We start from the raw sequence: 144,179 nt of genomic DNA, 5'->3' as shown, positions 1-144,179 counted from the left end.
TGCTCGAAATTTTCCATATGAATTGTATCTACACCCAAGACAATGAGGGAATAATTATCACAGAGGTAGAATCACAATGGCCATTTTAATCAACCTCTGTGCTAGCATTTCACCCTATTTATACCGCTTTGATTTCATGACCCACTGTGAAGTAATCACTTGAAAATTAGCCTTCTGTTCTAATGGGCCCTTGCGTTGGAGACATGTGATCAAATTAGCATTCTGTAGAACGTGAAAGATATGAAACCATTCTTTAAAAGTAAAGCGATTAGAATACACAGGTGTGAGGAAAACATATGCTGCTATAGTCTTTTTCTTTTTAAACCAATTTCTTCACAATTGACATTGATCAGTCTGAAAAAATAATTTAAAAAAATACCCACAAAGATCCTAAAAGATTAGTGCCTGTATTTATGTGATTAAAATGGGTTGACAATTGAATATATTTTGTACACAAACCGGTCTGAGCTTAAATAGTTCTGTACACCATATTGAGGTCTCATTAGACTGCTGTGCCTCTTTCCACCATCAAAACTACGTGTATCAAAAAATCAAAATATTAGTGCACACCACACTTTCATAACCACAGACACCATAAACACCAACCAGTGTAAATTTGATTCAATCTCTAAACTATTTTTATTCCGTGATATTCCTGATAATGAAGTGAAAAACATACATAAACAGAGCCACAGCACAGTTATCAGGAGAATGATGTTACCTTGAGACATGGGAGTGACCACTGAAGCGTGGCTATTTCTCTGGTATTCAGGAGACCATCATTTCATTTGAACAGCAGTTTCATACAGTGCTGCTGTTCCTGTTCAAATCACATTATAAATTTACATCATTTTCTAATGACACAACAGCACGAGCGATTAAAAGCCATCGGGCTAGCAAGACAGCAAGTTTGTTATCGAAACTAAGACTCAAAAACAAACTAATTTAGCAGTATCTAAAGTTATAGCTGTATATATGTGTATCAGACCATTAGAGCATCAGGTAGATGCACACATAAGGTAGTAAGAGAAAAGCTGTCTCCCATTATAGACATTATAACATTTATAGAGTCTCAGGCTAGTTACGAATGTCAGAGTGCAACTTAAGACACTTAAATACAATCCTTAAGAAAGACAACTTAAGGAAAAAGCCCACCTGAGATGTGGTAAGCATCGAAGTATATTCACTTCCCAGAACCCTCTAAATGTTCTGAGATGTAAATCTACCCACTTAAACATTTCATGTGTTACTTAACTGTTGTTCTGGAAGAGACATGATTAAAATAAACAAAACGTTGAAAGACTATTACGTTAAATGGCTTGTAATGTCAGCAAAGCAAGTCTAGTGCTTCTCATTAAATACCAGTTAATACAAATGGGCATTAGATCCTACAGACCGACTGGTGCTGTTTCCACACCAATCAGTGCAGTGTCTGCCTCTCTACATCTTTCTTTGAGTCTTTCTACTTCAGGCACCATGACAGAAAAGCACCATTTCAATCATCATCAATTTGTCTGACAGCTCTCTTTACCTTTTATAAAAAAATGTGCCTTCTATCATGACTGAAATGTCAAAAAGTAGTCTAGAAGTGACATTCCCAAAGTACTACCTTAACCAGTGATTTATGCGTCAGCTATGCAATCTACACTGAAACGACAGCGATCACAATGCTTACTGAAACGCACCTTCAGAGAAATGAATTAAGGACGTAAACAAAGGAAATAAGGATTTTCGTAAAGACCTGAGTGATTTGCTTTAGTTCCATGGATTACCCTGCGAGTTGTTAATATCCTTCTCTGTTGATAAATATACTAACAAATTGCATTAAAAAATACACGACCATGTGCTGTGTTGAACGTCTGCAGAGATACTTGTTTAGTTAAGTAGCTCTAAACGAAACTATTAACAACACAATGCTTTATTATAATTTTTTCTCGTTTTGAGAGTGAAGACAGTCCTGGCTTTATCGGTTTGGCACCAGAATATAAAATGCAGCAGAGAAATGTTTTTTTTTTTATTCTCTGCTCCAAAGAAAAACAGTTATTAAGATTCGTATAGGATACAAAATAGATGGAAAGGAAAAACCTATTATAGAATACAAGACATTATTTTTTTTATTTTTAGACACTATATTTTCCCACAGACATAAACAGATGTAAAACATCTGACCTGATGTCCAACACGACAGTTGGAATCTATTGCCGAATGCTACTGTCAATTTCCCCCTGCTTACTGGAGAATTTCTGAGGGCTCAGGGTTAAATATCAATGCCACAAAAATATCAGCACAACTTGTAGAACCTCTGATTTCACACACAAAAAGTGTTTGTTACAAAATTCTCCATTTGCAGATCTTCTAAAATATCGGTCCAGCAAAAATGAACGCTACAAAACAATTAACAAACCATACACCGCTTCCGATAATGAATGCTTGATAATAAAAAAAAAAAAAACCCACATATCCTACACACCCCCACAATCTGCATTCTGCATGGCCTAGATTATATTAGGACATGATAGACTCTAATTCATTATGACACAATAACACTTGTCTGTCACATGTTTAATAATAACTCCAATTTCCCAGGAAGATTTTAGCTCTGCTTCAGCTCGGAAATTGCTCCAATACTTCACACTTTGACGAGCCTGCGCGGTTAAATTCAGTCGTAAAGGGTTTATTAATAAAAACATGTTTTAGAAAGACGTGCAGTTAAGCAGATGATGATACAAAGTGAGGAACTGTTTTGTCAGATGGAAGCAATTCATTGCTGTTAGACGGCCTGAACTCTTCTAAGAAAAAAAAAAAAAATATATATATATATATACACAAAGGAAAAACCTGTGTTGAATTTCAGTTTGCCTTAATAAGGGGCTTAGCCATGTGCTGTGAGTCAACAACTGAGTTTTATATCTAAAAACTATACAGCAAAACTTGGGGACATGTCACATGATACTGATGAGGTGTACCATCGATTGTGTTTTGGGTGTGTGTTTATGAGACAGAGACACACAGCAGGAGGGAGGGAGGGAGAGAGAGAGAGAGAGAGAGAGGAAAAGAAAGAGGAAGAGAGTGAAAGAAAGACAGAGGGAGAGAGACAGAAGGAGAGAGGGTGAAAGAAAGAGACAGAGGGAGAGAGAGAGTGAAAGAGAGAGACAGAGGGAATGAGACTGCAGGAGAAAGAGTGAGGGAGAGGGAGAGAGAAATAGCAAGAAAGACAGAGGGAGAGAGAAAGAGACAGAAAGAGACAGAGAGAGAGAGAGAGAAAGAGAGAGAGAGAGAGAGAGAGAGAGAGACAGAGACAGAGGAAGAGAGACACTCTCATGCGACATCCAGCTTGAAACCCTTTTTTTTTTTGCACTCCACACAATGGAGCTGTAGGAAGAGGGTGTGTTGGTAATTTTCCCCTCCAAAACAAGTGTTGAGAAATTTCCAATCACAACCTCTGTTTCAAATCTCTTTCCATAATTATTTCCTAGCAGCACAGGGGGAATTCAGGAACAAAACAGCTTTTCCATCCATACCTATTGATGTGAATTTATTTGAATATAACTTTACATACAACACATCAAGGTCAAGAGGAAGACTAAATATGAAGCTATCAGGCTCTGAGCACACTTCATTAAACATATTATTGCTCTGCTCATTTCGAAAATATGAGTAACACTATCATGTGAAAAGCTTTTCCAATTCACCAATTTCAAGTTCTTAGCTGTGATTCCCAGATCCAGGCTAGCCAATGCCAAACCACAATGGGATTTCCTTACACACACACACACAACTCTCAAAGAGGAGGCTTTGGCAAGGAAACCACATGTAGAATTATCAACCATGATCCAGCTGAACTGCTGTATGTAGAAAAACATTAAGTTCAAATCACTTGCTTAAGACTTTCATCCGATTTTGTTACATGGAAATTAGGCCATTCTTTTTTGCAACCAATGAAGATCTTCCTTTCTCAGCTCACAAGCACAATTTGCATAATCAAACTCGAGCACTGCAGATAACAGGAAGGAATATCAGAGCTGAAGTAAATATATAAAGTTTTAAATCGATTGTCAGCAAACAGTGTAAAGATTAGAACTACTTTAATGTGTTGTGAAAGGATTCAGTGTATGCAGTACGTACTGATGCTGAGAAACCTTAATATCCATGCTGATAACTCTTTACAAGATCTGATCCAAACATGCGTGCTTTGTAGTTTATGGCGCAGTATCTCTTATCGGAGTCTGTGGCATATTGTGTATCTGATGGATTATTAGGATGCATGGAAAGAGAAATGTTTTAGAATACTTTTCAAACACCATAGCTATAAATTTGCTAACTGGTCCATTTAATTCATCCAAACGATCAATGCATTCGAAAGATTTTAAGTGTTAAAATAAAGACGACTATTTTGTTTGCGCTAGACACTGATGACGTGCAACATTAAAATGCGATGTTCAGTCTAAGAACGCTGTAGCTTGAGCCTCCTATCAATATAGAACTCTTATCTTTCAAGTAAGGATGAAGCACACCATCACTTTAAATGATATTATATTAAAAAATACATCAAACTTTTAAAACAGCTGTTAAAGCAAAGAATTAAAGGAGGTGTGTTATCTCAGCTCTGCCTTGAAACATAGCAACAAGAGGGCTTTTATTTTAATAGTATGCAAAAATTGAAAAATAATCCCCCTATATTCACACATTTATACAATTATATATATATATATATATATATATATATATATAAATTGTATCAATGTGTGAATATAGGGGGATTATTTTTCAGGCTTAACATTATGACCATCTGCATAATATTGTGTCGGTCCCCTTTTAGCTTCCAAAACAGGCCTGACCCATCATGTACTGTGTATTCTGACACCTTTCTATCAGAACCAGCATTAAGTTCTTCTGCAATCTCAGCAACAGTAGCTTGTCTGTTGGATCGGATCACACGGGCCAGCCTTCGATCCCCACGTGCATCAATAAGCCTTGGTTGCCCATGACCCTGTCGCTGGGTCACCACTGTTCCTTCCTTGGACCACTTTTGATAGATACTGACCACTGCAGACCGGGAACACCCCACAAGAGCTGCAGTTTTGGAGATGCTCTGATCCAGTGGTCTAGCCATCACAATTTGTCCCTTGTCAAACTCGCTCAAATCCTTACGCTTGCCCATTTTTCCTGCTTCTAACACATCAACTTTGAGGACAAAATGTTCACTTGCTGCCTAATATATCCCACCCACTAACAGGTGCCATGATGAGGACATAATCAGTGTTATTCACTTCACCTCTCTGTGCTCAGAATGTTATACCAGATCGATGTATATCAGTCAAATTATTCTCTGCTTGGTCTGTGTCTGTATCCGCCCATCTTCCCTGTCTTGTTTCCCAGCCTACTGTTTTTAATCCCAATCTTGACTTTTATTTCCACAGGGCAGAATGATTAAAGTGTTCCTCATGAACTACATTTCTGCAACCAGCTATTTGAGGAGTATATAGAAGAAAAGCTATGTACACTATTGATCTGACACTGGGGTACATAAAATATGCATTTGCTTCTCAAGATTTAACCTTTTTTTTTCCTTTCCAAACCAAAACTGTGATGTTAATACAGTAAGACACCGGGTGACCAAAAACCTTGACAGACACATCAGAAGGATCATCGAGAAGCTAAAACATGTCATTGATCATTTTAAAGGAACTAATAAAACAAAGCACCTAAAAGAATGGTATGGTGATTTATTCACAAAGTGTCAGACAGAGCCATGAACAGTCCTATTATTATGCTTGCATGGACTATAAATCAAAATGGTAGCGCATAATCAGACTACTGTATATGCTTTAGTTGTTCATGTTATTTAGGAAACAGCTGGTGTTTTCAAACTTATTATTATCTTAAGTATTTTCATCTGCATGATCATTTCATCTCACTGCAAAAGCACAGAATTATGTGCATCAGATCTGCATATAAGGCCGGAAATATGACAATGTTAATATTGATATCATAATTAATTATGTCACAATGTGCTGCTGAAAATGAAATTGTTTTAGAAACACTATTATATACAACCCTGTTGCACGTAGGAATATTAATGAAGCTGGAACAACACGATTAACCAAATGAGAAAATAAAAATAAATAAAATGTGTTGATAAATGAAAATAGCAATTCCAAAAATTATGATGTCAATTTTAATTTGATGTTAATTGACCATCGTAGTGAAAGAATGAAAATAAAGAGAAAATAATGGGAAACATTTTAAGTGGGAGTGTCAGTTTCGGGAGTCTAACTGACAGGTGAGTTAGAGAGGGCTGAGAGGTTGGGGGATGAAGCAGCAGACCCCATTACAGTCATTATGATGCAAGTGATGACAGACAGGATACAGAGAATGACTGCAAATGAAATAGTAAAAGTTTTTTTTCTTTTTTTTAATAGCAACACTGCACTTTTTACTACCTCTTTTCGTTTCCTATAAGTGTGAATCTGTTTCTCCACCACTTCAGTTCACACTGTATTTCCTACGTCAGCGTTTAATCTACAAATGAACGCTTACTTCTTATAGGGTCACCATGGGTGGGACTCTCCCTGTTCATGCCCTCCTGCACATCAACACAGCGGTCTCTGGAAGACGGAGTCGTGCTCTTCTCTGTAGTATCAGGCAATCCTTTAGCATCGGTTTGGCATGTGTCTACGAAAACAAACAAAAAAAATATATACACATATTACAGAGACTTACAATCCAACTGAGAACACATAAAGCACATATCCACCCTTTTTAAGGTAGCCAAGGTAGCAAAAGAAGAATGGCTTGCTTCAGCATCAGGGATAAAAAAAAAAAAAAAAATTCCAGATCAAATTGCCAGATAAAATAGATTTATTTGATGAACTGTTGCACAACATTGTGGGCGACGAGTTATAGCCCAAGCCAGACCTCTGGATCTAATTTTCTTAACTTTGCTCCAAGGTATGCGATACCTGCCAAGGTTTTTACAGGCATGAAGACAGTATTCATCTAAACTGGGAACAAAATACATGGTATAAAAGCAAGTGAGTGACTTTTGTATACACTTTTTCACGAATAGTATAACATTGACATGACTTTGAACCTAGTGGCTTTCGTCTCATCATTAGCATTAGCAATAGAACAAAAACGAAATGTTTTAATAAAAACATATTGTAATGCTAAAACTAGAAATGTCTGATTATTCAGAATAAACGTTCACTTTAAAAAAAAACAAAAAAAAACAGTAAGCTCGTACTATAATCCCACCTTTCGGAGACGATCTCTATTACTTGAACTATAAAACTGCCTCACATATGTTCTGGATCTGCTCGCGTTTCTCTTGAGTTTGGGATTTTGACCACCTATGTAAGCTCACAGTGAGGAGGAATGCAGTGTGAGTCATCAGGAGCACATGTCTACTTTCCTGGAACATCAACACCATGTTTTTTTGTGTTTCCCAGAGTACTGCTTATTATACAAGACAAAGGTAAATGGCTGACATGCTGAAGTAGCTTCATATTCAGAAATGAATATGGTGTTACCAGAGCCCAGGGCTGATTTATGGAAAGCCTTTATACAGACAATGACTTCATGAATCGATGCACACTTGCAATATGGCCAGCGTGTAATGCATCACAGTATTTAGTGATTACAGTTGAAAATAAATTGTTCTATTCTCAACAGCTAAAAGGGAAATCCAGTGTTAGCTGTGAGGCTTTCAAGGTCCTGTGATTATCCATTTGCCGGCAAGTCCCGTGATTGCTTACTTTGTCCTACTTTGCTATTTTTGACAGTAATGTAATGATGCTTTGTATAAATAGGCTGGTTAACGGTCCACTGCCTAAAAAAATGAGACAAAGCTTATTTTATATGTGATCATCTCACCAGCAACTAGAAAGTTAATTAAAAACTATAATTGGTAGTGGTCCCTGTTAAGAAACACTCCCTCGAGCCTTAAGTTGGAAAATAATGAAAACATTAGCATTCTTAATGGAACCACCTATTAAGTCTATCTATGTAGAGTAACATTTTTCTTTTGCAGTCAACTGTGTTTGGGAGTGAATTTCTGGCTTTGCTGCACAACACAAATCTAGCTTGAAAATACTCAACATACTTTGAGTTATCAGTTTGATAAAAAAAATAAAAAATAAAATAAAATAGTTGACTCTGATCCTTTCCCCAAACTGCTAAAACCAGTTCAAGTGTAAACACAACAGGGGAAAATATTAATACATGTATTTATCTTATACACACCTCATCTCTCTATGCAAAAGATCCCAGAGTTTCATCAGGAGGAGGAAAACTGAATTATATGGATTATAATCGATATCAGCTAAACAACAAACTTCCGCTAACCTGAGATAACCCTCCTAGCTGTACCATTAACTGGCTAGCACCGCTAAAACTGTTTTAGTGCAGTCTTTTATCGGTGTAAAAAGATATACATCTTCTTAATGAAGAATTAAGAATTATAAAGTGCGTCACGTTAGCCTCCTGGTGGTCCAGCAACAGAATCCTGTGCTCTCATTGCCGCGACCTGGGTTCGATTCATGGGCAGGGTGCTAACCCAGCCACTGAAGAGTTAACTCTCAGTGCCGGTGCCAAGCCTGGGTTAATTGGGAAGGCTGCAACAGGAAGGGCATCCGGGGTAAAACCTGTGCCAAATCAAAACCCGAGGACCAAATGATTCGCTGTGGCGACCCCAAACATGGAGCAGCCGAAAGAACAACAACATACAGTGTGTCGTGTTAAATATCATATAAGTATGTAGGTACCTGACCATCACTCCCATATATGTTTGTTGATCTCATTGTGGACTCAATCCACCATTGCTGTTATAGTAACCTCCACTCTTAAGGCAACCCTAAAGATTTTGGTTTTGGGGATTTGTAATCATTCAGCTACAAAAGCATTTAGTGAGGTCAGGCACTGATGTCAGGTGAGGAGGAAATAGTGTTCCAGTTCATCCATAGCTTGAGGTTAGAGTGTTGTGCAGGACACTTTAGTTCTTCCACTCAAATTTTAACAAACCATGTTTTCATAGACCTCACTATGCACAAGGGCACTGTCATGCTTCTGGACCCTTACTTCCATTGAAGAGAAATCCTAATGCTACAGCTACAAAAAGACATTTGCAGAAAAAGTATACAATTGTGTAGTTTTTGCCAACAGTTTGGAGAAGAACCATACACTGACCAGGCATACCATTATGACCACCTGCCCAATACTGTGCTGCCAAAACAGCCCTGACCCGTCATGCACTGTGTATTCTGACACCTGTCTATCAGAACCAGCATTAACTTCATAAATTTGAGCAACAGTAGCTCATCTGTCTCAGCCTTCACTCCCCACGTGTATTAATGAGCCTTGGCCACCCATGACCCTGTCACCAGTTTTACCACCGTTCCTTCCTTGGACCACTTTTGATAGATACTGACCACTGCAGACCGGGAACACCTCACAAGAGCTGCAGTTTTGGAGATGCTCTGATCCAGTCGTCTAGCCATCACAATCTGGTCCTCGTCAAACTCGCTCAAATCCTTACGCTTGCCCATTTTTCTGCTTCTAACACATCAACTTTGAGGACAAAATGTTTACTTGCTGCCTAATATATCCCACCCACTAACAGGTGCCATGATGAGGAGATCATCAGTGTTATTCACTTCACCTGTTAGTGGTCATAATGCTATGCCTGATCGGTGTATACAGCTGTGATGGTTAGGTGCCCAAATACTATTGGCCACATTGCAGATGTAGTTTAAAGAAAGAGGACGCTTCAGTCGAAAATAAAACTCCTACACTTACATGGCTAAGGAGAGACTTTTCTATGAAATGTCATATTTCTTTAAGCTTCGTATATGTTTCATAGTGAAAGCTTAACTCGTGCTACATCTCTAGACACACAGTTGTGCATGCATACAGCCAACATGTTAAGGCCTACTACTGCCATTTCAGTCCATATTTCTGAAAGGGAGATTTAGAAATGTGCAAAAAAAAAGGTGCAGTGATGAGGTCTGATCTCTGTTAGACCGTGTGTAAATAAAAGCTGATGGAAAAGCTGTCAGTAACAATAAATCAACCATCTCTCTCACCTTGGGAGCTCGCCAGCAGCAGACTCGTCTCGTGCTGTTGCTTGTCCGGACCTACAGGCCCCTCCGGAGGTAACACTGTCTCCGCGGACATGAGCCAGACCTCTTGTTGAGATACTGTACACACCCGAAACAAACACACTGCAACCCTTTCGTATCAGCCGTCGAGCCTGTCAGAAAAGACGCAAAAAATGTCGAGAGAGGGTCCGCTCATGAGACATGGCTTCAGCGCTCGTGCTTTCGGAGGAGAAAAGTGACGTCAGCCAGCAAGATGTCGTTAAACTCAAGTGGAAAGTTTTTGCCCCCCTCCTTCCAGCTAAACATGTAACCAATTCACTCAAACAGCACAAACATTTCACTTTGTCACGTCTTAACTAATGTGTGCTCATCTTATTTAGGTACAACCAATAAAAAAATTTAAAAAAAACATAGCACAGGGTTCGCTTAAAGTTACCTTTCAAACATGTACAAACTCCACTGCTTCATTTCAGGAGCACCTCCTGGTAATCATCCTCCGCCCAAATAAATCTCGTCCCCTTAAAAGCTTCCACTGATAAGTTCAGGATATCAGAAAATCTAGTTGGAATAAAGCATTTCCAGTTAGCTGCACAGTTTTGAAGACGGTCTCGTGAAGAAGAAAAGTCGAAGCGAAACGGTTTTCATCACATCCGGATTCCGCGCGCACGGCCAGCTGTGAGAGCGCGCGCACTGCCACACACAGAACATGGCGGATTTTCCCCTAGTTTATTTTCTTTCCAAATAAAACATTTAAAAAAAACAGCTTAGATTTCTTATTGACGAGCATTTATACAGCAAAAAAAAAATACAAGAGACTATTGTTTGTGCAATTAATGAATGTTTATGCTACTAAATAAATCAATACTTTTCTTTCCTCACAGCTGGTTGAACTTTTCCCAGGACGCTTGTGCTCAGCTGTGCCACATCCATTGCCAGCTCCTCTTAGGCATACACAGTAATGCATACTAGAATTTAATAGAATAGAATAGAATAGAATTTCTTCGTATCACGAGAAGAAGGAAGACAATTATGAAGGAACACGTTTTCTGAGGACACAGAGGTTTCTTAGAATAAAATGTAATAGTGTATATATAGTTTATGTCTTATATAAAAAGTAGCCCGTGATCATGGACAAACCATTTTCTTATATATTTGCAGAACAGATTCAGTCCAGCTATTTAGGTATTTACATAATATTTCTATATAAGAATGCAGGCAAAATAAAGTGCTGGTAGAAAGTACTGAGGAAATGGAATAAAGCCATTTTATCGTGTTAATAAAGACAAGAAGAGCATTTAAAAGCAAAGAACAAAAAAGTGTACAGATGAAAGAAACAACAGATCGATCTTTAAGAAAAATGTTAATCATTGATAAGTTGTTGGGAACAGTGGTGATCAGGGATTTGTTGCTGGGAATTATACCGGTGGATTATAACTAGCACATGTCAAATAAATATTGTAGTATTGTAGGTATGTTGACCAATCCCCCTGAATTTCAGTATGAAAGATGGAAAGTGGTCAATCAGGATTCAGATATTCTGCAAACGAACCCTCACCCTTCATAATTAAACAACGACACCTCTTAGTATGCTTTTGCCCTACACTTTGCTACATTATGTCTAAAAATCTGGACATGCCACTGCACCAGTGCTAGCTCTACTTAGGCTGAAGTCCATAAGCATGGGTGATGTGAAATATGCTCTCTCCATTGACTGGGTGAACTCCATTTTCTGCCCATAATGCAGAAATCACTCTAGGTCTCTGGCATAATGATTTACGATGAATCTGTGTCAATGTTGAACTCACAAACCCCACATAATCCATCTTGCAGCAATGCGCCCTCCTCCATTTATAAGTGTTGAATCTATTACCACACTGATTGGTAATAACTCTTGGCCTCAATGCTCCTTGGACAGTCATTACTTAGATAGCAATATTCCTAGAGACCCTGCACCAGTGGTAAGTGTCAGCATCGACAGGGCTTTATCCTGAACCTTTGGCTTGCAGAGTTATCTGTTATCTAAAATCACCACAGAGCACCGTATTCCACATGATCGCATTTACTTGGAGGCAAAAGGGCATCAAATTCCCCCAAGCTGATTTAGTGGCACAGCTTCACACAATGTAAAAAAAGGTTCTCATTTGAATATTTTACTTTGTGATTCTTACACAAGAAGACGGTTAGATGATTTGCTGTAAAATTCGATGGCGACACTGCTGACAAACATTTATCATGTGTTAAATCATAAGAATTAGCAGGAGACACAGCATTCGTATCAGGTCATCACATAGTGTCAGTGGGGTGTCAGCAACATGTCAGAAGTGCATATGTCACAGTCCCTTCTCAGACATGACAGGAAATGTCTGTGTCAGCTCATGTGTATTTGGCAGCATGCCTGAATGCTGAAAGAGTGCCAAAGCCTTTGAGATAATCCTCCGTGGTGACATTTTTCCAAACACTAAGGGGCCACAGTGCATGTATGCAGGAAAATGTTGACAAAAAGCCACCTGCTGTAATTTAGTAAATATTCATTCACAGAAAGCATTTAGTGTATAGTGCATCGATGTTAATACTGGCTTTCACAAGATCTTTCATCCTCTATGCTACAGTATGTTGAAGACCTGATTTACATTGCATATATTCATCATATAGTTACTTTATGAGTATAAAAAATGTAATAATAGAATTTGCAGAACTCCTAATACACCTAAGAAAGTGAGTAGCTGTTTTAATTGAAATGAAAGGGAAATTTTGAAATTGTCCCTTTTCTCCAACTACTATGCCACACTCTGATTCAAAATTCTCACACTCAATTATAGCTGCTATTCTACACTGAGGACAAATTGTCCAAAGTAGACCTGCAAGGGAGGAGGTTTTAAAACCCGAGCTTACAATGTGGGGTAGGGAGCCCTTTGTGGAGCTTGGCTTCTCGCTCTTGGTGTTCTTAGCATTTGGTTTTTGTTATGGAATTAAAATCAGAAGAAAAAGCAGCAGAATAGGAAACCTGTAATTAGTGCTAATGAGCTTATTCTTTGGCCTCTGTGATTGGAATAAAAATGGGAAACTTACCGATTCATTTCTCATCTTGACTTTAATGGCCAGTGAAATAAAGGTGCCACTTTGAACCATGGCACAGCCACAATGCACATCAGCAACTGATCAAGTCTTCAAAGAAAGCTGGCCGAAGTCTCAGCTGAATGAGAAGAACTTAATAAGTCCTGCTTTGAAGCCAGGAACAAGGCCCTCACCCTCCCATGCAGAGCGTGAAAAACAGGATGAATTCTTGTGACCTACATGATTAATGGCTTTAGGGTCATTTTTACATATTTTCAGCTACAGCCTCTGATCAATGGGTTCACTCTGTCCTTCCCCTTACAGCTGGTAGAGGCAGAGAGGCTTGGGCTTATCATGGAGTTTTGTATATAGCATATATGTAAATAAACTCAGTCTCACGTGTGTAAACTTTAGTAACTTTTGACAAAATAGAAAATAACTGCCATTATGCTTGTGAGAGGGCGAAAGAAAGATGAGTGATTCCTTGCTTCCTTTCATAACTGAAATATTCAACTACAAATCAATAGCAAATACCTGCATTGACAATGTCTCCCATTCATAAACACAGTACATTTTTTGCTACACATACACAGTGATCAGAACCGCACAGTAGTAACACACAACCCTCACTAAAGCAGAAGGCTAAGTTTACAGTCATGAAAGTGTTGTACATAAATTTGTCTGTATAAACATTTAGAAACTTATAAACTTCCTCTACAACAGCCGCTAGATAACCTTTATACAGCAGGTTTCAAGTAAACTCTTCTTTTCTTATTACATAAAAAAATGTGATTTATGTCAATTTATGTCACTTGTAATTTTCCATAATCAACAAATGCACTGTGATGAGAACAATTAAGATGCATAGGCTATATAGGGAAAGACTGACAGAGAGACAGAGAGAGAGAGAGAGAGAGAGAGAGAGAGAGGGCAGATGTGGCTTAGCACTCCTTGTGAGCTTCAGCAAAAAAGGATAACAGGTACTGAATAGAGAAAGCAGCGATCAAAGTGCTGACCTGTATGTGCTGCCAATGTGAACTGTTGATCTTTCACAAAAATCACAAAGACATGTCGTTTTATCCAGTCTATTGCAACTCTGTAGGTTTATATCAAGGCTGTGAGGTCTTACATGAGGTAAAAGAGAGAGAGAGAGAGAGAGAGAGTAGTGTGGATTTTTGACACATCAAGATTCTATATTCAGATCTACCTACCATATGTTTTGGTGGCAGCTTAAGTGGTTAAGCCTCTGGGTCGTTGATTGCAAGATCAGGGTTCAAGCCCCAGCACTCCCAAGCTGCCAATGTTGGGAACTTAAGCAACCTACCCTTAAGGAACCTACCCTGCCCCGGGGTCACTGCATCATGGCTGACCCTGTGCTGTGACCCCAACCCCCAAGGATGGGATATGCAAAGAAATAATTTCACTGTGCATTAATGTACATGTGACAAATAAAGACAACTTAACTTACTCACCCTGACAAATACCACCCCATCAGAATTACTGGTTCACGTTCTACTCAGATTTGGCTTCATGATTTCCATAAAACCATTACAGTTGAATGTTTTGATAGATTTTACAGTTTTAAAGAGTCACTTTTTTTTATTCAGCTACAGATCAAGAAGATTATTCCATTTACAATAAATCAAATGATACCACAGTGATGTTCAATGCTCAGTTGGGATTAATCAGACAGATAAAACCAGAACAGTTGGGAGAGTAGTTGCACAGTTTATATAATATAATGCACTCATTCTAATTCTGTATCATTTCGAGAGAACTTATACAGGAACTTGTATGGTGGATGCTGCACATAAACAGCTTTTTTAAACATGTGTCATTGTTGATATAGTGAAGTTTTCTAGTAGGTGATGTTTATCTAACATTTTTGACAGTCTCAAGGGCCAGTGATTTGTAACAGTCTGAGATTAACTTCAAGTTAAATTCATTTCTGGCAAATAGTGTAAGAGCAATTGTGGTTGGTATTGGAAAAACAAGCAAGAGTAAGAATACACACACACACACACTCTTTGATTATTTCCTGTAACTGCACTGCTGCTGTTATTTCCCTACTTGTAATAAATTTTATAAACTGCTGTATAAAAGCATGTCACATATGTATTTATGCTTTTTTCTTTTTCTGTAGACAGGTTCCAAGATCTTCAGAAGTTCACAGGAAATTCAGGATCATTACACATACAAACATCACAGAAAGTCCATTGAATCACAGTATATTAGCACACAGTTCACATCAGAGACAACCAGCCTTAGAATTCAATTAGAAATCTATCAAATTTCTAGATTTAATCATATGTTACCTGCTAAACTATTCCTTTTTAGCTTTACCGATTTGGGAAATACAAAATACGATTACAAATCAACCAGGAACCAACAGAAGCTGTAATGGTCACTCCTGGGCAAATATGGATCAGTGTGCACACACACACACACACACACTGGTGAGCAACCTTCATGCATTATTGAAATATAACAAGAGAATACTAACGTTTTGGCCCTCTCTGATTAATTCAATGCTCTGCCTTAAAGTCCAAGATTAGGCTTCAGCCAACAGTAGGTTGTAATTAAATATTGAGAACATGGAAATGCAGTAATATTTAATTCTTCTTTTAACCAAATCTGAGTTTTAATTTACCTCATGCCGTGTGCACCTGCAGTGCAGGAATCAACATGGCATCGGTTAACACAGGAAGCCAGGCTTAGCCACAGACCATGCACCTCTAAAATGAGCCCTCTTCCAATTTCTGCAATGGCAGTCAAATATTTATCTAGTTGATGAAGCAAAGGCAGTGTGCTGCACTGACAATAATTAAAGTCCAGCCCATACAATGGTGAATACCAAGATCATTTCTAATAAGCTGTATTCTGCTGGTCAGGCCTGGTGCATTGGCTTTCAGGAGCTATCTCAGAGCAGTGAGCAGCTCTGTTTGTGAGGAGTTTACTTAAGGAATGATAAATAGAGTTACTGAATGCTGACATTTAACATGAGAGCTTATTTCCTCCTGGAATGCTTATATGTGGGATGATTAAAGCAGTGAAAGCACAGTTTACCAAACACATCATGCTGGACAGAGGCTTGGACAGACCCTACCATGGGAATGAATCTGTGCACTCATTACTTTCACTCTCTGCAGCCTGTCAAACATTTGCACACACTTAGTGTTTCAAGTTTCTTTAATTTGTCAGTTTAGAGCCATATTAATAATTTCGATTAAGCTATTTAGATTATTAATGATTTAATAAATCACTGTTAATATTATTGATAATAACTAAAGAACAATCAAAACTACAACCATATAAAAACCATACACCATTTCACAGGGGAAAAAAGTGTCTTTAAAAATGCACAAAGATGCAAGACAAAGATTTCCTCAGATTTATCCTAAATATTGAAACAGTGCAAAAGGCAGAGGAGAAGATACAGAAAATATATACCCCAGAAAATAAAACACAAGAACTCGAATTTCCTTAAAATTTTGATGGGAAGATATTTTTAAACTGCATAGTATTGCACATTGACCTAGTAACCTTCTGGCTGTCTCTATACCTGAGAAGTGGTTTGACTGGTTTGAGTTATTTTTGAGATGGTGTGTACTGATATAGCAAAGAATGGCAGAATCTGAGGACGCTGAGTTGCTAAAATGGTGTGTGTGTGTGCGTGCGTGTGTGTGTGTACACTGATCAGGCATAACATTATGACCACCTGCCCAATATTGTGCTGCCAAAACAGCCCTGACCCGTCATGCACTGTGTATTCTGACACCTTTCTATTAGAACCAGTATTAACTTCTTCAGCAATTTGAGCAACAGTAGCTCGTCTGTTGGATCGGATCACACAGTCTAGCCTTCGGTTCCCATCTGCATCACTGAGCCTTGGCCGCCCATGACCCTGTCACTGGTTCACCACTGTTCCTTCCTTGGACCACTTTTGATAGATACTGACCACTGCAGACTGGGAACACCCCACAAGAGCTGCAGTTTTGGAGATGCTCTGATCCAGTCGTCTAGCCATCACAATCTGGCCCTTGTCAAACTCACTCAAATCCTTACGCTTGCCCATTTTTCCTGCTTCTAACACATCAACTTTGCGAACAAAATGTTCACTTGCTGCCTAATATATCATGATATACCATGATAAGGAGATAATCAGTGTTATTCAAGCCACCTGTCAGTGCTCACAATGATACAGTATGCCTGATCAGTGTATATATACACTATATTGCCAAAAGTATTCGCTCACCTGCCTTGACTCGCATATGAACTTAAGTGACATCCCATTCCTAATCCATAGGGTTCAATATGACGTCGGTCCACCCTTTGCAGCTATAACAGCTTCAACTCTTCTGGGAAGGCTGTCCACAAGGTTTAGGAGTGTGTTTATGGGAATTTTTGACCATTCTTCCAGAAGCGCATTTGTGAGGTCACACACTGATGTTGGACGAGAAGGCCTGGCTCTCAGTCTCCGCTCTAATTCATCCCAAAGGTGTTCTATCAGGTTGAGGTCAGGACTCTGTGCAGGCCAGTCAAGTTCCTCCACACCAGACTCTGTCATCCATGTCTTTATGGACCTTGCTTTGTGCACTGGTGCACAGTCATGTTGGAAGAGGAAGGGGCCAGCTCCAAACTGTTCCCACAAAGTTGGGAGCATGGAATTGTCCAAAATGTCTTGGTATGCTGAAGCATTCAGAGTTCCTTTCACTGGAACTAAGGGGCCAAGCCCAGCTCCTGAAAAACAACCCCACACCATAATCCCCCCTCCACCAAACTTTACACTTGGCACAATGCAGTCAGACAAGTACCGTTCTCCTGGCAACCGCCAAACCCAGACTCGTCCATCAGATTGCCAGATGGAGAAGCGCGATTCGTCACTCCAGAGAACGCGTCTCCACTGCTCTAGAGTCCAGTGGCGGCGTGCTTTACACCACTGCATCCGACGCTTTGCATTGCACTTGGTGATGTATGGCTTGGATGCAGCTGCTCGGCCATGGAAACCCATTCCATGAAGCTCTCTGCGCACTGTTCTTGAGCTAATCTGAAGGCCACATGAAGTTTGGAGGTCTGTAGCGATTGACTCTGCAGAAAGTTGGCGACCTCTTCGCACTATGCGCCTCAGCATCCGCTGACCCCGCTCCGTCAGTTTACGTGGCCTACCACTTCTTGGCTGAGTTGCTGTCGTTCCCAAACACTTCCACGTTCTTATAATACAGCTGACAGTTGACTGTGGAATATTTAGGAGCGAGGAAATTTCACGACTGGATTTGTTGCACAGGTGGCATCCTATCACAGTTCCACGCTGGAATTCACTGAGCTCCTGAGAGCGACCCATTCTTTCACAAATGTTTGTAAAAACAGTCTGCATGCCTAGGTGCTTGATTTTATACACCTGTGGCCATGGAAGTGATTGGAACACCTGATTCTGATTATTTGGATGGGTGAGCGAATACTTTTGGCAATATAGTGTATATATATGTGTGTGTGTGTGTGTGTATGTATGTGTGTGTATGATATTTTTCATACGCTTCCCCCCCCATGCATTTGAACATGCTGTTGTAAATGTCAGCTCTGTGTATTACAGAGTATTACTGCAGTGACTGCACGCTGTGTGTGTGGGAACAAGTCATCACTGCCGAAAGAGAGAGGATTTCACAAATCACTGATCAAAGTTGTCTAATTATGTAAATCAAGAACTCTCTAAATGTCAGCATCAGCACAGCAGATTTGCCGAGGTAAGCGATAACTTGCCAATCAAGTAGACATATCAACAGTAATACAGTATTGCTTTTAATATAATAATATAACTTTTTTCCTCTTTTCTTTTGCTTATATGATTGATGAATCGAAGAATGGAAAAATTTATACAGATCTCTATAAATACTTTTCTTAAAATGTAAATTTATTTTATCTGAAATGTTAAGTACTTCTTATAATGCTTCTTAAAATACCTCATATAATGAAAAGTATGCCATAATATGAGATTGCAAGACAGTGTTATCAGCCCTGAGGAGGTTTCACAAGAAATATTGAGTCCAGCTACAGACTGATGTTATCTGAATGTGTTGTGATAACGAACAGTGTGTGTGTGTGTGTGTGTGTGTGTGTGTGTGTGAGTGTGTGTGTGAGTGTGAGTGTGTGTGTTTGGTTGTTGGGGGGTGGCTTTCATTTGGCTTTTGGTCAAATGTCACCATAATGGTTTGAGCAGGTAGAGCTAGTTCCCATGAAGTGGTTTTATTTTTTATTTTGTTTTGATTTGCTTTGTTTTTTTTATTATAAGATCCAGATGGGTAGAAAGTCCACATACACAAATAGCTTTAAAAAAAAATTTAAGCTTTAGTGTGATGCTTTTATTTGGAATTTATCTCTTCTGGCCTTATGTGTAAATCTGGCACATGATTAACTTTTTTCTTTTTTTTCGGACCTCACAACTAGCAGTCACAAAGCTCTGGGCTTAAGAGACTCGCCTGCATGTTCATTGATCGGTCATATTGATCACCAATCCTTAACAAATAATATCCAGTCAAATAACACAATAAAGAGTGTTTACCACTGACTCAGGGTAGTGTGTAAAATCTATAGCCTGGGCTTAGGCACCCCTGCTGGCTGTGTGTACGCAATGGATGTATCCACAGAGTCATTTTCAGGGTAATGAAATATGGTGCTTATCAGTGGGCAGGGTATTCCCTGACTTAATATAATGTAGTCAAACTCATCTGAAAGCTGAATTCCCCATGGGATGATACTGGGAGAGATGCAAATGTATGAACCTTCCAGATGCCCTGGGCACCACTGCAATCATTACCTTTGAATAAGTGCTGTTTACCCACCAAACACAAATTGTGCTAAACACACCTGAAGACCAGTTCAGATCCACAGTACTGGACTTGCAGTGATGAAAAAGTTCTTTTTTAAAAAATAAAATACCTTCCGTCTGTAGTTATTAATGACATTTCAATCCATAAACAGTATTATTTTATTATTAATTAATTATTATATTATTTCTGAATAAATAAAAATCAAGTTGCATTTTTGGCTCTTTAGGTTGTTTGCCAAGAAGGAAATCAGTGTGTGGTGTGTGGTTGTCCATCTTAGTGTGTAGATCTCTGGCTGTATCATGAATAAAAGATCAGAATACTGTTTTTCTATCAGACCATTCTGTTCCTCAAACACACCCTCCATGAAACACACTGGAATAAACTTGAGACAGAACAAAACATTAGGTATTACACTCCATTTACATATCATTAGCAAGACCGGGACCACCACCTCTATGGGTTTTTTCCCTTATAAATATATTTAAATATATAAATATCATGAATACATTAATTGATATCACATCCTCGCTATAAGCATCTCCTCACCATCTCCTCATCATTATATATCTAGCTCTCTCGGGACATAGAGACACACACATACATATGGACGTACATATGGACATGAATTGTATAGAGGTTGTTTCTCATGTTTATTTGGTGCCTAAATCTGTGAAAGTTCTCCCTTTATTATTGGTTTCACTGTGAAGACCGTCTGTAGGACTTGCATTGCTCAAAGTAAACACCTGGCTGTGGTTACGATAGAGACCAAGAGGCATAGGTCACACACGACATGGTGTGTGTGCTGAGAGAGGCAAAAATCAGATTTTTTGCAAAATACCTCATACACTCCTGCCTCAACCGAGCCTTCAGTGTTAGCTCAGTCAGCTTAGGCCTCAGCCTGTTCGCTCAATGCGTTTTCACTAACAATGTCAGAGGGCTTGAGCTGGTGCTTAATCTTTTCAAGTCCAGGCACCACAAGGAAAAATTGTGATTTTGCTTTCAATTTTTATTTTCATTCATCTTCACTAAGTGCTATATCCTGGTCAGGGTTGTGGTGGAAACACAGGCTATCCTGGGTAGACTTAGACTTAGACAGCAATACATCCTGGATAGGACAGCAGTCCATTAGAAGGCTCTATACACACACACACACACACACACACAGACACACACACACACACACACTGAAGGGACTTTAGGAAATTTAAAAGTCAATTTAGGGAACCCAAGGAAAATCACACACAGCAAAATGATTAAAATTTGTCATTTTTTGTAATAATTAATTAGCCCCTCCCTCATTTGCATACTGTAATATATTTCAAAAAGAAAGATATATAAATTGTCAGATCACTCCTATCATTCACTCACATAGGCTATAGCTATATACAAAAAATACATACCTGTACACAAACACCAACAGTGGCACCAAGCTGACGTTTCTAACCAGTATAAGTGAATATTCTTTGGATTTCTGAGGATGCTGCACCTACTGACAACTGCATGACATTTCTTCCTCTTACTGTCCATGTGACCATGGTGGAACTAATCCCACGCCACCTGGCAGCATCACTTGTTGCTGGCAGAATGCCGCCGCATGCCGCTTAGCCAATTAACGGCAGGATAAAGCCAAACAGATTTCAACTGATAAATCTTTAATGATATGAGGGATTTTACACAAACGCACACTTGACAGTGCTAAATTAAAGTAAATACTGTGCATGATTAAAATTCCCCTGGCTGGGGGAAGATAAATGTTTGAATAATTTATCAGATTTAATTGACATGACTGTGATGTTGTAAACAGAAATGTTTTGATGTTCATAATACATTTTGACAAGAAGAGATTTCTTTTCTTTTCTTTTCTTTTTTTTTTGGGTTGGATCCAAGAAAGCTGCAACCTAAAATCTGACAGATGTGTGTGTGTGTGTGTGGTGTGTGTGTGTGTCTTATATCTCGGTGGAGACCAAATAGATAGAAATTTCTGATAGTTTTATACTTGTGGGACATTTGGCTAGTCCCTATGAGGAAAACTGCTTTTTGCTTATTTCTCCCTTATTTACAAGAAATACAGCTTTAATTAATTTTTTTTAAATAATTCATTATTTACCTAATGAACTAATTAGCTAAATTAATAATAATGTTAACTGAAGGTTAAGGATATTAGGACAAAAGTGTGTGTGTGTGTGTGTGTGTGTGTTTGTTTGTAACAGAGGTGCAGTATAACTAATTTAAACTCCAGCCATGAGTTCTGTAAATGAACTTCCAGTGCTCTGTATTTACATTTACCCGCAGCTCAGACTTGGTGAAATGGGTAAAGCCACCGGGTATTTTATAATAAGTAATTAAAAAAAAAAGGGGGAATGTGAGAGGGGAGGAAAGGAGATGAGGGAGGTGAGAGAAGCAAGAGTTGAGGAGTGTTCTGCAAACACACTGGTACACAAAGCTCAGAGCCAGCCCCAGGCTAAAGCACTTTAGTTTAACCCTGGGAAGGCGATACTAAACAAGGGTGTAAATACAGCTGGAGAGTGATTATGACAGCGGGGACATGGCAAGTGCTCACTACACACACACACACACACACACACACACACACAGATGTATAACCCTAATACACAAAATAAAGCATCACTTAGACTAGGAGCATGGGGAGAATATGAATTGCATGAAATTTCTAAGGCACAATTTGGAGTTGTGCCAGAGGCATGGTGTCCAGCTCCTTTCTCAGATAAGCAGCGTTCTCCTGTCGCTCTTCACCTGCCCTCTTCCTGCCCGCTAAACTTCAGCATGCTATCTGTAAACAACAGGCTCACTCACCACCATGAATGAATACATCAAATTTTGATGGAATGGCCTTGTCATGCCTCTGTGGCCCTCAGTAGCATGCGCCATGATACAATGTACACCTGCATACATGAATAGGAAAGAAGGAGGCTGCTGTTTGCCAGGCTCTGTTGACTGAATTTTTAAAGCTGTAACTCCGATTTGATGCTAGACCACAGCTCTGTGGATACACACAACAGAGGCACGAGAAAAGAGAAAAAGCCTTCTGCTGCAATGGTGGCTCGAGTATTCTCCTATGACGCGATATCACTCTGAACCAAATCACAGAGTTGAACAGAGGAACAAAGAGACTGATGGCATCCTGGGTCCTGAGAAAAATGCCCGATATAGAACAAGGGTCATCGACTGGCAGACTACAGTGTGGATTAAGTCCACTCAAAGTATGTCAGTGGTTTAAACCGAACACGCAGAAAATACAGCAGACCTGATCAGTGTGTGAAAAAATACACCAGTTTAATAAAAATAGAAAAATCTAATCTGGTCTTGACTGACCATGCTGTGTGTCACTTATTTTTCAGCTTCCTTATTACTAAATTACTATATATATTCTCTCTCTCTCTCTCTCTCTCTCTCTCTATATATATATATATATATATATATATATATACATACATAGAGAGAGAGAGAGAGTAAAGCAGTAAAGCACAGATTTAAAAGTTTTATTTAATAGAAAAATGTTCAAGGATGATTAAAAACAGAAGTATGTGCAGAAGAAAGATATATCATCTGTTTAAAGTTTGTGGCATTAGTCAAAAGTGGATATGCAACAGCAATGAAAAACAAAACACAACCACTGAAAACTGATGCTTCCTATTTATAGCAAGAAACCAATCACTAATGTTTAAGAATGAAAAAGAACTGTCTACCTTATAGAAGACACAGACATGCTCATAAGTTTAACATTATGTGATTATGCAGCTCACATGTGAAAAACATGTGGCAGGATGTGAATAATACATACTGACGTGAAAATAATCAATCATGTGTAAAAAAGTCGCATGTGAAAATAAATGAATCATCATGCGAATCACATGTGAAAATAGACCACATGGCCTATATGTTTTAAGTCCGATACATGCGGAAAATGTGTGAAAGCGTGCATATGAATTGTGTAAAAACCACATGTGGATTTCTGAAAGGGTCAGGCATGATTATCCTCAGCTTTGGAAATTTTTTATAGCTGGAAACATAGAGGAACTACAACATATATCTAGAGTAAGATGTCTAATACACACACACACACAGAGAGAGAGGGAGAGAGAGGGAGAGAGAAAAACAAAACATGGAGACATACTTCAAACGCTGAACGTCTTTTGCTAAATGAAGGCATTCATGTGGTGGCGCGCTTTATTAACTTTCAATCAATAAACATGCAGTCGAGGAGAGAAGTAATCAGGAAATGCAGCCAAATGGGCTGACAGTGTATCAAAGCACTGCGCTCGAAGGCAACAGCGAAGCCCTAACAAGCAGTTTATTACCGGTAGCTGTTACTGACATTAGTCAACACTGAGAAAGATAAAATGGAATAAGGAATGGTGCGCCAGAGAAAGGCCCACAGGCGATGAGTTCCTCACTTTCTCTTGATAACGGCGCGTCTCCTCTTTGATATGATAACAAATATATGTTGCTGAAACACATCAAATGCATAGAGAGCTCTGGTCATGGCATCATGTATAAGTGCAGCCTACTCTGTACTGTAGGATCAAGTCATTTAGCAGTGCAGGCCCTCTGGATGCTCCCAAATGAGATTAGCTGTTCCTGGATATGTTGCTCTAAGCCACACTGGTGAATCACTAATGCAAGGATATTTACTATATGGCTTTCTATTAGACCTCGATGACTTTACTATGGAAACTTTTAGGCGGTTTTCACGCCTGGCATGTTTGCCGTGGTCCAAATCCGGGTGCGATTGCTCTGAATCCGAATGCATTTGGTTTGGATTCAGCCTCAGCCTCAGTGCATTTGCGTTCATCTCACATCATTACAAACACACATGGAGAACACAACTAAGCATTTTTTTTGCTTATTTTTTATTTGGATTCAATTATGCATCTCCCCTCTGTTGTGTCCCCTACAACTCATGCTGCTGTGTGCTGTAGGAAATAGTGAAGTCATTATCAAACACATTTGCAGGTTACTTTACTTCCTCAATAATTGTGGACCTGAGTACAAGTAGCTTTCACATTCACGGGAATCGAGGCACAGATCCAGTGCAACCAAACTCACACCACTTCCTAGAGGTAGCCTAAGGTTCGATACCATGATGCACTTTCTGGTCCACATGACAGCTTTCATTGAAACCCTCCTCTGTTTCAGACTGGACTGCCAGTGTAAACATCTCCCTTAACAATCACTGGCTCTTTCTGGAGTTTTCCATAAGACAGACTGATTGTTTATGAGTTATGTAGCAGTGTAATCTTATTTAGAGCTGAACACACACCTGCACAGTGTAACAAGGTGTTTTTCTATATTCAGACCCTATCAAACTAAACTGATCACACACTCTCACACACACTCTCACACTCTCAGATGGTCCCAGCTCCAGCGGAGGTTAAAGTGCAGAGAAGAGGGCAGGTTAAACTCCGCTCTACTCATGTTCAAAGGTCAGTTTGTTTAAATCTAGGGTTAAGCTGAAGGAGCAGGTATTAAATATATGTTGGATAGTGGGGAAAAGCTGAAACCATGTCTATCTTATTCTATGTTTATCATTTACTCCTTTTTTAGATTAATGATATTCTCTCCGTGCTTGTGTGGGTTTATTCCAGGTACTTTCCTCCCACAGTCCAAAAAACATGTACATTAGGTTGATTGGTAATTCTAAATTGCCCATAGCGGTGAATGTGTGTGGTTGTCTGTCTATATGTGACCCTGTGATGGACTGGCGATCTGTCCAGGGTGTACCCCTGCCTGTCACCCAGTGTGTGCTGGGATAGCCCTGTGACTCAGGTTTGTTGCTCAACCTGTTGCTCAGGTTTGCTGACTGTGAAGTGGTTGAATGCTTTATGTTCCAGGAAGCCCTCATGTCACCATGATACCATCTGGTTCTCCCTTTTAGTTATACTGTTATAGCTTGTCTTTCCGGAGTTCCTGCCTGCACTTTGCACATAATATACATTGAACATCACATGATCACAAGCACACCTAATATTTCTCTCTCTCTCTCTCTCTCTCTCTCTGTCGAGCTATGACAGCTCTGTCTGCCTGATCCATCCAGACGTTTTAACCCTGGTTGGAGTCTCATCTCTTAGTGGTGCTCACTGCTGCTGTGGATAGATCTGCATGGACTGCCCGTGACCCAGGGGACTGCTGTGGATAGAACCACTTGGAGACTATCATGCCATCTTTGAACTTCTGTTGCATCAGTCAGCCGTCATCAGGAAGGAATTAGTGATAAGTCTATAATGAAATCAGAAAGTATGCTGACCTATTAGTTCTTCTGGAGCTCTTGGCTGCACAACTGCATGTGTTAAAGAAAGGACATATTTACATTTACATCACTGTCCAGTGTCACCCAAATGAGGAGGAGTTCCCTTTTGAGTCTGGTTCCTCTCAAAGTTTCTTACTTATATCATCTCAGGGAGTTTTTCCTTGCCACAGTCAACTCAGGCTTGCTCATTAGGGATAAATGTTAGGGATTAACTTCAAACTTTATCATTTTTATTCTTTGTTTCTGTATTTCTGTAAAGCTACTTTGAGACAACAACCATTGTTAAAGCGCTATACAAACAAATTGAATTTAATTGAACTAAGTGACTGCTTCAGTCATTTCATTTCATTTCTGCTGCAGTTCAAATACTGGCAATAGCAGAGAAAGGTCACTCTTTGGTAGCTTTTGTGCAATTGGAAAGACTCTGTGTATTTTACATTTTATTTGATTTTAAGTTCTAGTATAGTAACCTACAGTTATTAATAATATTAATATGTATCCTTTGTATCAGTCTTGCCCTGAGAACTAGCCAAAGAACCCTTTAAGATGAATCTTTTTTCTAAATAGCTTAATTGTTTTCTCTGGGGTTTTTGTGGGAAAAGTAGTATAACGTACATTTAAGTCTATAAGTATTTGCACAACAAATTTCAACAATTTGCCTTTTGGATTGTCCAAAACAAGAAATTCACCAGTGAACTCAGCAACAACAAAAAGTCTGTAAGACCACAGAAGATAACTATAGTGAAAGATTGTAGAATTCTTTTCTGGGTAAAAAAAAAAAAAAACACTTCACAACATCTAGCCAAGTCAAGAACACCCTAGAGGATGTAGGCGTAGAGTTGTCAAGGTCTACAATCAAGTGACGCCATCATGAATGTACATACAGAGGTTTTACCTCAAGATGCAAAACACTGATAACACTCAAGCACAGAAAGGCCAGATTTTTTAAAAGAACTGCTCAGTTCTGGAACAAGATTGTTGGACAGATGAAACCAAGATTAACATTCAGCAGAATGATGGCAAGAAAGAGTATAGAGAAGGAAAGGAAGGGCTCATGATCCAAAACATACCACATCATCTGTCAGACATGGTGGAGGCAGGGTTATAGCATGGGCATATATGGCTGCCAGTGGAACTGGGTCACTGGTGTATATTGATGATGTGACTGCTGATAAAAGAAGCAGGATAAAGTCTGATGGATAGAGCTTTACTTTCTGCTTAGATTCAGTCGAACTTTGCAAAGCTCATAGGACAACACTTCATCATGCAGACTGATAATCACCCAAAACATACAGCAAAAACAAATCAAGAGCTTCTAAATACAAAGAATGTTCTTTAATGGTAGAGTCAGTCAGTAACCCTAACCCAGTCTTATCCTAACCCAGTCTTATCCTAACCCTGTCTAATCCTAACCCTAACTCAGTCTAACCCTATCCCAGTCTAATCCTAACCCTCACCCAGTCTAACTCTAACCCAGTCTTATCCTAACCCTAACCCAGTCTAATCCTAACCCTGTCTAATCCTAACCCTAACTCAGTCTAACCCTATCCCAGTCTAATCCTAACCCTCACCCAGTCTAACCCTATCCCAGTCTAATCCTAACTCTCACCCAGTCTAACCCTATCCCAGTCTAATCCTAACCCTCACCCAGTCTAACTCTAACCCAGTCTTATCCTAACCCTAACCCAGTCCAATCCTAACCCAGTCTAATCCTAACCCAGTCCAACCGTAACTCAGTCTATCCCTAACCCTAATCCAGTCTAACCCTAACCTGGTCTAACCCTAACCCAGTCCAACCCTAACTCAGTCTATCCCTAACCCTAATCCAGTCTAACCCTAACCTGGTCTAACCCTAACCCAGTCCAACCCTAACTCAGTCTATCCCTAACCCTAATCCAGTCTAACCCTAACCTGGTCTAACCCTAACCCAGTCCAACACTAACTCAGTCTATCCCTAACCCTAACCTGGTCTAACCCTAACCCAGTCTAACCCTATCCCAGTCCAACCCTAACTCAGTCTATCCCTAACCCTAATCCAGTCTAACCCTAACCTGGTCTAACCCTAACCCAGTCCAACCCTAACTCAGTCTATCCCTAACCCTAACCTGGTCTAACCCTAACCCAGTCTAACCCTATCCCAGTCCAACCCTAACTCAGTCTATCCCTAACCCTAATCCATTCTAACCCTAACCTGGTCTAACCCTAACCCAGTCCAACCCTAACTCAGTCTATCCCTAACCCTAACCTGGTCTAACCCTAACCCAGTCTAACCCTATCCCAGTCCAACCCTAACTCAGTCTATCCCTAACCCTAATCCAGTCTAACCCTAACCTGGTCTAACCCTAACCCAGTCCAACCCTAACTCAGTCTATCCCTAACTCTAACCTGGTCTAACCCTAACCCAGTCTATCCCTATCCCAGTCCAACCCTAACTCAGTCTATCCCTAACCCTAATCCATTCTAACCCTAACCTGGTCTAACCCTAACCCAGTCCAACCCTAACTCAGTCTATCCCTAACCCTAAACCAGTCTAACCCTAACCCAGTTTAACCCTAACTCTAGCCCAGTCTAACTCTAACCCAGTCTAACCCTAATCCAGTCTAATCCTAAAGCCTGACCTCAACCAAACTAAGCATGCTTTTCACTTACTCAAGACAAAACTCACAGAAACACCCACAAACAGGCAGCAACGGAAGGCAGCTGCAAGAAATATATAAGAACTGTTAAATATTAAATACATTAAATATATAATAAATAAACTAAATATATAAAAGATGCCTAGTAAAACATCTCAAGAGAGAAACGTCACTGAAAAAGGATTTGTGTTCAGGTATTGAAAATAATCGTTACATTTATAATTATGTTATTTTGTCAAATTACTTTTGAGCCTGTGTTACATGGAGGGACTATTTTAACAATGGCTGTCAATCCTAAACATTTCTGTTAAACTCATTGAGAAGACTTCTACTTCTTCTTTTTCTTAAAAAAGGAAGATTTCCTTTAGATTTCCTTTAGTCACATCTTGATATTTTCATTTCAGAACCACTGTAAAGGTGGCAAAATGATGAAAATTGTGTTGTTGTTCAAATACTCATGGACACAACTATATATTTTGGTTACTAAAAAATCTATAATAAGACATCATTCTACTATTATTACTAGCACTAATGCTAATAACTATTATTATTATTATTATTATTATTATTATTATTATTGTTGTTGTTGTTGTTGTTGTTGTTGTTTTTATTATAATTATTATTATTAGTAGTAGTAGTAGTGTGCACATTTGAGCATATATACAGAGTTTAGCTCTTTAAGGAGACCATGAGATGCCATGTAGTACATGATAATTTTGACATTGTAAAGGGAGTGTGTGTGTGTGTGTGTGTGTGTGTGTCAGGGGAAACATGACTTCATCACCCCTCAGGTATATTGAGAAGATGCTATAGAGGGAGAGAGAGGGAAAAAAAATCTCATCTAAATAATTTTCTTGCCTTGTGGGCAGTTACATGCAAATAGAAGATCAAACACATATTGGGTGGTAAATGTGAGATTGGTGTGAATATCATCAAGCTTGCGAAGTGGCTGGTGAACTACACAGGTGGAAAAAAGGACAGGATGCTGATCACCACTGAGCATTCAGTGAGGAGAGAGAAAGTGTGAAAGAGAGAGAGTGATGGGACTAAATGGACTGGATGTTCATGAAACCAAACAGCTTAATTAACACCTCTGGTGTGAATGCATGGGAGCAAACAGCATGGCTTTGCTTTTATAAACATTGTGTTGGAATGAATATGCAGTGTACATGGTCAAATTTCCTCCTTGTGTATTAATCCAAAGTGTTTAATCTGCTACTCAAATCAACTGCCGCTTGGGTCAGGAAAATAAAATTGGAATAAATGGCTGCTTTTATAGAAACTAACATACAAAAATTCAATAAAAAATATGTTTAATCTAAATTTTAAGCTTAAGCCTATAATTCAAGCCTCAAATCACAATTAAGATACATTAAATTAAATAAAAAATTGTACCAGATTAAAATCTTCAATAATTTGCCTAAAGTACACCACCACAATGGGTTTGAAATTTATTTTATTTGTAATTTAATTGCAAACATTCAACTTTAATTAAAGGAATAGGAATTCCTATTATTTACATAGTCCCTCATTTTTTCAGTCTTGAAAGTAAGTGGACAATTGACTGGTAAGCAGATTCAAGGCCTGTTTCCTCATTATTTCATCAATTAAGGAGATAAATGGATAAAATGTGTTGAATTTGCATTTGATAGCTGTTCATAGGAACTCTCAATATGTGATCCAAAAATATTTGGAAGAAGACCATCGTTAGGCTGAAGAAACGAACAGATCCGAGTGATAGTGGAATCTTTAGGATTGTCCAAAACAAGACACCAGAAGTGCACCATACAAAAATTCAATAAGCTTAAGGCTATAATTTAAGCCTCGAATCACAATTAAGATAGATTAAATTAAATGAAAAATTGTGCTAGATTAAAATTAAGATCCGTTCAACTCAAACCTCCTACACTGAGGTCAACAAATGCTAAAAAGCTACGCCCATCTGGTCAAATTTCTACAAACATCAAACATTTATTTGTAGAAGAAAGGGCTTGCAGTACCTACTCTGTCTCTAACATCACCTAATCAATTATGCTGTACAAGGTTTTTTTTGCTAATTGAAAGATTTACACGGTGATAATTGAATAAGAAATACTCTCTATTTGAAATCTCATTAAGTGACATTGAAAGGCAGAGCAGAACTTGTGTTCTGAGACCAAAAAAAAAAGTGAGTCCATTCCTCTAAATGTCATTTGCTTTAATCTCTGAGGAGTTGTGCCATTTGAAACTGAGCAGTCATGAGAGCAGAGAGCAGCAGAGTCACTGGACAGCAGGAGGACGGAGCAAAGCGGCTTCATCTGCACTCGTTCACTCATTCACACCTTCAGGCTGAGAGACATAAACCCTTAATCCTCTGCTTCTTTTATTCTGGATCTCTGTCTGAGACTCTCTCTCTCTCTCTCTCTCTCTCTCTCTCTCTCTCGCTGTCTGTCCACCTTTCCACGCCTCATTATTGCCAATCATTTGAATGCTGAGTGCCCAATGTCACCTGCTCTGTATTCTGATTACTTCATGCAGGAATTAGTATGTATATTTAATGCAGGGTTTTCCCTTTCTTTTTCTTCTTCATCTTGATGAGTGCAGCGAGGAGAGGAGGAAAGGTTGGGCTCGCCTGTCTGGCAGATATGCCAGTATCGGCCTAATAAATGACAGCGGATTTATGCATCTGTATTCTTTTATTTATAAAAAAAAAAAAAAAATAGCAAGCCGGACGATACTCTGATATTAATAATACAAGTGGATCCACTTTGATTAGGCCTGCGCAGAGAACCGCGCATATTCAGCATTACAATTAAATCTTGTGATGTGAAATGGGAATGACACGCTAATGAAGCGAGCCAGCGAGCCTGAACCGAGACTGTCCAACATCATTATGGGATATCTTAGATGAAGAGTAATTATACGAGGAACACTGAAATGTCATTAAAAATCTTCAGTAAGTGATTTAACCCACTATTCCTCTGTAATGCCATCTCTCTCTCTCTCTCTCTCTCTCTCTCTCTCTCTAGGACAGAAAAGTTCCTCTTCAGAAGTTCCAACAGAAAATTGTAGCCCTTCAAACACTCGGGGATTTTCCCAGACAGACGACAGACACAATCAAGTGTCCTAACTTAATTTGGCGCATCAGAACTCAGTGGTGGCTTGATGTAATTGAAACTGTTCTTTAATAATTTCAGATGAATTGCCAATTAGATCCTGATCTGAGACCTAAGTACTAGATTGAACTGAGAGTCGTATCACTCCAGAGATTTTAAAATATGTATTTAATAGATGTTCATTTATGAGATTTCTCACTTCTGCAGCTATATTTAAGACGAATATATTAACTTTTCAGTAAGATTATTATTCTAATAATAACACAACACATCTGTACTGTGTATCATGTTGATCTGTGAGCAGTGTTTGTGTGTGTGTGTGTGTGTGTGAGAGAGAACGAGAGAGAGAGAGAGAGAGAGAGAGAAAAGAGGTGTATGCATCATGGCATGTGTGAGTGTGAGGACCAAAAATACCAAATGTCCTCATATAGAGTATTAAATGTCACCCAGTCCAATCACCCGGTCCTCACAAAAAATCTTTTCAGGTGCAGCATATCATTAATAATCACAAAGATGAAAGTGTGTGTGTGCAAATCTCCACATATAGTTAGGGATATGCCAGTTTTGACCTTGTTTGGACATTTCGTTAGAACAAAAACTGGGAAAAAACTGGGAAAAGACATCACCAGTAAAACTCGTCAGCATCGTCAGCATGTTCCACACTTTCACACCAGTATTCCACACAGATAGTTTTCCAAACACATTCAGTTTTATGCTTCATATGTATCATTTTTCTTAAGCAGGTTCATCTCGTTTTTCCCCCAGCGACTACAGTTTCACAGATTTTTACACACCCTAAAACATTTTTAATACATTATGGCAATAATAAAATATAATCTAGTTGCACATCCTGCATAATAAGCACTTGTGCTGCTTTTTTTGTATTGTAAAAAAAAAAAATGTTCTCAAGTGTGTGAGCGGGTGCAGTGATCCCACATGAAAGCCTGGGTCTCTGTGGCTGTGCTGAGGAGCACATCAGTAACATGACCAGCAATACAGGAGGAGAGATAGTGTGCACTGGTGTCCCTGAGGGGAGAAAGAGAGAGAGAGAGAGAGAGAGAGAGAGAGAAAGCTATCCAACCCAAACGTGCCTTGCAGCCATGCAATTATTTTTTGCACTGCATTCCAATATCAGCTCGGGAGCAATGCAAATTATTTAAGACATACTTTTTTTCTGGAACTGCAATTATAATAATGATGATCTCAATTAGCGTTGCCATCACCTTGGACTATTTAGTGGCCGATTGCGCTGCCCGAGGGTGCGTTCTGCTGCAGACATGCTGTCAGAGTCGAGAGGAGAGGGACTGTTCCGGGCAATGAACCCAGAACCTCAATATACCAGGATTCTCATCTGCAATCATACAGTATCATGAGAGCCAATCAAAAGGGGCATTCTGGGCAATGTGTAAAGTTATGTGCCTTTGAATATTTACATTATTTGGCCTATAAATTTAGCATTGCTTACGTACATGAGGGTAACATCTCAGTAAATGACCGATGGTGTAAAATCGACCTTCACTTATTGTCAGGGTTGCCAGATCTGTGATTTTCTTTCTCAAACTTTCTTGCTAGAGTTCTTTCAGGTCAACCAGGTGGATTGGGGTGGATGGAGCTGACTGACAGTGTAGTTTTCCTCACAGTTCCAGGGTTCAGAATTCCACGTATGTTTGGCTGTTTGTGTATTTTCAGTTTTCTCACCAGAACATGTATCTGGATTGGTGAATATTGGATGTGAGGGAGTTTCTAAGGTTTGTGTGTTTGTGTGCATGTTGTTCTATCCAATGTGTATTTCTGCGGAATTCCCAGTGCTCAAAGTATAGGCTCTGAATGAACAAACCTGACTAGGATAAAGTGCTTGCTGAAGACGACTGAATGAATATCTCAGAAAATGAATAATGGCACAATGTTAGCTTAGACTTATCAACAGGGTTGCCAGGTTTGTGGTTTTCTAATAAAATTTAAAATATTTTCGAGTTGAATTTGACATTTTGCATGCATGAAATTTGTCATAACAACAACATTACTTTGTAAGACTGCAGTTTGATACAGTGTTTGGACTGGTTTTATTGACCCAAGCATCAAAACCCTGCTTTTAATCTGGCTGAAATACAGCGATGAACTCATCTGAATACGACTGCCAGAACACACACACACACACACCTCTCAACCCTGATTAGACCATATCTCAGGAATGATATGGAGCAGAACTTACAGTTAAGCCACTTTTGGTGTGAAATTGAAATGCCACACAAGCATTAGACGTGGTTTGTTGCATTTGGGCCATTTTTAGCCCAGACGCCAAACATCGCTAAAATCTTAAATGTTGTTATTTATAGCTGAGACACTCATGGCACAAAGTTCACTTGGCTTTACCTCGGCTGATTATTCATATATTGTTTTGTTTTTTTTTAAAAAATGAACTGCATGTGTTTTTATTTTCGTTTGTAAGTTTTTTATTATTGTAATTAATTTATTTTGATATTATGATCAATTTATACATTATCCACATGCAGTAAATGAGTGTAATGGTGTTTTGTTGATTTTCACTCAACTTGCTTTCATGTGATCTTTTTCTTATAATATTTGTGATTTATTTTCGCATATTTGGATTCATGCACAAATCTTTTTCCATCTAATTAGTTGATTTTCAAGTCATTTTCAGATGTGATTTATTTTCACATTAAAAATACACTATGATTTCTTTCTTTCGCTTTGGCTTCATGTTTTCAGATGTGATTTTCTCTCATGTATATATATATATATATATATATATATATTTTTCTTTTCACAGGTGATCACACCGTTCACATGATATCACATGTTGAGTTCAAAGATGCAATTTAAAGCCATAAGATAGTGAAATGCACCTTCACGTGATTTTTTAACATGTATTTGCTTATGTGAAATACTTTTTTTACTCTTTAACTCTTACGTACCTAATTGCCCAGTGTAGAAAGCTAGGTGAAATTTGATCGAATGAACCAAAGTCTGTTTCTTCGTGAGTGAAATGCACATTGACCCATTTCAGCATTCTCTCTCTCTCTCTCTCTCCCTCTCTCTGTGTATGTCTTCTTCCTGTGCTGTTAAAAGTGCCTTCCTCTTCCTCTTCAGTGTGTGGTACAGAAGCCTCGCACCACTACCCCTTTCTTTTATTCATTGCACTGTAAATAACTCCACTTTATGAAAAGCAGCCAGTGTGACTCACGGCTAGCGCTAACCACAACACATTATTATTTCATGGCCTTTGAAAGAGGGGTCTGTAGTGTTGCTCACACTTTAATGTCTGCACTCTCTCTGATGTTGTGTAGTACACAGCGCCCCTTGTTGCGTGCCGTATGCCATCCCTCACTTGAATTCACAAACACTTCCAAGTGCATAAATAGCACAGAAGAAGAAAAAGCTAAAGAAGAAGACGAGTGCCCCAAGAGCTAGTGTACTGGAACTCTCTCTAACAGCCTCAGAAAGACTACCAGCTGTTGCCACTGGGGTGAGGGGTGAGGGGTAAGAGAGGACAGGGGTAGGAGGAGGTGGTGGATGACATTGCTTCTGATTTTAAACTGGAAAGAAAATAAGCACAGCAGTTCAAGATGTATAGGCAGGTTCTTCGGGACCTGTTAGAGCAGCCGTTGAGGAAAAGTCAATCCCCTTTAGACTAAAGGAAGGACCAGTGAGAGAGCGGGCTATTAGTTATGGAGAGACTGGTGTGAATGGTAATGTGACTCTTACACCAGAGACTAAAGCTGGTTTTAGATTACACTCTCAGCTGAATTCTGGAACAGTTTGCCCCAGAACGTGTTCTCCATGTCAGAGTATATGATGAGGATCTTCTACTGATAGACCTGTGAGTATAAATACAAACCTGCTCACATCATCAGTCTTCATGGTCCAGACTTATGAAGAAAACAATTAAAATTCTTTAAAGTGAGATTGAGGCAATCCTGGTGTTTCACATGATTCAAGAAAAATGAAAAAAAATAAAAATAAAAAATGAAAATTTGGTGAGAAAACGTTATATCATATTTTTTTTTCCGCGTAGATTTTCCATTTGTCTTCACAAATAATAATTCTATTTTTTATTGCCATTAATGCCATTTTATTTTATTCTATTTTAATTTTATTTTTTATACTAGCCTCCTAGTGGTCCAACGACCAGGATCCCATGCTCTCATTGCTGCAGCCTGGGTTCGATTCCTAGGCAGAGTGCTAACTCAGCCACTGAAGAGCTAACTCTCAATACCAGTCCCAAACTCGGATAAAATGTGAGGGTCGTGTCAGGAATGGCATCTGGCATGAAACCTGTGGCAAATTGAAACCAAATGATCCGCTGTGTTGACCCCAAACAGGAAGCAACAACAACATCCTATTTTATTTTTAATTCTATTTTATTCTACTTATGGCAAAGATATATATATCTTTATATATATAATATATATATCGGTAGTGTATATATATATATATATATATATACACTACCGCTCAAAAGTTTGGGATCGCTTGAATATTTCAGCTTGATTTCAGCTACGGAGGATGACTCCATCAGCCAATCCATCTTGTGGGAGATGCTCCAGGAAGCATGGGGTGAAATCTCATCAGATTATCTTGAACAATTGACCGCTAGAATGCCCAGGCTGTAATTGCTCTATCTCTGACATGTCAGCATGTCCTGTTCTTTTGCTATATTTCCTATTCAGACTAATTTCGTGTGTGTTTCCTTGGAAAACAATACAATTTTTGAGTGATCCCAAACTTTTGAGCGGTAGTGTAGATATGGCCTACAGTATATATGTAGATAGAACCACTGGAGACTGGAGAAAGGAAGGAATTAGTGCTAAATCTATAACGAACTCAGAAATTACACTGACCTAATAGCTCCTCAAGAGCTCTTGGCTACTGTTGCAGAAAGGACATTATTTACATTTACATTATTTACTGTCCAGTGTCAACCAAATAAGAATGAGGTTCCTTTCTGAGCCTGGTTACTCTCAAGGTTTCTTCCTCAGATCATCTCAGGGAGTTTTCCCTTGCCACCATCACCTCAGGCTTGCTCATAGGGGATAAAACATGGTTTAATAGTAACTTAACTTTAAACTTTATAATTTTTTTTCCTTTTATACTTCTGTAAAGCTGCTTTGAGACAACGTCCATTGTTAAAAGCACTATACAAATGAATTGAACTGAAAATATTTTGTTAAAAGCATTTCATTACATGTTTTTTTGTGTCAAATATATGGCAAATAAAGTTTTGCTTTTGAATTTGAACATCAGCACAAAACTGTACAAACTACTGAACTGCACTGAACAGCTAACATGCAATTTTACCACTTAAATCTTACCCTCTGCTAAACTCTCACTGTATAAATACAACATTTTCATAAAGGAACTGAATGCAGCATAGACTCACTGCCATTTTGTGCACAGGACACCGGACTGACTGCACTAACGGCATGCATTTCATTTACTGTGCTGTTGCTCGCAATAACCGTAAAGGAAGTGAGGAATTAATGTTATATTTTACCGGAATAATAATCGCACTGTCACCATTAAAAATGGACCACTGGACCCCAGCAGAACACTACTGACTGTGTAATGACTGAAACACTTCAGGTCAGGTCACACTGCTAGCTCGGCTAACACTGTCCTGGATTAACTCAAGTTATTAGTTTGTTATAGGTTAGCTGAACTAATCTATCGAAAAACAATCAAAAAGTTAATCTCTCAATCATCTTTCATGTAGCATTTTGTCATTCACACACAATTTAACCCAGCTTTGTTAGCTATCGGAAAACTGGAATGTTTATTTCAACTGTAAGTTTTACTAATGTTAGCAAAGGTTTGTTAGTTAGCTGATATTAACTTATCATTTCTATAGTTTTTCGTCTCTTAATGAAACACTCTGGGGTCTAGAGGTGCTTTTAATATTCTTTGAGTCACTCTACAGAATATGGAGAGGAGATCAATACCTATATCAGTTTGCTAAGTTTTCTGGATATGAACTAGCCTCAGGAGTTCAAGGTACACAAGCATCAGTCTATTTCTTTCCACTTTATTTGATGTGTTGTTTATTCTCTGAAGCATGTTGTGTAGGATTAGTCACACATTGTAAAGTTAGCTTTAGGATCATTCATATCTGGATGTAATGTATGCTGGTGATATATTTAGACAACTTTATAGGCAGTGAATTTGAACGCAGATTAGAAGTCTTTTTACATAAAGCTTAAAGTGAAGAGCTCTTCACACTGACTTGCCAGTTTATAAGGCAGACCTTGTATCTAAGTGTATTTGTTCCTGCAGACACTGACCATTTTCTCAGGTCATGTGGTAGTCATCACTGCTAGCTAATGTGCCGCTGTGTAGGCGATAGATCACACTCAGCACACTGATGTGTTCATGGCTGGTGTGAGTGGATCAGACCACTTTATTACACACACTTATTTTGTTGATGCAGCATGTAGGTGTACAGTTATTTTTTTTATTTTTTTTCCATGAGCAATGTGTTAATTGTCCTTTAGCTTGTCCTTCAGTTTTTGAGCAGAGTATCACTGTCAGGATATTTTTGGTCTTAGACTAATGCAGTGATGTAGAGGTATGCTTCGTGCACTCGTATCACCAACACCACACACACACACACACACCACCTTCCTACCACCATGTCAGTGTTTAAATCTGGTCAGTTATCTCCAAGACAAATTTGTCTAGTAACAGTCAGAAGATTTCATTAAACTGGTACATGGTGCTACGGCTCGTTGTAATAACACACCAAAGTCCTGCATCCTGCTGTTTTTTTTATATCAGCTGGCAGTCATATAGATAAACAGCATGCAGTGTATCAACTGGCCAAACTCCCCTGGTCTCTTCAGCCATCTCAAATGCACTGTTAAACACACACCACGGGGTCAGAGACAAAAAGAAAGGAATGAAAGATGTGCTGCTTTCCCAGGGAGGCCACACTCTAGCTCTTAAGTAAGCAGCGTTAGGCCATGTTCTCCACAGATCAAAGTGCTGGACTGGAGAACACGGGCTGAGCCCATTAGACTGAGCAAAGCCTGCGCTGGCTGCCCTCTGTTCCTCAGTTCTGCTCGTCTAAACAATACTCTAGGTGCTGGAAGCTCCAACAAAGATGTGTAACACGGCTATTAAACATTAATTGTTTTTTTTCCTCCCTCCCTCTCTCTCTCCCTGTTGCCCTTCTTATTCGTACTATGACTTTTACAACTAATTTTTCAACATTGCATAAAAGCTGAATGCAGGCCTGATTTCCATGCAGTGCTGTTGAAGAAAAAAAAGAAGGATATACGGTATGTCTATAAAAAAGCAGGAACTCCCTGATGTTGGCGGTAGATAGCGTTTCAAATCCTAGTTTTGGTCCTTTATTTTATTCAGCAGTGGAAAGCCATGAATACAGAAAATAATAATAATAATAATAATAATAATAATAATAATAATGCCTGTTACAATTCTCCATCATGATCTCTACTCTCTGAAAGTATGGACACAGTACACGGTAATGAAAAGTATAAAAAAATGAGTTAAAAAAAATAAAATAAAGAAAAACAAAGTATTCACCAATTACATAAACATGTTTTTTTTGTTTTTGTTTTTTTTTTTTTTGCTACTGTCCCAATTTACCGTATACACAGAGGATCATATTCCCCATCATCAAAGAATGATAGTAATAGAAAGGATACATGACTCAACGGCCAGACATAATGTTCCATAACGTATGCACAGAGGTACAAGCAATAAATACACACATTAGGTAAAGCCTTACAGCTACGCAACGCAGATGCAGGAAAAAAGCAGGTTTGCTATTCTCAGCAAGCAAGGTGACAACAGTAAAAAGTCATGAAATTCCCGAAAAAAGAAACACTGATCCTTTTAGCTTAGAAAAAAAAATGTCTGGTAAATTCATGAATCCACCAACATTTTTTAAATCTTTTTACATAATATGCACAATTATCAAAATACAGACAAAATCATCCCAGAAAAAATCCAGACAATCCTAAATCTAGTGGAGGAGCAGATTGCAGATCTGGAGGTCTTTCTGGTATTATGTGCAAGCAACAATTTTAGACATTTTTAATTTTTTTTTTTTTTACAAAACCCATGCAAAATCTACAGGTAATATGCATTCTGTGGTTGAAAGTTCTTCTTTTTTTTTTTTCTCCATCCTTCCCAAAAACAGTAGGGCTGAGGTATGCATATTTTATGCATTGTACACTTAGGCCATCATCCTGATCTTTTTTCTTTTTTATTATATGCTTTTATTAAATCATATTTCCAGTCCACCACATGAGTTTAGACATGCATTTAAAAACAAAAATAAACAAAAAAACAAAAAACACAATATCCCCTTACAGGTATATGTTTACATAATCATTCTACAAATGTTCCAGGACAACCTGTGACAATGCAAACCTTTCATCTCTGGCATTGGGAATGTAAACTGTATTGGCAACGTCTTATGGAGCAAGTGGAGGAGAACGTGAACGCTCCTGGAGCTTTCTAGTAACTCATGCAATCTGCCTTTTTTTTTTTTTTGTTCTGTAATCGAGGTGAAGAGGTAGAACCTTTTAGAAAGCCTTTTTGGATAAGTGGGAGAACCCTTTTTTTTTTTTTTCAAAGAAGCTGCACCCTTATATTTGGCGTGAGAAAATTAATATGAACGTCATCTTCAAGTCAATTTCCAACGAAGGATGAGGGAAAAGCTTTGTTCCTGGATCCAACTTCTTCTTTGAGCTGAACTGGTGTAAGTATGTGTATCTGCACTAAGCTAAAACAACATCGGAGAGCAACAAACTGCACGTTTTCTTATGCACAAAACATACTTTTGACTTTTCAGGTACAATATTTGTCATGTTTTGAGATTTCAGATTTGGTACGTGACCTGAACAAGGACCGGAAAATGTCAGCGGAGTGAAAAACGCTGGACATTAGTGAACCTTACAACAGCTTTGTGTGCTAGCATCTCTATTTCCTAAAAGAGGAGGCAGAATTTTGTGTAACTTTGGTTTGACTGAAAACAGAAATGACTGTTAAAGCAACAACCCCTTTTCTAGATGACATTAGCTGTGATCGAATGGAACACGGAAAATGTCGGTTATCTCGACAGAGGACACGCACATCGCCTCTCTTAAGGACCAACTGTATCTGGATAGACATGGATTATACTATGAGCTCTATGAAGCAAAACAAATATCACCTAGAAAAGGTTCTTGACATCGATCTCCTCTTTTATAATGGCTATATTATTTGCTTTTAAAAGATAACCAAGCCACATCATTTCAGCTTGAAATCATGACGTTTTTTGGCTTTACTAGATATTTTAAAGTTTGGTTCCTTTGTTTTTAGTTTCGGCATTGACACGGATCTGAGAAGAAAACCATACAGATAGAAGACATGACAGATCAGACAGTCCCACTGTACAATACATTTCACTATTTAAGAAAAAAATGAGAAAATGGGAGACAAACAATGAAGAACATAAAACTATCATATATATATATATATATATATATATATATATATATATATATATATATATATATATATATGTATGAGTGGGTGTGTGTGATGGCACATATATAGTATTATATATACGTATATAGAACAAACACAATTTTTTCTGCACTTTCACAGATACACAAATGGTTGTTTTGGTCATGATCCATGTCTAGCTGCTCTCTACCGCTAGCCAGGCCACATCCCCTTTCTGGACCGAGTAAGTGGTCAATGGAAACTCTCCAACTGGAATTAAATGAAACTTGAAAATCACGGTCTTCTTTCAAATCTTTGTACAGGGCTAAATGATGCGATCCCCGAGGTTATTCGAAGGTAGTTAGCGGAACTAAAAAACAAAACAAAAGAAAGAAAAAAAAGCTTCTCTTTGTACTAGTTAAAGTCACAGAAGGATGACCAAAGAGTCTGGTGGCTTCTGTCTAAGCTATTGGCCATTGCTAGTGTTGGCTTTGGTTTCTAGCTGTTGCCTGTGACTCTTTGCAGGTAGACAAAGCTTTAGAACAAGGAGGTAAAGAGACTAGAGAAGAGAATATGCAGAAATGCACATTTTTTTTTCCTCAGCATGATGCTTACACAAACATTTACATTTCAACTCAGTTATCACATTTCACTTTTCAGCACAAACAGAGATAGAGACACTGGAGACTTTTTTGGACAGCTGCAACAGTCTTGATACCGCAGGTCTGTTATTGGTGTGACTTTAAAAATGGCATTTACAGTTGGTGGTGTTGTAAACATAACGGGAAAAAAAAAGGTTTGTAAAAGGAAAAAAAAAGAAAAGAAAAGAAAGAAATACTGTTGTTTAAAGCGTTTAGCAACATACAGGCAGTGACACTAATTTCTGGTACTACTCCTGTGCAAATAATAACATAGCAACAACTTGAATTGAACCAGCAATTGTATCTAACATCAGAGACTACTGTGGGTCGGATATTCACAAATTTCAACTTTTTGGCAGTATATGTGGCCATCAACGTTTCTACAGAAAAGACTCAAGTTTTTCACTTTGTTTTCGTCCATGAGTCTGCTGTGCATGGTATGAAGTGGCCAAGCAATCTGAATGAAATCTTGTCCTATTTTCATTATCATTTAAAAGGCAGACGTCTGATGCCTGTTCTCAAAAGGTCCTCAAAGGGCTGTGAGTGTTTCTTTGGGACAGTCTCCTGGACACTTTCTAAATAAATATTCCTCGCTTCCGTCTGCTGCCTTTCTGTGGTTGTGGAGTGGTTAGAGGGGCTGGCTGCTCAGGGTGGGCGGAGTCCCAGCAAATGAGGGCGGAGAAAATCATCACTCCAAGTCCTCTGATAGGTTTCCCTCCTCGAGCTCTCGGTCCTCATCCAGCTCTGGACTGTGATCGGCTGTCGTCACCAGTGACATTGGACAGTCGTCATCGTCCATGTTTAGTGGCTCCTCCTTGACGTGAATTGGGGGCCTGAAACAAGTGGCAAAACAGTAAACCTTTAATATCTTTAGTTGTTTGAATTGTAGCTATAAACAAATTGAAAGCATGATGTTTCCTTCTTGGATGAATAAAAATTGCTGGTAAATTGTAATGGTGTACGCAGAACGTGGTGACATGGAGTGTAATGATGTATTGAGAGTAAAGAAGTAAGTGAACGACAAATCTCTTCCCAACACACTCAAAAACTGATTGCAAATTCAATAGACCTTAAGGAAATTAAAAACCAGGTATGTTTTATTTTTTTTTTTAAGTATTTGGTATAAATGTAAATAGCACCGGTCATAAAAAATGAAGAGCAAAGTGTTTGATACTTCAAGTTTACTGATGGCACCTGGCTGGAAAAAAAAAGAGAAGCAGCAACCCCATTATAAATAATGGAGAATTTCTCATCCCCTCAGCCCCTGGAGCAAAGGGGGAGTGAAGCTTTTTTATCTTGTTAATAGAAAGCGCAGGCCTTCGTTAATATGCAGAGGCTGCAGTGGCACTTCTTGAGAGGAGAGAGAACCTGCAGCTAGGCTCTTCCATTAATCAACTCCAGGCCGTCAGTTCGCTCGGACACTATGATCCATGTTTTTAACTCCAAATGGATGAATATCTTTACTGACTGTCAATAATTGGAGCGGGGAGGAAAAAACCTACTGTGATGCTGTTAGCGAGCACCTTCTTCCTCCCACAGAAAAGTGGAGAGGAGAGGGTGGAAGTGGGGCTACTAACAAGAATAATAACGCTGTCACACACAAACAAGGCTTAACATGATCCTGGGCCCTTGGCAGGGAAAGGGGTTTGTGCTACCATGATAAATCTGACAAAACCTAATTATTTCTGACACGTTGGATGCATCGGGAAATCCCGCCAGACTATGAGAGAGCGAGAGCGAAAGCGAGAGCGCAAGAGAGAGAGCAAAAGAGGGAAAACCTTATCAACTAGTCTCAGTATTAGAACATGTCTGGCAGACATCTCTTGGGCAGCACTCATCAATGACTGGGGGAACTTGAACTTGAAAAGGTACAGATTGCTTTAATATTCATAGATTAAAAAAAAATATTCAGATGATGAGTACTTCTAGTGAAACCAGTGGGTTAGAGAAGTAACTAGGTTAAAACCTAATCTTTTGAAGGCCCCACAGACCACCTGACTCATTTACAGAAACTGAATCTATATTAAGTGTATTACCCAAAGTTTTCGGAGAAACAGGATGTTTTGGACATCATGGACAGAAGCAATGTGTTTCTGAGGCTGTAGCAGGTGAAATATCCATCAATGGAAAGGGATCATCAAATGACCACTGAACAGATGTGATTTAAGATACAGGAATATTTTCACTGATATCAGCTAGACTAAACATAACAAGTCACTCACTTAAGTGTCTCTGCTGAGTTAAACGCAGGTCCCATCATGACTGCTTATTTTATTGTAGGTTCCAAATAAGGACATCGCTTCCTCCTGTCTCTTACATTAAGCAGCATCTCATTTTTATAGTGCATTTGTGGCTCATTTCTAATTACACCTATGACTATTTCTACCCACACAGCAACACGTGTGCTGTTAGCGTGTCTGTAAACATGCATTATAGCGATATAATGTGAAATGGGGCCATAAAAACTCCAATTGACCTGCACCTCAGCTCTTCGCTTGGCTCTTTAAAGCCACCGAGCTCACATTTATCATGCCATAACAAACAGGGCTGCAGATATGGGCCTAAAGATATTACCTGGAGACAAATGATCCCAGGCCAGGGCAGCGCTGCACTGGCCATTAAGCCCGACACAGGCCTTTAGCCTGCATGTGAAGAAGCATGGCTTACAGCTTTCATTTGCATTTATTAGAAATCAGAGGCACACTTGTGTTCTTGGAGGAGGGAAGGAAACGATTAGCCCCGTCTCCACTGTATTAAGACATCAGGACGAGTCATTTAGTGGTTAATGAGAAGCTCGCATTAGCAAGCCATGAGCTGGCACCAGATCCAGTCTGTATGTGTCTGTTTGTTTATCAGGACATGACTGCTACATCTGGGTATTTTAAATAAAAGAAATGCTCAGATTTCTTTAATTTAATTGGGATAATATACTGTTACAAAGAAATGTCTAATTCAAAAACCGGCCTTGTTCCATTTTATTTTTTTAATTCTCTCTCTTTTAAGCACACTAAGATATTACACACCTGATGTAACATGGTCAGTCTGTTTGTAACTTTATTCTCAGGGGAAAGGCCTCTTCATTATTAAATACATCAGAACAAAGCCACTTAGAAAACACAATTTTTCCATTTTGTACGGGTCATGTGAAGGAGATACTGCCACCTTTACTGTCCATTCTCAGACCAGAGAGAGAGAGAGTGCGAGAGAGAGAGAAAGAGAGAGAGACTCAACTGTCCATTATTAAAGATTAAATAACCAGAGGGACTGAATATACTGGGATTCCGTCTGGCTTTCAGATTTGCCCCACTTAATGCTCCTGCCCCACTTCTTAACCTGGCGTGCACACACACTCACACACACATACACACTCACACCTACATTTATGCATTTAAGTCCCATTCAGATACATTTTTAAGAGAAAGAAAAAAGAAACATATATATATATATATACTGAGCGGTTTGCTAATACACTGGGCTCAGTAACATCATCCACACCTGTGGTGGAATCCAATATTCTGACGCTGTTAAGTGTCCTATCTTTGGCTTGGTAAACATGCTGCAGTGACATGCATGACATCACTGATTAGTGGGAAGCACATTCTCTACATCCACATTCCTCAAACTCACACCACATGAATGTTTAATCAGCCCGCTCTCTCTCTTTGTCTCTGCACCATTAAAAAAGATGGAAAGGCAAAGATTTTAAAGTAATTAATGATACAGTTAGCTGCTAAATATTAATAGGAACAGTCGTGCATAAAATATAACATCTAAACCTCTACGATGCAGACTTTGGAGTAATTAAAACAGAATCTGTAATAAGGATGGTCTCTATAAATAGGTGTGGGGTAAAATTGGAGAATTTAAAGTAAACTTAACTTGGGGTATGATGTTCACAAAACCAAATGAAACATCCGCTTATGCATTTCACAGGGCCAGACTCGAATGCTTAGCCCGGTCTCGTGTACTCACAGCAGAGGGAACACTAGTTTTAACATTAATAGGCTTGACCCAAGTGAATTTACAGTATTAACTCTATATTTGAGCTGAGAATGGTAAAGGAGTGTGAGAATATCCTTCCTGAATTTCATGTGTGGCTGTGGGATCTGTATTGCGGCCAAAAATAGGTGCAAAGAATTAAAAATTTTAATACAAGTACAAATATAACTTTTTTAAAATTTCCACACATTGATTTTATTATTCTACTTTATTTCAAGAAAAATGTCAAATGTCTGGATTGACTCGAGTCAATCAACTTTTGACTAAAAGAGCAAGCAAGATATGAAGAGTAAATATATTCAGTCTGAATAATTGTGTCTTTTACTTACAGAATAATGCAGCAGCAACAGTTGATTTAGCTAGCCTTAGGTTAACTGTGCCAATTGGAAACAAATTTCATTTTTCTGTGTTGTTCACCAAATTCAGTCTGTATGTTTTCTAAATACATAGCTACGCATTTCTGTAAGCTGCTTTTAACATAAGCATCTGCATAATGCAATACATGTAATTGTAGTAACTCACATGTGGGTGTGTGGGGAGTAGGCGGGGCTGCTGTGACCGTTGGTGTCGAGGTGATCGAGGGAGCCATTTAGCTCGTCATGGGCGCTCTGTAAAAGGCTAGGTGGACTTCCACTCTGCAAACCTGGAGGACTGGCACCCATCAGACCTGACGCGCTGCTGTTCATCAAGCCGGTGTTACCCAGCAAGGGCAAAGAGGTCTCTGCCAGAGCCGCCTGACAGAACATTCACATATGCCTGAGTTAGACTTTAATATCACATCACTATCCTTATTCAGTTTATTGGTCCACATTTAATTTCTGAGCATCACAGAAATGCAAAAAACCTCTCCCGTAAAGATTCTTCGAGGGTCTCTTTTAATTCCACAAACAACTGCTTTAACAAGGCAGACAGGCCTCAAACGTGCGGTGAGGAAAAAAACATCAAGCAGCCGCATTACTATACAACTGCCTGAAACTTTACCTGAAACTAGTAAAAAACTCCTGACATTTTCGCCTCCTGCACATTAAAGTTATATATAGTAATTAAAATTTAAAATTTTTGCCATGAGCGCCTCACTGCGCCAACATTATGAAGCCAAATCATTTATGACAGCTGGGATAAATATTAATGCTTATGCCCTTGCATTTGCACAGGCTGCTATCAATCTGAAGCACAGGTGCAGAAAACCAGACTGGCAGAGAAGCTACCTGTCTTTGCCACATGGTGTCCTTCTAGACTCTCACTGCTTTCCTTATGCCAGCCTGGCTCTTACACACACACGCACACACACACACACACACACACACAAACTCTGAAGAATTAATACTCCTGCTGTAATTATTAGAACAGAGCGAAGCATACACAAACCGTGTACTGAGGCAGACACTGAACGCACAGTGTGACTCTCTGAGCTCAGTCACAGGCTGCCACTTCATGCTCTGAGTATGTGAGTGTGTAACACGTCTGATAGCTGGCTGCTCACCTGCAGGCTTGCATTAAGAGCTGCTCCATAACCCAGACTGGGCGGCAGGTTCTTCACCAGTGTTGGGCTCCTGACCAGGACAAAACACAGAGACAGTTAGAATCGTCTTAAAAGCTTTGATAACTAACACTATGCAGTCGCATTACAAATGTGAGAAATGATTTCCAGGCATTGAGAAAAAAATCAAGCCAATGATAAAAAAAAAGACGCACATGGAAAAAGCTCTAGTGTGCATTTGAGTTTAATTACCATGCCACTACAGAGCCCAGGTGGACCGCGAGTGTTAATTCAACACAAGGGATTTCAATTTATAGGTAAGCATATCTCATCATATCCACTGATTTTGCCGTTTTTGTGTCAGACATAGAAGGAAAAAGAGAGATAGAGAATGGGCTGTACCCTGTTATCTTCTGAGATCTGCGTTTCTGGTACTCCATCTCATCCACCGTCCACACGGCTCCCTTCACATTCTCCACCCGCACAAAACACTTATGCAGACTGAGGTTGTGGCGCACTGCATTCTACAACACAAAGAAATATGCTTAAATGTGTAAACAAACAAACAAAAATTTTCATTATTATTAATTTGACATATTTAAGATCTATTACAATTTAAATATTCATCTCTCAACGTCAAAAATCTAAAAATCTCTGTCGTTATATCAAACTTTAATTACGTCTACCATGGAATATATATATATATATATATATATATATATATATATATATATATATATATATATATATATATATACACACTCTTTTTGACTAAGGCATCAGTATGTGCAGTATATGCTGTAATGGTCACTATTAATATCCAGAAGGTCTCTGAATTAGCCATGAACCTCACATGGCACTTCTGACATCTATTTGTGATAACATACCTATATTTAAATAACCAGGATTATGAAAATGACCCCAAAACACATCCAAATGCATAATTAAGATGGGTGTTTGAAAAGAGGGGTCTCCTATATCATAAAAGAATCATATCTAATTAAAACGTGAGGCAATGGTGGCCAAATAATAACCTTGCTTTAATATTACAATTTTTTCCCATGTTTTATTTCAGGCATGGGTTTTAGTGATTTTGCTCTAAGAAAGGGATTCTATAAGACAGGAGACAGAAAAAAAAACTCATAAGCAGATCTCGCATCTGACCTGAAAATCCCAGGATTTGATTGATCTTAATGCCCATGGCTCTGAATATGATAATTTTAATATTAATGAGCAAATGAGCAGTTTTATTATGCATGCTATATAGTTATAACTAATAAGCTGCCGGGCTGAGAGCTGGATCCCCAAGCTGAGCTGATGAGACCAAGCGGAGATATTAAATCACCTTTCATTCCTTTTTAAAAATTCTCTCAGTTAATCAAATGACAAGCCCATCACAGACTAGCCTTGTAGAGGCAGCACAAAGGAACAGCCAGGCTCAAAATGTAAATATCTCAGCGCCGCTATTGTAAAAGGAGGGGCCCAAATACTCCTAATGCCAATCCATGGCTTTTTTTTTTTTTTTGTTCCACCCATGGCCAGATTTAAATATTTTGTGATAAGGAGGGAGAATCTGTGAGTCTGTTTATCTGTGTGAGTAAAGGATATGAGCATAGAGAGAAACTGTGCTTTATATCATCTACAGAAGACTAACTAGTAGCTTGTGTTTAGGATCAGAGAGTCAAGCAGTAAGCAGCTGTCTTTGATCGTTTCTTTGCAGGACCACATACAGTAAAAGAGTCGCAGCACTGTGCGCTGATGTACAGGGAGCTATTGCACACCCTTGTGGAGCTGTAATCATATGCCAGCATCATTAGCAACCCAAATCCAAATTAATTCACTTTGCTAAATCTAGAGCTGGGAGATGCTTAGCATGCTGATGAGAGAGCTCGCAGACTTGCTCTGAGAAAGAGCTTTTTTTTTTATACTCAGGCAGGCAAATTCTATAAAATAAAATAAATGAGCACACTGCCAGCTATCTTATCGTCACAAACACCAACCCTGTCCAAAAAAAATAAAACAAAACAAAAAAAATCTCCAGCGAGGCCAAGACGATTTTTAAGCCTCTTGTCTCCCTTTCTTGTCTTCTCTGAGACAGAAAAGGCAGACATTGTAGTTGTTGGGACAGGGATACAAATGAGAGCCTTTGTCCTGGTAAATAAAGAATGCTCCCATAGTGACAGGAGCATTTACTTAGTGTCGGACAGGCCCTAACCTCTCTTTCTCGCTGTATATACATGAGATATGGCGTGTACAAAGAACCACCCAACAACGGCGCGAAAAGAAAAAAAAAACAGACTGCATCTGAAAGGCAAACAGCCATCTTTCAAACTAATTAACCAATAATATGCCAGGGAGGGGGTAGGGGGGAGGGGGTTGAGAAAGAGCATGCAAAAGAGAAAGAGAGAGAGAGAGAGAGAGAGAGTGGAAGAGAGAGAGGAAGGAGTTATACACTGCATCTAACAAAAGGTGCTGATGATTGAGTGTCTGGGTAGTAATTAGCGTGTCAGAATGCACACTTCCCCGCCAAGTCTCAGCTATTAATTGCACCAAATTAGAAAACGATATCAGAGGCCGAATTATTCTTTCACTTGTCATTTTTTTAGAGCAAAGAGAAAGCGAGAGAGGAAATTTGCCATTTTCAATAGCCAGGTTAAAAAGAAGGGAGGGCAATACTAATGTATCCATGTCAAGTAAATAAATGCCCATTCTGGACCTCTGTCTCTATGCAGTGGACAGGCTAAGGAGGAGGGGAGAAAAAAAGCTGAGAAAAAAAAAAGAAAGCGAAGAAAAGGGAAAAAAAAGAAAAAAGAAAAGAAAAGAAAAGAAAAGGAGGAAAGCGTTACCTTCCAAGTGGCAGCGTTGCGTCTAAAGTAGGCAAAGGTGCGCGTAAACCAGCTGTAGATTTCATTAAGTGTTAACTGCATGTCTTTCGAATCCATGATAGCCTGCAACAAGACGCCATCAAAGAGCATTAGCTCGCTTAGCCACTCTCACCCTGGCCTAGTGTTAATTCAGGCAGCAATTAATTCTAATCTAATCAGGCAAAAGCTAATTTATTTCTCCACTCACCTGCCTGATGAGCGTTGCATACGTGAACGGTGGTCTGACATCAGCGTTCTTATAAAACTCATAGTTTGGGGCTATTTCTGCAATAAAAAAAAAAATAAAATAAATAAAAGTCAAGGATAAATAAATATACTATCAACATTAAGAAAAAAATTGCTAACTGACTCCTCAAGGGAGCGAATTCACCTAGGATTCATCTGAAATTAAAAAGTGGGGAAGAGAAAAGGGGGGGGTGCACATCAAATCATCGTTTTACATGTCCAACAAAATGCATTTTTAATTAATCCCTCTCAGGAGAAATCTTAAACATTAACACACGCATGGAATTAGAGCTCTTGTAGATATTTTGTATGTGTCTGAATATTTCATGGCCCCCTCCATGTGAGGCCAGTAAATATAAACATCAAAAAGAGTGGATTTATTTTCTTTTACACACACAGCATAATACACAACTCATCTAAAATGTGATGAATTTTGTATCATTTCTCTATTTGACTGTAATTAACATTCATAAAATATTGAGGAACTGTACAGCATGATATTTGTCTCATTTGCACAGAGGGAGGAAAAAAAAAAAATGAAATAAAGAGCTTCATCTGGATGCTGGCTCTTATTGGAGCAAACAGCACACCAGGAGGAATGAGTGTGTACCCAAACAGAAGATAAATGTACAGTATTGCTGCAGATGCTTATTGTATTTACCTGAGGATAGTGGCATGGAGTACTTGTCAGAGTGACGTCTGCGCATGGCGCCCATGCTCGGCACGCTGGCGGGGCTCAGGACGGAGGGGACCTGGGGCATCTGGCTCAGTGGTGTGATCGGAGTGGTGGGGGTGGTTGGGGTCTGGGGGAGGTTTGGGGGTGAGACCGACGGCAGGTTTTTTGACATGGTCAAGCTTGACACTAGATTCAACTGATAAGGAGAGAGAGAGAGAGAGAGAGAGAGAGAGAGAGCGCTTTTCAGTTTTGAAGCACTCAGACAAATAAGAACAGATTCCGCTGTACAGCTGTGTTCACACTAATAAGCTGCAGAGAAAACAGCCAATCTCCACTAATTACAGGATGAAACTGTATCATAAGAATTCTAATTAGAGCACGCTGTTAAAGATTATCTAATGATGATCCTTTGTGTTATCTAAACCCATCTCTATCCCACAAGAGCTTCTTGCCTGTGTGTGAGAATGAATGTTTTCTGATAGTGAGTTGCCACCTGTTAGGCCGCCTTAACCTAGCTCTCTTGAAAACCTGGATTACGGACCCACATTGACACTCTTCGAATAAACTCACCCTGAGCATTAATTTTTATGTTTAATCTGTCCGAATGATAGCGTTACGTTTCCTGAAGTGTAAATGTGTTACAGAGTGAATTCTGGAGTGGTTTCAGTGGAGAGGAACTGGAAATGACAGCGGCAGAATGAGCTCGGCATCAACAATCATTTATAGCAGGTGTTGATAAATAGAAGGAGGAAATGTCATGTTGCCTGTACGCTTTACGCCTAGGTGTTTACATAGTTGATCATTACGACGCCACTTAATGATAATGAGATGATGACAACAGCAAGAGCACTATATAGCGATAAAGAAGAAATAAATTACTCCACTAGAGAAACAGTGCTCCTCAGCGAAGTGGCTGCATCTACAACATCGATACAACATTAATGATGAACATGCATTATTGCTGACAGATGGATTGTTTTTTTATTTCTCTACCATTTGGCAAGCCTCTGTGTAGTATATACTAATTCTGCCGTGACTCATGCTTTCCATAACATCCCACTACTTTTTTTGTCTTACTGTAACTAATGTGACACTCTGATAATGGTTGACTCTACTGGCATCATTTTCTCACTAGATCACTCTTCTGTGTATAATGCAGAAATCTCCATATAATTCAGCTGAGGTCAGGTCACGGCAATGGGTTGGCGCTCTAAAGAGCCTCCCTCTTAATCCCCCATTCACTGCTGTACACTGCATGCCGCAAAAACCACAATATCAACCAGTAATTATGTGCTACTTGTTCTACACCGGGACCAACAAAGGCTTCTGATACACCATCAAACTGAGCAAAAAAAAGAGCACTTCATAATAAATCCTATTAAGAGTGAGTGTGTGCGGGGCATGTATATTTATAGTGTTAAGACAAGATTTTCTTCCCCTCTCTCTTCACCTGGTTACAGCAACAAGCGTAACATGTTTGCAGGCACACAATCCCGTATTTGCCAAATGGAATTTATTAAAGCCTAACTGAGCAGGAGTGAATGAGAGGCAGGAATAAGCACTTCGCCACCTCCACTCATCTGAATATATATTCAAGGTTGGCTGAGAGAGAGAGAGAGAGAGAGAGAGAGAGGAAAAACCCTCATTATTCAGGACTTGCAACCTTGGTAACTTTGATTTTCAGCCATCCGTGGCATGGCCAAAAGGTAACATTTAATGAAGTGCCATTCAGGGCATAAATGGGGTCATATAATAGACAGCATGCCTGCACCTTGTGTTGGGCTACTGATAGCTGTTAAGGGTACAGTGATGAACCAACAGGGCTCATTTTGCCCTGCTAATAAATTCATGCTATTAATATTTATCAAACATGTGGGCTGTCTCTCTCGCAGTCCTATGTATGCATCTGTGCCAAATCTTCTAATACCTTCCTCTTTTATGCTGTACATACATTGTTGTACAGAAATGTTGGATACACATGTTCCCTTTTACATCAGTTACACTGGAAGTATCAATATTCAAACGCACAAACAGTTGCCTGGACACAGTGACTGACACACACACACACACACACACACACACAGACAAAAAAGAAAAGAAAAAAAAAAAACCTGGGAAAAACTGAGACTGCTCGTTTAAAAATCAGCCATTAATTGCTCGCCATCAAATGCAATTAGCAGCCTTTTCATGTGTGGTTTATGTAATGTAATACTTCATTAATAGCATTCATTCATATGCAGTCTTGGATTACAGGCTGAAATTCTTTATTAGTGTAGATGTAACCAAGCTGCTGGAATTCTGAAGATTAAAAAAGGGAGAGTGAATAATAAATTGGCAGAGGGGAGCAGACGATTCCTGGCGGATCTACAGGATAATTATTCTATCTTGTGATTATCTATTTTATATGATGGGAGGTGATGAGGAAAATTATGCCATTCAAATTAGGCACGTACTAAATGGTAGAAACACACTATATATCTCTGAACAAAATATTGAACACTGAATAAATAATTTGAACAATAATATTTATTTTTGCTCTGATGTCTACATGCAAATACTTCCAGTATAAAGCAGAGTTACACCTAAATTTCATGTTTTTGTTTGACATATAAGTGAAATAACTTTTTCCACAAAAAAATAAGCCATATTTTAGAGACAGTATTCGGCCTAAATTTCCTGCTATCTTTCAGATTGTTTACAGATTGCTGGTAATTTCATTTCACATCTCGTCCAGCAGGCTCCATCTACCATTAGAGCTGTTTGTTTTCTGAATGAAAGGTCCTCAGTGGCCTGTGGCTCCTTCGAGTGCTCCTCCGGTCACAGAGCTTAACAGCTTCTGCTGCCCAACAGGTTGTTTGCAGTATTAAAGCCATCAGGCCATAATGGCTGGGCCTTTTTGGCTCAGATTGGGCCTATGATTTAATGCACTCCCCGTTGTCACAGTCTACCCCTGCTTGCGTCTGATGGGGAGTAGTGAAACCTGGCATTACAAATCCCATTCGCTCCTCATCCTCTCCCTTTTCGTCTCTCAGCGCCGTTAAACGGTGGTGTTTAGAGAGCTCATCTGCTGGCCTGCCGCCCTGTTTACTGAATGTAGAGCAATATGCACTCACCGGCTTAGGAGATGGCTTGGGCTCTGAGGGCCGCATGTGCAAGTGGGCCATCATTGCCTGAAGACGCTCACGTTCTTTAGAAAGCTGTTAACAAAAAGAGGTGGAGAGAGGAAGGAGGGGAAAAAGAAAATAGAGCGGTTTTAGAAATGAGTGATCTTCCCCAGACTACCATACTCATACATCTTGTTATTGAGCTTGTCTGAGTATAATGAATCCTGCATATGACCAGTTTGGATTTTTAAACCTCACAGACACAGGCCTTAAACAAACAGTGAGAGTTAAAATGAAAAAAAAAAAAAAGAAAGAAAGAGAAGAAATATAAAGACGAGAAGAGAACCACTCCTTTTGTCAGTGGTGGGAAGATGTGTGGTGCAGAGAGGTCAGAGGAAAACAAATAGCACTTCATCTTTTTGTCAATAGCAGAATTTAGGTCAGCAATGCTCTGACAGTAACAAGCTAGTTGGGCCATAAATTAGAGGGTCCTGAGCGTCTAGGCAAAGTCCTGTGGACTCAGTTAAGGCTGGACTGGAGCCAGCAGCTGCCAAGAGGTGAAGGGGTCCCACAAACAGAGTGCCAGGCGAACCCCGCCTCCATGCCTAGCTGCTTCGGCCCACTCCCTCTGAGCTCCAGTTAATGCCCTGGCCATCCGCTATCATCAATCTAGCTCACGGCGAGTGACAGAGACCAGCCCGCGACCATGCACAGCGTGCTGAACTCTGCCACGGAGCCTGTATCCTCACTCTGATCCGCGCCTCATTACCACTGACGGAGGGATAAAAAAAAGAAACAGGAAAAGGGGAGGACAAAAAAAAGCACGATGGAAAACAGCAACACTGCTGTAATTGGTCACAGTGTAAGCACGGGAGGTCGTGCATCTTTGGTCTTGTGGTGCTTTCAGAGGGGAAAAATTAAGGTGGTGGACTTTTGTCATTTTAAATATAAACAAGAATTATTCATTTGTTCCAGATTCATATAAATAGGGAGGAATTCGCGGAGCATAAAAACCTTTAAAGGTTAAGAGCAACACTTGGCAAACACTTTGGTTTAGGCCTCTAGTCACAGACTGTAAAACAAGAGGATTTCTTAATATCTGTTGTACTTAAACAAAACTCTACTTTCAATCTTTAATCAATCTATCGTGACTTTTAACTTAGACATTATTAATTACTATTAAACGAAAACCTGTTGTTTTACATCTCTCCTTATTCAGTGTCATGGGGGTGACCCATGCTTCCACTCCCATAGTGCGTTACGGCCGACGAGGATGTGAAGGCAAAGATGGTGTTTTGCTGGCAGGAGAGCTGGCCGCAGCTCTGAGTAATAACGTCCTTCAATCACTGCACTCATTATCTTGCCAGCATGACTTCTTAATAAGGTCACGCTCCACCTCCTGAAAATAGTGGCCCACTTTAGAGCTTCCGTCAGGTGCAAAGTGCATTTAATTAACACCGACCAGCCCGAGATGCGTGCATATTAATTGAACAGCATAGAAAATAGGCACAAATCCTAATTCAATTAAAAAATGCCAGTGACAAGTTTCTCTCAAGATTCACTCACAATGTCCTCTAATCAACAGCACATTATTTTTAGGTTTTGGAAAAAAACAAAGTAACAAAGGAAAAGCGCTAAAAGATGGTTTCATTGTTGTTTCAACTTGAAGAGCTTTCTTGTATTTTTGCTCAATCCTCTAGTGTATGTGGGTGTAGGTGATGGCGAAGGTTGATGAAGGTACCTGTATCTCTAGTTGCTGTACCACCTGCATTTGGACCCGGCACTGTGCTGTGCTCCTGTCGTCTAAAGCGTGCTCATTGTTAAGGTGCCTAAAACAAAAAGAAAACAGGTCAATTATGCAACAAAACCCATAACACACATTCACTATTACACTCTGGCAAAATAATGCAGGCTATAATTGTTGTTTTTTTGTGTTAGAAATGTTTTTCCCTTATGTGCTTATACCCTGCATATTTTTTCTTTCTTTCTTTCTTTTTTTTTTTTTTTTTACTAAAAAAAGGATCTCCATATCTGAGTGTTCACCATAAAAAAGTGAAAACTACAATTTACAAATTACAATAGGGGCACTGTCATCTAAATGCAGAGCAGCACTGCTTATAAGGGATGTTGGCGTACAAAAGGCATTACAGAGTGGTTTTGTCCTCTTCATTTATGGAAAACAATAAATGCAATTTAACTTGAGTAACATTTAAAAAGCGCCTCCTACGAAGGGTGCATTATTCAGCCGACGTATTAAATGTATCTACTCATCCCTTCATTAGAATAAAGGAAAAAAAAAAAAACGGCAGACTGCAAAAGCAGTCAATGACGGTTTTCCTTGATTGGATTTTGTCTGCAGGACACAAAAGAAGCTTGCCATTAAAATAGACCTTTATTCCCGGCGAACGCACGGAGGCGAAAAGGTTTTTAAAAGTGTTGTGATGTTCGGTAATGAGCCTCTATCTAAATTATCATTGGTGACAAACCCACAAAGCGCTCTTTGAGGAGACATGGTTATGAAATGCCAAAGCTGCCACTTTCTTTCCTGTAATTATAGGTTAGCTTGCAGACCCTTCAATGATCATTTACAGTACAGCCTCCAGTGCATTAGAGTGAGCTTAAATCACACCGACACACACACATACACACACACACAAAATACTATGCATTTCCTCTATTCATTCTGAGCAGGCCATTGTTTATGTGCAATATGCAAAATAACAATGTATTCATAACCCTCCCAAAACACACCAATCAAAGTGGAAGGCATATGAGAGCACAATAGCTCCACTACCTTTCAATTACAGCCATGCCTCATTTTAAATCATTTCATTTCATCATGGTCATTTCTGCTTTTGTAACTATTTCAGGTCGAATGCCCAGATATTCTCCATTATAAATCAAAAATGAGATGGCTTTAAAACAGATAGGGGCTGGGAAAGCTGGTGGCTCCCTCCAGCCCATGCCTAATTGCTGTTTCAGAATGCGCATGCAAAGGGGCATTTCATTAATCATTTAATCATGTCCCTCGCAGGGAAGAGGGGAACTAATGTTGCAAATACCCTTTTCATTTCAATGCTCATAATGCTATCTTACGCACTTGATGTATGGCGGATGTCATAAATTACAGCTGCTTCAAAAGGGCCAAGCGCCTTGCCTGCTTTCCCCTAAAGACACTTACTCCTTTCTCCTTACCATCAGCATTCTGGATTTATCTCTCTTTTTGTGTGTGTGTGTGTGTGTGCGTGTGTGTGTGTGCATGTGTGTGTTTTTAAAGTAAGGCTTTGGCACAAGGTCAATAGTTAGCAATATTACCTACAGGTTAACAAATGCAAATAAGAGAGATACATGCATATAAGAGAAAAAAAACAAAGAAATGGAGAGAAAATGTGGGTGTGCATATATGTGTGTGTATGTGAGAGAGAGAGAGAGAGACAGAGAGAGAGAGAGAGAGAGAGAGAGAGATTGGGGTTAGACGGAGTCACCAATACCTCTTAATGAGGCAGAGGCGGTGGGCTCAGTTCAAACAGAAAGGTGAGGAGAGGATGAGAGAGGCCATCTGCACAAAGACAGCTCTGAGCAAACATCTCTGGAGCTGCCTGTAATTTATGGGTCACTTTATAGGCATATTGATTTTTGTTTTGAGAGTGGGAATAAGAGCTCTGATGGCACTGGGCTCTGTGAAAAAGACTGACAGGAGCAAGCCACACTGACACTGACTGTGTTTAGCATTCTGGCCTACAGAATTACTGCAATGATACTTCTAACAATACCTCGGCTGGAGGTAATGACGATCGAATCTTAAAAACGGACGTCTACAGATAAGTAACGTACACAGCATTGTTGCCTAGTTTGGCTAAAACACTCAGGAAGCCACCTAAAAAAAAACCTAGCACACTTTATGAAAGTAGGAGTGATAGAATAACACAGTCTAAAAAATATAATAGTTTTATAGTATCATGGTATTAAACAACCATTTAAGATATTCAAAAATGTATCATGAATTCTTTGTCTGAAAGTCTTTTTGTATGTATAATAAAAACCAAATAGAAACAAAAACATTAAATCATCCCTAATTATTCATTCAAATAAGTATATTTTGGAGATTTTTTTCATAAAAGCTTTTACATTATTTATCACATTGTTGTTATACGCTGACACAGACAGAGAGAGGGAGGCTGTGAAGAAAGGTGGTGTAATGAGCCAAAAGACATATATTCTAACTAGCATGGCAGTGTGCTGCACTGCTCTGCCAAAAATAGCATTTTTTTAATGGTTTAATGGAACATGGCAATGCCGTTTTCTTCTGTTGATCTGATAGATGTTGTGATAAAGCAGCGGTAATATAGGTAGGGTGTTTACGGCAGTGGCGCGGCTTTATGCAGCCAAAGAGTTTTCAATGCAATCCCCTGTGAGAGACTACTGTATTATGGTTTAGGGGCAATCCAAAGTAAACGGGTTGCAAATTATTTGGGAAGTCAGAGCCAGACACAAAAGAAATGAGAGCCAGTGTAGTACAGGGTCACTGACGGAAATTTTTAAACGGTATTAAAATTAAGAGTGAGGTAACTGGCTAAGAGGTCATCATGACTAACCATAAAACTGTGGCACTGTTACAAGCCTGCAGCCAGGTCAGCACAGGGGCTGGAGAGGGGCAAACCTGGGTAACCGTCTTACATTGCTAATGTTACATTACGCATATGTTAGGTAATTCGGTACATTATTCTATATTAGGTAAGGTTGAGAAAAACGGTGACAGATCACTTGAAGATGAAACAGCCATTTGTAGGACATTTACTGTAAATGTCCAGTAAAAACACACTGAACTGCATCATCCGTTTTCCCTTTTGCCCTTCGCACGCATGTGGAAAAAAAAAAGAAAAAGAAAAAACCTCAATATGAGAAGTAGGGCAGCAATCTGTAGCTTATATAATAATAAACTTGCCAGCACTCGAAGAGCAGAACTTGGGTGGCATGAATTTATTATGCAGTTCTTTTAATTTGACATACTCCCCAAATAAGTTGCCCTGAATCACACCACAAGCACAAGAAGCTCTCAGAATAATGCAGTCTCTGTTGCATAAATATACATATCTTGAGGAAACACACCCAAACACACACACACACACACACACACACACAAAGTGATATTCCATTTGAATTTCAGAGCTAATGTAAGGTGCCAGGCACCTCTAGGCTACCTCTCCAGGTGAGAAACACTTAAAAGAACACTGAACAGCTATTAAATGCTGATCTTGACAAGTTTCTTAAACGCACGGTGCAAATTCTTCACCAGCAGCTACAACCCCAAGCCGCACGCCACCCCTTCAAAGGTACCACTTGATTCTGACACCTGTTTTATGTAAACCGTTTTAGGCATGTGTACCGGGATGATGCGTGCCAGTGACTGCCATCTCCTAAAACATTAAAAGCCTCTTCCTGACACAGACAATAGCTCCTCCAAAGCACAGTGACACCCGCCATCTCGATGGCTCAGATCACACTGGCTTTGTGGATGGGGTTTCAGGTGAGGCTTACTGTATTCTAGATTCTGAGTCAGGGAATGATCAGGGGAGCGTTGTGCGTATTTCGACACTACATACTTGAAACACATGCTGCTTCACACGCTGACTGTTGTGGCAATGTCCTACTATGCAACATGTCACACTGAGCGTTTTTAAAAAATATGCCTCTCTGCTTCATTTAACAGTGAATGGAGTTGATGATCATAATTTACAATGTGCGTAATATCAGGGAGAATCTAGAAGATATATATGATATAGAAGCCTGTAAGCGCTTATTTAAGCTCTGTCTGACAATCAATCAATCAACCAATCAATTAAAAAATGTAAATTAATGTAAGTTTTTAATATAGTTTCATCTCTATCTTCACTCTCTGGTGTTAACTCTCATATGTCTAATGCCTATGCCAATCTACAAAAGAAGAAGAGATGAACAATGTCCCCACTTTCAGATGCTGTTTATGTGAACAGACGTGGACATTTGTGCCTGCCATAACGCGTGCAAGATCATTATTTCACAGTTAATTAACACACCTGATTAGAATATTCAAATGAACACTTCTTCTTTCTTTTGACGTTGAGGCACTTGTCTCCGAGTGGCAATGTGATAACCTATAATCTCCGGCACGGCAAACACCTTCTCCTTTGATGGCCCTCACTAACATCCCAGCAACAAAGCAGACCAATTACAAATGAGCTAATTAACTAAATTGTTGATGGAGCATGAAGAATTCATTTCACTCCATTGGCTGCACCATGACAACACTAAATGTATCCCGTTGTGAGAGGATAACATAGCTACACAAGCTGCCATTAGCTGCTGGCATTCTCACCATACTGTCATGCTTTCCTTGCGGCTGGCGCGGGAAACTCACGGTCATTCCAAAGCTCCGGCTCTAACAGACTGACTGGTAACATTGAAAGGCAGTCAGAAGTATCACTACACAAATTTTACACTTTTCAACTGGCTGTGAAATCTTTCAGCGCCTTCAGTGCTGGTGTTAAAAACACATTCTGTCTGCATTTTGCAGTTTTTTTTTTTTTTTGAAAAAATTACTATTTTAATGAAGAGTCATTGAAGTAACTAACCACAGGAAATGTCTGTGATAATATGATTTGTGACAAACAAATGAATTTGGAAGATTAGATTCCTCCATAATATTAGGAACCTAGCATTTAACCATGATAAATAACAAATTCCAGTGTGTAGTTTTTTGCACAGAGCCAAACTTTTATATAATCAAAGATACCTACTTCAAAAACTGTCCAAAGTCCTCGCAGATGCTCTCACAGCCTGGCCATTTGCACACACCATGACCATAGAGAGAATGTGAGTGTAACGCTCCGGTATCTTCATGTAACGAGCTAAGAGGTTGAGAGACAGAGCCAGACAGAGAGAGCGAGAGAAAGAAAGAGAGAGACAGAGAGAGAGAGAGAGAGAGAGAGAGAGAGAGATTCTTTATAAGAAGCACAATAGCTGGAGGCCACTTGCACCTGTCAGGTTACAATCAGTGACAATCGGGTCAAAACAGGTCAATTCAGATTCAGAAAGGTCTGACTGGCAGCAAAGGAAGGAAAAATAATTAGAGAAAAAGCACAAATGCTGCAGCCTGTTAAGAAAAGCTCCAAAATCGGGCACACAACCTCTTCATGGGGCCACTGTCTATGTATTGATTTTTATATTGTACAACCAAGAACTAAACAAAGCATGAGATTTAGATGGGAAACTCCAGCCTTTTTGGAACCAAGGATTTTCAGATAGTGGAAAATGGCAACAATACCATGTGATACAACCTTTCTTGTCTTAACCTGTGATTTGAATTTGACTTCTGCCTAAGCTGCTGTTATAATAAATAATGTAAATTAACCAACCTTCTAACCAAGCACATTTGGACACAACCATGCTGCAGAATAATTACAAATAAATGTGCATATTTATCAGCAGGGAGAGCAAACATTTTCATTTGGATTCTTGGTGTTGATAATAAAATCATTGGGTTACACTTTTATGATTTATGATCCTATTAAGACTGTGTTGGGATGAAAAACAGGACGCTATGCTAAAAATCTCATCAGGAGACAAATTAATAGCTTAGGCGACACATTTAAGACTGCTGTAAAATTCATCAGGCGGTTACAAACACACTTCAGACATGATAAGAGCTGAGGAAGCTCTGGGCGCACAGGAAGCTCAACAGGTCTGTGTGTGTGTGGGTGTGTGTGTGTGTGAGATAGAGAGAGTGAAAGAGAGAGAGAGAGAGAGAGAGAGATGTTAGAGCATGTTAGAATGACCTCGTTGGCTATCTGACACTCAGATCTGCCGACATCGATCAGCTCCTGTTAGTAAGCAGCCAGCTTTGACAATTCTCCACGCTCAATCATTACGAGAGGCCTTGGGCCCTTAAGACATTCTGGACTATTAAAATAGTGTTTTTTTAGTGTCATTTCCCCCTATGTTTCATCTTATTTTTCAGTATTCAAGGAGAAGACTGCATCTAGAGAGATTTTTTTTTCTCTCTGAGCAGGGCTTAAGTAGCTGCTCAGATGCTATCTACTTTACCCTAATTACACAACACCTGCGCTAACAGTAAAGTCGACGGCTGGGGCTCTGCATGTCTCGCGTGGCAGCAGGAGTCTGAATAATGTATGGAGCAGGTAGGCAGAAATGCAAAATGCTGTTTCACACTGGCAGAGCAGCAAACAAAAGGACCATCACATGGATAAACAGCAAGGAAATGTCACACTTGCATCTAGTATTCTGTTTACATGACAGCCTGAGCTGCCGAGGTAATTCCAAAAGAGAAAGCGGTTGCGAAATGCTTTATGTACAGTGAGGTTTGTTTGGTGCGCGTTCCTGCGAGATGCAACTCCTTGCTTTTGATATAATTTGATAACAGTCTATATAGCAACACACAGTCCCTATGTCTCCAGGGAGCTTTTGGTTGGTTTTGACTGTTATTATTGCGCATGCTTTAATAAAGTATTGATGAGCAAATAAACAAGATAATATTATGCTCTTCCTTTAAGAATAAATTCTCTCTCTTGTTCTAAATGGGGACAAATACTACAGCACTTTTTTCATTTTGTTTTCAGACGATGTGTTACATGAAAAGGAGCGTAAGCAGACGCCTGTGGCTTGTGTTTGGGTGCACGTGTTGCGTTTGTACATGCATTAGATGCTCTGTTTATGTATGTATGCCCAGAAGGAAGCTGTAAGAAAACTGTATGTAGGCTTGAAAGCATGAACCCATATGCAGCAGGCAATATGAAATATCATATAAGGACACTTGAAGAGGTTTTCCCTATATATGATGCGATCTTGATATCTTAGCAGAATACAGCAGCAAATCTATAAAAATCTGTTTTATAACCAATAAAAGGAAAGGAATAATGCAACTGATAAAAGTAGGTTTAAGGTAAGATTGTAATTATATATTTGTGTTTACAAGTGATGAAACTGAAAAGTATACAGAATTCCTTGCTAAAAGGCTTATCACCTGATTAACCAACTCTGCATGTATGCATGTGTGTGATCCTGTGTTTATATGCGTGGAGGTACCTCTCTCTGCGACTGTTGATGGCTGGGGACTGGCCGTTGGAGATGGGGTGATGGGTGATTGGCGGAGAAGCTTTGGAGGTGGTAGAGGAGGTAGTGGAGGAAGAGTTGGTGGTGCTGAGGTCTAGGCCGCTGTGTTTCAGGCCATTATCCTCCATGGTGTGGCCACTGGTCACGTCCTTCCACAACTGCTGGAGCTCGGCCGGGCTCAGGCCTGCTGTAACACACACATATATACAATCAAGCTCAGTCAAGTCCGTCTGACTACATACTACTGCTTCCTAACAAGAAACGGGTTGGCAGAAGTGGAGCCGGATGTAAAGAATGTAAAGTATCCAGACCAACATTTAAGCTTGTAACTAAGGCTTAAAAGCAGTCTGGCTTTAACATGTACAGCAGCCAGCTTCTCACTGTAGACAGCAAGAGACAAGACTGATATAAACCACATATCTTGGTTATAAGCCAAGATAAAGCCTTATGTTTCATTTTTATTTGTCTTCTCGCTGACAGGTTAAAAACAAAACGTTAAAAATCTTATTTTTATAACCATGTTATCATTTTTGCTGTGTGCGTTATACTCTGTTAGCATCACCACTGTCTACAGCATGACTACGCTATCTTTTTTACTCTCAGTTATGATTATTATATTTGCTGTCTACATTACGTTTTGTTATCTTGTCTGCTGTCTTTCTTATGTGTACCAGTTTGTTAGATCACAAAACATGCTAATTGCTGACTGTTCATCTTTCACTCTAATTATTCAATCTGGTTTGATGGTGTCATTCAACCATCTAATCTAACCATCTAAGCCCAAAACAGATATAAGCAAGACTGACATAAGCAGAATATTAGAAAAAGTGCACCTGTACTGTCCTTCTGAGTCACACGCTCTTCATCCATACTTTCCAAGTCTCCCCTGTGGCTTTTAAGCATTTGAAGATAGACAGGAAAAAGATCCACTTGCACCTTCATCTCTTTGCTCTGAATGCAAAATCCAAAAGTGCTCGACTGCCAGCGGTGTGGAACTCATCTAGCCACGATTATAGCCTCACAAACAAGCTTCTGTCTGCAAAGTCATATCATCATGTAATCCCTCAGCTGAGACAACAACAGTCCTACGCCACAACGTTCCAACCAGTCTGCACTTAAGACCCGTTTGCCACTGTTGTTATCTACTAATGCGGCACCCGGTGCTCGTTCCAGCCAAAGCAAATGGCAGCTCTTCATTTTCTGGGCTCGCAGTGCGAGGCAGTAAACAACAACAACAATAACAACACCAAGCGGCGAGGGAGGTGGGGAGAGAGAAAGAGAGAGAGAGAGAAAAAGAGAGAGAGAGAGAGAGAGAGAGAGAGAGAAAGAGAGACAGAGCGAGAACCACAAGCATGCAAACACAGGCAACAGCCCTGAAAAAGAAGACAAAGACAGCGAGAAAAGCAGACAGAAGAAAAGAGGTGAGGAAAGAGCAACAGACAGATAGCAAGAGATCAACAAGAAAGAGAAAACATAAGGAGAGACAGGGAGCGAGAGCAGAAGGCTCAGACAGAAGGAAGCGAGAGCCGTGCACAGACAGCCAGAGCATGTGAGTGTGAGTCACATGATGGTGGTGGGTTTACCTGGCGGGAGAGTCTGCGCAGGGAGGGCGCTCTGTCCTGGGCCTGGGGGCAAAGAAAGCAGGCCCTGCCGTTGCATGCTGAGCAAATGCTGCTGCTGCTGGAGCTGCTGCATCTGCAGGAGCTGCTGCTGAAAGACCAGCTGCTGTGCCGCTAACTGCTGCTGATGCTGCTGCTGCTGTTGCTATAGTGAGAGTGTGATACACACAGCACACACACACACATACACACACAAATCACACACATTAACAAGCAAGTGGGAGCTCAACATACATATGACTCTACTGCTCTTCCGCTTCTTTTCATCCCTCTCTTTCCCTCCTCCTCCTCATGATCTCTCTCTCTCTCTCTTCTCTACCTCTCTCTGGGGTGCTAGAAGGATTGAAGAGTGTATGGTATGATTGAGGGTGGGGCAAGGGGTAAATCCCCTCCCTCCCTTTGCTGATAGTTAATTATCTTGCATTTCAAATGGTCTATTAGTGCTTATGAGAGAGAGAGAATGAAAGAGCGAGAGAGAGAGAGAGAGAGAGAGAGAGAGAGAGACAGCCAGCCCACAGCTCCCCCTCCCTCTGCCTTGTTTACTGCCAGCTTAGGCTGCTTCTTACATAAGGCAGAGCAAAACAACAACAACATCCAAAACAACAACAAGCAACATCAGAAAAACAGGGCAGCTTACTGTGAGCAAAGCACAGGCACACTCATTTTCTACTGCCCAAAATCAGAAATCCATGATTAAAGGAATACAACATTTTCAAGCTTAATTTATATTCACTAAATCAATAGTGTATGGGTGATTACAAGAATTTTGATGTTTCCCTGTACTGAGACTAGCACAGTAAACATGTTTGTTCGATACACAGTTAGAATGGAAGCCTAAGGGTGGTTGCTGTCAATAAATGTGGATTCAACGCTACGACTGTCTCGGAATCACACAGATATGAGAGAAAGTATAATCAAAGCTGTTGCTATGCAGTTTTAGCCAACTTTCCTACACTGGACATATGCAATATTCCTTAGTCTAGAGGTCTCGTGGTAATGACGCATGTTCAGACAAAACCTGTGGTGGTTATGAATTCTTCCCTCTGAAAAAGGTGTCATTTTGGAATTAGACAAATGCTGTATGTTTGACAAGGTAGTACGTTGGTGTAGAGGTGCAGTTCCTGGGCTCCAGATCTAGCACTACCCTCACTAGCACTTAGAGATAAAGCACTTAGAGAAGATGAATAAATAAATGAATGTATGTTTGACTGAACAAAGTGTTATATGTTTGTTGCATGCGACTGCCCTTAGGCTTCCACTTTAAAGGAAATTGAAGCGAGTTTTTCATTTACATGTAGCAGATCATGTCTGTGTTAAGTCTTATGCTACAGATAGGATTAGGCAGAGATTGAGCCGAAATACACCAGTATTTTTCTTTAAAAGCAGAAAGAGTTTAACTTGAAAAAGCACATAAGTGAGAGTGAAAAGCTTACATATAATTTTATACTGCATATCATGTGACTGACACTTCTGAAATGTGTTTGTATTAAAGTCTTGTATCTGTCAAAGTCCTACCATTCTATGGTATTTATATGCCCTATGAACTGAATTCATTACCAGGATTTAGGCGGCAGTTTTAAAAATGTCTGAGCTTTGGTTCTCAGTGGACTCTGCGTATGGTCTCCAGAGGTCTATTAGTAAACTAGGATCTCTAGCAAAGGGCTTCCACAGACACTCTGAAGGCTTCAGCACTTACTCTCTTCTCTTGTCAGAATACATTACAACCTGGTACTCAAGTCTGAGGAAGAAAACTTCCCATTTTTGCCTGGAATTACAAGAGCGAGCAGAGTAGAGCAGGCCCCGGAGGAGCTCTTCAACACATCACACTTCAGCCTTAGACACGTTCTCGGCTGTGGAAGACCTTCCTGTTTTAGTTTACGGTGGGGGGGGCATAGAGAAAGCACAACTTGTGATGCGCTCACTGGAAAACAGGCTGCATAATGGAGCGAGCCGTGTGGATTGGCCTCTGTGTCTCGAGAGAAATAAGGGAGCAATTTCTATTCCATATTTGATGGTGGAGGCCTGAAGAAATTCTATTCACAAATCCAAACAGAAACAAAGCCTTCGGGAGGTCATGCCTGCTTCCTCTCGGCTCTGCATAATGGGACACGGGAAGAAAGAGATGAAGAGACAGGGTGTGTGTGTCTGTGTGTGGGATCTGCCATATACCTGATCAATTTAACCGCTTCAACACATTCTGTTTGGATTTGGGCCCCCCACGTGCTGTGTTTTGTTTTTGATGCCTGTCGCCCCGTGTGTCTCTCTCTCCCCCTTTTTCCCTCTCTGTCTGTAAACTGACTGTCAGCGTGATTTATGAGCGTGTTGTGGACGAACTTTTCAGCTCGTCGGCCCGGACCGGCAGCGTTGCTTCATTAATCAGCGGACCCTGTGTACGTCTGTCCCATCCTGCGTGCTACACTGGGCCTTTAACAGCACTCTCGCTTTGCATCCTCTAGCAGCCTGACACCTGCCAAAGCCTGCGTCTGTCTGCCTGCCATACTACACTGTCAGCACAGAGCTCTCCTAGCAGCCATTAGAAGTTTCCTTTAATGTAAAAGCAAGACTCCTCCCAGAGTCTTTGCACCGAGTCAGCAGAACCAGCTTTAATGCTGAGACTGACTGTAGTGCAACTTCCTGCTGTCACTGAAGTCACAAAAATCTGTGTGTGTGTGTGTGTGTCATTATGCTGTACCTCTTTTGCCTGTTTGCTGGGGTGCTGTTGCTGCAAAAGCTGGAGGTGAAGCTGCTCCTGCTGCTTCTTGTAGAACTCCTGCAAGTGTTGCTGTGGATAAACAGGCACATACTGAGTGAAAACACTCCAGCGGCTCCTCTAAGCTATAAAACGGCAGCACTAATAACAGAGGCTTGGACAGCGGTCTAATCAGCGCATATCCAACGGAATTGACAGTGCAGTTTGCAAAAATCTTTTGGGGGCTTTAGCTTTTATTACCACAAACATAAAACTTTTTACCAGACATCTGAAATACAAGTAGATAAACAAATCCGCAGCCCGTCCCGCATAAATACCCTGATCGAATGCTCCAGCAGTTCTCCATATGGGCCTTAAATGCTCCTGCATGATATTCCAGCAGGAACAATTCATCACATGCACTATATATTTTTGCTCTGATACCCTGACAGGCAGTGAAATGCTGAGGAGCACTCTGAGGAGAAGATTCATCACTGTGAATTAATGCATTTAACACACTTCTACTCAGTGCCATGAAGAGCAAATGTGTTCAATGTGGACTACATCTCTTTCAGATGAAACAGCACCAAGCCACTCGGGGCTCTTAATGAAGATTTTATTAAGAGCAAAGATAAGGAAGCGAGGTCTTTCCAGCACAATAAGGAGAACTTTAAAGGAGGTCTAAATTTGAGTGTCAAGTTCTACATAGCCTGGTGAGTGAAGCCAGGGCATACTGAGGTCTCTCCTGTCAGCCTCACTTATGTCTTTACTGCATCAGTCCTTGAAAGATGTCCCTACTGAAAACACCTAATTATACGCCTGTCCATTATTGTTTCCCTCATCTATTGTCAAGAATAGGAGCATTGGAGGAAGGGTGCATATAAGTATGTATGTCTAAACCTAGTGACGGCTGATATCGGTTTGACAATGCAATAATGTCAGAGTATGCTTTACTGAGAGGAACTGTAAAAGTGTTGATAGTTACACAACACTGATCGACTTCAGTGCTATCTGCAGTAACAAGCAACTAGACATGTTCTTAAATTTCTAACTCGAATTTTCTTTCCTAGCCTAATCAAATGCTTTCCATCCCAATAAATGTTTTTTACTTCAATACTAGCAAAAAAATACATATTACAGTACGTATCATGAAAATATTCTAAAACTTCATAATATTTTTTTCGAAATATTGTCCATTCCTATGTTGTTGTTTTTTTAAAAAGAATAATAATGAACTTATTCTTGTACATAAATATTAGTGATGCTTTTTTGGGGTAATTCTGTAGCGGAGCACAATAAATTGATTAGTCAATATTTAAAATAAATAGTCTTGACAAGTACAAAGAATTACTTAGCTTTGCTGCATAGCTCCAATTTAATAACAGAAAACCAACATTTCCCATTTTAGACAAAGTGGCAAAACATTGGCAGCCAATTTAATTCATTTACGATTCAAATGCATTTGAATATTAAAGAGCCTATAATTTTACACTGGCTCACAGAGTGAACATTAGCCGGAGTGCCATGGTGCCTGTTCATATTGCATAAACGGCAGTCAAAAACTGTGTTGCTTTTGAAAGCCAAAAAAAATCCTCCCAAATATATATTAAAAAAAAAACCCAAATGAAGAATAATATTTTATGGACTTTAAGCAAATAAAAATGCATCTGAAACTTTACTCCCAAATTACACACTATGTGAGTTATAGACAATTAGGCTGAATGGCTTCTTACTGACTATATACACTCCTTACATAGAATATGACAAAAATTCGCATTTTAATATTAATAATGCAAAATAACTTTGAAGTAGTATTTTAGTAATTAGGTGGTAACAAATTCAATGATCTAACTAGTGTAACTAGTAGTTTTTGGTTGTTCTCTCTCTGTGTGTTTGAGTGTGTGTGTGTGTGTGTGTGTGTATGCAAGCGCAGGTGTGTACCTGCTGCAGCATGACTGCCTGCTGTTGCTGTAGAAGCGCCTGGAGCTGCTGAGGCGAGAGGACCTGCTGCTGGAGGATCTGCTGCATCTGCTGGGGAGTGATGACCTGTGGACTCATCATGGCCACTGACACTGGCACCTACACAAAGAGAGGAAAAGAAAGTGATCAGTGCTATCCCTGTTCATGATCACTATTATATATGAAGCACATATCTGTCTCTTTTAGCTTGAGTTCCGTCAATGAGAAAAGCACAAGCATTTCTATACATCAAATAGATATAGATATATATTTTTATATAGATTAATCACATGAAAATAAGACTCGGCTCAGTGCACTGATCTGAGAGATCCTTAGGCACTTTAGTTATACAAGTATAAATGCATCACACTGTTGACTACATAAACTGCCCTTAAAGTACCATAGTGCATAAAAGCAGAGGTTGGCACCTTTATCTAAAATAAAAATGAAGACAAAACAGATTGTTAATATGGCAATACACCTGCAAATCAGCAACAACAGGGGTGGTCAATTATTATGATACGGTGACCAAATCTCCTGCTTCTTCTGTTTACAAGATGAGTTAAATTTCCATATACATTTTACACTGAAAATGTTTTAAGTTTCAAGCATCCAGGTGCATAATTCTTCTTCCAGACACTGTTTGAATCGTTTGAATAATTTAGAAACTAGCTGTCAAACTGTGCAGAAAACATAATTCTGTAAAAAATATTGCATCCAGACAGCAGTGCTTTCAGAAACAAACAGATCAATGGAGCAAGCTGAGTCAACTTTTTTTAAAATGTAAAACTCAAAAAGCAAGGCAAAATTATTAACCGGGGAATACAACGGCTGTGCGTGTTAATTCATGTCAGTTCATTTTTCTGTGGATAAAACACAAATACTGAACACAAACAACAAAATTGCTTGCATTACTATTAGCATTATATACTTAATAGTATAACGCTCAAGGCTGCTTTATGTGAGTTAAAAACACGGTGTGTGTGAGTGTTGGTCAGTTAGAGGAGTGAGTGGTGGACCATGGGCTATGAGCGTGGTGCGTGGTGTGTCGAGGGCTGTAGAGACACGGGTGCTCCTCACGACGGCTAATCAAGCTGCTTGATTGCTTTCCATACATCCGAGCTCTCGGGGCCTTGACACGTCCTTGTTTTGCTCTCCTCGCTCGCCCTGGCTCAGGTTCCCCTCTTTGATTAGCAGAGACATTTGCATGGTCACTACACATTTTTCATTTTAGAAGTCATTATGCATTAGCGCTCCTGATCGCCCAGCTTGACTAATCCTGATGAACTGAGTCGCAGAGATGAAGGTCACACTCTATCCTCACTGCACATTCATATTCATATTCAAACAAATCCAAGCACCATTCTTCATTAGACTGGCCCCAAAACTCAACAAGCTCTGCCATGGAGGAGTTGAAACACACACACACACACACACACACACTCTACACAATATCACCCGCACTAACACTCTTGGGGATGTGTAAGTGATAGGAGAGAAAGAAAAAAAAGAAGAAGAAGAAGAAGAAGAAAAAACAATGAATAAAGCAACAAAGTCACAAATTAAACAGCTGCATGTAATTATGCAAATGTATGCTTACACCTTCAATGTTATTAAACCTTAAGACACATTTGTGAAGTGTAATTACCCCCAGGTTCAACTGGGGTTCTGCGTCGGACTAAACGACAATACAAAGACCAAAGCATAGAAGCGCGGGAGATGTTCTCATTACGCTCATTATTTGTCTATTTAAATGAGCTTTTGCTGAACAACAAAAGAACCCTCAGTGCTTCTACAGTCCACTGAATGCAATAAACATGTAAATTTCACAACAATGAGGTATTAGTTTATTTATCTATCCAGTCCGATTATGTGCAGTAAAACAGGCGGCGAGTGGAAAAACGTGATTCTTAATCATTTCAGAGGCACTGAGCAAGAAGCCCACCCTCACAAAGGGAGAGAGAAAACAGCAAACAAATGAAGTCAGGAAGCGCCTTTCAGCCTTTCATTAGCTTTTTAGTGGAAAGATGGATGATAATCATCTTCATTTCATCGCTCTTCCAAACAAAAAGAGGCGAGAGGAAAAAGGCAAAGTGGAAGGCCCCGACCCATTCACTGGGAGCCCTGCACAATGCTAATTCCTGCATTTAACGGCGTGCTTTTCTGCCTGACGTATCAGAGCTTGAAAGATGAAAGCAGATAAGTAATTGCTCTCCTGGTTCTTATTCTTCACTGACAACCCATAAATTTAATTTTACACACACGTTCATTTACATTTTCGAGTATATGACATGATAATTGGTGGAATATAACACCTCCATTCTGCTGGATACTGCACCGGGGGATGATTGACAAGTCGGGTGAATTGAAAGGAACAGAGGCTGAATTGCCTCTCCTGGAAATGATTTTGCAGAGAAGGGACGAAATTAATGAGCATTTACAGGAGGGGTCGTGCGGTAAACATGCACACACAATAGGCAGCTCTCTCGCACGGATGCCACACCAAAAACACAGCCATGATGGCGAAGAACAAACCCCCCAGTGCAGCGGCCAAAAATCTATTACCACACACACTCGTGACCAAATGGGATTCTTAAAGAATCTTCTGAAATCAGTCCCACTTGAGACATTAACTGGGAACACTGATTAGAGTGTGTTTTCATTGGGAACATAATAAAGGCCAGGATCCAGACGCAGGTTTGCTTTACTTTCTATTTGGACTTGCAGCCTTTCAGAACTGCTATTGACATAAATGTGATTAAAATAAAAATTAAGATGGATTAGATTATATTACCTGAAAAAAGAATAAATAATATAAAAAATGATTATCATTGACCTGCTCCTAGCAAATTGGCAAATCCAAATTGGAGAGTGATGACAAAGCAACACTAGCCTTCTTAAAGAAGGACATTACAAAGCTCTGCTTAATTCTTGTTCTTCTCATGAGCAGCAGACCCGGAAAGGAAAGCGTTATTGTGGCTGTGGATTAGAAGATACTTATAGCAACCTTACAGCATGAGCTGCTAAAGTTAGCTGAAGAGATTATTGTTATATTGTTAAAAAAATACACTTTAAAATGATGAAAACCAGACAGACCTCAATGTTTCAAATCATAAATGTGCTTTATAACACTGAGCAGTTTGGGTTCTCTTTTCATGGACTGTGTGGTCTTTATAAAGATTTAATAATAAGAGAAAAGTGCAAAAGCCACCATGAATTTTCTGAGCAATCCGAAATTAGCTCTGTCAAAGTGCTATGATACAAAAAGGAACCAACTTGAGGTGAAACTCGAAGAAACTCTCAGAAAAATCTCCAAGGTCTACATGTAATATTTTCTCTATTCTGTATACAGGTGAGAATAAGGCACAATCCCTGAGCCTCTTATTAAGAGCTGGGAAGTGCTTTACACATTCCAAAGCACTGTTCACTTCCCTCCAGCTAGTCTGACAAAGTGCTATTAGCACTGCTTGTTTATCCCCATTACAACAGCCTGGAGTGCTGTGTTTTCGATTATCACCAGCCCAGATACACAGGCAGGTTTAGAGCAGAAACAGTTAGCAGGAGCCAATTCAATACACCATTTCTGCACCGCTGATAGGCTACGTAAAGGAAGGCTCATATTAGATGTGTGGAAAAAGGCAGACTGGCTGCTGAATAGGGTGAATAATGTGGCCACTTCAAAGGTTGGAATGATGGCGGTGCTTGCTACAGATACTGTTAAGATAAACAAAATGAGAAATGGAGGGGCAGGTGGTGGTAATTACTTCAGCTGCTTGGCAGTGAGAGGTGCTGTGTTAATTAAGGTGTAAAGCTCAGTTTGATCAGAGCACGAGGGCAGAGATAGAGTGGAAGGGGGAGAGTGTGATTCCACAGAATGGGTCCCACTACAGTTCATCTCATCCGAAGACTCCTGGGGCATGAGGTCTTAAAGTCCTGACTTCCCATAAATAACTTCTGCAGACTTGACACTGCTACTTTACACCAATTATTAGCTACTGATGTTAAACAAGGAGGGGCAGTGGCCAACATGCATAGCCAGGAACACACATAATCACATACCCTTATGAAGATTCTCAGTTAGTTTCACAATCACACACACACACAGAGGGAGAGAGAGAGAGAGAGAAAGAAAGGTCGTTTGGATTAGGGGATCAATGCGAGTGATCCTAACTACCAGAGTTAAGTAGATTACAGGAATGATTTCCCAAATCAATTTATTTTGCAGTTCAGCAACACAGATGGGAAGTAATGCATTTAAAGCGATGATAACATGGATGTAGCGCTCTGTTAGCAGCGCCAGAGGGGTAATGGTGATACAATAGACCCTCCACGCAGATTTATCTCCATGAAGATAATCATGCATTCATTTCCATCAATACAGGGAAGTATCAGTACAGATGTGTACTACAGATGGAAGCTTCTGTGCTGAGCCTGTCGGTGCTTTCCAGGAAACTGTAATGAGTCTTAAAAACCTTGGAAGAAGGCAGAGATAAAGAACTGAAGAAAGACCTTTCAAATATGAATGAACCCCAGCCAGCTGAACAAGTGCTCTTGATCTTGAGCCACGGAAGATGAAGCAAGGTCTGAGCATGCTTGTGAGTTCTTATACGATTTTTTTATGGACTTTAAATTTTGATTTTTAGAAACTCATGTCTACACTACCACAATTAAAGAGGTGTACTGTGTGGCATTTCATGAGGAAATCTGCTTCTCTAGTCTTTTAAATCTTATGGAAATCTTCTCTCTCTCTCACTCTCTCTCTCTCTCTCTCTCTCTCTCTCTCTCTGATGTCACAGGTAATAGGGAGCCCATCGAATCCAACACCTCATCAAATGACATGCAGTAAATTACATGAGCTTCAAGCAGCTAGGCGAATTTCTGTTCATCATTTGGAAAGACTTCTCTTCACCAGGCTACACATATCAGATCTGCCAGTTAGGATCCAATTAACACCCTGGCCAGAGTAATCAGATTGCATGTGTAAAGGCTGCTAGAACTCGTTTATTGCTCCCATGAATCTTCTGTCAGAAGGTAAATTTGTTGCTACTACATCAAAGCGTGCACACTGTGGCACACTTTTTTTCCCTTCCTCTCCCTACATCTAGCCGTAGGGTTATACTCCAACTTCTTTTGCATCACAATGACAAACTCTGCACGCTGTCCTCTGCAATTTATCCAGGCAGAAAAAAAACCTTGTTTTCTAGTTAAAAAAGCAATAACTGCTGGTGTCCAGGAGAAATATGCACACACATACTTGTAACCCTCCAAAGTTCCTCATGCATGTCTTTTCTTTCCATAAGAATAGCCGTTTCTACATAGCTACGTTTCTCCTTTTGGACCCACCAGGGGAAGCGGAGTTAATAATAAATGTTAATGTGGGAACATATGTCTCTGTATAAATTCAGCTGTCTTTTCGCATGGTTCCAGATGGAGGGCTAAGTAGATGAACATGGCACAGGAATGCGGTGCTTTGATGAGATGTGTGTGGTGGTGACCTTTAAAATGGCGACACCCTGAAGATGGCCCAGTGCTCACAGCGTGATTGGGTGGGATATCTTGAAATCCTGGGCTCTCCTCTCATCCAGAAAACTGTGCCAGCTCTCTCAGCCTCCATCTAGGCCAATGCATAGGAAGGAAGCCAGGCAGAAAGTTGAGAGCGTGCACAGAGAGTAGGTTTTGAAAAGTTGCATTTGCTTATAGACTTCAGGCCTTGAGTTAACGAAAGGTCAAGACATCCAGAGGCGATTCCTTTCGTCCATAGAAACGTGAACTGTTGCTGGTTTGTGGCTGTTTGCGCTGTGCTAGAGGCATGGCTATGAGCGCAGAGGCTCAAAGTGCTTTTGTTCGCTCTTTCATTGTATGCCTCCATCTCGTTAATGCCTGTCCAGCAGCCTGGGCAGCACTCAAAAGGCCTGCTGTGACCACAGGCCAGGGGTTAGCTCTCCCTCTTCATTCACCGTTCTGACATCCAGGAGGATATGCTCCATCACACATCCCCCAAACACACACACACACACATTGGTACAGAGTGCTATGCGAGTGTTTGCTCAGTATGTGACTCCTTGCCATTCGTATTCAGAGCACCTTACATGTGTCAGTTTCAGGTTCTGGCAGATGCTCCCACTCTGTTAAATGCCCATTCCGCCCACCAGGATGAGACGATTATATGGCCTCCGTGCATCTGCGGGGAAGCGGCGAGCAAACAAACAAACCTACACGCAGATTAGACATATGCAGGCCGACAACTGAGCTGATCTGGAGGGAAGGGATGGGGACAATTCTCAGGCACACGGGTTCCCTGTAATCCATCTTGCCTTTCATCCTCGCCACTCCTTTATTTGTGTTTTAAATGTCAGTGTATAAAATGCGGAGGAGATATTGCCATGCAGTGGGAGAGCTGCAGAGACGCGAGAGAGCTGTTGTATGCCTTGGGAAATCCTTGTAAGCAGTGTGGCAACGGCACAGGGATTTACGGGAGAGAAATAGGTGTTTATTGAGTGCTCCCGTGGGCTTACTGGGTAATAATAGACCTGTCACATTACGCAAATGTGGAAAAGCAGGTTGTGTGCACGTCAACAGCCTCAAATGCAAGAGCAGCTAGAATTAGTCAAAGAGCCTTTAGACACTAATACGAGTAATTAAAACTGCACACTGCAGCACTTAGATGCTAACGTGGTAAATAATTTATATGACGTGATATATGGACGGTTTTCCTTCCTCCTGAGAAAAAAGCGGTGGGATTTGTCAGTGTCGTGTGTAAGCAGGCTTTTGCTTACTTAATGAAAGGCTGTTCAAGCCATTTACTTGCATGCTGCAAAGCAAGTGGTGGCTCTTACGTGAGTATTTACAACATTACTGTCTAAAACAGGCAACGCTCAGTGAGCTGAAAACAATGAAAGGAACATAAAAACCGACATGGAGACCAGATGCTAATTTAAAAGTTTACCTTTCACAATGTTTTTGGTCGTTAGAAGGTGTTAATAAAGAGTGGTCCAACAGCACTGATTAAATACAGCTTGTAGACATGACTCAACAAGCCCCCGATTCATATTGATTCATATGGATAACATGAGGCAAGGAAGGAATAAGCAAATGTAAATATTCAATATTTACTATCCTCTGGTGTTATTAGAGTCAGAGCCTCTGTCCTGGCCCAACAGTTGTCACAGACTTTCCTCAGCCAATATCACTCTGCCTCATCTAAGTATTGTGTTGTACGAGTGGTAATTTGCAGTCACACAGTGTGCCTGGAATCCATTCTCTAAGTATACACAGAGCTGGGGAAATTCAATAGGCTGAGCATATTCAATACCTGCTAGACTTTTGTTTTACAACTAATGTCGGTGCTCTGGGGGGAAAAAAATACAGCAAGTTATGAATTCTCTAATGCAAAATGCATATTTGTACTGATAAGTCTGAGTGTATTAACATTCAGAATACAACTGATTTGACTGATTCTGGTGAGAGACATGATGGCACCCCATTGGAAGGCTTATCTCTCGCCACCACATAATTAGACAGACTGGGGTGTGACTCCAATTGAAGGTGTCGCCATTGTTATACTTGGTGAAAATATTAACAATGAGGGTTAACTGCAATTTTTTCCTTTTATTTAATTAAATGTACAGAGTACTAATGAGGTAAACCACTAATCCCTGATAGCACTTATTAGCAGCGAAGAGAGCATACGCTCTCACACTTCGGTTTGAACCTAAAAATACAGAGCTCGGCAGATGTCAAGTGCTTACATAATGTTAAGAAGGAAATGAAGGCTGCATTTGTATCGTACTGATGTGAGAGAAATGGCCTAATATGTTCTCTGACAGCAATGAAGTAAACAGCTCTGGTGGGAGGGAATGCACTGTGCACAACGCTAGCATATGACCTTTACCAAATCACTGACAACAGAAATAGAGCGCAACTGAAATCAATATGGCAAATTATCTTGGAGGAGTTCAAATGGCAGCTAGTTAGAATACACTACATTATAGGAAAGTCTGCAGCTGGCTGTCTTTCATATAAGGATTTTTTTTTTCTGCAAGTAAATAGTCTGTTGGTTTTATGTAAGGGATGGGTTATCCTGGAAAGCATGCATATTAATGTAATCATGCCCAACTGCAAATAACACACTGTGTTTGTGACATGCATAATGCCAGAATGAACATTATTATTCATTCTTTGTTAGCAAGTAAATTTGCTGACTGCCTTCTCCACTCAGTGCTATACTCACATAGTAGGACAAGCCTGAGGTGAAATCCTCCATCTCACAAAACCTGACAGAAGCAGAAAGTTCACTATAGAAATGTGTGTGTGTGTGTGTGTGTACTGATGTGTCTGTTTGTCTCTTTGTGTGTGTGTGTGTGTGTGCACACTCCTGTGTCTGTTTGTCTGTGTGTGTGTGTGTGTGTGTGTTTCCTCACAGAACGGCAGCCCTGACAGGTTTAGAATTTCAGTGACAAGTCCAGAATTACATTGCCAAATCAAACAGACTAGTGGAACAGAGGAAATCTTTTCCAGAGCACCATGTATTATGGATGGACTTAAGAGATTAACAAGGAGCTGCTCACCTGCAGTGGACGCTGTTTGTCGTTGTTCTTTGGAGACTTCAGGCCACTGCCTGGTTGCTGTAAGAGTAATTGCCTTGCTGCTTGAAGGGCCTGCGAAGAGAGTAGGAAGAGAGTGGCAAAATGAGATTTTTATGTCTTTCTTCCTCTCGACACACACTTACACGGAACAAAAAGCGCATAATCCAATAGCAATCCCACAAGTCCTACCTGCTTTTGGCTTTAAAACGGAGCCTGGAACATCGGGCAAATATTATACATTTTTCATGATGAGCCACGAAGCCGTGATGAAGAATAAATACAGTTTGTCTAAAGCACCCATGAAGTGTGGGTGAAAAAACCACAGAGCGCGTCAGTAGAATTGACCTGTCTAGTGTGTGCTCAACTGAAATACCCACTTCTCTGCAAATTACCAGGCCATTTGCATATTCATAATATCAATTTGAAGTAGAGGCAGGCAATGTGAAGTGTTCCTACAAGCTGTAATTAAAGTTGACAAAATCAACATCAGATTACCTTAGGAGTGAATTAACAAGGAGCTGGGGTTTTACACTGTGCATTAGCCGTGCTTATGAGCACAGAAGGGGAAAATGGGCTTTCTAGGCCTAATCATACTGGCTGCCTACTGTGCCTTCTTAGAGGGGAAGACTGCTACCCAAAGTTACACACGCAGCAAAGGCAGAGAAACCAGAGGAAAAAATCTTGCTTTATTTTGTGAGTAAAAGTAAAATGATGACAATAGCAAGATAGCAATGAAATGATGCAACGTGTTTTCCTAAAACTGTATCTACAGCCACGTCTAGTGAGGCGACTCTTTTCACAACTACACCTCCCAAAAATTCCAACAATAAGAGATAATAAATAAATAAACAACACAATACAGTCACAGGTGTTACTTCAAGTGGAGACACAGCCGAGGTGAAGAGTGAGTGAAGGAAAAAAAAAAACGTCTTCAGATAAAGAGTGACACTCCTTCTTGCACATTCAAGGGGTTGTTTTATTTTCTGGTGCTTGCCTGTATCCATGACAACAGCTGCCTTGACAGGATGTGCATATGGCACTGCTCTGCCAGCTGGTGAGAACAATGTTTGAACTAGTGCATTGAGATGCTGAGCAAACAGGGAGAGGGAGAAAGAGAAAGAGAAGGAGAATGGGGAGAGAGAGACAGAGAGGGAGAGAGAGAAAAAGAGAGAGAGAACAAGAGGGAGAGGAGGAGAGAAAAAAAAAAAGTTGCCACATCTTAACCCTCTGGGAAGGCAGCCATCCCCCTGATCAATTATGAAAAGAGAGAGCAAGGAGCTGCCACTGTCTGTCTGGCTGTGGCTCTGAGGAGCCAGGCTCTCGGAGCCCCCCGGTAAACAAACACAACAGAGTGGCGCTAGCTCCTAACAGCATCGATCTGTCTCCTCAGACACATGCACATGATGCAGCGTGCTGATGTGGCCTTATGCTTCAGGGGACACTGGTGTGGCAGAGACTGCTGGTGTACTTTACATCCCCTCCACTGCAGCCTGAAGCATGTGGACCCACTGTCTACAAGTTCCAAACAAATAACAAACAAGGCATGCCTAACAAATAGCCAGTTTCTGGCTTTTTCTCGAGCCTGGAAATATCACTGCCCCATGGATTCATAATGCCTTACTGGTCTCTCAATTTTAATGTTGAATTGATTGATTAGTTACGGTGCTGGTGATGCTCCTGGACGCATGAGTGACTTAGAAGCCACAGCCAAACTTGCTCCAGGTCTCAGGTCATTACTGGTTTAGATTTGAGGTTGAGATTGTAAATTGTGCAAGATTTCACGCCCATCCAAGCGTTGATTGTGATTGTGGAGCTTTATCTGCTGCCTAATGGGCTTAGCACAACAATTAGCAGAGGGAAAATGTTTATCTGAGCTGGGATCAATACAGACTCGCTGTCCTTGGGTGAAGACGGACAAAGTCAAAGAAGTTATTCAATAAGGTACAGGTACAGGATTGTGCCACACTTTAATGGCTTCTTCAGTAGAAACAGTGAAAGTGCTGAGTGCAGGAGAACGCAATCAGCTTCCTCCAGCCAATCATGCTAGCTTTTTTGTCAGCAAAACTTCGCAAGTAGAACTGTGTTTATTGGAATGGAATTCATATCATATCCTGCGTCAAGTTCAATTTTGGAGAACATGAACATGCTAATCACTGACCAATAGCGCATTTGCTTTGGCTATGTTGACCTCACACCAATTTATTGCAGTGCAAAAGATGCAAAACAGAGAAAATTCTTTCCAGCATGATAACATGGGTATGCTGAAATGTAAATAATGCTGCCTACTCATATAACACTGCCTTCTGAGCTCATAAGCTCAGGATTATCTCATAATCCTGTACATCAGCTCCAATAACAGCCAGTATGGACAAAAATGGTGTAAAATATGGAACTGTGTTTTATTTCTAGCGAGAAATGGCTGGTGTAGTCACTAAATATGTGTTCTTAAGTTTTATTGCAGATGTTAGTCAATCTTGCAGATGTTCTATCATATCAGTCCATACAAGTACCTTTTCTTTTCTTTTAACAAACTGACATACTCTGCATTAGATGCTATTGCTATCATTCACGTGTGCCTTTTATTGTTCATGGTTAAGCTATTTTTTTTTTTTTTTTTAAATCATGACTTACAAGTATGAAAATGAAGGACTTTTTTTCATTGCCTCTTCCACTTATTATTACTTATAATTCACAGAAAACATTTGTACATTTGCTCTGAGGTCCATTCCAGGTGACCTTGATGCAAAAGCCATTGTTAGGTTCATACAGAACCCTGCACGAATCCACATCAGCTGCTATAGAACTTTAACTTTGATGCATAAAGTATGCCAGCCATCAAAACTTTACTGAAAGCCCAAGCCCCCAGAATGTGTTGCTGTGTGAGAGAAATGCCAGCTCCCATCCATTAATGCACACATTGTATAAACAGCACAATGTGCTGCATTCCTCAGAGCTAGGAGCTCAAGATCCCTGGCTCGAACATAAATAACAAGGCACTCAGGAACATATTTGATGTTGATATCCATCTCTGAGGACCAAGAGAAAAAGAAACACACACATATTCTGTGCACAAACACACACACATGCACACACACACACACACACCAGGACACAAGCACCCAGCTCAGGATCCTTATGAAAATAAGTTTCAGCCAAATGGATATGCTATAATTGGTTTCAGATAGCGAGGTCAGGAGAAAGCCGATACGGGTAACTATTATGCGAAACAGAGGGAGAAACACGAATGTTTACACAGGCACTCCCCGGCTACATTAATAGCCGAGCAGAGCTCACCGGAGAGGGAGAAAGAGACAGACGAAAGAAACATATGTCAGCTATCGCCCCCCCCCTCCACGTATGGTCTATGTTTAGACTTAATACATCAGTAATAAAAAAACACATCACAATGCACCTTTGTGAGAACCATTCCCTGATCTAAAACAAGCATGAAATACATTAGCAGCCAGACGCAGTTTGGCACATCATTACAAACATGTCGCCATTCCTGCAGACCACCATATGAACCATGCTTTAATAGCGCGATCCAGACTCCATAGCTGTGACTAAAGGTATTAAAAGAAAATACAAACAAGGATGAGATAGCATGCAAGATGAATTACCTCCCGAGGGTCAGAGCTAGTTGATTTGTTTGAGAACGGAAATATATCCAAAGTGATGTAGGTTCTTGGGAATGCAAGGCCCAGTGAGGCAATCATCTGAAAAATACAGTGTTTAGTGGGATATTAAAGTTCCTCTAATCAAACATTTTGAAAGAACAATTTAGTTGAACTGTCTTTAGATCCCGATAGCCATCACTAAAATAGATAGATAAAGAACTAGCATGATGGAGTAGGAGATAAGTCTGGGATTACAGAAAAACTATCCGTACAAGCTTGTGGAAACAATGGCAAAGAAGCTCAATGTTCAACCAAAAGTTCCAAAAAGCAATAGACAGAGTAAGAGAGAAGACTGAATATTGATGTGGCTTTTAAGAACTGAGAGATACCTGAGAGATTTAAGAGACTGGAAACCGACACCAATCTGGCTTTGCTTTTAAAGAGTGGAATTATCTTTTACTTCACGGGAACAAAACAAGAACCATCAGGAATCAGAAACTGTAGACCTTCATTTTCCACCAAATTAATTTCTACCAAATAATCTGAAGAGATTATCGTGTTGACATAACTACAGTATAGACACAGCAGTTAAATCCCATATGGAAGATGTGTTTGGAATAACACTGATCCTTTGTCTGAGTTATCATTTTTGTATATACCGGCTTATATTTCCTGCAATAATATTTCTGAGGAAAAGACACATGCCTTTTTAAAGTTCATTAGGGCTAATAACATAATCAGCAAGCGAAAAAAAATGGTTTGTTCATACTGTGTTTGAGGAGCAAAATGAACATGAAATGAATTGTTTGTGTAGATTCAGAAATAAGCCACACAGTAATAGTTTTCATTGCATAAACAGCACCAACTACCCAGACTATTTTAATTTTTGGTACACTATGCACCACATGTCGTGATAAACAATCTAACTAATCAGAAGCAAACTGTAATGCTACCCCTGCCTTAAGTATAAGTGGGTTATTGGTACAGATCTTAAAAATTAGTGCAATTGGTTAAACTGCTGATGGAAAATATATAGTTTTAATTTTTGGTGGCAAAACTTCTGGTACTTTTGTGCCCTTAGTTTTTTTCTGGCTGATTAAAAGTATCCCAACCCTCATAGAGGCAAAGCTAGAAATAAACAAGTGAGAGGAGATGCTGCTGAGTATAAGCCTTAATGCTCTCCGATCCGATACATCCTGAAGTCTACAGCCTGACCAATAACGGTGTGCTAACTGAGCTATTGCCACTGGAGGGGCAGGGAAACAAAAATACAAGTCAGAAATATGAGTAAAGTGAGACAGAGAGAGAGAGAGAGAGAGAGAGAGAGAGAGAGAACAGATATCAGAGTGCTTGTGGAAATCAGGCTGTTTTTCAGCATGTTTTTCTCCAACTGAATGTCACGCTTCCCAGACAAGAGAAAAGGATGTGGGGATAATGAGCATTTTTATGTATGACTCAATAAATCAACAGAGTGTGGCCGGTCCATGGAGAATCTGCCTCGACTGCAGGCCGGAGCGGGAGCTAACCAGCAGAACAATGGGCTTCTGTGTGTTTCTCTGGCCGCTGCTACTACTTTTCTTCCCTCTTTCTGTCTCTCACTCTATTCCTTTCTTTTGTGCCCCCCCCTTACCCATCTTCCACTTTCTCCTTCAATGCCTCCATTTCTTATTTATGTATTCCCCCTCACTCTATGCTCTCAGATCTCTCGTTCTTCCTTCCTTTCTTTCTTTCTTTCTTTCTTTCTTTTTTCCCCCTTTTCTTTCTCTCTCCAACTGTCTTTCTCTCTACTTGTTTATTGATTTTCTAGATTAAGGATCCCAGGGAGAAGGATTGTAACACACAACCATAAAATTATTTTGGGGTGTGCTTATTTGCCTTTCCCTTGCATCTATTTGGCCTGTGTCTGTAGACAATTATGCTTCCTCAGCCCAGACTCAGGTGCTAATAATGAAGGACAAATAGAATCATATGTGTAAACTTCCCCTTCTGATGAAAATTTATATTAACTTTCTGCCACTGTAAACAGAGAGGCATAGCACAGTCCTCCCTGGTGAATTGGAGATGAATTCAGTCATTTCTACCCCAGGAAGCAGTGCATTTAGAGGAGGAAGGGAGGGAGAGACAAAGTGGAGAGGAGAAAAAAAAAGACTGCCTCATTGTGTAACCTCACACTTATTTTTCCAAGTGTGAGAAGACAAAACATGGGTCTGTTCAACCCATCAGGGTGAGAGTGTGTATGTGTGTGTGTGCGCACACATATGCATGTGTCTCTGTGCCAACAGTTTTGTGTGTGTGTGTGTGTGTGTGTGTATGTATGTGTGTGTGTGTGAGTGAGTGACTCCAGCAGGCTCTCGTTGCGGAAGCCCTGCCAGCAATAACAGGCCAAACAGAATGAGCTTCCATCGTTCACTGCAACCACAAACATTCATACACTTCCCGCTTCATGCAGACACTGTTATGGATGGCTCTCGCAAGTCCGCGCCACACGTATGTGATGGAGCACGCATAATAGTTTACAGTATTGCCAGCAACCTGTGGAGAGAATTAGGCTGTAGGGGCCCTGCACTCAAAACAACATCTGTAACCCATAGAAATAGAGCAACAAATAGTGCAGTGATGGTGGAAAGAGACCCCTGGCCTCCCAGTCACCATTACTGCTGCTAATTACTAGCACTGCACTCAGACTCACTCACTGTTATATACTGTAAGCTTGACCAGTTTTACTCACTGTATAAGTAAGCACACTAGAGTCTGTCTCAGTCTCTTCTCTCTATGGGAATATTGTCTCAGTGTGTCTCGCTCTCTCGCTTATGAAATTCAATATATCCCCCGTGCACTTTGACTGGCTTTAGTAAAGCCCTCACTTTCAACAGTTGTATAGCACTGGGGTTTAGATAAGGTGACGCGCAGGGCCATTCACAGCTCTTTTATCTGCCTCCTCTAAGAGAAGTCCTTTACACAGCCACAACTGAGGGCCTGACTATCTGCTATATCTGCTGAAAAAGAAATAGAGAGCAGAGCTTTTCACTTATACCATCAACACGTGTGCAAGAATAAGAGAAAGGCAGTAAGAGAAAAAAAAAAAAAAGAGGGGGCAATAGACGGAGGAAGAAGAAGTGAGCCGGCGACACCCACTTCCCCTTCGTCCTAGTGTGCACTTGATCCGCTCTGTTTGCCCTTCAAGTGATTATGATCCATCTCTTTTCACAGTTCCATGCCGATGAGCGCCACACAGTTGGAGGAATACCTCTTAATAAATGTTGCATTAAAGGGAGAGAGAAAGCACTCTGCACTTCATTTAAAGAGAGGCCAGTGGAAAAAATGAAAGCACGGCGTATGCATTCACTCACCGACCAGTGGGTTCCATGAGCTGGATGAAGCTGTTTTCTGAGGTTCTCACTTTTCTGTCTTGTATTCATTGACAAGGGCCTGTTAAGCGGTTCACACGCAGCAAAGTACACGGCCAGAGGCGAACAGCAGACATGCTGTGGCGTGGGGAGAAGCCGCCAATCTTACAGCAGCATCAACTGAAGAAGACTTTGTCCTCTGTGTGTATAACATTACCACAACTGTTGTGATGAACACACACTCGTACAAACGAACACGATGCTGAGGTGAATTCATGCTTCATTAATTTATAAATCTGTTTAAACCTGCGAGACACATGCATGCTGTCCGTCTTCTCTGATGGCAATTAACGGTGATTCATTGTATTGAACTCTTCACTTATTAACACAAGCTTTCTCGCTATCTCTATTAAATGAAACATTTGTGTTCATGTGTGCAGGGGAAGCCGTGTGTGTGTGTGATGATGGCCAAGCCACACACATGGAGACACTCAATCTGTGGGTCAATAGTGTGTGTCTGTGTCGGTACGACTGAGCCACTGCTCGTACACTGTTACCCAATGGGGTCGATCAAGCGGCTCCCAGCTCTCAGATGTAAATACCTTAACCTTAATTACCGTGGCTCTGACCTCAGAGAGCAATGCGGTAGGTGATCTCCCCAAATGCGTCAAAGTTATTGCGTGCGTCCCCTTACTGAAGAAATATGTGCTCAGCCCTGCACAGGAGAGCAAAACACGCTTCAACTTTATCACTCTTGGTGCGCTGGGGGGAAAAAATGACCAGCATGAAATGAGATAGAGTTCAACAAATACAGTACAAGAAAGAGCTGATCTTGTCTGCACTCCAGGTGAAGACAAACTATTGTTTTCAGTCCATTTACCTGAGCGTCGGGCTATCATTAGACCGCAGCGGGCCACTGGATCATCCAGCCAGAGTGATGGATCTCTCCAGTCCATCTGAATGAGCGCACGGCTCCACCAAAGATCAGCGGAGTTAATAGCACTGCATCTAGGCGGCGGAGGGCCAATGCATCTCCGTCAGCGCTGGCTTAGATACTTATGAGGCTGTGGAGTACAATCTAGCACACACCATGTGCACGCTTGTGATCTGTGTGCTTGTCTTGTGAATATTCTGATTACAGCACATGCCTGACCTTTCCAGAGAGCTGAATGAGATACTGTTATCTCCCAAACTGACATGTAGCATCTATCAATCAGCGCTGCTTTACACAAAGAGAGCGAGAGATAGAGAGAACTGTGAGGCAGGTGATGGTGTACACACTAATTAAGATGTATCCAGTGCATCCACATGCATACATGCCCTCATAGACAAACATACGTGTTCACTCTGTCCTCACGGCACTTATAAATGCTGTAATCAGCCCACAACCGCCTCCATAAACAACGGCTGTGCCACGCCAGGCTCACGAGGAACACAGCGTGAATAAAGTCATACTCTTTCACTTTCATTCCTCCGAGCTGCCCACTCATCCCCCAACCCCAACCCAAGAGCTAATCTACATCTTTCATTGAATCAAGAATGGAAATTCAGAAGAAATGCTTCTTTTTCAATTTCATGCTGAAGTAGCTCAAGTTAGTGGATGTAATTTCTCCTAACAAGAAAATTTATCACTGTGTCGTTCACTTAGTCTGCCAATATGAGAAGCAACCCGCTTCCTTTTTTTTTCTTTTTTTTCCCACATTTTCTTTTTCTGTGCTTTGATAAATGTGCCAAAAGCATGATCACTCCTTCCAAAGCACTCCAGACGAGATCAGCACAATTATACTGCTTAATAAAAAAAAACCCTTTGACTACAATCTCCATCAAAAAGAAATGACACATTATTCATAGTGCGGCCACTGAGTGCAGGTATGGGAGAGTATAAAAGCCGCTGAGTGAAGCATTTCACCTTCATCAGTGATGGTCAGAGGACAGATGAGTCCATTATTACACGTCTACAACTGGCATCGTTCAATACAGAGTTATACGAATTAGTGAAATAAAGGTGACCACCACGTGGTTGTGTGGAGCTGATTCATTTTTGTAGATTCTACCATGTGTGATTCAAATGTGAAGGCAGTGTGAATTGAATTTTCTGACAGTCTTTAGTAACTCTGCACTCAGAACATGATTTTTAGCCTTACTTACAGTATGAAAGTTGACTTTTACTGGGGGTCTGATTTTTACATAGCTGATTTGGTGTTTTGGGCCAAAAATCATTTTTCGGACCAAATATAAGTGCAGGTAATATTACAAACATTTCACCACAATACCTAAAGATTTATGAACAAAATGCCAGCAAAGCAATAAAGTGGCATTTAGAAAAAAATGAATTTGAAAATGACAACTAAATAAATAAATACATACATACATACATACATACATACATACATACATACATAAATAAATAAATAAAAACTGCACAAAAAAGAAAGAAAAAAATTCATTTCATCATTTTAGGGTTAAGTTTTATATTTAATTTAGTTTAGTTCTATATTTATACAGTTTTATTAGATAATATTGGTTATGTTAAATTTAATTCAATTTGTCTATGAAATAAATTGTTTTGAATATAGAAAATCAAAACTCGAATACAGAAAATCTTACATACAAACTAGTTTACTGGCAGTTAGTTATCTTGTTAGATAATTAATACATTAATACACAATTAATAATTATCTTTGTATTGGCTACGGTCTAAAATGATGTGTTTAGTATTATTTTATATTTTATCATCTTAGAATAAAAAACATATACTGTTCCACGTGTGTTACGATTGGTTAAATGTGGAATTATTTCTGAGGAGAAAGAGGCCACAATTTATGCACAAGTGCAATACGGCCTAGCAGGCAAATTCATTCCGCGGTAACATACATCAAATAACTTCTGGTAAATACTCGGCAATAACAATCACATTTCAATTGAAACGGAGCGGGCACTGGAAGACTCAAGCGTGAAACCAATATCAGCTTAGCTTCAAGTCAACCATGAAGCATCACATACAACATTAATACATGCAGTGCATATGATGACAATGTTTCCTTATCGCATAATACACACACACACACACACACACACACACACACCCTCAGTGTGCTGGTACAGTGGCACAGTGGGAGGCCAGAGGGCTAGTGTATGAGTGCGTACAGTAAGCTTCATTTTGTGTGTGTGCCTGTGTGTGTGTGTGTGTTGACACTACTTTACTGTGGAATGAGGATAAAGATGTCCTGTCCATAGTGACAGCACTAAAGAAGACGCAAATGAGAACCATCCCCACTTCAAAAACAGCCCTACGAGCCCTTACCACAAAACACCCACAGAGAAAGAGGGAAATCGCAGGCTAAGTGACACATGCGTGTGTTTGAAAAGCCTCTTGTGTATTTGTGAGGTGAAGCCAGGCTTATTTACCACATTTGTTCGAAAGCCCCAAAGAGGTGCAAGCTGAGAGGCTCTCTTACATATGTATTCACCGTCTGGGATCAGTGGGCTGTGAGCTGTACACACATGTATACACGTACACACACACACACACACACACACACACTTTCGTTCACTCTTTCCACAATATGTAATTGAAATATTCAAGTGTGAAGCGGCAACAACTGGCATGTGGTGCATAGTAAACAGTGAAAAGAGGAAAGAGAGGACGAGAGAGAGAGAGAGAGAGAGAGCAGGATAGGAGAGAGAAGGAAGAGGAAAGGAAGAATGAGGAATAAACTTCTAGCATCCCTGCCTTCCCACCTCCTTAACCAGATTTACATCATTTTAATATTTGTCAGAGAAGGAAAACGCACGCACAAACATCCCTGGGCAGGCGTTTCACAGGCTGATTTGTTACTATTCATGGCTGAAGCACAGAGAAACTGTAATACTAGACATGCTTGTTAAATTCACAAGGCTCCAAAGCTGCCTTCTAGCAAATCTAGCAAATCCTGCCTCTTGGTTGTCAGCTTAAGACGCTCGGCATATGCATATGTGGGTTTTTTAAGCTCTGTTAAATGGATAGCAGTGTCACAGGCTGTCAAAGGCTTGAAGAAAAAAAAACTTGTTCAGAATAGCCCCTCATCCTGCAGGGACCCAGTGCGCTATTTTTTGCATTACTCTAACGTATGCACAAGTGTAGGAAGCCTGGAAGAAGGGGGGGAAAAAATGATGTGTTTCAGGCGCGAGCTCTATCGTGCGATTCAAGCGCTGTTCCTTTAAGACGGTTCTTTAATGGGATGGGTCAGTGTATAACTGCTCGGCTACTGAGGGCAGACAGCAGCCTCGGCCGTTAAGGCTCTATAGATCCTGTGTCATTAATTTCCCCAGGCAGGGCAGTTAGGAGGCATAAAAGGAAATGAGTTGAGAAGTGGTCATTGATCTTGACCCGGGCTGCCTGTTTGAGTTTTATTTACCCATCGAGATTAACCCTAATCACTAAATATAACCCACAGGGTCACATAAACAGTGATAGTGCATAGAGCTGCATGCTAAACCCCAATATATAAACAGTCCTGAAGAGAAAAGCACTAGCTGAAGCTATCTTATCTTTTACATAGTCACTAGCCACAAGGTTTATTTTATATATGTGTGTGTGTGTGTGTGTGCTGCACCTGTGATTGTCTTTGACCTGCGCCGCTCTTCGTCGCAATGGCACAGAGCTGCTCAAGCATAAAATGGTAGTAAGTGTTTGTTTCCAGCAGATTTCACTCTGACTCTATCTCACACTCTGTCTTTTCCTCCCTCTCTCTCTCTCTCTCTCTCTCTCTCTCTCTCTCATCCTGTCCCTCCTTCCATGTCTCTTTCAGAACTGTAGCTTGACATTTCACAGGGTCTCAGGAGAACCTTATGTGAAATGGAGTTACTACAGAGGCTGCACTGTAAATTCCATGCAGCCACATGTAATATACCTTAAACACAGATGACCACTCCAGGTTTGTGGCCAGAGCACTGGAAAAAGCGAATGCGCATGAGCATGTGTGTATATGATGTGTGTGTGATAATAAAATAAAACGCAGCGTTGTCTGGGGAGAGGAGCAAACGCATGCAACACTGTCATTCACTGTCCTATATCTTACTGTGTCATCGCCTGGAGGACGACGACTCTATATGTCAAGCTTCAATGTACTATACAGAAGGGACCATCTGAAGATAGTGAAATGTTAACAATGAAATGGAGAGCACAATAAATACGTCATGTGAGCCATGGGCACTCGTACGGCACGCCGGCCCAGCAAAAGAAAAATGAAATACGCTCTATGGAAAAGGCCTTGTTCGTCATTTTATTTTCCTTTGATCTGAGATTTACTCTTGCTTTCTTGAGAAGGTGAATATGCCGGTGTATGTCCCGGGGTGTGTGTGTTATTTACACTCTGAAGTGGTGCAGGCTTGGGCCGGTGTGATAAAGCTAATGAGCTTCAGAGTTGGAGTGTAAATGAGAGAGTCACCTCGCCCAGCCTATCGGCACGGCCGAGACTCCAGGGGTGATTATCTCTTTAAATTATGCTCAAGGGCAAAGCGCTATTTGCATCACAGGGGCTTTTATTTGGTTGATGAGCAGCAGAGGCCTTCATCATCCAGCCTGGAGATGTTGTGCTCTCTGTGCTCTCCCTGTGGACGGCTCTGAGAACGAGGAGGGTGACGGAGACAGAAGTATGGAGAACGCCCGTGTGCTGCCTTCACCTTACTTTCCCCCTGAATAACAGACACCCGAGCCCTAGAGACCCTCATCTCTCCCAGCTGCAACACAATGTACTCAATAAAGCCTGGCTGTTAGCCTGTTACGTGACGGTGATTGCAGCCTTTTTAAATAACAGTGGTCCAGTTTACTTCAAAATTGAAGCAAAATTGTGGACATGGCAATGAACCAAAGAGGATAATTAAAGTGAAGACAAATCTAAAGGAAAGGTTAAAGTCAGTGCTGCAAATATGAAACACTTCTATTAATAGTTAGCGCCTTCATTTTCACTCGCACCCCCCTCCTCTACCCAGTAGCCCCCCAACACCACCTCCCAAGTGGCTTTCCTTAGCCGTGATGCTACCTCCAATTTCATTTGCTCTTAAACCTGGAGAAGAATAAAAAAAAATGGCTGACATCGGCTGTCATATATCTCATCTTAAATTCTCCTCAAGCTAAAATGTCGGGTTAATTGCTGTCACTTTTACATTGGGCTAGTGACTTACAGGCGCCATACTCTAACTGTGGGCATGGAATAAAACATAAAAAAAAAAAGAAAGAAAGAAAAAAAAAGAAGCAACCGTGTCCTCTGCATCTGGATATGGCCTTCATAAAAACCAACACAACTTTATCAAACAGTCTCAATCTGCTCCAGAACTGGACAAAGAACAGAGACTGGAGTTTAATCGTCATTCTGAGCACAACTGGGACTAATACAGCAGGAAGAAAGTGAGAGGAAGCAGGGTTTGCTCTGAAATGAAAAAGACTAACTGGATGGCTGAGTTTGGCTGCTGCTCCCGTACGTCGTAAACGAGACCAGGAGGTCTCTGACTCTGAAGGCGCCCAGAGCAGAGCCGTGGCACTCCAACGAGGAAGGCCACCGATTAAGTTAAAGCATAATTCTCCCTAAGCCATCAATCTGTGCAATAAAACGCATGCATTGTAGATCAAAGTAATCGTCTAACAGCTCCATTACAGTACATTACTATATGGATCTTCAGATCAATGTAAAGCCTTGATGTATCCACATTATCATTACCATACATTAAAACAGCTACTCAACGCTGGCTTATAATCAATAATTATTAACTGCAGAAGGCATTTTTATTATTCCCCCTGCAACACTGAGCCTTTCTTAAAAAATTCAATTCAGAAAATATTTGAAGTCTAATTATTGTTTTCATCAAAATAAGACACACTAGAGACACTATTAACAGTGTTAATAAGAATTAGAAGACTCTCAATAACACATCATGACACACAAGCCTGGCCAAATTAATATTAGAGACTTTTTATAGAGACAAACACAACAGCAAACAGAAAAATATTCAGCACCGAGAAAATCTAGGAATGGAAAAGTGATCTGGTAGCAAAGTTGGCTGTTATACTCAAGAGAGCAAAGTTTTGGATGCCGATATAGCACTTTTTATTACAGATATGTAATAACTTTCATGCCTACACTGAACAACACATAATAATAATAATAATAATAATAATAATAATAATAGTAATAATAATTATAATATGACAAAGATTATTATTGTTATTATTATTATTATTATTATTATTATTATTATTATTATTATTTTAAAAATCCAACATTTTCTCTTACCTAAAGTTTTAAATGAATGAAACAAGATTTCACACACACACACACACACACACACACACACAGAGTCAAAGGACACTAATAGAAAGCGTGGTAATGTTATTAAATGTGTAGGTATTGTCTGCCTCACTCGTGTGTGTGTGTGTGTGTGTGTGTGTGCATGAAAGACCTATGGAGAATGGGCGAGCAAGGCGCAGGAAGTGTGTGAAGTTAACAGCACCTGGCCTCTCTTTAAAAAGCCTCTGGAGGCCTGTTAGCTGGAGCGCTCATTTTAATCCATGGCAAAAATCGTCCACATTGTCAACTTTTGTTTGTTCACTCCTGCTGCCTGAAAAAGCACTATCATTATTATTATTATTATTATTATTATTATTATTATTATTATTATTAGATTTCAAAGTCATAAATCAACTATAGCCATATTGTCTTATGTTATGCTTGAAATATTTGAAACTAAATGCACACAAGCTGCCGTGTGTGTGTGTGTGTGTGCGCATGCAGGTTAAAACAGAGGACAGTAATGAGAGAGAGGGGGTTGACCCCAATCAGACGTGTGTGGAGGGAGAGACAAAGATGGAGACAGAGAGAGAGAGACGGGAGCTGTGATGATGAATGGGAGGAGAGGCCATGGTGTCGGGGTGCTGTTGTAATCACCAGCTGGTGTGTGTGTGTGTGTGTGTGTAGGTGGTTACGGGGGCCCCCATGGATCCCTATAAGACTGCAACAATGCTTCACGCACTCACATAAATTACACATAAACACACACAAATACGGATAAACTAAACTATAAACTATAAACTATTACAGAAGCATAAAATAGATTTCTAGAAAATATTAGAATATATTAGAAAAAGTGGTGAATGCATTAATACAAAACATGAAAACTTGGACCACATGCAAACAACTGAAAATGTGATAAAAATATTTTGATGAAATCTCTCTCTCTCTCTCTCTCTCTCTCTCTCTCACACACACACACACAGACACACACACACAGTGCCCTAAACCTCTCTGGCAGTTCAGCCTGACCCTCAACACTGAGCTTTTGGTGAGCTGTCAAAGCCATCAGTCAGTGAATGGAGCCTCGGCAGCACTCGCCTGATCTGCTGACATCCAAAGCAACCCACTGTGGTCACACACACACACATTTACTGCACTTAATACCCATTCTTCATTACACACTCTTTCTTTCTAAAATGAAAACAACAACCCTGTACAAAGTTTTTGCATGTAAAATCGAGTATGATTGTATATAAGCAGCGGCAGCGCTGTAAGTGCAAGACGGCACGGTAAAAAGAGGCCTCGTTTAAAAAGTCTCTGTCGAGTTAGGATGCCCTCTGCTGGAAAAGCCAAAATCCCGGCATGCATGTACACTCGCTCATTCCGTGCCTCACTCCCCCCCTTCTCCCTGACACACGCACGGCCTCGGATGCAGCATGCCATTCACCCAGGCGAGTAAATACAAATAAAACCAATAAACATCTTAAAACATTTGTGCAACCTTCACACAAGTACTTCTCTCAGCAAGGGCAACGCTGCCACAAAAATTCCACAATAATGCCACCCTAAAAAAAAAAATCCCACAAGCACACAAACAACAAATCAATAAATAAATAAACAAAATGACACAAAACACAAGTCCAAAAGCAGGTCCGGTCCATGATTACATTTTCACAGAGACGGTGTTAAGAGCCACGATGCCTGCATGTGAGTGAGAATCGAAGCCCTGAGAGCGAGAAACACAACTTACCTGCTGTTGTTGCAGATGCAGCAGCTCGACTGTGCTTACTTCGCTGCTTGTGTCACCGCTTGATCTTCCATCTCTACTGCCAGCATCTAATTGGCTGCTTAGGGTGCTCATTCCATTTTGACTCATTGAACTGTTGCTTATTGTCTCACTGGCCGACTCCTGCATCATGACTTAATACCTAGAAGTGATTAAGAGGCACCGGTTAAGGCTCTTGTTACAATCCCCCCCTTTAAAAAAAAAAAAAAAAAAAAATTCCATTATCAAGCCCCGGTCCCTCTCTGCAAATTAAAGCATTTAATGGGGGAGGGAGAGGGAGATGCACAAGAAATTATGCATTCATTGTGTAAATGAAGCAATACAAAGAGATGCTCGGTCTCTGTGCTTAAACCGGGGGTGTTGGGTCATTTTTATTTTTTTTTATTTTTATTGAACATAATATCATCACACAGAATAAATCGAAACTATTCCTAAATTAAAGTGATAATTTAGAAGCCATCATAATTTTGAAAGAAATCTGCTGAGATAAAATATATGAACATATAAAATGTGTGTGAATGTGTAATAAACCACGTGTGTTTTTTGACCTCGTTCCTGCACACACTCATAGTCTCCTAAAATATCCCCTGTCGTCAGAGTTTTACGCTGCGTCTCGACTGAATGAAGTTGCTTAATGACGCACAGCTAATCATGCAAAATTAAAATTGGGTCTCGGAGACGAGGAGAGGAGGGGGAGTGTAACAAATCACATGGTACCAACCCGTGACGAACGCTACAATGGTCTTCGTCCTTAACTGAAGCTAAATAAAATTTGCCTGCGAGGCTTCTTAAAGAAGAAGAAAAAAAGGCACACAACACATATTGTCTATTTTTTTTTTTTAATTCTCTCTTTTTTAATCAAACTTATGATATTCAATTATTTTTGTGACATTTGAAACATTTAGTGCCGTCATCCCCAGAGCACAATTACTGTGGCCAGAGAGCTGAAATCAAATGCTCCAGACGTCTTAAGCCTCAATTTTAACGTAGACAAATAAATGAAAGATATTAAATTAATTTCACCGGCATCTATTAGATATGAAAAGCAGAGGGGAGCAGACACAAGAAAAGAAAAGAAAAAAAAATCTATCATGAATATCACTAATGATTGTGCTAAAAACAGCATAAATTATGCATATTACCTCCTCTCTAGTAATAAATGTTTTATCATTTTCCCTGCATAAATGCTCCGTACTTTCAAAGGAGCAATGAGGACTCCTGCCCGGATCTGTGGAGATCCTCGCAATAAATAAAAGAATCGGCCTGACCCAACAAATGCAATTCAAGGTGTGTTCTGCATAGCTAATATACCCACAAGAGCCTTCTTAATTCACACACTCGGTGGCTCAAGCCTCATCACCTCTCCGTCATTCACACAGTCATTAAAACACCTTTTTTCTTCCCCATTACACATTTTGTTCCTCACAGGAAATTATTTCTGCCTGTCTCATATTTCATCTGATTAAAATATAAACAATATTAATTATATTAATGGAGACAGCATTCCAAAATAATAACCCTGATCCGTGGAATGTTTAAAGGTGATACGTTTTTTTTTTTTTTTTAGCGATATTTTCATTAATTTTTCCGACGATGTCGCCATCCTCCTTTGCATAGATTAAGCAAATCAATTTTGTCACCTGCTCTGCATGGATAAATAGGGCCGCTCTTTGAATAAGACGATACAGTAGCGAGGCGAGCTTAAGCGCTGAAAATTAACAGCAATAATCAAACGCTCGACACAACAAAGACGACGGCGTCTAATCCGTGACTGCTTTTCAGATGGATAAATGACATTTTATAGGCAGAGGGCTTTTTTTCAACTGAAAACCAGAGGCAGCGGACCGAGGGTGTTTGAGCTGTCCAGGAGGAAGCCTGAAACAGCAGCAAGGCTGAAAACACACGGCTTAAGTTACACGCAGGGGGGGACAGCTGCGGACAACGCGCTCAAACAAATAACCAACAAGACATGCTTAGCAGCAAACAATGCCAAATGCCAAAATGTACACAGCATTAACACAAACACACAGAGTGAGACAGAAAGAGACAGAGAGAGAGAGAGAGAGACAGAGAGAGAGAGAGACACATGACGATGAGGCGTTGATGAATCTCTTGAAGAAACGCAAAGCTGCCACAGAGATCAGGCGACTAATAAGTATTCAAATTAGGCATAAATTTTACATGCCCCATGTTTTAAATATTCAGAGAAAGAGTGCCTGATTGCCTTTACTCGAATTTTAAGAACAATCTAATGGAGTGTTTTTAACAGCAATGGAAAGAGCATAACCTAAAGACCAAGATACAAAAATCAAGAAAAGAAAGATTTATTTTTTTTTTATCTAAAAAACTGTTAATTAATATCATGTACCTTGGAAAATCAAATATATATTTTTTTAAAGATATATAATTTAAATAAATAAATAAATAAAAATAATGTTTTGAAAAGTAATATTTACATTAATGACTAATTCGAATATAACAACATGTAAAATATACTTTAAGATCGCATCCTTCTTAACGCCACAGATTACTGATGAGATCATTAAAGACCCAGGCATCATTAACATCAGATTTACCTCCAAATTCACATTATCTAAAAGTTGTATGTAAGTGTGTAACTGAAAATAATAGGCATGCAGATGTATGCAAAGTGTATTCAGGGAGATCAGATGGTGCTTTAACCTTAATGACAGCGGTGAGATAAATTAATTAGCCATCTAACAGCAGCATTCAAATCTGCCAATTACAATGTCAATTAGAAGCAGAGGCGCGCCTGCATTCGTTTCCACGCCACGGAGCAGAGGAGGAGAGTCTGCACGTCGCTGAAGCGGCCAAGTGTCACCACTCACTGCTCTGCTGTACCGCCGGAGAGAGATGGACAGTGACAGAAGAGAGAGGGAGGGAGAGAGAGAGAGAGAGAGAGAGAGGGGTAGGAAAGAAAAAGAGAGAGATGTGTTCATCACAGACACACTGGCCCTAAGGGCTGGCAGCCTGTCACTGTATCAGGCTGTCCTTTCCTAAAAACCCACTGGGGCAGAAGGTTAGCCCCACCGGAACAATATTTACAGCTCCTGTTAGTAGTGCTGAGCCTGGAAGTAGGGGTGCCAGGCTTGTGACTATCCTGATATAATTTTTTTTTAACTAACCAGGATTTAGATCCGATCGAAAGTCTGACATTCGTTACACAAAATCCATATTTGTCATACAAAACTACGTATTCAAAGCCCATGGAAAAGCTCCGACCCTTCGACAGTGATGCAAACCGATCGCTCCAGCTCTGATATAAAGAAATACTATTTGCCCTGTGTCTTTTTATCTGTTTTTTTTTTTTTTTTTTAATGCTGTAACACTACCACACTCGCAGTTCCTCTCTGTGCAAATGTTTGCTCTCGACTAATACGATGTGCAATTCTGTCTTTTCCACCAGGTGAAAAATCCCAGAATCCTGCCAACGCATTCAGGGCTACGGCTGTGATTTTGGGGGATCTAAGCAGACAAAAAGTGTGGGAGGGCAAGAAAGCCACTTACAGCCCAGATGTTTCCCACACACACACACACACACACACAGTAATTCAGTAATGCGACTGTAAAGACACTGATGTTAGCTTAGTATCGTTCTTGTAAGGGGGATTTTTTCTTTTCTAAAAACATTTTCACATTTTCTTTTCTAAAAACTTTTCTAAAACAAAAAAAAAACCCACAGTTTTTAACACTACGACAGAAGACTCCTTTCCTTGGCTACTTGTTTCCGTCCTTGGATAAACTGCCCTACAAGAATGCAAAGACTTGCAGAGGAAACAGAGCCTGATGATGATTCTTTCAGAAAAGCATCAGGAAGGCAGACTCTGTGATCCAAGAAGTGTATTCATTATCAGTGCATTGCTCAGGTGCCTGGAATTCCAAAATTGCAGAAAAAACAGCAAAAAATTACATTTCACAGTCTGCTAGCTCCTCCTGCCCAGATCCAGTTAAGATATGGGTACCATTTAAAATAATCACAAATTCTGTGCTCCACTGAAATTAATTCATCATTGCCATAAGTTACAATGCATGCGAAATAGAGAATTACACCAGCCTTTATGCTCAAATATTTAATAGTTAGGATTGCTTAATAAATCAAAAATGCCAGCTTTGGACCATTTCTACCATGTCAGCTTGCGCACACTGGCTAAAATGATAGCGGTAATTTTTATTTAATTGTGATTTCATCCTGCGCTTATAAGATTTTGGTCAGACAGCAACGATGAGGAGGAAAGGACTGCTAAACAGCATGCCTATAAAAACAGGCTTAACACACAAGAATAAATACAGGCACTTTCAACGTTCTGAGTCGTCTGAAGATTAACAATCTGTGCCAGACGCCCTTTTTTTGGCTTTAAAGGGCCACCATACAGAGAGTTAACAACTCCCATATAAACCTGAGTAATAGTATGGCACTCCTCTCAGATGGGATTTCAAAGTGATTCACAATAGATGAGATTGCTTTAGAAAGAGTGAAAGAAAGAAAATCATATTTACAAAAATCACAAGTTTCAAAATGAAAGGAGTGAGGGAACAATAGGCTGGGTTTTTGTTTTTTTTTGAATTAACACTATGCAAAGCAACAGGATCAAATGTTATCTGTAGGACAAGATTTGTGCTGAAAAAAAGGAAGAAAAAAAAATTAATTCATCATTTCAAGCTTTATGTCATGTGAGCCATTTTGCACAGGAGGTTAATTCTATTCTATTTACATTCAGACAAGAAAGCCGAGGAGAATATAGTAATAATAATAAAAAAAAAGAATATACGAATATAAAAATAGGAGAAAAGACGGAGAATTGAGTCAATCCTTGTGCGTGCGAGAAAGCGCCTCTGTGAAATACGCGTAATCTAAAAGCCCGGTGATTTCGTACAGAAGAGAAGTCGTCAAGTAAGACTAAAATGCAAATTACTCTTAATCATCAACTCTGTATATAGAAGGTTGCATATCATGAATTAAAGGCATATCCACAACATGTACGCTAAAACATTTTGCATGTGCAGAATGAAGACTGTCTCGAACATCACTGCGCTCCATTCTTTAGTTCTTCCCATATAATTAAAATTTTACCCAGCAAGTACCTCCCTCTAGGAGAACAAGGCTCGGAAAGTAGGTGAACAGACAGTGACACTATCTAATCAAGCAGTCCCCCCGTTTTCATTTTGGGTAATTTCTTTAATTAACTCAGCCCACCTAATCATCAGTAATTGACCTATAAAAGGGGGAGGCCCCATTGTCTGCTCCAATCATCTTTGGCAGCAGAACAGTTCAGAGGCAAGTGCTCTCTCTCTCTCTCACTCTCTCTCTCTCACACACACACACACACACACACACATGCACTCTCTTTCTCGAGCTTGTTCCATTTTTCTCACCTGCTCAAAGCTCTATTTATCCATTTTCCTGGACTATTTACCAGACTCAAATGCATATTTCGTTCCAGCATAGCATTGTTCTAGCACAATTATCATCCATGACACCGATGGTATTTTTTTTTTTTTTTTTGCATAAGGTTGGGTGAAAGATTAAAAAGGGACTTGCATGTGAGATGTGCATTTAAGTTAACAGCGGAGAGAGGCTGGAAACAGCGAGAGGAACCGATCCAGCCGCAGTGCCATACAGCTGCGCGGCCATAGAGACATAGCTCATAGTGACGTTTCCAGTTATTTGGGGCTGATTAGGGTCATTATGTCCCCGGCTCTGATTTATGTTGTCATTCCCTCTCCCCAGTCCTGCATCGATAGATCTTAATGAATTGGTAAATAAGGGTGAAGATTATACTTGACAACACTGCAACATTTCTCATTCATACCAGACAAGATTTATGTAACCAATTAGGGCTGTAACAGGCGGGATTGGTCAAGAGAAAAATAATCTTTCCAGAGGAAAATTACCCAAGTCTAACCCTTGACAAAACAGATAATGGGCAGTCTTTAGCAGAGGCTTACGCACTGGCAGCCCAACTAGGCTGAAGTGCATTTATATACGGAAGCTCCTCTTTTCTTTTGAGCTTTTAAATTGATTTTTTTTTTATCTAAGCACCACACTGCACAAATTCTACCCAGACTACATTTCAATACACATTCCAAATCAGACTTCATCACATTATCTAAAGCATAAATGATGGAAACAGTACATTAAAAATTAATCTTTTTAACAAAAAAGAACTGATGTACAAATGTAAATTTTGAGCAAACACACACACACACTTCTTTGCCAAAAACTATAGAAAAATATTTTTTCTTTTTAATAATTTCTTTTTTCCCCTTAATAAATGAAATTAACCATATACATTCCTACTTGTACAGTAATCAGCTGGTCAATAAAATATCAGATTAAAATGCTGATCACCAATAGATAGTGACAGGCCGGGAGAAGCTGAAGGGCGGGAGGGAACAGTGGTGGAAAATAAAAGCAGAGAGAGAGCTGCTGGTGCCGGCTCAGCCAGCTTTCCCCCTGCAAGCACATGCAAATGAGCTCGTGATGCTTAACTGCATCTTTTATGGGGATAATAACGGCATCATCATTATGGGACTCAAATTAAATTACATCACAATTAGCATAACAAAGTGATTGGTTAAACTTTCAAAACAAATACCCCGCTCAGTTAATGAACAGTGTTAATTGGCCTGGGTGCATTCTAAATAAAACATGTAGGTAAACATGTGTTTTATTTAAACAATGTTAAAATTCATTGTTCTTGGGGATGGAGGTGAGAGAGAAAGAAAGAGAGAGAGATAGAGAGAGACAGAGAGAGAGAGGAGAGGAAGAAGAAAAAAAAAAGGCTCAAAAACAGAATATTGCCAAGGGGATTTGTAAGCTGAAATATAAAAAGTGTAGCTTTTAATTTCATTGCACTAAAGAACCTATTATATTCAGACTCTTGAGAACAATGTGAATTATCTCTCTTCAGAATGGAGTTGAGCCAATTCTCCATATGAACTAATCACACAGCTCATTATGCATCGGGGTATTAAATAATGAAGAAGAGCCCTTCTGCATTCCAGCACAAGCCCTATGAAATGTTAATAATATGCTCACAATAGCCCAATACCATGCCTTACTCACCCTCATGAATATTTAAGTAAACAAATTATACACCTGCCTTTGATAGAGATAATTAGTATTTCACTCTTAATAATTTTAGTGACCCCTCCCCTCAAACCGGGGACAGGCTCTATAAAGTTCTGAATGGCTGCAAAAACTCTTAACTCCTTCGATTAAAAAAGGTTCACTGTAGTAAAGCGGATAGGTGCGACTCATTTTTATTTTAACACTATTACCTTATTACAAAAGCTTAAATCCTGGCCTCCTTTTTTTTTAACATCATCAGCAGTAGACAATGAAGTACAATAAAACATTAGTTTCACCTCTTGATTTTAATGATCACACACTGGCCTATTAGCACACTGTAATCTCAACAGCTCCACATTTGGCAACACTTCACATAAAAGCACGTATGAGGCAAAGTTGAACTACACTGTTCTGCTTCACACACACACACACACACACACACACACACCCTCACCCACACACACACACCCACACATACAACACACATATCCATTCATCACCGTGAAAGTTGTAACAGCAGTAATTAAAGTAACGCACAAGGAAGAACAAGAAAGAACAAAATCGACTCTTGGCTCACTAAAGCAGCGAGAGGGAAGAGGGGACAGAGATATGAATGGAAAGACGGATGAGTTACCTGCAGGTGAGTGCTGATGGGACTGCTGGCTGTTTGGCGTGTGCTGGCGGCTCGTGTCACGGGGAGTAGTGTGCTCTTATCTGTGTCATCACTCCAACTGTGTTTATACAGTGGGGCATCATAAACAAGCGCCTCGCTCGGCCCCGTCCCTCACGCGCCGCTCATGCATACTTAAGTCACCGGAGCCCGGGTTAGAAAAAAAGGACCCCACTCTCTTGACAATTATTCCATCATTTCCACTTGTCACTGGGCAATTACAGCAAACAGGCAGGGCCCGGTAGGGCTTCGGAGAGCAGCGTGCCTGGCCAGGCAGAAGGAGGAACAAAAAAAAATGAGCAATTTGAAAATTTACTGCCCCGGTCAGCTGCTTTTCTCCAACATGACTTACTGGAAATATTTATATACAATCACATTTTTTCCTGTTAGAATCTAAAATCACAATCAACAGCTTTTACAGCCTTATTGCTTGAGAAGTGTAAGAATTTTTTCAGTCGCTCCTGATCTAAAAATGACCTTCAAAAAATCGTCTCAGTTTCTCTACGGCACGTGTGTGTGTGTGCGCACGTGTGTGAGTGAGATGGTGCTGAGCGGTCTCTCTGAGCGCTCTCTCAGAATCTGTGTGAGGAGCTACGGCTCCGTTCGCACCTCCTCCGCTAGTGCTGTGCTCGGAAAGAGCGGCAGCACACACTCACTCGCTCCCACACACACGCACACACACACACACACACACACACACACACACACTGACTTGCTCGCTCCTGCTTTCCGACTCGTTTGGTTGCGGGGATTTAAAAAACGTGTGGTGCTGCAGGAGGATGCCGGGGCTTCCCTGTGATGCTCCCGGAGAAAGGTATGTGTCCCTGCTTTTTATTCCAGCTTTTGAATGAGAGCCGTGAGTGAGACGTAGCGGCAGCTGGTAGCCTCCGCAGAGCGCTGGGTGAGGGAACGCTCTTCTCTAAACAACAATTACTAACCTCTTGTCTTTAATTGCCAGGAAGCAACAGATTTATTTTTTTTTTAAAATAAAAAGATGCCTCAGAACTAGAATATGCTTCAGAGCAACACACAAAAATCCGCCCACACTCACACGCTACCAGAGAGAGAGAGAGAGAGAGAGAGAGAGAAGGAAAGAAAAGTAACATACCTTTTAAACAATGACCGTGATTGACGCTCCCCAAAGGTAGAGTCATTTGAAGATATTCTTAGAAGCCTTGGAACATTAATATGCATCAAAATGAGGGGAAAAAAAATGCCACTGGTAGGCAACAACATCAGAGAGAGGACGAAAAAATAGAATGGGGGAGAGAAAAAGAGAGAGAGGAGAGGGTGAAAAAACTAGCTGACGCTCACTGTCAAAGCCATCATCAAAGAACTATTTACAGCACTATTTACATGACAGCCAGAGCTCCTCTGCCCGATCACGTCCCATAGCTGTAGCACTTTTTACGTTTGCAATTACAACAAATCAGCCAGACCTCTGATTGTTTTGGCATGCCAAGACTAATCGTACACAAAAATCAGCAATATGATGGGCTGGATGGGGGGGTGTGCTTGAGGGCTGAGGTATTGGGAGTAAGAGTTCGAGGGAGGGGGGGCTAGGGAAAGGGGCTGTTTTTCTTTTTGTGCATGGTGTCGGGAGTGACCTGGGGTAGTCGAAAGGCGCACGTCTTGCAAAGTAACTACCCGTCACTTTTTCCCCCCCTCACATTCACACAGTAAATAAACCAGTATACATATATATATATATATATATATATATATATATATATATATATATATATATATATATATATATATACCAGTATATATAATAAACTTCATCCACTAACACAATGTGCCTAACAGCCAATATTAATAACTGTGATAAATATGCCTCCCTCTTCCCTTATTAGGGCAAGCCTGCTGAAACCCAAAAAAGAAAGAAAGAAAGAAAGAAAAAAACTTGCAGAGGAAATGTGTGAGTGCAGGAGGAGGGGAGAAGAAACACAACCCAGACACGCTTTTTCACAGCTTTTCCCTGCGTCTGATAAAGCTTGGAATCCACTTCACAAAGGCAAATTTGTCTTTACAGATGTAAATCAAGCTTCAGTCTTTTTTTGAGCTAGATTTGTCGCACTAACCCTAATCAAAACTGAGCGGGGTCTCCTGCCAGACAGCCATCACAATGATATATTGACATATGCTCCGTACTGTAAACAGTACACACTAGCAACGACATAGAACGTCTTTGGCTAATGGTGTTTGTCAATCCTTTTGTCAATTCTGCCCCCTTTGCCGGTTCCTCCAACCCCCCTGCATGCCACAGATGTTTTTCTTAGTCACTCCAGCAGACAGGAATCTACTTGCAGAGAAAAAAAAAAGCCTTGCTTTCCCCCAGGAGTGGTGTACAAAGCCTGGTTTGCACACAGCAGATGCAAAAGCAAGTCCATCTGCTAGTAGCTCCCTTCGCCACATGGACTTGGAGAGATTGAAGAGTGAGGCTTGTCTGGCTTGGTCTGTACACACAACGCTGGATGAAGAGCGAGAGAGCCAGCTGTTTATGAACTCAAGAAAAGCGTGTGTAAGCCTAAAAAATACAAAAGTTACATTCCATGACTTCCACCAGCATTAAGTGGCGAATTGTGTCAAGTTCTTAAAGCCAGTATTAACAACTCTGGTAAATTTGAGGAAAGAGTGAAAAGTGATGAATCCAAATATTAGTTGGCCATCTATGATTTATATGGCAATGACATAAAAACATAGACCAAAACCACTCCTGTAATCAATAATCTCTCTTACGTGTGCTCACAGACAGGCTAACACACACACACACACTCTCTCTCATACACCCCCACATTCACAAACACTGAAAGAGAGCTTGGTGTGCAAGAACTTTTATGTTGTGTGAGATCCACCCAAGGCAGGCATGACAGATTTATTTAGTTAAACATCTAGCCTTCGACGCTCCATAAGATCACTTTGAACTCTCTGCTTTGAATGCTGTGCTGGCATGATTTAACTGGCTCCAAACAGTGTATTATCTGCTAGCTCAAATGGATCATATTTTAACAGTATGATATCATCAGAACTGTTGATCATATGCCAGGAACTATAACACCTTTTACTGGCCTCCGCCCTCTTTCACTAAACAACAGAGAGGAAAGGTTGCTTCATTAAATAACAGCTATTTCTGGCTTTTAGCCTGGCAAATGACAGACTACGCTCTTTCCTCCCTTAGACTCCAGATTCATTTTTAACACTCTCCCATAGCTGTGCCATAACTCTTTGTATATGTGTGATGCTAATTTTCTTCCCACTTCTGTCTTTTTATTCTTCATTTTGCATAGCTTTGGACTACCAAGGTCAACGAGGACGAACAATCCCAGTAGCGGCACTTGAGCAGTGGCAGAAGAACGCGAGCGGCTGGTGGGTGGGGGGAAGGAACCGTTGGCATGCGTGGTGGTCACCGCTATGCCGCTCCAGCTCTCAGCTCTCTACATGCGATGGCATCATTTCCATAGCAACCCACTCTAACGATTCATTTTCAATTAGAGCAGACACAAAACACACTGCCCTGAGCCAGTAGGCAGTGTCAAGAGCCCATCTCCATCTTCCTCGCCCCCACATGGGGGGAGTGATCCAGCCTCTTCGAGTCAAAGACACCAGGCTGTCTTACAGCAACGTTCACAATCCACTCGTTTAAAATCACACTCATTCACATTAGTGCAAAAATCAATGGGCTGTTAATAATGAACAGAGATTTAAATGCTAAAATGTTTATTGTGAAATGCACAATAAACTTTATTGTGAAAGTCTTGGGCAAGGCTGGGCTTTTGTGCAGTCACTGAGAATGTGATGTGTTTCAGGCCTGGCAGATTTGCCACAAGCAGCAAAGCTGTTCTTTCTGGCTAGAGAGTTATACACTTGAGTTCATATCTACCTCCAGTCTCCCTCCCCGCTGTGCAGCTGATGTCCGATCTGACGCTATGCATGCTGCACTTGTAAACATTGCCCTAATAAAATCACCGGCATCGTTTCTATCTGCCTTCCAGCCACAGACCTGACTTTATTTGCACACATCCAGGATTTCAATAGAAACTGACATTTGAATGCAGCAATCTCATATACTAAGTTTAGTCTAAACAAATAACATCAGCATGATCACAGAGATATCTTGCATCAGTTGCCATACAGTTCAATATTGCATTATAACTGGTTAAGGGTAGAAATAAACTTGTCACAAATTAATAATGAGAAATGTAGTAAAATGTTTAATAGCAGTCAACAATGTGACAGTTATGTCTAAAGATGCTTTTGTATTTATCTAATCTTTTGTATGAAATAATTTTTTCATTGAAAATGTTAATGAAAATGTTTTCACCAGTGTAGCAAATCATGACAAATACACTCACAACATCTCTCTGACTAGAACTTTGCTTTTTAAAAGAATTTGGTCTTTAATTTGCAAAGTCTAATTTTATTACTGATGCAATTATTACATTCAAACCACTGAAAATTAAGAAACCATGTCCATGGTGTGAGTAATGCTTGTCTAATTATGCTGGTGAAAATTGTTAAAAAAAAAATGCTGTTTCATCCAAAAGATTAATGACAAACTAATAGGACAAAGCATTTCCTCAGACTAATGATGAGAGAGATGTGGCCTGAAATGGACCATTAGAACACAGGGATGACATAACACAGAGCCAAACATTATAATACACTGTACTTAAGCACTAGAGTATCCATGGCAACTTGCCTTTGCTTTGCATGGCAGCTCCTTAATGAAATCCCTATTAAGTAGCCTATAATGATAGTGTCCAAATATATTTGCATACATATTTCAGGGTAGGGAGGGAGGTGTGGGGGTGCCAAGCACAAAAGTAGAAAGCTTAGTGAGCGCATCTATGCTTAATCTGTAACATTAATCTGAATGGTAACAAGCCTGCAGCACAGGAGCAGGCAGACACAATGCACATCAAAATAAGCCACTATCTGGGTGGGTAAATAAGCCGCACTCCGTGGCTGCACAATTAAAACGCTAATTAAGGCCAGTGGCCGTGAGTGAGAGGAGGCCTCCTGCAGAGCCTGGGCCTGCTCCTCTCCGCTCACCTCCCAGGATCCACACACAGGAGTTCACACATGTGACTTTCATTTGCGACTCTGGCTGGCCGCCCAACAGGACATCCCCGAGTGAGTGTTTGCTCGACTCAATATCAACAGGCCGAGTAAGCAGCTCCAGGGAAGGGCCCTGATTCAGTTCCTATTGAAAATAAACTGCTGCACATTCGCACAGGCTGGAATATCAACAAGCGCAAGGAGGAGCCACGGATAGCACTCAGCAGTGTTCTCTCTCTCTCTTTTTCCCTCCTGTTTAATGATACCTGCACCACTTCAGCAGCTGCAGGGAGAATTGAAGTATACATTACAGCAGAGAAATAAAAGAGACAGAAATGATAGAAGTCAGACAGTTCAAGCTGACCAGCCACTTCAAACAGAAAGGCCCGACAAACGCGACAGACACTCCAGGTTAAATTGGCTCTTCGGCACCTTGCCTTAAAATGTGGCTTTCTTCAAAAGCACATTTGAATTAGACGAGTTGATGAAATCAAAGACTTGACTGTGTGGGTAAATTTATACAAGCAAGTACACCTCACAGCAGTTTACCTATTATGCAGCAGATTGGAGCGAGATGAAAGCATACTGCATGACAGCCTACTTCCCTTTTCACACACACAAGATATTATCATATTGTAAAGGCTGCAATTTGTATTAGATTCACATTGGGGGGAAAACGTTGGTGACAAGGCCTGAGATGCACACGGCTGCCAAACTTGTAATCAGATAAAAGGATATGCACTAAAGGCTCTATAACAACCACTCAGTGTATTCAGTACAATGAAATAAAAAAAAAAACAACAATAAAAAAAAAACCTCAAAATACACTAATCCGTTTTGTTCAATCGCTGAACAAAAGAGAGGGGAAAAAATAAGATAACATAAGTGACATAAATTACACACTCAGTTGGAACTGATTTGTGTGATTTAAATGTAACTTTAACACAATGAGAAAAACAGAGACAGGGATTGAGAGAACGAGAGAAAGGCAGAGACAGATGGATCTATTCAGGATACTCTCACGTTACATCAGGGTTCAGGGCTACTATGAGCCTCTTCCATTTAGCAGTTTAACACTATTCAAACAGACACAAATTAAACAAAAAAGAAAGAAAATTAATTGAGGAAAATGGCATCCCACCAAAGAATAATAAACTCATTATATGGAAATTTCAAACATAACCATTCTCCATGCTGCTGCTAATTTAAACCTAATTGTTACTAGCCACTAATTCGTTGAGGGCGGGGATAGGAATTACATCTGGAGGTAATTCACTGCATGGAACAGAGCCCAGTGGGGGCTACCAGAGAGAGAGAGCGAGAGAGAGAGCGAGAGAGAGAGAGAGAGAGAATGAGGGAGTAAGGTTTCGGTCTCTAAAAACTGCCGAATGTTTGCATGGTGTTGTCATTTGACAGGGCTTAAAGTAGACATAGGTGTTAGAGACATGGAGTAGGGGACAAAAGACAGACAGGGACAAAGTGCATCCTCTGAGCAAAAAGCCAGTCCACTGTCTGTTATAAAGTCAAAAATGGCTCAGTAACAAAAGTAACAGGTAAGAAATCATAGCTCAGGCTTAAGTATAAACCAGTCTAAACGGCCCATTTTTCCAAATTTCAGTTCTGCAAACTTTCATTTTCAAAATTCCTTCTAACCCACCCACTACTGAACCCTGACCTGTCTGCATGAGTATCGTGTGTTTGACTTAATCTACTGCTTTTGGATGCTTTAAATTGAAAAATTTAACACAACACAAACTATTTTTTTTTAATTGGAGCCCCATCACTACCAATACAAAGAAATGCAGGAACTATTCAAGCTAGATAACAGGCTTACACTAGGAAAAAAAGTGCGACTACATGTTGGCTTTCTTGGCGAGTGTGGCAAATGCGCACACCAGTCACACACCTCTCTGCTGGTCCTAGTGGGAGTGGAATGCGAAGTTTGGGCTCCAATTATCGTTGGTGAAAAGTGGCTCAAAGAAGACATTTACATTCGATACAGAGCCGGGCAGCCCCCTCCTATCCATCTTCAGCTTCTCTTGAGGTGAACAGAAAATGTGTTTTCCAAATGAAAATAAACGGAGGTTGGCTGGTTTGAGGCAGTTAAACTCAGGAATATGAGATCAAATAAAGGCTCCTGTGGAGTCTGAAAGGAGAAATGAAATCGCTTCTGAGGGGAGATGTACCAAGTAATAAAATCACTCCTTTATATCTTCCTAAACGGCACATGTTCCTCAGGAGTGGTTAAGCTTTTGCACTGCGGTCAAAGACAGTATGCAAGTGGCAATTTTTACTTCCCAAAGATTTCCCCCACTGATATCCTTCTTCAGTCTTGTGCTCTGCAATTTGGCCAAAACGGTGAACTCTTTCACATTTGAGTTTGCGGCAAACTTTTTGTGAGAATTGCTTTAATGACGTTTCGAGTCTGTCAGCATGTGAAAAAGTCCATATTCTATCAGGTAAAAATGACCATAATAACATTGCCATTGGTTCAAAGGCCTTAAGCTCAGGCTGGAGCCATTATAAAACACACTTAGTTGATTGAAGACTGATGACATACTGCACAAACAAAAAAACACTTTCATTCTGTGGGGTCCTACAGTGCATGGGGATCTTCTCTCTCTCTCTCTCTCTCTCTCTCTCTCTCTCTCTCTCTCTCTCACTCTCTCTCTCTCTCGCTTTCACACACATTCCAGCCCATCCATTTGGCCGTCCATAAACTGATTGACAGCAGAATTGCGGTGCATTACCAAAAAACATGTAATTGATTTGTCTTTTTAAAATGTAACCACAATAAAATTCAGACCACATTTAGCCACCATTCTCAGATATATCCAAGGGCATTAGCAAACGAAGGAATACATTATAAATTATAATACAGCAGTTATTATAGTTCCAATAAAAAGGGCTTAGAAAGTGAAATGAACCACTTATCAGTTTGGCTGCCTCTCTACCTTAAAAGCAGTCCATGTTCTATAATTTAAACGCAGAAACAGTCTGACACTGAAAACAGGAGTGAATGGACAAATATTCACCAACACAAATGGCTTCCATTAATTAAGAGACCAGCAGAAATGGTAAGTGTTCAAGCTTAAAAATGAAAAACGAAAAAACATGTAGGATTTAAAGCTATAGTGTTAACTCAAGAAAAAAAAAAACACAAATCCCATTTCAATTAAAACTGTCAATTAAAAGCTGGACAAACACACAAACACTAAAATTAATCTGTAGAGGGAGAAAAAAAATCTTTCATGAGTGCAGCAGAGCAGTATTCATAACAATGCATTCTTGTTAAAGTGCACCATATCTGCACCAATTCAAAAACATATAATCTATGAAAGTCAGAGAAATAAATTAAATAGAAAGAAACAGGGAGATAATAAAAAGTTTTTTTTCCTTTTTGATATACATTTAAAATACGTTGGGGGACAATAATAATGATTTGTAGTAACTGCAGTAGATTTGTTTTGACAGTGTACCAAAGTACACACTTTGCAGTATTTTAGAACTTTACATCCACCCACTCACACAACAAACTCACACACCAGCATGCATATTAAAAATCAGAAATAAATCATATAAATTAATCCAGGCTTTAAGAAAACTGTAAAATGTTTTGGCAACGGGTGATTTTCATTTTCACATCCAAATGCGATCATACTGCATAGCAACACTCGGCATTCTCCAATTCTTCCAGACACCTAAAAAAAAATGTAATTTATTATCTTACTTAGGGTTTAGCACAGCAAGGATCTTTTGCAGCCTGCCTAGAAAGGGTGATGGAAAAAAGGTTTAAAAAAAAGTGCCAAACAGCTGCTGCTGGGCCATCTAAAAGCACATACACCATCCACCTCCCCAAACAAACAGAAGACTCGACTTCAAATACATAGCTGGACTATTAGGTAATCCCTCTTTTGTTTGGATTCACTGAGCCTTGATGGCCAGCCTCCATCTTCCCCACTGCTGCTGAAGGACTGAAGCCTTAAACTAACAGCGTTCCTCTGAATGCCAGCATACAAACAGACACACAGTAAATATCCATCAGGACTGCAGAAATACGCAGGTCAGAATTGACGTCAACATTGTTTCTGCTACTTGTAGTGAGCAATCACCAATGGGGAACATTAGAGAAAGAGCAGCAGGCGGCTGTACAGGGTTCTTTTGTTTGGCCCGGACAAAATCGGGGCTTCCCTTTAGGACATTCAATACTATGCAGTAGCTCACTCTAGATTACTTTTGGGAATGCATAGAAGTATTGATAAAGACATCAGGAAGTACTTCACTTGATTATTACCACTGGAGCAATTTGTTTAATATTCCTAAAGCCCCTTAATGTGTTACTTGTGCAACAATAGTCTAAATATAGACTAATTTCCCCTTATATACTATGAAAAAGTCAAACCTCAGTCTTCTGATAGTCATATGTAGGACATCATATCCTTCACATTTTCGTGCTGCCATAAAAATGAAAGGCCAATGTTTCATTAGCAGATGATTTTTTTAACAAGTCCACAGTAGTTCCGATTGAAGACAGACACATTCACACACGCACAAATTATAAATGCAAGGATCTTACTATAGGGAGCTGAACTTTTCACACCTTTCAAAGCCACAAAATTGGCTGCTTTTGGGCTTTCTGCAGCTGCTGCGCTGCACTAATGTAAGGCGGTGTCATATGAAAAATATTCTTCTCCCCAAACCACAGAGCTGGTCATTAATGAAATACAGGCTGCACAGTAAGGTCATGCAAAGTCTACGTTCCAGCAGCCGCGTTTGCTAAAGACAAATCTGCTCCGAAAAAGAACCATGCAACATGAACACAAATCAGATTCCAGTCCCAAGGACAGAGAAAAATAAATAAATAGAGCAGGCAAGCGGTGGCCTCTCACATTTTCCCCGGCACTTTGCAAACAACCGTCAACTGCTACTCAGAAACAGTGCGGGTTCACAATGAGAGCAGACTAAACAATCAGATCCCAGCCAAGGCAAACGCTCTGCAACTCTGCACACAGTCACATTACAGGATGTCTCAGCCTAATTGCCAACTATCAAATCTCACAATGGAATTTGTCCATTTGGCCATGGCCTCAACTGTACACCAGATAAAACGTGGTTACAAAAAAAAACAGTCCAGAATGAGGAGAAAATCAATCTAAACGAATCTGTATTTCTAACATAGCCTTGGCTAGAATATTTTCATTTGTTTGTCTTCCCTTCTTTGCCTGTTGTCAGTGTAATGGAAACAGAAGCAAAGAGCATTTGAAAGCGCTTTTCGCAAGCACATTTCTATGCAGCATTAACCTGATGAACTCAAAACTGTGCAAGTTTATTTTATATAATTTAAAATGAATAGTTCAAAAAACAGCTCAGAGGTAGACCTGATAATATTGATTACGTATATATATATATATATATATATATATATATATGTTATATATATATATATATATATATATATATATATATATATATATATATATATATATATATATATATATATATATATATATATATATATATATATATATATATATATATAGAGGGTATTGCAATATCATTTTCTAACATATTTAAGGGATTTTTAAAATAACGTTTGCAAACTGATAGAAAGTTTTTAAAGTATTTTGTTTTTTCCCTTAATCCCAGTGTTAAATTATGTTTTAATTATTATCTTATTTTTTATAATAATAATAATAATAATAATAATAATAATAATAATATATTTTTAAATATTTATACATTTTAAAACAAATATTATAGCAATTATTTTGCTGATTTAAAAAAAAATCTTAGAAAACCCATTATGATGCCTAGAATACATTTTATTATAGAGATCATTTATCACAGAATTATCTTTAAGTATCATGATCATCATTTAGCTCACCCCTACTGACACATGCTTGTGTGAGAGAGCTCACATGTTTGGGACAGATTTGGAAACGATGCAGACAGTATCTGGAAGGGACAGACAATACTGTGATGAGATTGGGACTGCCCCTAACTCCATGAGGATGCCAAGTTAATAACGATGTCACTCCTTGTGGCAAGTCTGAATCTTCAGTTCCCTGATCCAAAACTTCAAACAAGCAAAATACCAGCACATTTATAAAACAGAACAGAACTGCTGGGAATTTAAGGAGAGAGAAAACACACACACACACACACACACACACACACACACACGCCCAGCCTCACCAACACACAGGCACACAAAGGTAGCTGGCCTCAACAGCAGATGGTAAAATTAACATTTCAACAGTTCTTCCCTTTCATGTGGGTCTCGGCAGAACTGCTTTTTATTCTGAAAAAAGTAAGGGCTAGGGTTTGGAAAGATGCAGGCCTAGAGAAAGCATCTGGAAAATGGGAAGAAGAATATTGGCTTATTGCTCCTGATGGTCCTCCTCCATGAAAAATTAAATAGGTCTGTTTTGCAGGTTTGCCTCTCTGGAGTACTCTAAGCTGTGTTATGGAAACATCATCTCAGTAATTTATATGTGCAAGAACACCTGGTGATGAAAGAAAACAAACTTTTTTTGGTGGCTTTAAATCTAGTCCGTTGACTTTTTCACCCTCCTTTAATCTCCTCGATTTCCTCTTGTTAACTTCTACACAATAGTTACTTGATGCTTTACGGACGTCAGCCTACATATGAGTAGGTTCAGCAGAACAGACTAGCCATTATCTGGTGTTTAATGTAAGAGTACTTTTTTTTTCTCCATGCAGATAGCAGCAGTATTCCTGGAGAAACATACAGTGAATGAGGAACTGCCTGGTGCATTTCCAATCAATATGTTAAGAATAAAATCGTAAAAATACCAAGCTGCCTGACTCATCTGGGCTTGGTGAATGGAACGGCTGTGTAGAGGCCATTAATTTGGACACAGTTATGGCTAAATTACACATGTTCCACCTCTGTGACATTTTAAATGCAATTAAAAGCTGGTTATGAAAGAGTGCGGACTTCCTTGTGATGAAGGAAATCGCTTTCGTGATTAACATGTAAACGAGCTCATGCTGGCAGAGTAGATTGGGGTTTGAAAACCTCAATTACTTTTGTGTGATTATCTATTTACCAGTACACAGCATTCCATTTTTCATCCCTTCTCAGCCTCCCCAATGTAACGCCGCTCATTTACACTCCTGCCTTTATTTATGATTAGAGCCACATTGAAATGTAACTGCTGCAATTTTTCACACCGTGCTTTTGTTTCAAATTCAGAGGGACAAATGTACTGGCTATAAGGGAGTTAAAAGGTAATTGGACTTGTTAAAGATCATATACTGCTCATTACGGCAACAGCGCTACTCTTTGGTGACTGTGATGCTGGAAACAGTTAGTTATTAATAAAATGATTGCGACTGCAATTTCTTAATTGAACCTGCCAAATGCGTTATACGCTGTATGAATTGAAACCAGGAGAGCAGGAGCCTTTCGGAGTGTACGAGCTATTGCCACAGGACTAGCCTCAGTCTCACTGCTTGAGCGGACGATTCAGACTGGAATGAACTGCCACCTTAGAAACACTTTCCACCCTATTATACTCCGGCGTGCTGATGCAATTATCATCCAAACGCCTGGCAGCATCAGAGGAATCTGATTTAATTAATTTAACCGGGTGAATAACCACAGAATTCAGGTTGTATTAAATGTACTCAGAAAATTAAAATTCTAAAGCAGACAGGGCTGTGGGAAGTCTAGTGTACATGACTGGACCAATTGCTTTGATTTTTGTTTACTTCAGCAGTGTCATTTGTATAAACTCTTTTATTCATCCTTGGTCCAATTTTGTGATTGTGGAAAACATTTCTACTTAAAAAAAAAGAAAGAAAGAAAATCAACAGCTGCAATGTTTGTTAATGTTTACTGTGGATGCCTTCAATCTGCTAAAGAACGCCATAAAATATCAGCACCATTTATTTTCATTGTGTCTTGTGAGCACTGTGATATTAGGCTATTAATAATTCATTTACTTTAGTCAGATGAATGCAGGTCCATCTTTAACCATGACTCATCATGACACATCACTAGTTTTTCATAATAAAATGCATATCCTATTTATAATTGCAAACTATAGACACATTTTTGTAATAAGTTCTTTTGTCCAACACATACAACCTGTTCCATCAGCCAACATTAACAAAAACGTTAGGTCATCAGTTTTACTTCAAATAAAAAAAAAACAAAACAAAAAAACAAATACTGACATGACAAAATTTTACAAATGAAAAGAAAGATCTGAAAACCTATAAATAACTATTTTCCCATCAATAACCAAAATCTAATCTAGCATGAATTTTCCTACTACTTCCTTTAACGAGTGTAACAAGCTTGAGGAGTTTCGTGCCCTCTGTGGTGCGGGATCATGCTTCCATGCTGGGCGCGTTTAGAGGCACTTGCCCTGGGACACTAGTGGAGGAGCTCCTGGCTCTCTTTAAGTTCCTGGCTTTTCAAGTGCATTCATCTTACATAAAGCATACCCTGTTGCTGCAGCCGAGGCGGCTGAGTACGGAAAGAAGGAAACAGTGCCATCATGTGATGTTTCTGAGCATTCCTTAAGTGCTACGAGCCCATTTCCTCAGTTTAGGAAACATCTCCATGAAGCGGAGTGCAATATTTACCTTCTATTACCCAGACAAAAATCATACCATATGTTTTCAGTGCTGACTCGGGTTTGTGGGTAAACTGTAGCACCGGGAATTCTGCAGGCCCCTAATGAAGTGTGTCTGTCTAAACGTGTGTATGTGTGTGGTTTGGTAGGGGATTTGAATCCCATATCGAATAGAACTCTATAAAAATGTTTATGAAGATGATGGTTAACCCCTTAATGTCTAAACCTTTAACATCTTAAAGCATATTAATGATTAAGAGAGTCTTTTTCTTTTGTGCTTTTCTTTTTTTTTGCATACATATGTGTGTGTGTCTACTATATTTTAGGCTAAAGTGATCTGGTTTACTTCTTTAAACTCTTGACCTGCAGCTTGTTATTCAGTTATTCATCTTCCAACATATTATTCATTAACTATAAATTATTCAGAAACTACAGTGACACCAATTATTAAGGGATGTAGATACAAGATTGAAGAATACAGGGTTAAACATAGGCACAGGTGTGTTAAAACACCAGATACAAAAAAAAAACAAGGAATGACCGTCAGCAGTCGGACCTGGTATAGTGCCTACGCAAGGAATGCAATTTTTGCTAAATACATACTAGCTAATTATCTAGAAATGAGGAATAGAAATGCTGAGATACATACAGGGAGATTTCCTGTTCATTTCAAGGCAAAACCCCTCCTAGCTCTAAATCTATTGATCTGTGAAACACCCTACTCAAGGGAGGCGATTCACTTAATATTATACATCTAATCAGGAGATGAAGAATGATTATACCATTTGGTAATTAAACATCTTACAAACCATTTAACTGACTGCATGTCAAAAACAGGCCACCTGCGGTCAAAGTGATTGTTTATCATTTTAACATGGAGAGACACTGTAGTGGGAGGAGTATAAGAGAAAAAAAAAACAGAAAGAGATGCACTACGTGACAACAGTAAAAAAAAAAAACAAAAAAAAAAAAACATGTTGATCGTTGTTAGTGGCTACAGCACTAATCCTCTCCGCTGTCAAGGCAATGAAACGAAAACAATTTGAGGAGAAAGAAAGCCGTGTTCATGGAAAAAGTGGGTAAATTATATATATATATATATATATATATATATATATATTTAGAAATCTCATTAGTCTGTATATATGCATGGTTTCATAAAGAAAGGATTCAGCCACTGTGAAACAGTGTTATGTCCCTGGATTGCAGAGTGCAGTGTGTGTGAGAGAGAGAGAGAGAGAGAGAGTGTGTGTGGGGTATGAGTCATTAGCAGAGGCACTGTGTATTACGGTCTCTGATCCACAACCAGGTGCATGAAACACGCACTAAAAGCCAATTTGCTGTCAACATTTTCATTTTAATCTCTACTTAAAGCTAATAATTACCCAGTGTTAGTAGCTTCAGTTTGTTGTTCTGCAGACAGGCAACTTCCCAGCTGTGAGAGGTTAATGCCATGTGCACACAGTGTGTGTGTGTGTGTGTGTGTGTGTGTTCTAGTTGCAGTGAACATCATACATATTCAAGCGTTCTGCAAAATAGGTGTTAAGCATGAGACGATCATCAATACATTTTCGTGCGTTTCATGCTTTGCTTCTGTTTTTTAATAATTACCGCGACTAAACTGAAGACGATTTTACCGATTGATCAAGTTGTCACAATATTTCCGCAGAGTGTTATCTCCTGAACACACAACAAGTGTCACTTTCTGTCACTCTCTCTCCACCGACTACACAGGCACGTACAGACGCATGCACACTTAAACACACGCGGGTACAGTCATGACTTTATTTCCTGTATTTCTCACAACACTGTTATTCTTATTCTTGTCGCAGTCAAAGGGAACAGTGAGCCAGTCAAGTGCTTAAGGAATGATAGCTAGTAAACATTGTCATGGGGAAGTGGGCTGGATTAAAGCCTGGTAAAGGCATTGAGCGGGGCAGAAAGCGGATAGAAATCCAAACAATGGCAAAATGGAGGCCAGTATCACTCGGTCCAATGTCTGCCATGATGAATATGTGCGAGATTATAGGCACCGTTCCGTCATTTACATAATGTAAAAACTCTCTTTCTTCCCCCACCTCCTCAACTATTCACTAAATAAATGAGAAAACTATCAAAGCACTGAAATGTTTGACAAAAGGAGGAGAGAGTGAATTCAGAATGACCTAGCGCTCTCCACAAAGCAGGAACATTCAGGGCCAGCAGACTGAGGAGGAGCTGGTAGAATATTTATTATTGAGGACAATAGTAATGTATTACTGTGTCACCTATACCAGTATTCAGTCCAAAGGAAATCACGTCCAAATTTGAATACGGTCTTTGCCTCCAGCAGAGAAAAACTCTACAAGAGGGAAAAAAAGGTTTAACGCTCAAAATTGAATGTAAATCTTTGGAAAAGAAGTGGATTGAAAGGATTCAAAATGAACAGAGCGTTTATTTAAAATAGACAGGTTCAATTTCCAAAATCTAAAATCTCTGCATTGATTCAGCGGGCATGCAGTTAAGGTGATGGCTCTACACTTTTAAGTCTGGTGTAAAAGGACGGAACATGGAACATTTCTGTGTCTATGTTCCTGTACATCAAAGCAATTATAAAGAGTGTTATCAGCGATCAGATCTTATGTGTAAATAACCATCCATTACTAGGTCACAAAAATGCAGGAGGTCACAAAGTCAATATGAGAATGCAAAATTTTCACACGCAGGTAAAAAGTATTAAAAAAATGACCTTGCAGCAAATTTGACATGTCATGTCATTCAAATGGCCAGAATTACATCAGCAGAAAGGTATGACTGTGCTCGGAGGCAGCGCAATATACTTCAACTAAAATTTATGATTGGCATTCCTTGAAAATGGTTTTAAATCAAACCGTTTGCTTTCTCCCAGACTTCTCAAAAAACATGGGACTTTTGAAATTCCTGAACCATAAAAATAGCTGCGTCCCTCCCTAACTTTAACACCTCTAGAAAACACCTCACGCCAGTTTGCTTCATTCTTCAGTTCTCTATGAGCCAATCTCAGATGTGTGTGCGCGCGTGTGTGTGTATGTTTTAGATCATTCCCGTCTCTTTCATTGAACTCACATAAGGCAACCTATTTTATTTACTTTATCTTCAATAAAATGGTTCAGTGAACATTAGCAACTTTGAGACATGGGTTTCAATCAGTCCTGTGGCAGCGGCGTCAGTCTGCATTAAAGCCTGTGCGTGTGTGTGTGTGTGTGTGTGTGTGTGTGTGGGAGAGAACTCTGTGCCACAGACAGGAGGATGGAAGGAGTGGGGGAGCTGTGAATGAAAGGGAGAGAGTGGATTAAGCAATGGAGATGGCTTTGGAAAAGGAGTCAAGTGAGAAAGGCTAGAGACTGAGACAGGGGGGAGAGAGAGAGAGAGAGAGACAGAGAGAGAAACAGACAGAGAAAGAGAGAGCGCTAGAGAGGTAAAGTTTTCTTCCCCTCGACAGCGTGGAACAGCTCATGTACAACAAAACACAGGTGAGTGGCCTGACACTGAGTGACGGCGCAGAGACCCAACAACTCTGGAGCTTTACATGACATGAAGTGTGAGTTCTAAAAATTGAAGTTTCTCTGACGAAGACAGTAAGATGGAGCCTAAAAGCAGGAGGAAGTGTGTTGTAAGGGATGGGTTTTCACAGGTGAGCTGGGCCAGAGGACACCCTGTCTTTCTGTGCTGCTGAAATGGCATGTTTATGCAGACTGGATTCCTCTCACATGACTCCCCTCTGGCTGCTCCAGTCAACATCACTCCACGAGCCTCAGAGTCAGCGAGTGTGACCACACAATTGGCCCGGAGGCACCACTTTCATGTAGGGAGGGGGGGTTCTGAACTCTCTTTCTCTCTCTCACACACACACGCACACACACACACACAGAGTAATCAGAAACCCTGTTCCATCTGCTTCTTGAGTTTGGACAAAAGCGCATGTATGTCCACATGTCATCTTTCTATATGGACTGACCTGAATCAGGCAGAGAACGTCTCACAGAGACACACTTTCACACCACTCCATCAAGCCAGGTAGGCATGACATGGTTTCATTGGGTAAGCTTGTGGTCTGTGGTCGAGAAGCCAAATTCCGAGCTCTAGTACTAGTGTTTATGCTGTATCGTGTTTCAAAGCCGAGATCAAATGATCACAGAGAACAAAGCGGTTGGCTTTTTGCTTTCTAGCTTCTGAATGGTTGTGACTACAAGCATTCAAACAGAAACAACATTTCAAAACAGTGCTATCAAAGCGATGTGAAATAAAGTCTACTTTCAAACTAAAAAAAAAAAATATTCAAGCAAATATTTGCTATTAATATTTTATAAATATTTACACAAAACAAACCAAATTACTTCGGGGGGAAAAAAAGGAACATGTTGAGATCCTGAAATGTGAGGACAGAACAAATGAGAGATTGGATTAATTTAATCTAATTTACATTTATATGAATCTTCTTTGTGACCAATTATTCATACGATCTCTCACAAGTCCACAGGAGGCCAAAATCCTTTAAAGCACATGAAAATATGTTTCCTCCAAACCAGCTAATAACATTTATTTTATGAAATGGTTATGTTATTATATTTATTATATAATGCTCGCAAAATAATTCCGATTTATTTGGGTTTTGATACGACTGTGTTCTTGACATAGCTGCTCAGAATATATAATCTGCTAATTGCTAAGTTGATTAATGAATAAAAGGCTTGAAATTAACTTTGAAGCTCATCAGCCACTGCAGCAAGTTGCTTTCCAAATTTAGTAACCAATCAGTATCATTACTAACCAAAACACCGCCAGTCCAAAAGCAATGTATGTATTACAACTGAACCACATCATTTATTCTGGGCCACTTCTATAAGCACACTGTGGGTTTATGAGTCTGTGCTGTTGTTAATCCCATTAAACTGGATAGTGAATCATCACAAATAGGTAAATCCATGAAACAAACACTATTTATTATATCACCGTGTCTTTATACACGAGTCACAGGATACCTGTTTGCCAATTTTATTTAAGGAATCTGTATTCCACCACTTTTCCATTTGCATTCCTTTGGGTTTTTTTGACTGATGTTTTATCATAACGCAGGCTACATAATGGTACAAACTTTTATAAAATTTATAGAAAGGACAATGCACATATATGTACTGTACAGTGTATATGAGCAATGAGACTAAGTCTATAGAGACTATAATACATGGTCTTGTTTTAAATTTTTGCAAACCAAAGTGTCTTGGAAACTAATGGACTTACCAAAATTGGCAATGGCTTATTTTACCAGCATTGTGTTGGTTGCAATGTGCAAATTTGAAGCCCAGAACTAGAAAAACAGCACTTAAAAAAACCAAGCCTATATCAAATTCAGAGTGATCAGTTTCTTTACAGTAATGAACATGGGAGACTTTAGCTAGATGCTTTGGGCATGATCATGTTTAAGCAATACAACTTCCTAATTTCACCCACCTGTAGTAACTGGGTAAAAGCTGGGTCACACCGTTCTGATGTCATGCCTGAATAGCATCCTGTTTCACAATCATCCCCAGTACTTGAGAAAAACCCATGGTTCGTAATATGTAAAGCCAGAGCGTAAGAATAACACAGAAAATGTGTTCATTTGACTGAAAAACAAACATGCGGTGCGGATGTGGATGAGTCACTGGCAAGAGTTTTTCTGTGTGTTGCGAGGGTAGGAGTATGATGGAGGAGGGGGTGTGGAGAGAGAAGTGAAGAGAGGGAGCTGGATTAGAAGTCGTAGTGAAGGACACTGAATCTCGGCTCATTCAGCCTGGCGATTAGCATAGCTTCTCACTGGATCAATAACCTCATTGAGTCAGTCTGTCTCCTGCATCAGGAGTGATGGCAGCACAGTGCAGACTCTCCTTTGTAACTCTATTCACATGGCAACTGTTCATTCGCCACAAAATCTCCCCTTTTACTACATCCCTCTGTTTCTGTTTGCTCATTTTATTATATACTACTAACTGTGACGAAAATAAACCAAAAAGTTAGTTCTTCAGTTTACTAGTAGAATGTGTTTTACTAAATGTCTTTTATAGCAAAAAAAATCAACTTAAAGTGGGAAATCTGTCTGAGATGCTTTTTTTTTTTTTCTTCAAAAGGCTTGAATTTATTCGCAGAAAACTGCTCATGATACAATTTACTCAAAGCATGACTTTATCAGGTCTTAACTTATTCTAATTTAACAGGAATATAGAAACTTGTTCAAGCCAAAAAAAAAAAAAATCCTACATCGAGACAAATCAATGAAGTGCAGAAAGTTTTAAGAAAAGAGAAACACCAGATCCATGAAGCAATGAGGAAAGACGTGAACCTTTGATGACAAGGACTTTTTTTGTCATGGAGAAAGCTTAAGTTTAAAATATTCTGGGTGGCTGTGAAAGGGGGATTGACCACTGACCTGATCCCTAGAGCACTTCGGGTTCTGGGGTTAATAGGGGATAAAGATTAGCTTCATTCCCATCCCATCCACCTACCCTCCAATCCCAAATCAGCTACACAATGACACCTGCCAATAGGGACAGAGCCCGGCTCCTTTGATATCCCTCATCTTCTCTGCTCCAAGTGGCCAGAGCAAAGCTCCGTGGAGGTTACACTCCTCCACGCTGGGGAAAGGAAAGAGCTCTCAAAGAGTCATTTGGGAAGGAGATGACAGGCACTCTACCAGAACATGAAATCAGTTTTCAAAGGCAAGCGTGAGCAAAGCTGTCCATTGGAACAGCCGTCTTCAAACTTGAGCGAGATACGTTTAATTGAGGCAGATTTCACAAAGTGTGTGCTTACCCAGTGTAAAGTCGGGGGGCAATTATACTTTTGTTCCTGCCCTGATGAGAATAGCTCTGCTCCGGCAGAGTTTATCTTTAAAGATTTAAGTGGGATACTCAACAAATTAAAAACCAATATTCAAATCTCTTGAAGTCGTGAATCAAAAGTTGGGTTCCTCTAAGACGTGTGAGGTGATGACTCACGGGATATGATTTCCAGCCAAGCCATCCAACCTGACAGCAAAACTTTAACCACATCTGCAGCTTGCAAAATGCAGTGCTGTGGAGTAAGACAGCCACACCAATAGGTTCTTTTTCTGCTACAAAGACCACAAGATTACGACAAGACTGCTTTAATCAAGCTGGCCAACAACTGGCCACTATGATCTGTTAGAACTTTGGAAGAGGAAATTAAATCATGGCGCCAATATACAATTCTTATCATGGATGAAGAGGTACACCTTAATATTCCAACTTAATGTTTACTTAATGTTCCAACACGTGGCACGTTTAAAGAATGACTATGCCACGGCAACCTTCTGTTATACACTATTGCTTATAAAACCACAAATTACACGAGGGAACAACATGTCTGTTTTTGTAAATGAAGCAAATTACACAAGAAGTAAAATTATTACAAAATTATGTATATTTCATAACTCATGTTTTCCTGTACCGTGTCCAATGACTGACCTCCCACACAGAATTACATCTTTTTCAGCACGGTTCTCTCTTATCCCCTTCTCTGTGTGCCGTGTATGTGTATACTGCTGCAGGAAGGTATATGGCTAATGACAACCCGCCACTGCTGTCCATTAATGAGCAAGTGCAGAAATTCCTCACACTCCTTCTGCACTGACTTGGTGACAAATTGCTGCTGTTACTGTGGTTTGTGAGAGAGGACCGGAGGACGTGCTACGCCTGCTCACGGACACAATGTACAATTCAATGAGCTCATTATGTCATTAACATTAAACACTTGCAGAGCAAGTGGTGTTTTGAGAGTTTTTAAAAATTTAGACAAGACAGATGGAATGCATGCAGAAGTTGTTTTATTATACTGCATCTCATCAGAGATACTCTCTGTCTTGAACTAGATAACAGAATGGAATATTTAAGACTACACGACAGGCCATGCAAAGGTATCACAAATAAAGAGTATGTTTACTCACCACTTCTGCCTTGGCTTTAGAGTGCTCAGCTTGTGCAATGAGCAACTGCCATACCAGATCCTGTCCTGAAATGGACAAACACGAGAGGAAATTCACATACAAACATGTTAACGGTTTACCTGCGCCAATGAACAGTTTCCACATTGTTGTTCATTCCTCTTTTTAGTACACACCCTTCCGGTTTCTTTGTGCCACTGTTGATTTTTACTTTTTGGGAACTACTAGATTTAATTTCGACAGTTGAAAGAATTAAAATAAAGACAGACATGAAAGTAAGATACCAGATGTGATACCATGTGATTTGATGACATTTAGTATGGCTCAGTCTGGTGTGCACCATTTCCTCTTTTGTAAAAGCATAAGCTCCCTGACAGAAGTGCAAGAGAATGTTTTGCAAACTTACCCTGAGGGGAGAAAATGTTCAAACGATGTCCGTCTTTGGAAGGGCAGGTCCAGGTACACAAAGGATCTGTTAAAGAAAAAAGTGAGAAATATAAATATTGGGAGGGAGACGTGTTCATTAAAACTTTCAAAAGATTTAAAAAAATAAATGCCGAAGAACTTTCAGGGTTCAAATGCAAAAGTGCATAATTACATAAGTGCACTGATGTGTAAACATTTGAAGAGAAATCTGCTTTATATGTAAAGGAATATGTCTTTATTTCCTATAACGCGCAGGGAGTGTTTCTAAAGTAAAAAACATATTTTAGTATTTATATACATATTTTAGTTTAGTTGACTCTAACAATTCAAATAATGTGTCAAGTTATATCAAATCTTTATTTCATGCCTTTTGTTCACATGAATTGCACAGAACACAAATACGGTTGTTTTCTTAACCAAGTAGCCCAGATACCCATGTGATTTTTTTTTTCTCTTAGAATTCCAATGACCCTGTAGGCAACTAGCAACTGCTTCATCCTGTGGAATGTGCTCTCGGAACTGTACAAAGAGGCAGGAGAGCATTGCTGCAAACAAAAACTGCCAAGTGCCATTACAGTGACTGGCTGAGTTCAGAGACCTCTGCTGAGAAACACTTCTCCTAAGTATGATGAAAAGAGCCATGAGGACAAGGCTAAGAATTGATATGCTCCTGCTATACTGGTGATTTACTTAAATAAACAGTTGAATTCAGTGTAACTTGAACACACGTGTCAAATAATTATCTTTGCGAAACATTTTTTGTTGTTAATGTTCCATTTATTTGAAACAGTCCCTGACTTTAATACCACAACACCTCTGAACTGTGACACTTTACAATTTAAATCACTATTCTAATCAATACAATGCTATTAGTATGTGTGACCTGAGCATCAAGGGTTTACACAATGTCTCTAAATACTATTAAATTATATATACACACTCCATCAGCCATTCATAGGCTCTAATAATGCCAATGTCTGATATTTACTTGAAGCGCTGCACTAAGGCAAGATAAACTATTTCAAATGGAGCACAGGAATACCTCCACAGCCCCATAGCGTGCTCTGAATATGAAAAGAAGACATTATGCTAACAAGTCAGATTACTGTACACAATAATTTTTATCTTTAAAGTAAATACCATTCCTGTGTTGGGGGGAAAGTCATTGCAATATTTTTGACAGAGGCCAAATGCCCCTTATCTGTGTTAGTCAAGCAATTCAAGGCCTCCGAACAAAGATGGGTCTTCAAACTCCTTCTATTCATCACTGGACGTGTAATTACCCCCGGTTCGCAGTCTAGACGTTACCGCTTTCAGAGTATTTAAGACCCCTTTTGCAACACGCATGCCGCTTGCGCCCGGCCCTGCGTTAAATCTGCACCAGATAAATTAGCAAAGAATGCAATAAAAAAGAGCACAATGAAAAGAACTTTATCCTTCCCGCTGCTAAATGAGATTTCTTTGAAATGCAGATCAGTGGCGCTAGATTAGTGAATTTTAGCTGCTGTCAACATCATAACAAAATACAAATGCGATTGTTCGCCTGGTTCTTATCTCCTTGCTTCCATCTGCTGCCTCGTTATTTACTCTCCTTGATTTACTATGCAGATCTAAATAAGACGCATCAAAAAGAGGGCTTACAGCACAATAGCTTCTTAAGCTTCTACATCAAGGTATTTGAGAGCACCGTCACATGAAAAGCCGGCCCATCAAAGGCCCATCCCTAATGAACTTCCATATCAGAGAGGGGTGTGTGGTGCTCCAAAGGAGCAAAGAGAGGGAGAGACGCTAAATCAGAGGAGGCAAATGGAGGCTGGAGACTTCCATGGCCCAGGGAGATTAACACCCTGCAGAGACCCTCACTGAAGCCCCAGACAGGCCTGGCCAAGCCAAACATCAGCATGGCCTCCTGTCTAGCACACCTCTCTATTGCACATTATCCATGAAATAAAACCCCTTGTGTGGGACAGCATGTGCTCCAGAGTATACTGAATCAGGCCTGAAGGCAGGAGTGCAGCATGTAAGTAATAAAACGCAGACCAGCACCCAGGACAGACATGGACAGCTTGACACTGCTCCACAATGAGTAATCACAGGGAAAACGCATTATTTCCCTGCTTGTACATTACGCGGGACACAAGAGTTCAGGAGAAGCTCGATTCTCATGACAGTGCCTCAATGATGACAGTAATCTTCAAAGCTCAGCCGTAATATTTGGAGAATAACCTCTAATTTCACGCCATATTTGTTGCATCCTGCGTACACAGACAGGATTACAAGTCAAATCCCACAACTCACACAGTCGGAGGAAGAGGGTGGGGGGAAACTACACGAGTGTTTGAAGATATCTCTGATGCTGTGAGCTCTGGTTTGAGGTAAGAGAATCAGTTTAGTTGGGGCAATTAGGCCCGGAGGCAGAGCAGATGCAGCACTGGCACATGTGCCTTGGAGCAGGGCCATGGAAGCCCACCAGACGATAAGAGGGCAATAGTGAGAGTGGAAGCAAGAGGCACAGGGTATGAAGTGCACAATGTGTGGCAGCCACTCATGTACCAGCTTCTGGGCATGTTGTCTGGGCAAGTTCCAGCTCCCTAATTCCCTAGTCCTTAAATAAAAAAAGACCAGAAAAACTACAGTGCCTTCTCCTATGGTTTGTTCATCAGAAATTGCAGAAAAGGACTTTTCACACCTGAATGAAAAAATGGCATTAAAATTAAGCTGCACAGGGTTAGTCAAGTCACTGTTACACAAACCGCTGTTATCCTTTCTGTGTCTCGTTGCCTTCCCCTCTCCGCCTCTCCTTGTTCCTCTCTCTCTACACGATGCCAAGTGGGCTCGGTGCCAGTCACATTTGCAACCACGAGGGACTGTTGCCTTTTTTCTTGTTTAATGAAATGACAAAACAACAGATTTACATATGCAGAAACAGGTGTTGTAACAGGTTTGACTCCTCTTGACCTAAACCGTGTCGAGGGGGGGAAAAAAACAAAACAAAACAAAAAAAAAGTTTATTAGCAACAGCTGCCTAGAGGATATTTAGGCTCTGATGAGCATTCAAGTCTTCACCATCTGCCCTGCTGGTTGCCAGGAGTGACAATCTAAATTAAAACCCACCCATCAAATATTGTAAAAATAAACCATTGTATTGCTGGGGCCATATGCTGTGAGTGGACCTATCAAAGACAAAAGCCTCTCAGGTACATGCTCAGAGTGTAATTAACCTTCCACTGAGTGTGTGCGCCTCTGCATACGGCACACAAGCTGACTGAAGTCATCCCTGTGCAGAAAACAACGACTTCTGTGTTTTACACACACACACACACACACAAACACACAGACACAAAGACACACACACCTGCATGGCCCTGTGTGCATACTCTGGAGTGTATGTCAAGAAGGGGATGTCATTTCTAGAGGTTTTGAGAATTAACACCGACTCTGAAGCAGTTGCTGCAGGCGGCATCTTGAGGAGTGTACTTTTCAGCAGTAATGTCAATGGACTAGGGAACAATTACAAAATTCTCAGTAGTAACAAACACTTTGATACACACTCTTTCAATATGTTACAGCCTACACCATTCATTCGTTCTAATAAAACCACAGACAGGTGAAGTGAATAACAATGATTATCTTGTCATTGGGAGCTTTCAAGGGGTGGGATATATTAGGCAGCAAGTGAACAGTCAGTTCTCAAAATTGATGTGTTGGATGCAACAAAAATCGGCGAGTGTAAAGATCTGAGGGAGAGTGCCAAAGGCTAAATTGTGATGGCTAGACGACTGGGTCAAATCATCTCCAAAACAGCAGGTCTTCCAGCAGTTCCCCCAGTATGCAGTGGTTAGTACTTACCAAAAGCGACAGGGTTATGGCCGCCCAAGACTTATGACGATGTGCATAGGGAGCAAAGGCTAGGTCTGATCCTATAGAATAGATACTGTACCACAAATTGCTTAAAAAAAGTTCATGTTGGCTATGAAAGATGTCAAAAGGTGGGGTTGCATAGCCTCACACCTGTCAGTTTCCATGTACCTTGTCCACTGCCAAAAAGGCCTACAATGGGCATCAAAACTGGTCAATGGAGCAATCAAAGAAGCTGGCCTGGTTTGATGAATCTTATTCTTGCACATCGTGTAGATATCAGGGCATGTGCACCTCTCTTACCTGACAGAGAGATGGCACCAGTATATACTATGGGAAGGAGGCAGACTGGCAATGTGGTGCTCCAAACGTTCTGCTGGGAAACCTAATAGCAGTGAGGTATTCCCTAATAGCAGTGACCTCTTTAGCAGGATAATGCTCTCAGTTCAGGAATGGACTGAGGAACATGAGTTCAAGGGGTTCACTTGTCCACCAAATTCCCCTGATCACAATCTGCCCGGGCATCTGTTAGAAGTGCTGGACAAACAAGTCCAGTCCATGGAGGTTCCACCTCCAAATTTACAAAACATAAAAGATCTGCTACTGACGTCTTTGTCCCAGATACCACAGCACACCTTCAGAGGTCTTGTAGAGTCCATGCTTTGATGGATCAGAGCAGTTTTGGGGGTGCTAGAGGGACCTACACAATATTAAGAAGGTGGATTTCATGTTACAGTTGATCATTGTATAGCGTTTTATTTGTAGCTAGTAAAACAGGAACGTTTTAATAATTAAAACAGTGTTTTCCTTGAATCACTAATATAATTCATAAATGCAAAAAAAAAAAAAAAACATGCAGAAAAAAAATTAGGTCAAGGAGTCAGAGAGGAAACATTTGTTCCTGCCCTTCTAAAAGACAAAGCCAGCATGGACATGCTTGTTTTCTGTCCTGTTTTTATTTAGAGAGATGCAGGAGGAGCAAACCTGAGACAGTCATGACCCTGCCGCAGTGTTGCAACTTGTTCTCGGGCAATGCCAGCAGAAGGCAGCGCCATATGCCCCCAGCCCCGAGCACGATGCTCTTTCTGCAGTCTAATACGCCTGTCACGAGTTGTTACCATCACAAACACTGCACTTTTAACATTTTCAAATAAACAGATTCCCCCCTCCTCCCAGGTCCAAACACATTCCATATAGAAAAAGGCTGTCACTTGGCTTCACTGTTATGTTCTAAATTATACAACATGTCTTTAAATTGGAAACAACACCATGGTGTTTTGTCACTGAATAGCCTAAATGTAGAATAATTAGCACATTTTCAAGACGACCAAACCAGGTTTTTATGACATTATGCATCTAACCGCAGCACCAAACCACACAATGTCAATCAGCAGAACAAAAAAGGTCATTTATTCCTCAGGCACTCTCTCTCTCTCTCTCCTCTCTCTGTTCTCCCAAACCCGCTTGCTGTTTACTATACACTCGGGCCATGGATGAGTGTGGACTGAACACTGTTGACCTTGCCGTTTGACAGAAATGACACAGCACCACTGAATCTTTTGTTCTGGGAGATTCCTGAAACCAAGACCTTCTCTTTTACACCATCATGTTGTCCCCTTTGAGATGTCTACACAAACAAACATAAGCAGTACAAGTCCTGGTTTATTTCCTTCTAACCTACAGCCGATTTTATGCAAATTAGACACAAAGAATAAAGATCACGATGTGCAGACAGGAAAAAGCGTCCTTTAGTTATCACCGTGGTATATGTGTCTTTCACATAGATAGGTTACAACAGTGTACCTTAAATTATTTAAGTTTGATAATTAGACCTTAATTACACTGATTTTAGAGTAAGGCTGTAAAGGTAATAGATCGTAAAGGTAAAGATTGAGTGCTCTACTTAAGTACGAAGGAAGGATTCAGTTTAGTTTATGTGCCTCATTACCGAAAAGGAAAAGAAAACACAATTTTATTTAAGGGTAAGGGCACTGCTTCAAGAATTAATTTGTAAAGGGTGTTTCTCGACTATCTAATCACTACGTCCAAACAGCAGTTAGAGTGTGGAAAGATTTGGGTCATCTGTCCAAACCGCAGTTACTAAGGAGCACGGAGATGGAATTGCTCCTCTACTCTGCCTTTATTCAAACAACACATTGGACATTGAGAGCCTAGACTGCAATCCACATTTAATCCATATCCGCTGACCCCACCCAAGGAAGCTTTTTTTCCTGGCCAGAAGTCAGGGTACTTTTCTGATCAGGCTTAATAGGACGGTGACCCAGAGTGTGACTAAAAAAGAATCAGCTCTCAGCCTCTTAGTGAAGCACACAAAACGCCATTACGATGATGTGGATAATTATGGCGCACGAGGGCCTCTTAACATGCACCACAGTCTTTTATCTAAAGAAGTCAATCTCTCGTGGGCTGACAGGTAGCAGCACATGATCCTGGTAAACAAATACTTTCACACAGCACAGAAGTGCCATTAAAGGCCAGAACTGTCAACACAAATTCCATTTTTACTGAAGGAGGAAAGGAGAAAGGAAAGGGGAAAAAACTTGATCACCTCTGGTTGCCTTAACTTGCATGGAGGTTGTCATGGAAACATTTCTGTGAAGTTAATGTAGACAGAAACAGGAGGCTTTCAAGCGTAATTTTTTGACGCTGTTTAGGAGATAGCAAGCAGTGCAAAGTTTTTCCAAAACAGTGCAACACCTCGAGGTCGAGCAAGGAGGGAAATGTTAGACTTCCACTGACAAACAAAGAGCGGTGTCTCTCAGTGCATGGTGATGGATGAAACGAGAAACAGCTCAGTCAAACAATCTAGTGAATTTTTAAAAAAAGATTGCTTTGCTGACTTTTTCAAGCTGAACAAATAAATCACGGCCGTGTGTTTTGTTATCCAAGTTCCAAACAGCGCAGTTATGGATCCGTACATTAACCTAGCGCCAGTCACATCAGGCCTTAATTTTGACAAATGATTATAACTTAACACAATGCATGCGCATTAATGCACAGAGCACAGGCATTTTCCTATCAGCTTAACACATGAGTCGGCCGTGATGGATGGTGTAATCTGGGGATGTATGCAAAATGCCAGGGCTGACTGCGAGTTTGGACGCCGGTCACGGGTCAGCCCCCATCAAGCCGTCACTCCGGCACAGGCAGGGCACTGGGACAGAGCTAATTAAAATCACCTGGCGAAAGCTGCGTGAGGCTAACGAAGGGCTGGACTTCAGATCACACAGCGGGCTCGAAGGCTGTGAGGTGCGCTCTGCCAAATTTTACTACCGCTATTATAGGCGCTTTGAAGCTGCCATGTGTTGAGTGATGAAATAACGTGAGACACACCTGCACCTCACCTGCACAGCTGCCAGAGTAAAAGCTCTCAGCCCTGAAAACACTGAAGTAAATGCCTGAAAACAAATCACAGGTCACCACTAGAGATGTGCTACTGCACACCTTGTTAACAAATTTTTTTTTTCTTTTAAAAAGGAAGAAAGAAATCTCTCACCCTATTGACTGAGGTGCAGATATTCTTTACACACTAAGATATCACCATAAAATGAGTGTGTAGTGTAAATGAGAGGAGTGCTGTCCCTTGTATTACCTGCATCATTAACACCAGGCTTTAACTTACTATCACTACACATAGTGTCGACATTTTACCAGGACCATGGCACGGGAAAGAGCAAAAACGGTAAGACATGAATAATAATAATAATAATAATAATAATAATAATAATAATAACTTAATATGCATTAACATTACATTTTATATTAAGGGCATAGAAAATAGAAATACATTTTTTTCTCTGATTTTTTTTTAAAGACAATACAATAAGAATTTATTCAGAAATTAAATAAGCCAAAATATTGTGCCAAAATTATAAAAAAAAAGTGATCATTGTTAAAACGTGATATAATCATCAAACAAAATAAATAGTTTATTATAATGTAGTTGACCATGACATTATTTTATGAATAATAATAATAATAATAATAATAACAACAACAATAATAATAGGAGAAAATTCTTGAAATCGGCAAATCAATACTTGTGTATTATAAAATTATGTATAAACAATATTAATTATTATGACTATTAGTTTTAGTGTAAAAGCGTTTAGTTTATCTAGTTGTCATAAACTAGTTACAAAACACAAAACACAAAACACATTTGATTTTTTTTGTTTGTTGTGTTTTTTAAGCAAATAAGTAACCTAAAACATTCTCATCGGCAATGATCACAAGTCTATCAGTGAATTTAATAACTTATTTACTTTCCTAATTCTTTTATTTTACCTTTGTGTTTGTTTGTTTGCAACTTCGTGCGTGCCTTTTTTTTTTAATGTAATATATAACTAAGGTTATAAAGTGGTTTAGAAAAAATGACTGTAAGTTGTTTACTGGTAAAAATAAAAAATAAAAATAAATGAAGGTAGTTATAAAGCGGACAGCTGAGAGCAGAACATGAGGACTTCCCTGCCCTGAGTCTTGACCCATGCCGGACTGGGAGCTCCTTAACAACACTGTCTACCCACCATCGAGCAGCGTGTGTGTCCAAAACAACAAATAAACATCTTCGACAACAAATAAACACCTTGAACAACAAATACACACCGCGTTTCTGGAGCACTTCCACAGACTCGGCGCGGATCGCAGTGTTTTCTCCCTAAAGTGTTACAAAGTGAAGTGAAACTCGGAGCGATAAACAGCCAGGAAAGCGAGAAAACTTACCAAACACACGCGTTTCCTCCGATGGGAGAGAAGAAGAGCTGTGCGGAAGTCACCAAAAAAATCGGCAAATGCAGTCTAAGAGTTAGATCGTAAAGCAGGTTATTTTTTTTTAAAAAAATAATAATAATAATTAAACAAAACAACAAGGCGCAGAGTAAATAAAAGCTGTGGGTATTCCTCCGCTCGGAGATGCACGCGCTGCGTCGCGCTCCTACTCTCCGCTCAGTGTGCTGCTGTTATTACTAACGCTAACAGCCCCCAAACAGCACTACACTCACTGCCGTTATAATGCTCTCACACACACGATGCGATGCGATGCGATGCGATGCGAAGCTGCGCCTTGTTTTTTTTGCGTTACGATTCAACACACCAGGCTTGTATATTCCGCCAGGTCTATTTGGGGGACTAGCTTATTAGAATGCGGCCCCCGGGGGAGGCACGCGCGCGCGCGGAGTTACATATTGTTATTTTTTGCAGTCGTACGACCCTCACGTGACGTCACGTCCACCTGCTGTGGACGTAAACAAAACAAGAAGGGAAAAGTCATTAGAAAGTTTATGCGTTTGTGTGTAAAAAAAAAAAACCCATAAAAAATAAAATAAAACAATTGTTCACTTCACCTGAAATGTGAAATCATTCTAGAGGAAATATGACCTGCACAAAAAGTTGCGCCTACAGTCTATCTACTAAAAAAAATCACAATCAGCTTGTTTTTTTTTCAATGTGTGTGCGTTTTTTAACAGAATAAATAAATAATTCCTGCCAGCTTCTATAGTGCCTGATTTACACCTGTCAAAGTCAAACCGAGAACCTGAACCTGTACCTTATCATCAAACATTGCGCAATCATACAACCTTTAGTACTGTTACTGCTTCACCGCAGGTCCTCTTAAGTCATTAATCTGGTTAAAACGACATTAAAACAATTTAAAAACTAGTACCCTATTATTATTATTATTATCATCAGTGCATGACACCTTTAATTGCAGTTTCCTGCGTCGCCCATGCCATGTTGCGCTTTTATTTATTGGCGCGTGCACTGAAATATTTAACACCTCTATGTTTAACACACACAAAAAACCACCTCTAAGTTTTCCAATAAGACCGACAGCCATGCTACTAATCGCAGGTTAAGTCACCGATGTTGAGATGTTGACCGACATGATAATTTGATATAAATTATTCAGGAAGGTATTCTGAATAATAAGGCACCAAAACAAATTTCTTCACATATTCATTTTAATGAGAAATCTGACGACACCCCGTGTCAATCTCCACAAATCCTCCAGGCTGGCGGTCACATAGAGTCCAGCTTTATTTCTTCACTAAACTCTAGTCTAGTATCAATATTTGGGGGGTTTATTATTATTATTATTACAATAGATAGCAGGAAAACAGAATATTAATGATCAGTATACTCATATTCATATGCTTTTATATTCTTACAAGCAGGCTGTTTTCTGAGGATATAAAATAAATGACCAGAGGTATACCTGAGACTCCACGATAACATGATGTGAAAGAAAACAGCGTGTCTCCAGCTCATTTATAGAAGATTTAGTCCTTTTTTTTTTTAATAATTAAAAAAATTAAAAAATTAATAAACTACAGTAGGAAAAATAGTATTTTATATAAACAATACAACGTAAATTGAAATTATATAAAATATATATTTAAGGAAAAATGTGAAGTGCATAATAGACCTCGCTTTCATGAATAGTTTTGCTTTCTGTTTAAATAAATAAATAAATAATTAAATAATCATTACAAAAAATAGAAAAATAAATAAATAAAGGTGCATTTTAAATAGAGGTAAGCAATATGGATGAATCTTAACAGTTTAGAATTTAACCTAAGGACTACCTGCATTGTAGGAAAATGACTGGACGCAGGAGACACAAAGATTTGAGTGTTGCTGCCACCTAGCGGCTGAAATATAAAACTGCACCACAGAGCACTATAGTGAATGATTAGAGACATATAAGTAAGCAGACAGCGCCGCCTTGTGGTTAGTATGAAACATTATGGTGAAACTCACAAGCACGATTCTTAAACATACACTATATTGCTAAAAATTTTGGGACGTCTGCTTTTACATGCACATGAATGTAATATGGAGTAGGCCCGCCCTTTGCAGTTATAATAATTTCAACTCTTCTGGGAAGGCTTTCCATAAGGTTTAGGCGTGTGTTTATGGGAATTTTTTGACTCTGATGTGGGACGAGAAGGCCTGGCTCGCAGTCTCCGCTCTAATTCATCCCAAAGGTGTTCTATCAGGTTGAGATGCAGGCCAGTCACATTCCTCCACACCAGACTCCCTCATCCATGTCTTTATGGACCTTGCTTTGTGCACTGGTGCACAGTCATGTTGGAACAGGAAGGGGTCATCCCCAAACTGTTCTCACAAAGTTGGGAGCATGAAATTGTCCAAAATGTCTTGGTATGCTGAAGCATTAAGAGTTCCTTTCACTGGAACTAAGGGGCCGAGCCCAAGCCCTGAAAAACAACACCTGAATTCAATGATTAGGAGGGGTGTCCCAAAACAATATTTGGCAATACAGTGTATTTATTATTGAGCTGTTATAGTTCTTATAGTTGAGTTGAGTTGTGGGGAGTTTATTTCACGATTAAATACTTCCTTGAAAAAAAAACTTTAGAGAACCGTCTAGATGGTTCAGTCAGAATGCTAATGTGACTTTTAGCATTAACAATTAGCATTATTTCACAAAAAGTTGTGCTAAAGGGATAGTTTATCTCCATTTAGTTATTAGTAATTTGTTAATGTGTAATTGTCTGTCTAATATCTCCGGAAAGTCATTCAATTTACGTTTAAATAAATCAGAATTGAGCTTGTATTCTGACTCATTGTGCACTTGAATGATTCAATGAGATATACAAATAGTTCCATGTTGTGACCAAATTGCTCCAGTAGCACAGTGTAAAGGCCACACTGTCACTTCTGTCATTTACCCAGATCAGGCATAACATTATGACCACCTGCCTAATATTGTGTTGGTCCCCCTTTTGCTGCCAAAACAGCCCTGACCCGTCCTGCACTGTGTATTCTGACACCTTTCTATCAGAACCAGCATTAACTTCTTCAGCAATTTGAGCAACAGTAGCTCGTCTGTTGGATTGGATCACACGGGCCAGCCTTCACTCCTCACGTGCATCAATGAGCCTTGGCTGCCCATGAACCTTTCGCTGGTTCCTTCCTTGGGGCACTTTTGATAGATGCTGACCACTGCAGACTGGGAACACCCCACAAGAGCTGCAGTTTTGGAGATGCTCTGATTCAGTCGTCAATTTTGCCCTTGTCAAACTCACTCAAATCCTTACGCTTGTCCATTTTTCCTGCTTCTAACACATCAACTTTGAGGACAAAATGTTCACTTGCTGCCTAATATATCCCACCCACTAACAGGTGCCATGATGAGGAGATAATCAGTGTTATTCACTTTCACTGTCAGTGCTCATAATGTTCTGCCTGATCAGTGTAAATTCTCATTCAGAACAGACAATACCGAAAAATTCACCAAAAATTATCACTTTTGCCAGAAAAACCAATGGAATCTCATGTGGACATAAGGAGTAAACAATTTAAACTTAGGATGGACATGCGGACCATATAGCGGTGAGGTGGCAACACTATCCATAGTATCACTGTACTGTCTTTTTGTTATTATGTGTATTATTTCAGATATTATATCTTATTTTAAAATTTCAATAAGGTCCATGGTTGGGTGATATGAGCAGTGTTTTCTCCATATAATTAAATAAAATCTTTGTCACTATCCTTGTATCTGTTTCTAGTTTTGTATTTGCTTGATTGGAACCTATTTTTCTTTTCTCTGATTATGGACATTCCTATGATAACCCTGTCCATCTGCGCTTTGGCTCCTGCTATGAACAATGATTATGATAATCTAGATACACAATAAATTACACAGTGAATTTATGCACTTGCTTCCTGGTTTTATATAACAAACTACATCATTCCGATTCCCATATTTGTTCCTGTTAGTGATATTATTATAATTAGCAAATCACTGATTAACATATCACTTTGTCATTACAAACAGTATTTCAGCCTTTACCATATTCTCTCACAATGTTACTGTTCACCCAATTATTAACTCTACCTATTAACTACCTACTAATCATAGCTAGTGGAAAAAAATATGGACCTGTGGGTGTAAAACAGAGGTGCTGAAAATATGTTTGTATTAATATTCTTATACCTGATGTTAAAACAGTCAAAAGTGAGAGCAAAGCTGAGATCAAGTGAGCAGTTTCTGATCAAGCTAATCACTAGTGTGATAAAAAAAAATGAACACCTGCAAGACACACACCAAAAAGGGGCTTTCAGCACAGATCATAGACTGGTCATAGACAGTGAGAAGCCAGTGTCCTCTCTAATTCATCCCAAATGTGTTCTATCAGGTTGAGGTCAGGACTCTGTGAAGTTCCTCCCTGCCAGACTCGCTCATCCATGTCTTTATGGACCTTGCTTTGTGCACTGGTGTGCAGTCATGTTGGAACAGGAAGGGGTCATCAACAAACTGTTCCCACAAAGTTGGGAGCATGAAGCTGAAGCATTAAGAGTTCCTTTCACTGGAACTAAGGGGCCGAGCCCAACCCCTGAAAAACAACACCTGAATTCAATGATATGGAGGGGTGTCCCAAAACTTTTGGCAATATAGTGTATTTATTATTGAGCTGTTATAGTTCTTATAGTTGAGTTGAGGGGAATTTATTTCACGATTGAAATGCTCAAAAATCCATGAAGATGCATAAAGAAACAGGTAGATGTAAGACTTTCCAGAATATTTATAATTAATAAAGATTTTTATCCCACTCCTCAATTACATGAAGCTGTGTTTCACTTTCTCTTTTGGAAGAAAAAACCTCACACATTAATTTTCAGTCATTGAGGATAAGCTAAGATTAGCTAGTATAACTCTGATGAAGGCTAATAAACAGCAGTTACAATACCAACACACTTGCTAAATACCAACATTTACATTTAAAATAATTAAGATCAATGGTCAAATGTTGTAAAGTCAGCCATGTATGTATGTTCTCCCAGTACTTTGGGGGGTTTTCACCATGTACACTGGTCCAGGGTGTCCCCTGCCATGTACTCCCAGTCCCCTGGGATAGGCTCCAGGTTCCCCGCCACCATGTGTAGGATAAGTGGTAGAGAAAATCAATGGATAGATGATTACAAAGCATGTAGTTATGTAGTGTTTAAAAATGCAATAAGTACAAAGTTTTTCAAATTGTAGTTATATAATTGTCAAAAATATTAGGTTGAAGAAAAACTACAAGTAAAAATACAAATATAGGGACATAACATTTGCACAGCAGAAAATAATTTTTAGGTCTTAGAACACATAATGTGATGTGTTGAGCAACAGCTGATTTAGTGCCACTGTGTCCAAAGACAGTCAGTTACAAAATTGTGTACATAGTGTGACTGTTTATATGACACACATCATAAATCTACCGATAGATCTACCGGGCATCAGACTAAACAAAACTCATAGGGCAGGATTTATTTATTTATTTAACTTCCTTTAAAAATAAATTTTAATATAAGCCTAAGTTGCTTTCCACAATTCTCTCTGCTTATCAGGCTTGTCAACTGTGTCACAAGAGCACATGCTGTTTCAGGGTGTTGTCTGTAGAGGGAAGACTAGCATTCATGGACAGAGGTTCATGGGTAGACGGACTATTTTTAAGCCTGGCTTAGAGCACAGCATAGTGTTTGGCTGCAACCTGAGTGGATATAGGCAGTCACGGTGTGTGGGGTATCAGTGGACGGAAACTTCCCTGGCTCCCCTGTCTCTCAGTCATACACCACGCAGGAATATCAGTTGAAGAGCTGGGACCTGCCATGGCTTCCTGCTACACTGAGCCGCCGACACTCAGTGCCTGGAAACCAGATGAAGACGAAGAAGAGCCAAAATATCCACAAAGGAGCTCAAGTGATGAGTCTGAGGAGTCGGAGCCTGAGCCACCACTGGCTTCTGTGGGACGAAGAAGGGTTTCTTTCGCAGATGCTTTTGGCTTGGACTTGGTTTCTGTTAAGGAATTTGATAACAGACTTGAGAGAGCTGAAGGAAGAGAAGGAGATGAGTTCTATCTGTCCTGCATCTTCAGCGTCCCAGCTTCGGATGAAGAGTTGGCACTCCGGCTTCACCAGAACAAGCTGGAGCTGGAGAGCATTGAGCTCCTGCCTGGCTCCACCACTATCCGTGGCACTGTCCGTGTGCTTAACCTCTCTTATCACAAGGTTGTTTATGTACGAACTACTTTGGATGGTTGGCAAAGCCACTTTGACCAGCTAGCTGAGTATGTACCTGGATCCAGCGATGGAGAGACAGACCGCTTCTCCTTCCAACTTACCTTGATGCCTCCCTTTCCACCCGATGGGGTGCGAGTGGAGTTCTGCCTCTGCTATGAATCCTCCACTGGAATCTTTTGGGCAAACAATGGAGCTATGAACTATGTGTTGTTCTGCCATCAGAGAGGAGGAAGAGCCCTGAAAGAGAAGGAGGGAGGGAAAGAAAGGGATTTTGAAGAGAACAATCAAAAGGGAAAAAAGAGCTGCTTGAAAGCTATCAAGTAAGAAAAGCTGCTTTTGTAGTTACTCTAATTACCAATGTTTATTGAGACAAAGTTCTGTCAAATGTGCAATAGAAAAAAAACCTAATCACTGAGACGCAGTGCTGTTAATTATGTTAAAAGATCACAGGATATTTTGTTGACATATGACTACAATAATGTGTATGATTTCTTCCATGTCATATGTTTACAGAAAGGGGAGTTGTGCTGAGTCGAAGCCCATAGACATGAGCAGTGAACTCTCAGGTGGGATCCAGAAACAACACTTGAGGGGTAAACTTAATCAATTTTAAATGCAAGTCTGACAGAGGCATTTATTTCTTTTCTTTTTCTTTTTTTTCTTTTTTTTAGAACAAGAGACATCTAGGTCTGTAGAGAATAAGAAAGAGAAAACTCAGCACAAAGCAGAAAGTCTATCAGGAGATACACTAGAGGAGAGCTGCAAAACTTTGGTAAGGTCACTCAGTTCTTGTGCTGGGTTTTCTTACCTAACCCTTACATGACACATATGAACAAGCAGTTCTATACAGCAGCAGTGGGGGGCATTCAAGAATTGCGTGCACTTTGGAGGCATTGTACTGGATCGGGTTACTGTTTTTCTCAGAAATTTGCTTTTTATTTTTCTATAAGTATTACAGGAATACCAGGTTGTGACATTTTTACATTAAAAAAGGTACAGTTTGAATTTGTACATTTTTTGAGAGAGCTTTATAAGTTGAATTTAGGTTTAAAAAAATGTAGAAAGTAAGCACACTATATTATTAACAAGCAAAAATGTAACATGGTTTAAATTTTCCGGGACTCAAAAGTTAATTTTCTAAGCTAGAGATTAAAATAGCTACAGTTGGGCTCTAAAGCATGGCCTTTAATCCTTCCGAATCCCTCAGCTACAAGTTGCTTTGGGAAAAGACATCAGTCAAATGAATAAATGTAAATTCAATATGTAAAATGTAAATTTAAGCTTAAAAGAACACTTATGAAACTTGCATGTGTATGGTATTAAATATGCCTTCTATGCTGTTTTATGTAATAATATTAAAATGTGCTTAAAGTTAGTTTGAACATGAGTCTAAACTAAACAATAATCAGTAAAAGTGCAACATTTTGTCATATAGCATTTGTAGCTCAAGTTCATTTTGAGTTTTGGAAATGCTTTGGCTCCAGAATTAAAATGTTTGGGATTTGGACAGCTTGTAATGTGCGTCAGCTCAAAGGGTACAGTGCACCAGACTGAGGGAGAGCAGTAACATGATGCACAGGAACATATAGCACCCTAAAACACATGTTTCTATCACAGTCAAATTACCAGTCAAATTAATATAGCATCCTTAAACCAATGGAAACTTATTTACAGTACCGTGATATACATTATCTATATACTGGCCTTAGCTTCGTTAATGCAGTAAGCCATTTGCCTTAACAAGATTGTTAACAAGAATCTACTTTTTCCTATTTTCTCTAAAGAAGCTGTAATTGATTCTCTACCATCATGCTCTTCTTAGCAAAAGAGAATTGTAATAGTCACATATTTATGACATTTTACAATTTAACAATCGTCAAATACTAACATAAAGTTCACTATGATTTACGAATTTTGGAGGGTTTATACATAGCTTTCTAGCTATTCAATGAAGAACCTGAATCTTTGGTCATGAAGAATTACACATTGGGCCTTTGATAGTTCTTCCACTCAAGTGTTTATGGTTCGACTGAAATGTAGCCATCTTTTCCACTCATCCAGCACTTAATCTCTTTCATTACTTAAAATGGTCTACTGGAATAATGATTTTGTGACTATATTTGTTTAACAGGCTGAAAGACGGAGCAGGCGGCGAGCAGCTCGGTTGGCATACTTGCAAGATTTTTTCTGTCATAGGGAGACACACGTCCGGCTAATTCAACCTCCACATATAAAACATACTAGTGTTCTAGATACTTCTAGTACACTTCAAGTATGCAGCAGAAATGAGCAACATGAGACTAGATCATCGATTCTACCTGACCATCAGATTCCCTTACTTCCCCTGGACTGGAGTAGAAACATCACATCTGGAACAAGGCTGGATGTTCCTGAGAAAGAACACACAGAGGATGTGTCAATAGAGGTGTCAAATGATGCCTGGGTAGCTTTCCTCAATGGCACAGATAGTTTAGAAAACCACAACAATGCGTTGGACCAAACGTGCTTGCTTTGCTCTGCAGGGTCCAATGCTTCCCAACCATCAAATACAGAATATGATGTATCCAATATAGGGGACAATATATTATCAGTGAGGAATAGTCAGGAGTGTGCATTGACCATTAGGGATGGGTCACACCATGAGTCTGAGCCTGCTAAACTGTCACCATCTCTTGACCCCAGTCAAATCAGTGAGGCACAAATCATTTCTGAATCACACACTGACCAGGAATCAGAATCAATACGGATAGAATGGAGGCCCGGTGTCATTGAGGCGCCACATGACAGACACACACTTAGTGAAAGGTCTTTTAGTAAAGATGAACCCATGCTATTAACCAAACAAGAGGAGACAGCCGATGCTGAGGATGCCACAGAGCCACCAAAATCTAAAACCAAACCAGGAGTCTTGCTTGAACAATGTGCAAAGAGTACAGAATTCTTAGACATGAACGTGAAAGGGGACACAGACCGAGTAGTTGAAGACACTTTGACATTAACGAGGATCAGGAATCAGCCCTTTATAGAGAGTAGGGAGTCTTTAGAGAGACAGCATATAGATGAAAGCATAGAGGCAAAGAAAAAGAAAGAGCATATCCCAGAAGAAAATGAGAACGCATCCCAAATGAAAAGGATATCTTGGAGTGAGTATGAAGAAGCGTTAGTGGTACTAGAAAGCAGATTGCAAGAAGATGATGAGGAACCATCCCAACTAAAAGATGGGAACACAGAAATATGGATTTCCTCAAGGACAAGTGCGGTGTGTGATGAAGGTGAACCACATAAACAGACTGAATGCCTTGATAGTGGAGAGGAGAAGGGTGTGTGTTACGAGTTAGTGAAAAATAGATTCTCTGACTCAAGTGAGAGGCAAAGAAAAGAAAGTTCATCTGTAGAAAATATAGCTGATAAAGAATGCGAAAATGGTTTAAAGACTGTGGGTCAGAGTATATATGGAAGATCGAGTGAGGGTGATGACTACATAGACAAGGAAAAAGATAAGGAACTACACAAGCTTCAGAGTTCCTCTGAATCCCACCCACTTTCACCTATGCTATGTATAACCAGCCATACCAGTGGTCCATCTGGGCACTTCACCTGTACAGAATCTCTGAGTGAGAGTGAACTTCTTTTTCCTGCCCCTCACAAGGTTTTTGAGAGAGAGGAGACCCTGAGATATAGGGTAGCTCAGGACCTCCAGGATACAGGTGTGAGGACTGAGTTTCCCAGCTCTTTTCCTAGGATTGCTGCGCCCTCAGTGAGCAAATTGACAAGCTGGCTGCTGATATGCTGGGCCAAACTCTCAAATCTCAGCTTCATCACTGGGGCCATCGTATGTGCCATCCTGTTTGTGATCTTTGTTAATGTTTGTTTGCATGACCTCCCAGTTTGTCTGGTCATTTACCTGTTGTCTGTTTGCTGGTGGTGTAGACAGGGCATGAAAAAGGATGTGACCACAGCTGACAGTGTGGACTGACATCAGTAATAGAAATGTTTCACTTTCAGGGCCCAACACCAGTTGTCTACATGTACCAGTGTAGCATTTCTTTCTATTGAGGATGTTGCTTTCCTTCATCCATTTTGCGAAGATGATGAATATAACACATAGGTGCGCAAATATCTGGGACCTCCATAAACAGTAATAGCAAGTTAATGTAGCATTTTTGTTTGTACTGCTAAATATAACTATCACAATATCAGACTCTCATGACTCAGGCTACCTTACATTGGGAATGTTTAACATTCATCTCATATTTATTATTAATTAAAATAGTATCTTTTACTTGCAGTGTTAGGTGTATTAAATTTTAATGGCCCCTATTTGCATAAAACTTCTACAGCACAGATTGTCAGTGTTTGAGTATAGTAGGTCTAGTAGAGCATAGTAGTTTTATGTTTTTAAACATAAACCAGGACTAGACACGGGGTTAGGGGTTAGGGTATGGTTAGGGTTAGTGTTTAGGCTTAGGATTTATGGTTAGCCCTGGTTCAGACCAGGACTGGATACATTAGATCAGAAATAGAGAATTTTCACAGATTAGTGAATTGACAACACTGCTTGTTTAAAAAAAATCAATAATAAACAATGTTTAAAGATGATTGTGAACAGAAGTGTATTATTTGCCCCCTTGAATCAAACAAAAATCTGTTTGGAGTCTGTGGTGGTAGACAAAAGTGTGTTAATTGTCAGTATGAAACAAAATGTACAATTTTCATCAACTGTTAAATGGTTAAGAATTAAAACTTGAACTAGCAATTCAGTCATGTTCCAAATTTTAGTTGAATACCTCTGCTGTATAATATTAATAAGCTTTATCACTTCAAGCTGTTTTAAATTAGGGCTGCAGAGTAGAACTGAGGACACTTAAAGGTATCTGATTTTTAACGTATCAACAAAGAATTTATTAGCAATAATTAATTAGTCAAAATTTTATGTGATTTATTTGATTTGACTCAGCAACAATGAACTGTATGTGTTCATGCACAGGAATCTGTTCTATCCATGTACATAGGTGTG

At 40.0% G+C, this 144,179-nt stretch overlaps 3 protein-coding genes across 15 annotated transcripts in view; 1 reads left to right on the top strand and 2 right to left on the bottom strand.

The window, feature by feature from the left end:
• mdfic (MyoD family inhibitor domain containing) overlaps positions 1–10,781 on the bottom strand; it is a 22,762-nt gene extending 11,981 nt beyond the window's left edge. Inside the window, exons 1-3 of the mRNA XM_058417454.1 lie at positions 10,534–10,781; positions 10,083–10,249; positions 6,541–6,675 (exon numbers count right to left, since the gene is read on the bottom strand). Of these exons, the coding sequence (XP_058273437.1) occupies positions 6,541–6,675; positions 10,083–10,173 (226 nt within the window). The 5' untranslated portion in view covers positions 10,174–10,249; positions 10,534–10,781. The remainder of the gene's footprint in view (positions 1–6,540; positions 6,676–10,082; positions 10,250–10,533) is intronic.
• Positions 10,782–41,502: 30,721 nt separating this feature from the next.
• Positions 41,503–133,296, bottom strand: foxp2 (forkhead box P2). Of its 13 annotated transcripts, XM_058417430.1 has the most exons (21): positions 132,854–133,295; positions 124,233–124,298; positions 123,830–123,894; positions 102,164–102,464; positions 94,401–94,578; positions 82,039–82,134; positions 78,401–78,490; positions 69,816–69,953; positions 67,878–67,967; positions 65,150–65,330; positions 63,540–63,753; positions 61,235–61,345; positions 56,200–56,287; positions 54,468–54,551; positions 51,340–51,550; positions 50,641–50,717; positions 50,415–50,516; positions 47,971–48,092; positions 47,572–47,641; positions 46,611–46,822; positions 41,504–42,922 (listed from the first exon to the last, which is right to left on the bottom strand). In XM_058417430.1, the coding sequence occupies exons 5-21, from the start codon at positions 94,566–94,568 to the stop codon at positions 42,778–42,780; spliced, it is 2,199 nt and encodes a 732-aa protein (XP_058273413.1). In that variant the 5' UTR covers positions 94,569–94,578; positions 102,164–102,464; positions 123,830–123,894; positions 124,233–124,298; positions 132,854–133,295; the 3' UTR covers positions 41,504–42,777. The 13 variants fall into 13 exon arrangements, with proteins under 13 accessions (XP_058273417.1, XP_058273419.1, XP_058273413.1 ...); XM_058417434.1 differs by lacking the exon at positions 102,164–102,464 and having other exon boundaries at positions 41,503–42,922; positions 63,540–63,750; positions 132,854–133,296; XM_058417429.1 differs by lacking the exon at positions 102,164–102,464.
• Positions 133,297–138,699: 5,403 nt separating this feature from the next.
• ppp1r3aa (protein phosphatase 1, regulatory subunit 3Aa) overlaps positions 138,700–144,179 on the top strand; it is a 6,257-nt gene continuing 777 nt past the window's right edge. The window contains exons 1-4 of the mRNA XM_058416661.1: positions 138,700–139,482; positions 139,676–139,728; positions 139,834–139,934; positions 141,294–144,179. The exon at positions 141,294–144,179 is cut by the window's right edge and continues 777 nt beyond it. Coding sequence (XP_058272644.1) covers positions 138,752–139,482; positions 139,676–139,728; positions 139,834–139,934; positions 141,294–143,138 — 2,730 coding nt within the window. The 5' untranslated portion in view covers positions 138,700–138,751 and the 3' untranslated portion in view covers positions 143,139–144,179. The remainder of the gene's footprint in view (positions 139,483–139,675; positions 139,729–139,833; positions 139,935–141,293) is intronic.

This window comes from Hemibagrus wyckioides, linkage group LG19, assembly GCF_019097595.1.
Source record: "Hemibagrus wyckioides isolate EC202008001 linkage group LG19, SWU_Hwy_1.0, whole genome shotgun sequence".
NCBI lineage: Eukaryota > Metazoa > Chordata > Actinopteri > Siluriformes > Bagridae > Hemibagrus > Hemibagrus wyckioides.
Note: the sequence above shows the minus strand (reverse complement) of the source record. Positions and strands in the feature narration are given on the sequence as shown.

Excerpts from the sequence above, each read along its gene's own strand:
- foxp2 (XM_058417430.1), bottom strand. The coding sequence starts at position 94,568 with ATGATGCAGGAGTCGGCCAGTGAGACAATAAGCAACAGTTCAATGAGT. Across the intron at positions 65,331-67,877 it reads CCAGCAAACAGGCAAAAGAG|CAACAGCAGCAGCAGCATCA; the intron begins GTACAGCATAAT and ends CTCTCACTATAG. Across the intron at positions 50,517-50,640 it reads ATGCAACGCTCATCAGGCAG|GCTATCATGGATTCGAAAGA; the intron begins GTGAGTGGAGAA and ends GTCTTGTTGCAG.